Source organism: Schistocerca cancellata, chromosome 2 (genome assembly GCF_023864275.1).
Source record: "Schistocerca cancellata isolate TAMUIC-IGC-003103 chromosome 2, iqSchCanc2.1, whole genome shotgun sequence".
Lineage (NCBI taxonomy): Eukaryota > Metazoa > Arthropoda > Insecta > Orthoptera > Acrididae > Schistocerca > Schistocerca cancellata.
In genome coordinates, this window is record NC_064627.1 from 328,514,466 (window position 1) to 328,618,057 (window position 103,592).

The following is a 103,592-nucleotide window of genomic DNA, read 5'->3' on the forward strand; positions in this document are numbered from 1 at the left end:
GACTCAATTTATCCCTCAACTTTACTGTACATTGATGCGGTATACACATTTATTTATGTTTTTAACCAACTTCGTTTAAACATTAATTTTATACTGTTAGAACTATATTTTTAATAATCTGCGATATCTCCAGCCTCCAAATGCGGAACCTATTAAACCTAGACAAAAACGAATCAAATCTTTTCTGTAGGACATTTAAGGTAGTTTAATTTTTTGCTGGTAAACATTTTCGCTACATGCAGCGGTTTTCGTGTTATTCGAGAAACCTTAAGAAAGTGACGTTTTAACCAAGGCCCACCTCAGTGCTCACACCCCAACGATCAGAATCTTTAATGTGCTGTTCATGACACTCCCTCCTAGCACTGTGCAAAAATTTGCGACTACATTATGTTTCTCATAATTTTTCTTCGTTGACTGGACTGTTAGGCATAGAATGGACAGCCACATCTGCACTTCGCAGATCTTTTCTACAAGAAGAAGCGCAGTTACACTTGTAAATTATATCAGGAAGGTCGAATGTCCTGGAGATAATTACGTGTTATGAAACTCAAATTACAGAGCGCTGTCTATATCCCATATCTTAAACATATTTGCGAATCAGCAACTGCATAAACCCGAAGAGGTTGAAAAAATCAGCCAACCAGTTGCAAAAGGAACCTTGACTGGTGACTGTAATGGACATGTGTAAATTACATACAACGCAGATACGAGAATGGAGAGGGTGAAACTCTGGGCCAAAACGTAACCTACTCCTCGAGAATAGGATCAAGTCATCGCAGAGGCCGGCCGGAGTGGCCGAGCAGGTTCTAGGCGCTACAGTCTGGAACCGCGCGACCGCTACGGTCGCAGGTTCGAATCCTGCCTCGGTAATGGATGTGTGTGATGTCCTCAGGTTTGTTAGGTTTAAGTAGTTCTAAGTTCTAGGGGACTGATGACCTCAGAAGTTAAGTCCCATAGTGCTCAGAGTCATTTGAACCATTCATCGCAGAGCGTAACATCAACACCAGATACATGAGCAGTTTAGCTCCATGAGACAATGCGGAGAGGTTTGGGATTTTATTCAGGGTATCTGCGATGGAGAAATTCACGAAATTGCTTCTCCTTTCCTTGCCGGCCAGGGACATGAGGTTAAAATTTCTTCCACAGTCTTAATTAGCAGCAGCTATATTCGAGTTGAGCATCACCGACCAGACGCGCATTACTGACTCTGTAGACGAAGGCGCATTATTATGAATAAATATGATTTAAACGCCTGTCCGTTCAACATGATTTCCTAATTTTAAGTATTTGCGTAAGTTAAGTGTACATCATGCCAGATTTTCCTTTGTCTCTGACATGATGTACACTTACGCCAATACTTTATCCTGTGACTCCTGTTACAATTTCATGTTGACGAGAGCCTCTACCACTGGGTATTTATTCTGAAGTACGCTGAATGTAATCTGGCTGCAATTTAAAGCCACGGCAGCTGATAACTGTACAGTTCCAACCATCGCTAGCATTTCTTAATTCTTTCTGCCGTTGTCAATACATCTATTATCTATTATCCTCCTACACAGAAGACTATGTCTCACCTGTTTTCAAATGTTGTTTTCCGTTTGCGTAATTCTGTAATCAGTGGAGTCGGGTGATTGATACTCCATTTGCAAAACTCCTTATGATTTTCTCAGTTGGTGAGAATAGCTCCAATCCCCGTTACACATAAGAAGAGCAGGCTCCCATGGCAACACTGCATTTAACCTGGAGCAGTAAGTCTCTTTCCTGTACTACGAGTATTATGCATTCCTTACAAGCATTGCGGGCGAAGCAGTTACAGACACAATGAACTAATACCACAGAGAAGAAAGAGCTCCAATTCCCATCTACACTCTTTTTAAAAGAAGAAAGCAATGAAATTCTTCCCCCCAAAAGTTAGTACTGCCCCTCATTATAAATTTTCAAATTCCTTTCTGACGATCTAGATTTAAGGTTTTCTTATTGCTCAAAATAACACAATGTTGTCATGCTATTTCAGACTACCCTCGCCTGCTTAACCACAAAAATAGTTTTCTTATCAAACAATGTGTTTATTTTAATTTTTATACTTTTTTACGAAGCAGTCACTTACGCATTTCAAGGTGCCAAAATCGGTTTATACCTGCCAGTGATCAACAGATGAAAAGAGGAAACAATGTACCGTTGTATAATCTATAGGATATCAAGTAACAACATACGTAATGATAGAAAGTAATTGAATCATACCTAAAACGACAGGCTGCAGGTTGTTTCCATCGCGTTGTGAACAGTACTGAAGGCAATAATACGAGGGCAGTTCAATAAGTAATGCAACACATTTTTTTCTGAAATAGGGGTTGTTTTATTCAGCATTGAAATACACCAGGTTATTCCCCAATCTTTTAGCTACACAACACTATTTTTCAACGTAATCTCCAATCAATGCTACGGCCTTACGCCACCTTGAAATGAGGGCCTGTATGCCTGCACGGTACCATTCCACTGGTCGATGTCGGAGCCAACTCCATTGATTGCCGTTTTGTTTCAGGTTCGAAGTGATGAACCCATGTTTCATCGCCTGTAACAATCTTTGACAAGAAATTGTCACCCTCAGCCACGTGACGAGCAAGCAATTCCGCACAGATGGTTCTCCTTTGCTCTTTATGGTGTTCGGTTACACAACGAGGGACCCAGCGGGAACAAACCTTTGAATATCCCAACTGGTGAACAATTGTGACAGCACTACCAACAGAGATGTCAAGTTGAGCACTGAGTTGTTTGATGGTGATCCGTCGATCATCTCGAACGAGTGTGTTCGCACGCTCCGCCATTGCAGGAGTCACAGCTGTGCACGGCCGGCCCGCACGCGGGAGATCAGACAGTCTTGCTTGACCATGCGGCGATGATGACACACGCTTTGCCCAACGACTCACCGTGCTTTAGTCCACTGCCAGATCACCGTAGACATCCTGCAAGCGCCTATGAATATCTGAGATGCCCTGGTTTTCCGCCAAAAGAAACTCGATCACTGCCCGTTGTTTGCAACGCACATCCGTTACAGACGCCATTTTAACAGCTCCGTACAGCGCTGCCACCTGTCGGAAGTCAATGAAACTATACGAGACGAAGCGGGAATGTTTGAAAATATTCCACAAGAAATTTCCGGTTTTTTCAACCAAAATTGGCCGAGAAAAAAAATGTGTTGCATTAATTATTGAACTGCCCTCGTAGATGGAAGTCAAGGTGTTGTTGGCGGCGTGAGATCCTCTTTCTCTGTTAACACATCGCTATTTTCAGGAAAGAATCATCTATTTCAGCAAATTTTAGAGTTAAGTTCATTAGTCGTTTCTTTTGAAAAGTCATTTGTTAATCTTTAAAAAAGGCAGTTCTTTGTAAAATTCCAAATTTATAATGAGAGGAGGGGGAGCGAGAGACGGTGCTGTGACGGCAGTAGTTCATTCGCACTGAAGATGTGGATGCATCAAACAATGCATCAAATCATTATATAGGAGCACACAATAAGGTATACCTCTGTAATGTGCAAAAGAGTAAAAATAATTAGTTGCATTTATGTTCGCAAGCTGAGATCAAGATGGCGCTGCACTTGGGAAGCGCACCTGTTACGGCACTATTTCCTCGTAACGACGGTCCTCACAGCGGTCGAATGCTACAACTGGACAGGAGGCCAGGCCCTAGCGACATGTGAGATGGTTTAGCTGCAGTCAGACGAGTAGTTCGTCGTCGATGTTGAAATACGCTTCGGTACAAAATTCGCTTCCTTCGTTTAGCACTTAACGACGCCGTTTATGCTTCATACACTGAAGCACCACAGAAACTGGTATACACATGCGTATTCAAATATAGGGATATGTAGACAGGCAGAATTCGGTGCTGAGGCCGGGAAGACAACAAGTGACTGGCGCAGTTGTTAGATCGGTTACTGCTGCTACAATGACAGGTTATCACGATTTAAGTGAGTTTGTACGTCGTGTTATAGTCAGCGCAGGAGCCATGGAACACAGCATCTCCGAGGATTTTCCCGTACGACCATTTCACAAGTGTACAGTGAATATCAGGAATCCGGAAAAAACATCAAACCTCTGACATCGCTGCGGCCGGGAAAAGATCCTGCAAGAACAGGACTTACGACGTCTGAAGAGAATCGTTCAACGTCAAAGAAGTGCTACCCTTCTGCAAATTGCTGCACATTGCAGTGCTGGTGCATCAACAAGTGCCAGCGTGGGAACCATTCAACGAAATATCGTCGATATCCGCTTTAGGAGCAGAAGTCCATTTATGTACCCTTGATGACTGCATACACAAATCTTTACCTCTTCTGGGCCCGTGAACACCGACATTGGTTGATGACTGGAAACATGTTGTCTGGTCGCACGAGTCTCGTTTCAGATTCTGTTGAGCGGGTAGACCTTTACCAGCAAGAGACTGTTCAAGGTGGTGAATGGTCGTGCGGTAGCGTTCTCGCTTCCCGCACCCGGGTTCCCGGGTTCGATTCCCGGCGGGGTCAGGGATTTTCTCTGCCTCGTGATGACTGGGTGTTGTGTGATGTCCTTAGGTTAGTTAGGTTTAAGTTGTTCTAAGTTCTAGGGGACTGATGACCATAGATGTTAAGTCCCATAATGCTCAGAGCCATTTGAACCATTTGAAGGTGGTGAAGGCCCTGTAAAGCTGAGAGGCGTGTGCAGTTGGAGTGATATAGGACCCCTGATACGTCTAGATACGACTCTGTCAGGTGACACGTACCTAAGCATCCTGTCTGATCAGCTGCATCCATTCATGTCCATTGCGCAATCCGGTGGACTTGGGAAATTCCAGCAGGACAGTGCGACACGCCACACGTCCACATTTGCTAGAGAGTAGCTCCAGGAACAAACTTCTGAGCTGGCCACCAGACACCCCAGACGTGAACATTATTGAACATATCCGGGATGCCTAGAAACGTCCTGCTCCTCGTACTCTTACGGATTTATGGACAGTCCTACAGGAGTAAAGTGTCAGTTCCCTCCAGCACTGCTTCAGACATCAGTCGAGTCCATGCCAAGTCGTGTTGCGGCACTTCTGCGTGCTCCCGGGGGCCCTACTCAATATTAGGCAGGTGTATCAGTTTCTTTGGGTCTTCAGTGTATATCATCTCTACTCTGCATCTAAGGTTTTTAACTGTTCTTGAATAGAAGCTATATTATAATTCTCCTTTCTGTCATGTGCACCTAAAGGAGTATCATCATTTGGGTAGGAGTGTTCTTTAAATTGACTGTGTAGTGCTCTGCTACTGTAGCCATACAAGCCGTATAATGAGATGACAAAAGTCATAGGATACCTCCTAATAATGTGTCTGACCTCCTTTTGCCCCGCGTAGTGCAGAATCTCGACTAGGCATGGAAGCCACTGAAAGTCCTCTGAGGAAATACTCAATCACGCTGCTTCTGCAACCGTCCATAATAGCGGAAGTGTCGTCGGTGCAGAATATTGTGCACGAACTGACCTCTGTGTTATATCCTGTAAGCGTTAGATGGGATTCAGGTCGGGTGATCTGGGTGGCCAAACGCTCGAACTGTCCTGAATGTTCTTCAAACCGATCGTGAACGGTTGTGACGGGCTGAGAACGTGCACTGCCATCCAGAAAAATGCCACCTTTGTTTAGCAACATGACGTCCATGAATGGCTGAAAATGGTCTCAAAGTAACAGAACATGCAGAGGACTCAGTCCATTCAATGTAAACACAGCCTGCATCGTTACGGAGCAACAGTTAGCTTGCACAGTGCCTTTTTGAAAGCTTAGATCCATGACTTCGTGGGATCTGCGCCTCACTTGAACCCTACCATCAGCTCTTACCACCTGAAATCGGGACTCATCGGAACAGGTCACAGTTTTCCAGTCGTCTAGGGTAAAATCTAGGATCCAACCGATGTGATCACGAGCGCAGGAGAGACTGCCATAACCCATTAACGTCATAGCCCATTAACGCATAATTCATCTAAATGTCGTAATGGTTACGTTCATCGGACGTCTCACATTGATTTTTGCTGTTTTTTCACGTAGTGTTGCCTGGCTGCTGCCGCTGACAATTCTACGTAAACGCCTGTGCTCTCGGTCATTAAGTGAAGGAGGTCGGCCACCGTGTTTTTCATAGTGAGAGGTATTGCCTTAAATGTGGTATTCTCAGCACACCGAATTCCCTAACGATTTCCGATATCCCATGCGTCTAGCTCCAATTACCATTTCGCGTTCAAAGTCTGTTAATTCCCATCGTATAGCAATAATCAGGTCGTAAAATGTATCACACGAAACACCATAGTACCAATGACAGCTCCCGCCAAGGCATTGCCATTTTATACCTTGCGCATGCGCTACTACCGCCATCTGCATGTGTGCATGTCGCTAACCCATGACTTTTGTGACCTCACAGTACAGTCTGTATAATCTGATACCTAACAATCTATATAATGATGAGAAGGAATGAAATCACACCTGAAGGCACATGCCGCGTTGTCAACAGTACTGAAGGCAACAGGAGATGGAAGTCGAGGTTTGTAGTCCGAGAGAAATACTGTCTTTGCCTATTAGTACATCCCTGTATTAGCGAAAGGATTATCTGTTTCGACCTTTGTTTAGTCAAATTCATGAGATCTTCCTCAAAAAGTTTTGAACAACTTTATAGTTTTCAAAATAAAAATTGTTAAATTGCCTAATTTATAGCAAGCGGGGAGGGAGAGATGGTGGTGTCGCGACAGTAATTCATTGGCATGAGGTGATGTGGGTGCAATAAACAAGGAAATCATTGCACAGGAGTAACAATTAAGTATACTAAAATAATGTGGGAAAAGAGGAAACATAATTAATTACATATATGTTCACTAGTAATAGTGAAAGTGAGGTGCACGCTGAGGTCTAGGTGAGGCTGTACTTGTCATGACGCGCATCTCTAAGACGTTTTTTCCTCCATAAAGCTCGGCTGGAGAGGACGGCTCACACAGCAACTAGCCACCAGGAAGCATCTAGCGGCATGTGAAGTAGGCGGCGTACCGACAACCAGGTAAGAAGTTCGTCATAGATGTTGAAATAGGTTTCGGCACAGAATCCACTCTATTCGTTTAGCGGTTTATGATGTTCCTTGCTGCTTGATACAAATCTCCGTTTTTTCCAAGTCAGAGTGCCTACCTTCCTCCGTCACACGTAAAGTCTTCAACTATTTTAGAATAGAACCTGTGTTATAATTTTCCTTAGCATTATGCGCACCTAAAGTATTTTCATTACTTAAGTAGGGGTGTTCTTTAAATTGTATATCGAATGTTCTGCTGTTGTAATCTACATATTTCATATCACAACTGTGACAGGAAATCTTTCCCAAGGATTGGTACTTCTACTTTTTCACCAGTAATTTATGTCGTGTTTATATTTTAATCTTAATTTACTGTAGGTTATTTTTATATTAGTCTTTCGAAATATATAGTCCTTTTAGTAAGACCTGCTACCTACATATGTAAAGGTAGGGAACGCTACTTTCTTCTGTGTATTCGGAATTATTGCTTTCGGGAATTTGGTGTATAAGTACTCGATTATCTTCAGATCATATTCATTATCATACGCAACCCATCGCAGAATGCTGACGTTCTTCATTATCTCTGGCTGTTCTAAGGGGAGACGAATTCTCTTATGGATACGTAAGTAGTATTAAGTGTATTTATACTGTACGGAATGGCAGAAAGCTGCATTTATAATAACGTCAGCGCACGTTATTTTCAGCAATGTAAGAAAAGTACACTTGCCACTTTTATTGCTGATAGTAAGATCGAGAAAATTCTTCATCGTGTCACACATTCAGTCGTAAAATTAAATTTCTCATGTTCACAAATTTTCTTAGTTGATTCTTTGAACTGTGACTGATCGGTTTTTTAACTGTGCTTCATCTATAGCAGCTTCACGGACGATAGAACACGCCAGCACTACACTTTCTTCGCTTTTGATCCCTTTCTTCTTTATGTTTTCTCCCGCTGTGAAGATTAATTTACTACCTTTACTTACAACTCAACTCAATCGTTTTCTGAGAATCTTAAAGATGCACTGTAATACATTATATTACTTTCATGTGATGTCCGTAACAGGCGATTTTTAATAAAATTATATGATTTGCAAAATAGTTAATTTTAAAATATCAGTCATGTGATCGCAGAAAAATAGGTTGGGCGCGTATGTGCTTATCTATAAACTCCAGGATGTTTGTGCATTTGCTTAGTTCTTCAGAAGATGTCTAATTTACATCAGTCAGCACAATGGCTGTCTACCCTGTAAATTGATGTAAATCACTGCTATCGGACCAATCAGCACAACACATCTTAAGACGGTATTAACAAATTACCTGATATTACCAGACCATCGACTCCTTAGGAACGTGATACATCTGTCGAAGGGACCATAACAGGAAGTTCCTTTTTTTACACTTACAAAATAACAGAGGTGTTATTAAAACTGAATGTGGTGGGTAGGGGGGGGATGATAAAAGACAGGACAGGGAGGAAACTGATGATTCCAGCTGCATCGAGACTTTATGCGGAATCGGAGGCGACGGTGAAAATGTATGCGGGACCGTGGCTCAAACCCAGGAACTCCGGCTTACCAGGCAGTTGCATCAATCACTGCGCCATCCGGTCACAGTGAATGTCACAAACGTACAAACTTTGTCCATCGTGGCGAAGCAGTTATAAGGCCGTGTCGTATCTGTTCTTTCAGACATGTCCAGCACGCACATCCACCCGTCACCGCCGTTTCCGCACGAAGTCCCGACGCAGCTGAAATCATCAGTTCATTTCCTGACCTTTCCTTCCCCCTCCACCCCCTCCTCCCCAACCAACACCCATCCACCAGCGATTTACATACTACGTTTCAGAGCTGCGGAATCCGCGTTATATCGGTTCTTTCGGACATGCCCGAAAGAACAGGTACCACTCATTCATAAAATATATGAAATAACAGATGTAACTCATGTCCAGTTGCTAGGACATATACATTTTGAAGATATATTTCATTTACACCAATTATCCCAAACTTCCTTTCCATCTTTTCGTGTATTGCTCTCACATTCTGATTACTTGTAATTAATATCCACTTACTATGCCAGTGCCAATAGTATAAGCAATAGTCAAACGGTAGGAAACTAATGAATTTATGACATAACTGTATTTACAGTACTATTTTGTAAGTAATAGTATCACTCCGCACCGAGTGACAGTGCATTAATCGAGAGCTTTCATAGAAGTTACAACTATGAATATATCGACAGTGAAAATTATTAAATATCTACTTTCTTCTCTTCAGTCTCAAACTTATTTTGTTTTACGTATAAAATTTTTTTCGATTTTATTAATGTGTATATTGTATAATTTTTCGATTTTATTAATGTGTGTATTGTAAAATTTAGGTGTTAATAAGTATCTAGGATAAGGTAATTAAGTTATTTATTATATGAAATATTTATCACAAAATTTTATGAAAATAGTAGTTCATATATTTATTTCTGTTGAGCTTTCTTCTTTTCTTCTTCGGCTGTTTTTCTTACTGTCTCAAAGAACTGTTCTATATGCTCTCTGTACATTGGAGAAGACTCTTCAAGACGAGAAATCCACTGGGTGATGTTAGGGTGCTTAGCAGCATCAATAGCAAATTCTGGATTGTACTGAAACATAACACAAATTGATTTTTGACCAACACATGTTAATTTCATACACTGACTACCATAATATTCAAATAAGATTTTAATTAAGCGATTTATTCACAAACGAAAGACAAAAATATAAGTTGTAATTGATATTGGTATTAAAGAACAAGTGGTAGCTTATTGTACTGAAGAGGTAAATTATCAGTGTACTGGAGGTTTTATGACCTACTACAACTATAATTACTGCGAAAGTTACTTCAAACTTACTTAATTTTTATAGAATGTTTAACATTCATCCACATTTCTTGTCCTCTGATGAAGCTGTGGCTTAGTTATAACTTCATTCAGGAAGTAAGATACAAGCAACACGAGGAAAGGCTGTAAATTATTACACAGCTCAGAAAAGTTCATTGAGAGATGGCATGAATTGGAATCTTTGTGGTTTGTGGGATTTAATCAAAAACGCTAAATGATTTGACACATATCTGAAGGAAGTAACCATTCTTATAGAAACAGAAAACAATTGATGTTATAATTTATTCTATTGTCTATGTATTGAAGAAAAATTATTTTTTTTAAAAAACTTTCTGTGAACCAGCTTAACAAAGTAACTGGTGTTTCTCTGCTGTAAGTGACATTACTATTTTTGTAGCAGAAATATAATGATTGCTTAAACGTTGATAGTCTGCCGTTTAGGTTCCTTGACCATCTTAAATATTATGGATGCTCTTCGGGATAATACGGAGTTTTTACCCACAATCTTTCGTTGCACATGCACCGTAAGATATAAATATTAGCAACATCTGGAAGAAAGCTGTAGATGTCCAGAAAATCACAGGTGTTGCTTGCCAACGAGCGCAAATCCCATCCGCTATTGCAACACAAGCATTTCAACCGTAACACTTAAAGTCCGCAGGCGTCACTGCTGTTACAATGCCGTTTTCACTATGGTTAGTGCACTCAGTTCATCACGGTAATTTTATTCAAAATTCGCAAAAAATCACTATGATCTCTTGTTAGTAACACGCTATTAGTAACTTTACCCACTTTTAATAAGAAATAATGAAGGGCTTTCAATAAGTAATGCAATGATTTGTTCTCGAACGAAGCCGAATATTCGAGCATCAACCCCTATAGATTGCAGAAGTTCGGATAGGTGAGAGTGGTATACGTAGCCTTCAAAATGATGTCTGTAGAGGAGGTGCATTCCAAGCAGAGAGCTGTCATTGACTTTCTTTTGGCAGAAAACCAGAGCATCGCAGATATCCAATGGCGCTTGCAGAATGTTTACGGATACCTAGCAGTGAACAAAAGCACGGTGAATCGTTGGACGTTGCCTCTGTCATCAACACAACAAGGTCGCACATACCTGACCGATCTGCTGAGTGCCGACTGGCCACACACAGCTGTGACTCCTGCTATTCTGGAATTTGCGGACACTCTCATTCGAGGTGATCGAGGGATCACAAACATCTCACTGCAAAGCTGGACGTCTTTGATGGTAGTGCCTGGTGAGTTCCTTGCTGGCTAACAGAAGACCATAAAGAGCAACGACGGATCATCTATGCGGAATTAATTGCGCCTTTCGGGGATGTTCATGACAATTTTTTTGTCGAACATCGTCACTAGTGATGAAGCATGTGTTCAGCACACCGAACCGGAAACAAAACGCAATCCATAGAGTGGCGGCACACCATCTGTCCTCCAAAGAAAAAGTTCAAAGCCGCATTCTCAGCAGGTGAAGTCATGAAGGTTTTCTTGGACTCTGAAGGGGTTATTCTGTTTTTAATGTTCTCCTTCATGGTGCAACCATCAACTCTGAGGTGTACTGTGCCACCCTCAAGAAACTGATGAAAGGAGTTAAGCGTGTTCGTTGCCACAAAAATTCAAAAGAACTTCACTTTCTCGATGGCAATACAAGGCTTCTCACAGGTCTTCGCACCCTAGAATAGTTCTCAAAACTTCATGTGACTGTTCTTCCTCATCAGCCCTATAGCCCAGATCTCGCACCTTTCGACTTCCATCTGTTAGGCCCAATGACGGATGCATTCTGCAGAAAGAAGTGCGTCGATAATGGTGAGGTTGTTGATGCACCAGGACTTCTTCTCACACATCGACCAGAAGAGGGTACTATGCCGCCGTACGGTACCTCCCAGTATAGTGCCGTGAGTCTGTCTCCTTGAACGGAGAGGAAGTTGAAAATAGGGTTTTGTAGCGAGATGACTGGGAAATAATACGGTGTATCGAAATACTGAGTAAACCCAACCTGTTTTCAGAAAAAAATGTGTTGCATTACTTATTCAACCCCCCTCGTACTTAAATAGCTTCGCATTTCTCTTCATCCATATCACTAATTGATATGATTACGTTCATCGTGTATGTCCCTGTTTTATTTTCAGTCTAATTAATCTTATGTTTCATATTTGTCAGTGTTCCACGTGTCCAACAAAAAGTTCTCTCTAATCATTAACTAAGACCACACATAAAATCAATGAATCACCGCTCATTGACAACAATGCGTTGCCCGACGACTCTCTGCTAGATCACTAAAGGAATTTGGTCTCAGTAGATATAAATATTACACGGAAAAACCAATGTTATCCTGAACAGAAGTCGTGCTTCACCATAGTGATATTCCGCTTCGCTAACCCAAAGCAGCTCTGTCTAAAAGTCACGCTGTGTCGACGTTCCGTTAAGAAGACTAATTCGCTCTGTGCACTGTCCAGATTCTAGACAGTGCTTGTTTGTTTTTTATTTTTTAGTTCTTTTTGTGACACAGACTTACAGTTAGTTTAAAAACTGGGGCTTTCTAATTCCATGTTTTGCATGTGAATAACAATAGCTGTTCAGCAACAAAGCTGCATTCTTCTTCAGCAAGTTAACAGAATGCCTATCGGTGTACAGAACTGGAGCGGAAAGGGTCGCTTCGCCACGGTAAAGGCATTTATAAAATTCGGAAATAAACTGCTTAAGGAATGGTAACGCACTTTTAAATCAGCCATTTAGAAGCGCACAGTATGTAAGCAGTAGTGTTAAAATGACTAGCGGTCGCTTTGCACTGATGGTCTCTCACATGCTATACAAATGAAAACTAAAAGAACTATCGATGTCTTTTTAATGTTAGTAATTCATGAAAAACTTAGGACAAAAAATAATTATAATCCACAACCAATTTCAGATGAGATTTAAAGGCCACCTCTGCTGCTGCTGTGAAGTTTAATCTATGAGGTAAGTATAGTAGTACGTAATAACTGGGAATGAAGACCTATTGTCAAACAGGACTCTGGTTATAGTTTCCCTTTGACTGGCATAATCAGTAGCGAACTTGTTATCGAACTTGTCTCGGAAAAGTGGAACACTACACTCCATGTGAAGCAATAAGATGCACGCCGGACGGAGTCAATGCGTCTGGATGTGTATACTCGATAATCCTTACGGTATAACGCCTCAGACAACGTGGTCATCGGTACTATGAATGATTCGGACACAAAATTAATTGTTTGGGAGAAGAATGATAAAACGTTGGCGCAATTGCGTAAAAATAATGGGTTCCATGCTGTTTACTATTTGCACTTTGAAACTTCATGGCCGATTAAAACTGTGTTGCGGACCGAGACTCGAACACGAGACCTCGCATGAGAGCTTCTGTGAAGTTTGGAAGGTAGGAGACCAGGTCATGGCGGAAGAAAAGCTGTGAGGAGGGGTCGTGAGTCGTGTTTGGGTAGCTCAGATGACGCCGGCACGGTAACTCAGCGTGTTGGATCAGAGGGTTAGCCGCCAACAAACAACTGAGTTAATGGAAGAACGATGGCTTTGAACAAGCATCATGGGGCGTCCGCCCCGAACAGATACAACCACCACTAACGAAAAAAGTGAGATTAAAGAAAAATAAGATGGTAGAGAACTTGGCCGCTAAAAGCAATTGGTCCCCAGTTCAAGTCTCGGGCTGGCATACAATTTTAATCTGCCAGATAGTTTCATTTCAGCACACACTCCACTGCATAGTAAAAATTTCACTCTGGTTATATGCACTTTAGTTTACATAAGACTTCGGACATGAAGGACATAGCCAATTTCGTAGGACGACTACATAAGATCACGAAGTATATCAGAAAGCTACTATTTGAACGAAGCAGAATCAAGAAGTGTAATACACAGTTTTTAAACAAACAGGTACATATCAGAAACAGTATAATCTTGTAATAGTATTAACATTTAGCAATTAATAGATAGAGGCTGATGGCAATGCACTATAGGCTTTTCCATAAATATTTATTTTTGAATTGAAGGCTCTCCACAAGAACAGCAACTAGGTATCCTGCACGTCACAATCTACTAGCTTTAGGTGAAACAACAGACACTGGCGCTAATGGAATCAGTACCCATTCCTGTAGAGTAGTCTTCTGTTGTTGTTGTTGTGGTCTTCAGTCCTGAGACTGGTTTCATGCAGCTCTCCATGTTAATCTATACTGTGCAAGCTCCTTAGTGCCTAAATTAAAATAGCTATTACAGATTGAGGTTGGTAGGATAGCATTTGCAGATATACACAGCTCCTTGTTAAAGGTTGTCTTTTCATTGGCATTTTAGATAAAGAAATTTAATTATTCCATCACTGTTGCTAGACTTGGTCAGGCCGTCATCATAAATCAACTAATCGTATAATTATCACTGTTAGTGTCCCAGAGCATTTTCAGTACTGACGACTTAAAAAAAAAATATTTCTCTAAAGGAGAACTTTGCTAGTGACAGTGGTATGTCAACTTAATATTAACAACGACACATTATTAGAAAAATTCTCAGGGACCAGAAAGACATTTAATAAAAAAAATATTAGAGCCTTTTGTACAGCCTGCCTTTTCCTCCTATGCTGAAGTCTTCATGTTTAGGCAATTATCAGTCTGTGTTATCGGGCTCCTCTGCTTCCGCTAGCGAGCTAGTGATAATGGTAAACGAGGGCACAGCTGGCTTCCTCGGCCGGCCGCTATCGCGTTTTCACTGCCAGAGAGCGAGAAAGTGCTGTGCGGGGGACACGTCCCACATGTTTTTGCCGTCTCAGGGGTGGGAGAATTTTTGACGATTAGTGAAATATTCAGCAGTCGCTCCGACTGGCCCTGGGATTGCCCTGTTGCTTTCGTCGGTTGACGGGCAGCGCTACGTTCGTCGGTTCACACGTACAAACGTCCCTCGACCAGTCACAGCTCCAACGAGATACGCACACGAGTCGAATAGGTCTTCATGTCTGTCTCCACCACACGACAGAGGCATTCACGCGTAAGCTTCGCTTCGGAGCACACAAACGTCACCTGCGAATTAGTCATACGACGTGCATTCAAGTTCTAAGGCCTCCGATTTTTTTTCTAATTAACTACTCACCAGAAATCGATGAAACTGGCGTTACTTCTCGACGTAATCGCCCTGCAGACGTACACATTTTTCACAACGCTGGCGCCATGATTCCATGGCAGCGGCGAAGGCTTCTTTAGGAGTCTGTTTTGACCACTGGAAAATCGCTGAGGCAATAGCAGCACGGCTGGTGAATGTGCGGCCACGGAGAGTGTCTTTCATTGTTGGAAAAAGCCAAAAGTCACTAGGAGCCAGGTCAGGTGAGTAGGGAGCATGAGGAATCACTTCAAAGTTGTTATCACGAAGAAACTGTTGCGTAACGTTAGCTCGATGTGCGGGTGCGTTGTCTTGGTGAAACAGCACACGCGCAGCCCTTCCCGGACGTTTTTGTTGCAGTGCAGGAAGGAATTTGTTCTTCAAAACATTTTCGTAGGATGCACCTGTTACCGTAGTGTCCTTTGGAACGCAATGGGTAAGGATTACGCCCTCGCTGTCCCAGAACATGGACACCATCATTTTTTCAGCACTGGCGGTTACCCGAAATTTTTTTGGTGGTGGTGAATCTGTGTGCTTCCATTGAGCTGACTGGCGCTTTGTTTCTGGATTGAAAAATGGCATCCACGTCTCATCCATTGTCACAACCGACGAAAAGAAAGTCCCATTCATACTGTCGTTGCGCGTCAACATTGCTTGGCAACATGCCACACGGGCAGCCATGTGGTCGTCCGTCAGCATTCGTGGCACCCACCTGGATGACACTTTTCGCATTTTCAGGTCGTCATGCAGGACTGTGTGCACAGAACCCACAGAAATGCCGACTCTGGAGGCGATCTGTTCAACAGTCATTCGGCGATCCCCCAAAACAATTCTCTCCACTTTCTCAATCATGTCGTCAAACCGGCTTGTGTGAGCCCGGGGTTGTTTCGGTTTGTTGTCACAGGATGTTCTTTCTGCCTTCATTAAACTGTCGCACCCATGAGCGCACTTTCGACACATCCATAACTTCATCACCACATGTCTCCTTCAACTGTCGATGAATTTCAATTGGTTTCACACCACGCAAATTCAGAAAACGAATGATTGCACGCTGTTCAAGTAAGGAAAACGTCGCCATTTTAAGTATTTAAAACAGTTCTTATTCTCGCCGCTGGCGGTAAAATTCCATCTATCGTACGGTGCTGCTATCTCTGTGACGTATTGACAATGAACGCGGCCTCATTTTAAAACAATGCGCATGTTTCTACCTCTTTCCAGTCCGGAGAAAAAAATCGGAGGCCTTAGAACTTGAATGCACCTCGTACAGTAAGCACGGCGGCACAGTATTCGTTTGAAGGAATACGAGATATGGTTTTCGTTTATGGACTAGCCAACGATAATGCGCATGAAGCTCGACGATTGTATGAGGAACGGTATCCAGCAAGACGCTATCAACACCCGTAAGCGCTTACAGCAATTCACCGGTGACCTGGAGAAACAGGATCATTACCGGGATATCATGGTGATACTCGAAGACCTCGAACACGAGGGGATGCTGCATTTGAAGAGACTGTTCTCGAGTGCTTGGAGGTAGCACCTACGACAAGTACTCCAGCACTTGGGCACGACATGGGGGTGACTCATCGGTTAGTCTGGAAGGTTTTGAGGGATGACGGCCACCATGCATTTAGTTTCCACCCTGTCCAAGACCTAAATCCTGTGGCAGACTATGAACATAGGCTAGGGTTTTCCGGTGGTTTCTGCGACGTGTTGCACGAGCTCCGTTGCGTTCTTTACCGACGAGTGCGCCTTACAATGAGATGGCATTTACAACACTCGAAACATTCATTAGTAGGCAAGGACAAATCCTCACGTAACGTACGTCCTCGGACACCAAGAACGATTTGGGCAGGCATTGTGGGTGACCATCCGATTGGACTGGTCCGTCTGCCTCCTCGACTTACCAGGGCAAATTACCTTCACTTTTTGCAAGGAACTCTACCCGTCCTGCTGGAAGACGTTCCCCTGGACACATGGCTACGCATAGGGTTGCAGCGTGATTGGGCGCCCGCACCTAACAGTCGTGCTCTGCGCGGATATTTAAATAAACTCTTCGACGGGCCGGTAATTGACAGAAGTGCTCGTAGGACATGGCCCCCGCGATCAACAGACCTCACGGCAGCGGACTTTTTCCTGTGGTGGGAATTCTTCAAGGTTCTAGTTCACCCACCCGGCTGCGAACCACCGAGAAACGAAAAGAAATTAATGGATCGCATTCAGCATACCGCCAATCACATTAGATCTTTCAAAGAGTTCAGCAAAGCACCGTTAGACGTTACCAAGATTGTGTTGCGTCCGAGGGTCGCCAGTTCGAGCACCTGCTTTAAATAAACAATGTCCTAGCTACAAAAAGGGCCATTTTCTGGGCTGACACAATTTGTAAAATACTTTCTGTACACGAACTAACAGCTGTTGACAGGTTTGTTCTACGTCGAATCATCAATGCGATGGATGTGTCAGGTGCCTGGTTGATTCGCGCTCAGGTCTCCAGAGTGGAAGGCTGGCGCGCTACCACCGAGAGTGCAAGCCGGCACGGTAGCTCAGCGTGTTCGGTCAGAGGGTTAGCAGCCTTCTGTAATAAAAAAACTGAGCTAATCGATCACCAACTAACTTAAACGGATGTCATACGACGTCCGCCACGAGCAGATGCAACGAACAAAATGAGATTAAATAAAAAGGGGGGGGGGGGGGGGGGCGCCTTGGCTACAAAACTCACCGGCAGGCAGAGCATTCGCAGTCATGCGTTGCCCAAAGCATTCGGCAACAGGCAATCCCCGGCCAATTGGAGCTTGTGGCGTCATGTTTCCGCAGTTTAAAAATGGTGCTTTGTAGACCTACACAACATTAGTAATTTTGGTTCCTACTGACCTCAGCTATCCAGGGTTAAAATTTAGTGAAACAACTTTTCCCCGCCCTGTATATCTGTCAATCTTTCTGCCTATCCCTCCCGACCTAGCTGTCGTCTATAATGTGGTTGTCCCAGGCAAAATGAGGCCTGTCGGCTGTAGCCGCGGGTCCAGCTTCTGGCGGGGGTGGCGACTGGCATCAGTGGGCCGTCCCAGCAGTAACTCCTGACCACCACAAAGCGCGGTGCTGTCGCAAAATTCGCAAGGACTGCAGAGAAAATTACTTTTTTTTTTGTCATCAGTCTACTGACTGGTTTGATGCGGCCCGCCATGAACTCCTTTCCTGTGCTAACCTCTTCATCTCAGAGTAGCACTTGCAACCTACGTCCTCAATTATTTGCTTGACGTATTCCAATCTGTCTTCCTCTACAGTTTTTGCCCTCTACAGCTCCCTCTAGTAACATGGAAGTCATTCCCTCATGTCTTAGCAGATGTCCTATCATCCTGTCCCTTCTCCTAATCAGTGTTTTCCACATATTCCTTTACTCTCCGATTCTGCGTAGAACCTCCTCATTCCTTACCTTATCAGTCCACCTAATTTTCAGCATTCGTCTATAGCACCACATCTCAAATGCTTCAATTCTCTTCTGTTCCGGCTTTCCAACACTCCACGTTTCACTACCATACAATGCTGTACTCCAGACGTACATCCTTAGAAATTTCTTCCTCAAATTAAGGCCGGTATTTGATATTAGTAGACTTCTCTTGGCCAGAAATGCCTTTTTTGGCATAGCGAGTCTGCTTTTGATGTCCTCCTTGCTCCGTCCGTCATTGGTTATTTTACTGCCTAGGTAGCAGAATTCCTTAACTTCATCTACTTCGTGACCATCAATCCTGATGTTAAGTTTATCGCTGTTCTCATTTCTACTACTTCTCATTACCTTCGTCTTTCTCCGATTTACTCTCAAACCATACTGTGTACTCATTAGACTGTTCATTCCGTTCGGCAGATCATTTAATTCTTCTTCACATTCACTCAGGATAGCAATGTCATCAGCGAATCGTATCATTGATATCCTTTCACCTTTCTTTTATTTCCATCATTGCTTCCTCGATGTACAGATTGAAGAGTAGGGGCGAAAGGCTACAGCCTTGTCTTACACCCTTCTTAATACGAGCACTTCGTTCTTGATCGTCCACTCTTATTATTCCCTCTTGGTTGTTGTACATGTTGTATATGACCCGTCTCTCCCTGTAGCTTACCCCTACTTTTTTCAGAATCTCGAACAGCTTGTACCATTTGATATTGTCGAACGCTTTTTCCAGGTCGACAAATCCTATGAAAGTGTCTTGATTTTTCTTTAGCCTTGCTTCCATTATCAGCCGTAACGTCAGAATTGCCTCTCTCGTCCCTTTACTTTTCCTAAAGCCAAACTGATCGTCACCTAGTGCATTCTCAATTTTCTTTTCCATTCTTCTGTATATTATTCTTGTAAGCAGCTTCGATGCATGAACTGTTAAGCTGATTGTGCGATAATTCTCGCACTTGTCAGCGCTTGCCGTCTTCGGAATTGTGTGGATGATGCTTTTCCGAAAGTCAGATGGTATATCGCCAGACTCGTATATTCTACACACCAACGTGAATAGTCGTTTTGTTGCCACTTCCCCCAATGATTTTAGAAATTCTGATGGAATGTTATCTATCCCTTCTGCCTTATTTGACCGTAAGTCCTCAGAAGCTCTTTTAAATTCCGATTCTAATATGGATCCCCTATCTCTTCTAAATCGACTCCTGTTTCTTCTTCTATCACATCAGACAAATCGTCACCCTCATAGAGACTTTCAATGTATTTTTTCCACCTATCTGCTCTCTCCTCTGCATTTAACAGTGGAATTCCCGTTGCACTCTTAATGTTACCACCGCTGCTTTTAATGTCACCAAAGGTTGTTTTGACTTTCCTGTATGCTGAGTCTGTCCTTCCGACAATCATATCTTTTTTCGATGTCTTCACATTTTTCCTGCAGCCATTTCGTCTATTTATTTCACTCCTCAGCGACTTGTACTTCTGTATTCCTGATTTTCCCGGAACATGTTTGTACTTCCTCCTTTCATCAATCAACTGAAGTATTTCTTCTGTTACCCATAGTTTCTTCGCAGCTACCTTCTTTGTACCTATGTTTTCCTTCCCAACTTCTGTGATGGCCCTTTTTAGTGATGTCCATTCCTCTTCAACCGTACTGCCTACTGCGCTATTCCTTATTGCTGTATCTATAGCGTTAGAGAACTTCAAACGTATCTCGTCATTCCTTAGTACTTCCGTATCCCACTTCTTTGCGTATTGATTCTTCCTGACTAATGTCTTGAACTTCAACCTACTCTTCATCACTACTATATTGTGATCTGAGTCTATATCTGCTCCTGGGTACGCCTTACAATCCAGTATCTGATTTCGGAATCTCTGTCTGACCATGATGTAATCTAATTGAAATCTTCCCGTATCTCCCGGCCTTTTCCAAGTATACCTCCTCCTCTTGTGATTCTTGAACAGGGTATTCGCTATTACCAGCTGAAACTTGTTACAGAACTCAATTAGTCTTTCTCCTCCTTCATTCCTTGTCCCAAGCCCATATTCTCGTGTAACGTTCTTCTACTCCTTCCCCTACAACTGCATTCCAGTCGCCCATGACTATTAGATTTTCGTCCCCCTTTACATTCTGCATTACCCTTTCAATATCCTCATACACTTTTTCTATCTGTTCATCTTCAGCTTGCGACGTCGGCATGTATACCTAAACTATCGTTGTCGGTGTTGGTCTGCTGTCGATTCTGATTAGAACAAACCGGTCACTGAACTGTTCACAGTAACACACCCTCTGCCCTATCTTCCTATTCTAACGAATCCTACACCTGTTATACCATTTTCTGCTGCTGTTGATATTACCCGATACTCATCTGACCAGAAATCCTTGTCTTCCTTCCACTTCACTTCACTGACCCCTACTATATGTAGATTGAGCCTTTGCATTTCCCTTTTCAGATTTTCTAGTTTCCCTACCACGTTCAAGCTTCTGACATTCCACGCCCCGACTCGTAGAATGTTATCCTTTCGTTGATTATTCAATCTTTTTCTCATGGTAACCTCCCCCTTGGCAGTCCCCTCCCGGAGATCCGAATGGGGGACTATTCCGGAATCTTTTGCCAATGGAGAGATCATCATGACACTTCTTCAACTACAGGCCACATGTCCTGTGGATACACGTTACGTGTCTTTAATGCAGTGGTTTTAATTGCCTTCTGCATCCTCATGTCGTTGATCATTGCTGATTCTTCCGCCTTTAGGGGCAATTTCCCACCCCTAGGACAAGAGAGTGCCCTGAACCTCTATCCGCTCCTCCGCCCTCTTTGACAAGGGCGTTGGCAGAATGAGGCTGGCTTCTTATGCCGTAAGTCTTCGGCCGCCAATGCTGATTATTTATCAAAATTTAGGCAGCGGCGGGGATCGAACCCGGGACCGAAGACGTTTTGATTATGAATCGAAGATGCTACCCCTAGACCACGGGTACAGCGAAAATTACACGTAGGACTCATCTTCGTAGTTTTCTTAGTTTGTTTTCTTAAATAAAGTGCATGTCTATCCTCTTCCCGTCCTCTGTTGGTAAGGGTATTTGCTTACAGTGTTAACGACGTGTTGTGTGTGGGAACGTCACAGCTGCCATTTGTCACCACTGTGTGAAGCCAGCTGTAATCTTAGAGTGCCAGATTCCTCCAAGACAATCTGATCCATTAATAATGCAAGGATCAGTCCCTGGTAAACTCCATACATAGCACGGTATTATTTATTGCAGTGTGCAAATTGTTTAACAAGGGATATTGATGTATATGTTTAAAAAAACACTGTGCTAATTGTTTAATGTGGGATATCAATCTGCTTGTTAAAGTATCATACTGTAGTAATCGTTAAACAATGAAAGTCCTGTACTTACATGCATCTTTGGCTGACTATCTTGAAATGTGTGGCAGAATCAGTCAAAAAAAGTAACAAAATTGTTAATAGGAATGTGAAGTGGTCATACATTGGAGTGCTTACAGAAAATGCCATAACGTCATTAAATATAGTAATACTGCCAATAGGACACTGTACCAATTTGAAATTCTTGCTATTTTTTAGTCACACGCTGTGAAGTGTCTTCCGTCATAAATAATGTAAGATTTCCCACATTTTTTCTGTCACACAGTCTGCGTAGAGGAATAGATTTACCACAAGATTTACCACATTTTTTCTGTCGCACAGTTTGCGTAGAGGAATGGGTAGAGAGAGATGGATGGACTAATACTTACGCTTGAATGTGACAGTCATGCTATTATTTTATTCTGCGCGAGATTCAGTGATGTTCTCAATATGGCACACAGTCCCTGAATGACGGAACTCACACAACTGGAATACTAATGAAAGGAGGGGAGGGGGACTGGTTTTAAGTCATCCTGTTATCCTTGTGAGAGAAAGGGTAGGGGAAGAGGATGACGATGATATTGATTTCCTAGAAATTTTTATGTCACACAGTTGCCAAATAGGCGCGGGTAGGCGTCGTACTTAGTGACCCTGAATATACCACATGGAATTACTTGCCCGAGGGGTATGGGTGGTGACCCGTCGTGCGAGGCCTGTCTGCACCAGTACCGGCCCGACAGTCTACTTATGTTGAATTTCTACTGGACGTACCAGTTTACAGGGACGTATTACACAGTATTTCATCTCTTCGGAAGCCATCGGGATTTTCTTGTAGAACTCTTACTTTTCTTCATACATAAAACCCAAGAAGTGATAAATATGATAAATCTGCATGTCATTTTGTGTCTCCCAAAAGAACGATCTCATCCAAATGTTCTGTTAAGGAGGTCTTTCAATATCTCTCTGACATGGACGGCACAATCGTTATGCCGGCCGGAGTGGCCGAGCTGTTAAAGGCGCTACAGTCTGGAACCGCACGACCGCTACGGTCGCAGGTTCGAATACTGCCTCGGGCATGGATGTGGGTGATGTCCTTAGGTTAGTTAGGTTTAAGTAGTTCTAAGTTCTAGGGGACTTATGACCACAGCAGTTGAGTCCCATAGTGCTCAGAGCCATTTGAACCATTTGGCACAATCGTTGTATTGGTACCGCACACGTTTCTTTATGTACAATGAGATGCTTGTGGAAGCATGTTTGTTTGGATCTGTAGATATTTGTGTGTGATTAAAATGGGGTAATAACACAGAGACCTATAATGCGGTTCTTGAAAAGGCACACTGGCTGAGAGAAATCGACAACAACTATCTTTTCATATCAGCGGGTGATGCCACAAGTTGACACGAAAAAGTAATTGTTGTCGACTTCTCTCAGCCAGTGTATAGTTTCAACAGAACAGTACGTTATACACTGATATGACAATAGTCATGGGATAGCGATAAGCGCACATACAGCTGGCGGCCGTACCGCATACGCTTGATATAAAACGGGAGTACACTAGCGGAGCTGTCAACTGTATTCAGGTACATCATGGGGTGCTAATCCATGCATTGTGCACTCAAGCGCGCTTGCTCTCTGTTATTCCACTGCTGAATATGCATGTTCGGTATGGTACAAGTCCAGTCATGCCAGGAACGTAGATGTGGCTCTAAATGAGTCTTGCCAAATTATCACGGGTTGCTTAAGACCTACTCGTGTGGACAAACTCTATTTTCTCGCTGGCATAGCCCATCCGGAGATGAGACGTGAGGTGGCAAAGTGGAAGCCCATCCACTATATGGTCGACAGCCCGCACATCCTAGGCTGAAATCGAGAAAGAGCTTCTCGACAACTACTGAGGCTCTCATCGAGAATGCACTTGCCGCAAGGATCTCGCGATGGCGGGAGAAATGTCGGTATTTGGGAGAATGGATAGCTCCAAAGAAAGAACTTTCCCCTGGACATTCGGAGAATCGGTCAATGTGGAGGTCTCTCAATAGATTACGATCAAACACAACAAGATGCAAGACCAATCTGCGGACTTGGTGTTTCTCTGTGGACTCGGGTCTTTGCCAGTGTGGCGTTGAGCAGACTAACAGCCACTTCCTTCAGTGTTCCTCATTAAAATGGGTTAATAAAACAGAAGGCTATGATGGGGTTCTTGATAAGGCACACTGACTGGCAGAAATCAACAACAACTATCTTTTCACCTGCACAATTTATGAAAACTACACCAAATGCACTTGCAGTGTCCAATTTTGGCGTTCTTTTGTGTAAAATTATGTCAACACTTTTTTATCTGTAATTTTGAGACGATAAATAAATAAACAATATGGTGATTCATGTGAAAAGGTTTCAGAAATGATTATGTCCGCACGATGGTAATAAAAGACTTCGAACGTGGAATGATAGTTGAAGGTATACGCATGGAACATTCCATTTCGGATGTCCGAAGGGAATTCAGTATTCCGAGATGCACAGAGTAAAGTGTGCGCCGAGAATACCAAATTTCTGGCATTACCTCTCACCACAGACAACGAATCGGCCGACGGCCTTCAGTTCATGATCGAGAGCAGCGGCACTTTCGTGGAGTTGGCAGTACTAATAGGCAAGTAACATTGTGTGAATCAACCGCATAAATCAATGTGGGACACACAATCAACATATCCGCCAGAACAGTGCGGCGAAATGTGGCGTTAATGGGCTATGGCAACAGACGATTGACGCGAGTGCCTTTGCTAACAGCGCGACGTCGCCTGCAACGCCTCTTCTGGCTTGTGCCCATATTGGTTGGACCGTAGACGGCTGGAAAACCGTGGCCTGGTGAGATGAGCCGCGATTTCATTTAGTGAGAGCTGATAGTAAGATTCGAGCGTGGCGCAGGCTCCTCGAAGTCATGGACCCAAGTTGTCAACAAGGAACTGTGAAAGCTGGTTGTGCCTCCATAATGGTGTTAGCTATGTTTACGTGGAATGGACTTGGTCGTCTGGTCCACTGAACCGACTGGAAATCGTTATATTGGACTACTTGGAGGCCAAACAATGATTTGATTTTTATGGATGACAACACGCCACGTTACCAGGCCGCAGTTGTTCGCGATTGGTTTGGAGAACATTCTGGACACTACGAGCGTATGTGATCTGGCTACCCAGATCACCCGACATGAGTCCAGTCGAACATTTACGGGACATAATCCAGATCAGTTCGTGCGGTAAATCCTGCATTGGCAACAAATCCGCTATTATGGACGACTTTAGCGGCTCTATATTTCTGCAGAGAACTTCCAGCGACTTGTTGAGTCCATACCAAGTCGAGTTTCTGCACTACGCCGTGCAAAAGGAGGTACGACACAATAGTGTGAATTATCCTATGAATTTTGTCACCTCAGTGTGTTGCGAACTTTTTTACCCAAAGTTTGTAAACGAGGCTTCATCTGTGAATAAAATGTTGCATAGAAACGCCGCATCACTTCGGAGTTTTCGTTGATGTCACTTACTGACTTTGAAAGTCACAGCGTTGAAACAGCAGATGGATCGAAATATGAAAGGGATGTGATTCGTTGGAATGTAATACTCCCATTCGCACGTAAACAATAAGATAATGTGTTTCCGCTGCAAAAAATGTAAGATACATTTATCCCACCATTTTTCATTTTCGTGGGCGTATTTTTGTGCCTTTATTCGGCATACCGATTACCTACCGTATGACGCCGACATTGTCGCCCCCGTGCTGCTTCTCCAGTTAGTCGCCGCTTTCTAGCTGACAAGAGAAGAGCTGGGTGTCCTAGAGGAATGGATAGCGATGCGCTGGCGGGAGTTGTGTCTCTGGCCTGAGCAACAACAACTTGGCGATTGACGGCTTTCTGGGTCTAGGCCAAGTAAACAACAACAACGTATCGGATTACTCGGGCGTGCTGCAGTCTTACACTTTCATGGGCGTGCGGAGTTTTTGAGGGCCTTTCTTGTCCTGGTCGTGTATTCAGTCCGTCGCTTAGGACCTGCTGTGGTGGTTTTATAGAGTGGTATTATTCGTCATCGCACAGTTCAACCACAGGATGATTCCGTGATGATGTAGCGGACTTTCAAGGATGACGAAGAATGGTAAATGTATCATTACGAGGAAAGGGACACTGGTCTGGAAAGGACCAAGTCGAAAGACATAGCCGAAAGTCGTTTTGATTCTCCTGACAGTGGGATAAATGTGTAGTTACTGTAGTCGTTAAGATTGTAGGTTAGGCAACTTTCAGATGTGGCTGTATAGAACAAAATCGTGGATTCTAAAATGCATACCGTACTTCTTCATCTTCGCTACTGAACAGGTGTCCAATGCTCTTAAAGTATGCAATTTAGAACCCATATTTACTAGCTATTTTTTTCCTGTTTGGCTCACGCCTTAAAAGTTACCCGCCGCACCATCTTAGCAACAGCAGTAAAGGGACATGTATTCCCCTTTCAATGGCATGAGAACGATTTTCGCTAATGGTCGTTTCCGGACCCTGATTGATAAACTCAAAGTGAAACGTTTACTCTTCCCCATCAGCCCTAAATGTTTGTAAGAACATGGCGGAATCACCCTGTATAACTGATTCAGTAGCTTTCAGACACAAGGTTAATAAATGTGTAGCTGTTTTTCACTAAGACTCTAAAGTCTGTTCGCGTCATAAGTGTTTAGTAGCTGTCAGACTATACGAGAATCAACGTAGAAAGTACTACAGAAATTACATTGTATGATGGTTCCATTTAAAATGTGTCGTGGGATCAATGGCCCTAGCAGTCTGGTCCCTTCAATCCCACAAACCAACCTACCAAAATGTGTCGACACCTACTAGTTGATCAACAATAACGAAGTACCATAACATGAAGGAAAACTTCCGATATCCCCGAGAAATTTCTGAATACGTTTCCTCAGGGTGTGAAACGTAAACATGTGCAGTCACTCGTCATACCGAACGTATAATTTTGCGATGCAGTTCACCATATCACGATTAGTGATAATTCTGGATGGGTAGTACCAAAAATGAAGGCTTCTGTGCATACATCTGGCAACATCCATCTATTTGGCCATGATAGTCAAAAAAATGGTTCAAACGGCTCTGAGCACTATGGGACTCAACATCTGAGGTCATCAGTCCCATAGAACTTAGAACTACTTAAACCTAACTAACCTAAGGACACCACACACATCAATGCCCGAGCCAGGATTCGAGCCTGCAACCGTAGCAGTCACGCGGTTCCGGACTGAAGTGCCTAGAACCGCACGGACACCGCGGCCGGCATGATAGTCTTCATAAGATTCGTTTATATGGTTGCATCTGGACAAGTTACGCAACTGTTACACGACATACAGTATCTACTTCATTGAGAACCGCAGTATCTCACAACAGAGATTAAGTGACTCACTTCTCGTCGTTAACTGAACACAAGGTCTCACTTATCTAGTATCTGGGCTACACCCATTCGTAACACAGAAATTTCCTTGAGTTCCGTCTGTGAATCTTATACCTTTTTTTTAAAAAAAGAAATATATATTACAAGTTTCCCTTTCTTAAATGGTAAACTACCTGCTCCCCTGTTCACCCAGTTACACTTCCTTCAGTTTTCATTTGTCAGTGTCGTGTCACTTTCTCTCTTTTTATATTAGTTGTGTTTTACAACATTCCTCGGGTTCTCCTTCCTTCAATACTGTCCGCTAGTGCTGACAGTTGAAATCTAACAGCTTCTAATTTGTCTTTATAGCTGTACTTTTCACAAGCGAATGTAAAACCTATTTTGTTCTATTTATGTCACAATTCCTTCAACATGTTGGATTCTATATCAGATGTAACTAATTAAATGCTTATAGTAATTAACGTAATATAAAATACGTAGAGTGCGTGGTTGGATGTAACAGAGGACCAGATTTATCTTATCTTATCATGTTAAATAGATAAATATTTAAACCTCTAAACTAGTGACACAATGCTTATGTTGTTAATGTAAATAGTAGTCGCATATGACACTTTAATCATTACAAAAACGACCCGAAAAATAAATTTATATAGCATAAACAGTAACTAAATTAATTATTCAATATAAGTTGCTGTTGTTGTCTTCAGTCCTGAGACTGGTTTTATGCAGCTCTCCATGCTACTCTATCCTGTGCAAGCTTCTTCATCTCCCAGTACTTACTGCAACCTACATCCTTCTGAATCTGTTTAGTGTATTCATCTCTTGGTCTCCCTCTACGATTTTTACCTTCCACGCTGATCTCCAGTGCTAAATTTGTGATCCCTTCATGCCTCAGAACATGTCCTACCAACCGGCCCCTTCTTCTTGTCAGGTTGTGTCACAAACTCCTCTTCTCCCCAATTCTATTCTAAAGCTCCTCATTAGTTATGTGATCTACCCATCTAATCTTCAGCATTCTTCTGTAGCACCACATTTCAAAAACTTCTATTCTCTTCCTATCCAAACTATTTATCGTCCATGCCTCACTTCCATACATGGCTACACTCCATACAAATACGTTCAGAAACGACATCCTGACACTTAAATCTATACTCGATTTTAACAAATTTCTCTTCGGGAAACGCTTTCCTTGCCATTGCCAGTCTACATCTCTACTTCGACCATCATCAGTTATTTTGCTCCCCAAATAGTAAAACTCCTTTACCACTTTAAGTGTCTCATTTCTTAATCTAATTCCCTCAGCATCACCAGACTTAATTCGACTACATTCCATTATCCTCGTTTTGCTTTTGTTGATGTTCATCTTATATCCTCCTTTCAAGACACTGTCCATTCCGTTCAACTGCTCTTCCAAGTCGTTTGCTGTCTCTGACAGAATTACAATATCATCGGCGAACCTCAACGTTTTTATTTCTTCTCCATGGATTTTAATACCTACTCCTAACTTTTCTTTTCTTTCCTTTACTGCTTGCACAATATACAGATTGAATAACATCGGGGACAGGCTACAACCCTGTCTCACTCCCTTCCCAACCGCTGCTTCCCTTTCATGCCACTCGACTCTTATAACTGCCACCTGATTTCTGTACAAATTGTAAAAAGGCTTTCGCTCCCTGTATTTTACCCCTGTCATCTTCAGAATTTGAAAGAGAGTATTCCAGTCAACATTGTCAAAAGCTTTCTATAAGTCTACAAATGCTAGAAACTTAGGTTAGCCTTTCCTTAATCTATTTTCTAAGATAAGTCGTAGGGTCAGTATTGCCTCACGTGTTCCAACATTTCTACGGAATCCAAACTGATCTTCCCCGACGTCGGCTTCTACCATTTTTTCTATTCGTCTGTAAAGAATTCGCGTTAGTATTTTGCAGCTGCGACTTACTAAACTGATAGTTCGGTAATTTTCACATCTGTCAACACCTGCTTTCTTTGGGATTGGAATTATTATATTCTTCTTGAAGTTTGAGGGTATTTCGCCTGTCTCATATATCTTACTCACCAGATGGTAGAGTTTTGTCAGGACTGGCCCTCCCAAAGCCGTCAGTAGTTGTAAGGGAATGTTGTCTACTCCCGGGGCCTTGTTTCGACTCAGGTCTTTCAGTGATCTGTCAAACTCTTCACGCTGTATTATATCTCCCATTTCATCTTCATCTACATCCTCTTCCATTTCCATAGTATTGTCCTCAAGTACATCGCCCTTGTATAGACCCTTTATATACTCCTTCCACCTTTCTGCTTTCCCTTCTTTGCTTAGAACTCTTGATATTCTGAGCTCTTGATATTCATACAAGTGGTTCTCTTTTCTCCAAACGTCTCTTTAATTTTCCTGTAGGCAGTATCTATCTTACCTCTATTGAGATAAGCCTCTACATCCTTACATTTGTCCTCTAGCCATCCCTGCTTAGCCAATTAGCACTTCCTATCGATCTCATTTTTGAGACGTTTTTATTCCTTTTTGCCTGCTTCATTTACTGCGTTTTTATATTTTCTCCTTTCATAAATTAAATTTAATATTTCTTCTGTTACCCAAGGATTTCTACCAGCCCTTGTCTTTTTACCTACTTGATCTTCTGCTGCCTTCACTACTTCATCCCTCAGAGCTACCCATTCTCCTTCCACTGTACTTCTTTTCCCCATTTCTGTCAGTTGTTCCCTTATGCTCTCCCTGAAACTCTGTACAACCTCTGGTTCTTTCAGTTTATCCAGGTCCCATCTCCTTAAATTCCCACCTTTTTGCAGTTTCTTCAGTTTTAATGCATAGTTAATATCCAATAGATTGTGGCCAGAGTCCATATCTGCCCCTGGAAACGTCTTTCAATTTAAAACCTGGTTCCTAAATCTCTGTCTTACCATTATATAATCTATCTGATACCTTCTAGTATCAATATAAGTAAAGTTCTTTTTTAAACATCTGATGTATGCAACAACGAGATAACCACGTTATATATTGATAGAGGTAGTCAGTTAAATTTTTCATGAGTTTAAAACTTCAACTGATCTTTCACATACTTATTTAGCTTTCCAGTTACAAGAAATGTCCTTCATCATCCTCTGTTTAAACAAGGTAATGTGCAATAAAATTTTTCTGGGTTTTTGACCGCATTGTCATTATGTAAAACTACCAACGTTGCGGTCACTGTTGCAAGTGAGCTTCTTCAGGGTGTTTTTGTAAGCAAGACAAGTTACGTGACTGTTACACGACATACAGTATCTATTTCATTGAGTACCGCAGTATCTCACATTAGAGATTAAGAAGGTCACTTGCAACAGTGATCGAAACGTCGCTAGTTTTACGTAATGGCAAAGCGGTCACAAGCTCAGAAAAATTTTTATTGTCTGTTACAATGGCCGCGGAAGCCTATGTTCATATTTACGATAATGTTGTAAATCAAATGGTTACCTCTAAAGTTGCCAAAGATACAGCAACTGCGTAATCGGCAAGTGTGACGTTGTCTCCCGCTAGCCACTGTTTGCCGTCCAGCATCCTGCTTAAGGTGTCTAAACCATCTTTCATCTTGTCGGCGTCGCTCTGCGGCACAGGTTTGCCATAGAATAGTGGTGCCTGTAGAGAAGGTATGAAAAACGAAACAGTGGTTAAAGTGTTGTTTGTATTTAGGTATTCAAGAGAATACATAAATCGAAAGAGGAAGACTCAGCACTATACAGCAAGAAAGGTACAAATGCTAGGGATTATTTTAGTCGTTTCTTTCTTTTAAAGTGATACTACTAATCTCTCACACTGTAGCATGGTCTTTTAATCGAAAGAGTAAGTAATGGTGGTGGTGTACTTCTCAGTTACTTTGAGGTGATATGAGACAAGCTCAGCTAAAGCTCCTTTGGGCAAGTTATCAGCTGTTACCTAAGCAGGGGACCATACGAACTTTCCTTCAGCGATTTCATTCATACCGACAGGGTGTGCAAAGCACGATTCGCACTTCAACATATGCAAATAGATAGACGCAACTCTCAACCGTCTTCGAGTAAATGGAGTTTGAAAATTTTAGGCTTTCTTATGTACTTTGTATGATTGCTGTTGGTCAAGGAGTTTGCAGCCAAACAAGTTAGCGCTTAGTTTCATACATGAGAGACCATTGGATCGAATCTTACTGCCGGTACATATCTTTTTCCATCCTCATGTAATTCTAACAGTAGATTTATTATGACTGTGCAAATTATCAATATCTAATGATTCATTTATTAAGTTTGTAATCTTTATTTTGGAAAAAGAGGGAATATACATTTTTTAGTAAGGAGATAGGATATAAAAACGCGATACGCAAGAACTTTTAGTCAAATCAGTATATTTTCCTGGTATTATTGTATTTATATTTGTGAAATGTATAATGGGCAACCTATGGAGCACTGCACGAATCATTTAGATGCCGATCACAGAACCACAGAAAACAATAATTATTGCAACATACAGCAGGTGCAATGAAAGCCGAATTTTTGCGAGTGCATGGTTTTTTTTTCAGGGCGTTCTGTCGTAAAACAAACTTAATTTACATGCACAAAGGGTTCTTCGTCATCAAACAGACTCGTCGCGTACGAGACATATTTGGTGTTAGAGTTACTGGGAATGAAAAAAAAAATAGCAATTCAAACGGGTTTCGAGCCACAGACCTCATGGTTATGAAAGTAAGTTAATATTTGCTGGACTGCGGAGGAACATTACTGTACGCCACGAACTGTATTTAACAAACCTAACTGCCACATCGGTGGTATCAGTATGTGATACTAAAGCCAAGAGTTAGTTTCAACTGAAAGAAATGGTATATCTGTATGTGTAAAACATTCGTCACTGAAACTAAGCTAGACGTAGTAGAGAGGATAAATGCTACTCCGCACTACTGTACGTTGTTAAAAATTCTCCTCAACTTTCACAGGCGGCAGCATATACGGCAGAGTGGTACTGACGAGAAATTTAAGATTCTTGAAAAACCTTTCACTAACTAAGATATCCCAGAAATCCTCCGAGAAACCTACCAGTCACTCTTTGTGAGTCTTTCTGTTTACGTTCCGCAGCGACTCTCTTCAAAGTACGAACATTCAAATTTAACCTCGCATCAGTGTCGATATTATTGGAAAACACACTGTGATTAGGAAAAAAATTAGGGCAAGCTCAGCTTCTTTCAGAAAAACTTCGGAAATTCTCAGTGTGTGTGGTTGGATGGAGGTTTGTTCCTTGCCCTTTCCGAATTCGAGTCGAGATTTGTAATGAAACTGTCTCCCCTGCATGCTTTCTGGATTATCATTTTGACGGAAATGGCAGAGTGGTTTTCCGAATGAATCTTCCCTTCTGCGTCTCTTCACTACATATTTTTGCGGCCTGGTGGACCAGTGAGGTTTGCATTACTGCTCTCAAGAGTAGAAACAGATCATTTCCAGAGCGTAAAAAGGCTGCTGTGACGAAGTCTCCTGTCGAATTCCTCTGTTACACACTGTTTCGAATCATTTGACCAACTTGCATCCAAACAAAATCGTAAAAATGTTTTAATGTGTGTGAATTCCTAAGGGACCAAACGGCTGAGGTCATCAATCTCTAGACTCACACACTACTTAAACTAACAAGCTAAGAACATCACACACACCCATGCCCGAGGGAGGACTCGAACCTCCGGTGGGAGGGGCCGCGCAGTCAGTGACATGGCGCCTCAAACCGCGCAGCCACTCCGCGCGGCCAAAATCGTAAGTTGGGTCGGGTGCCGGTTTATACAGCGCTGTTTCACGTAGTGGGCGATATTTGAATCACCACTTGTGCGTCCTAAAATACCTTTGACATTCTTGGGAACGAGAAAAAGTAACAAGAATTCACACCATGATAGAAGTATTTGTACTAAACCATTTTCATTATGGTTTTGATCAATAATGACCTAACACTGATTCCTGATTCTCTGGGAGAGTATCGCAACTGCTAATACTTGGGTATATAAATTGCCAATCGTTTCTTTACACAGTGCTTCGCCAAATAAGCTCAGCTGTTTGTTCTAACCTGTATATTTTCTTCAGTTTTGGTAGTGTATCAGTCTTCCTTTGACTCAACTGTTCCCTGTTTTCTTGGTTATACCCGTACACCATGTCTCACAACCTGTAATGATATTTGAGAGAAAACGTAATGTTTTCACGTTGTTCGGTCATAACTGTGTAACTGATGAACAAGTGACTACATGATTACGAAAATAAGTTCTTTGCTGACGCTGACACATGAAAGTGGTCAGATGATCCAAATAAATATGTTGAAGTGGCAATTTATAACAGTAAAAACCGCCGTACTACACCTCCCTCAACAGGACAGAAAAGGAATTCCAGTTGATTTTATTTTCACCTTTGTACAATACATAAATTAAAAAGATAGACGTGTCATTCGGTGGACCATACCTGGACAGTTCACTGCCCTTCGTGCTAAGCGTTCATTAATGTCATTGAAACTTTTAGCGTGTCATTTGTCTAAACTTCAAAGTTTGCTTAGAATACTTCGCACTAATAAAAGTTATATTGCTAATATGTACGAAAACAAAAAATGGATTACATTTTAGAAGACACAGGGAAATAATAATTCGATGGAAGTCTGTGGCTAACAGAGGAAAATAGTACCCACTTTCGTAAACCATTATTTGACTATAACAGCTGTGGAAATATTATATCAATGGATTTTACGCCCAATCATACCCGCAAACAATATATTTCAAAAAGGCTGCAACTTTGGTGACATTTCTAGTCTTAGTCCAATAGTGAAAGGATGATTTCCCAAGAGATACATATATTCTCATGTCACCTCAGAGGCCTATACATATCAAAACTTCGTCACCAACATTCAGTGTGCGTTGACCTGAATATTCTGTTATGAATAAGGGAGGGTATTTACAGTCAGATGCAGGTGAAATAATGTTCCCATTAGTGAGAGCACTAAAACTGTGATGGATATAGGTAGGTGAACTACTAAAGTTAAGTAACGCTCTCTACAAATTATTCGGGCTGTTACGAAAGTACGAACGAGGTTGTAATCGGAATCTTCTTTAAAGCTTGTTTTTGTTAGTGAAAGCCAAATATTTTACTGTCTCTGTGTTTCCTTTAGAATTTGCAACCAAGTATTGTCGATTATTATTAAAATAATAGAAATTCATACAATGTCTGAATGTTAAATCACTGAATACGTGTGCTGTGGTTGAGATCTCAGATAGAGCAGAATTAGAAACCCGTAATCATAAAATGATTGCTGAATTAAAATGCTTCCGCAACAAGTTAGAGAGAGAGAGAGAGAGACAGATAGACAGAGAGAGAGAGAGAGAGCAAACTAATTGTCAGTCATTTCTGTCAGCTGTCTTGTATTCGGAGTCTCGAAACATTGTCTAAAAGAATGCAGATAAGTAACGATATAATAAATGTATAAACTTTCTGCACTTCAATCTTTACGTCATTTGAAATATATTACGATGTATTTTATTTACACACTACAAAAAAATAAGTTTGTTAACGGCAAAGAAATGGATGCAACATATACATTTTTCTTCAAGTTAGTTACTTTAAGGCTAGAAGAAGGATAGCGTATTAAAAGGTGATATGAGTAAAAGGCTGTAGAATACACACATATGAAATATTACTAAGAAACGTGTAATAGTGCAGGCTCACTGTATCTCTGGATTACGTGTTTTTTGAATGAGGGTAGTGCATCGTTTCGAAAGAAGAGAGAACGCAAATTTTTGCAAAACCTGAACAGTATTGCATAAGTCTTTATATCATAGATTAGGTTAACAAACTGTAATGTATACTGCAACGGTCACCAAAACAAAAATCTCTGAAGTTGAAGACCAATAACAGAACGATTGAAGTATGGAATTACTCAAACATTGCTGGATGAAATGGAAATGAGCGTTTGGCGTCATTGGCCGGAAGGCCCCTAGCGGTGCAGGTCCGGCCGCCTTGGTGCATTCAACGCCACATTGGGTGATCTGCACGCTGGATGGGGATGAAAGATGAAATGATGATGAATACAGCACAAGACGCAGACCCTAAGCAGAGAAAATCCCCGACCAAGCCGGGAATCGAACCCGGGCCCGTAGGACGGCAATTCGCCACGCTGACCACTCAACTATCGGGGCGGACTTTACTGGATGAAAGCATAGCTTTCATTTCTAACGACCTTGTGCATGAGAAACGACTTCTCTTTGTTTCGGGTGCTTCATATAAACTGCGAAACCTTCTAGCATCTGAACTGAAGAGCCACATCTTGGGAAGGCAAGATTTTTGTAGCGTCTATACTATCTATAGTAGTAATTGTCAGCCACTGTCAATCTTTCACTACGACGATGTATGTATTTAACTGGGAAGAGAGTTGATTACTTATCAAACAGCTGTTTTCCCTCCTAAATAACACTGGACTCGCATTCGGAAGGACGACGGTTCAATCCCGCGTCCGGCCATCCTGATTTAGGTTTTCCGTGATTTCCCTAAATCACTCCAGGCAAATGCCGGGATGGTTCCTCTGAAAGGGCACGGCCGACTTCCTTCCCCATCCTTCCCTAATCCGATGAGACCGATGACCACGCTGTCTGGTCCCCTCCCAAACAACCAACCAACCTCCTAAATAAATGTAAGGAGAAAATTTCAAAATTACTGTGAATTTCATACTTACACACACAGCCAATATTCTGTTGTACAAATCTTGATCGAAGAACAGTCGCTGATCGACGAGAACACGCTTCTGCAGGTCAGCTGGATACAGCGAACCAGTCTTGGCGTATTTGGAAACTAGGTACATCGCAATTGCACGGCTGTTCCATAAAAAAAATGTACGTTACATACCGAACACTGCAAGTACATAAAACTATTAACTATATCGCAGTTTAAAGTTATTGTAAGGTGCAGCAGTTTAATTTACTGAAATTAATGCTAGTATAGCCGCAGCTCCACACTTGATCACAATGGTGAGTACAAAGGAAAAAGTATTTTTCAAAAATACTTTTTTGTTGTAAATATGTGGCAAAAAGTTGTAACAAAGTTGTGCCTCTTTCTGACACACTATCTTCCAGGTTCAAAGCAAGTTCGCCGACATTTACAAAGAATCTAAATTCCTGTATAAAGGAATTCGCTTGGAGCACCTACTTATCAATAGCGGATTTTCAGCCATATGGGCATGGAAATACTACTTGCAGTAACTGCAAGGGATGTAAAATAGATTCTAACTTGGAGTGCTTTATTATCTTCACAATCGCATGGAGCTCATGAAGTCGCGCTTTAAGTTGAAACAGAATATCTGCACACAGAAATCCATTTCGTTTGGTGCCCACCGTAGCATGTTGAAACAAGACTAATATCTACAAATATTGCAACGTTATCCATTGACTCTCAACAGTTTTCCATTATGATGCCTTTCAGCAGCTGGAAAGTTTTGTGTGTCCAAAACATGACATCCTAGTACCCAGACGAAGAGTACCAATCAGAGACTCACATCGTTTTTGAACTTCCGAATGAATCCGTAGACATGCTGCTGAGAAGATGAGGGCATTAACATCCTCGACCTTATTTACGCTATGAATTTCAAAATATTTCACCCGTTTCCTACGTAAGAACCTTACGCAGGAACCTAACAACAGGACGCTGCGCACTCCTGAAGCAAGTTACTGTACGGGTTTCTGTACTGTTACTTGCCAGCGTTTGTTTATCTAAATGATGGTGCCATATCCGACATACTCTTCGCAGCGTGCTTACGTATTTAACGCCTGTCAACGACAACTTTTAGTGTTACAATTGGTTTGCAGCTTTAATTTCACTCATCCTACGATATAAAATCCGTCTTATGTTTTGGTCTTCTCTAACAGACTGCATTGAGAAGTCACTCAACTTAATCTTTGGTAACTGTACAGATTTCCTCGGAAGGAGCGAGGTAACACGAAAAATTTCCGTGTTTAATGTCTCATCAGCTCATATAATAACCATTATTTCGTATTAAATTGGTATGATAATCGAAGCTCATTTCAACAGTATCATGAACCCTAAATGAATACTGTACAACCGTACTCGAACTGATTTAAGGAGACAGCAGTTTAATATGTCACAAGTTGTGGAACAACTTTCTAGCATCAATTACTTTATTCCATTATGAGTACAGACGTAAAATGTCTAATAAATGATGATGACAAAAATTTTTTCTCTACTCATGTGCCAACACGTAGTATCACTACCAACCTCTCAGCAATGACTAAACCATTGTCGTCTATTGTAGGAACAGTGTGCTGTGGGTTTTTCTGCAACAAAAAGAAACAACGGCATCCTTTTAACAAAGAAACATTAATTGTGTACACTTTCTCTTATTTGCATCGATTCTTTGATTTTCCAAAAGTAAACAAATAAAAATGATGGTGTATACAAGTGAGGTAGACTAGTGCAATACTTCCATTTAAAATATAATTCCGGAAAAGCAAACCATAGGTATGTAACCTAGAACATGACGCCAGAAATTTCGGTATACATGCTTCAGATTCTAAGTCTGCTTAGAAAGCACATGTTTTTTCATATGTATTGTAGAGATTAATGGAAACTTTTAATCGATATTACATTTTATTTTTCAGTACTTCAAACGTAATAAAAGATTGTACTTCATACAATGTTGATGAAAAAAATTATCTTAGTGCTAATGAACAATTATTCTGATAACTTTTAGTCATAAGAGAACAACAATGTTTTGCAGCGCTACATCAAATTTGGGGCAGAATACTGCTTTTTTAACTATTCGAGTCTGACTGAAGTTAATATGGCCAAAAATTGATGGATTACCTTAAGTATTTCAGGATTTTTCATTCCATTTTCGATGTCCCTTACATCCACCTTTTTGATATCTACTCCAATCACACCAGCTACTAGACGAACAAGGCAACATGGAGGACTGGCGTCGTGGTTGTACAGAATTATGGGTGACATCTTCGGATCTGTAAAGTAAAGTGGTGATTTACAATGTTAATAACTCGTGAACAAGATCTCAAAGCGAGTACAAATACATTTTGCAAACGTCAGTTTATTTCAGTGGTTATTGTAAATGGTGGACAACAGTGTAATCGGTATCAAAACTCAACGATAGTTGCGTTCCAACACTTCTTATGCTGCTGCGGGTGAGTTGAAACGAGTTAGCTAATTTCTGCTGCAACAAACTCAAATTGTAATTGGTTTTTGTGACTGATAACTGAGATTAACATTCTCCGGATTATCACTACAGTCAAAGGCAGTTCATAACAACAATAAATTAAGGAAATATGCTTCATTAATAACAACATGTAACAAGACAATGGGATACACATTTGACGTGAAATGTTGTAAATCCAATCAGAAAATATGCCAATGTATTCAAGATGGTCCAGCAGCGGAAATATTGCGACAAAAATTAACATTGTGATCACAGCAACAAATCATCAACCGAGAAGCATCTGTGAAAAGCTAGAACTCATCAACACCACCACCATCACCATCATCATCATCATCATCGTCACTGATAATAAGGATTCGACCTACTGTCCCTTCTATCCTGAAAAGTTTTCATCCCATCTTTTTTACACGGATGGCTATCACATCGTTTTTTTCTCAGATGATGTGGCAACGAAATGTTAGTGGTTCTATTGTTTTCCCTTAACTGAGCATCACCCCTCCCTCATTTGCAGATATTAAAAACTAATGTTTTCAGACAATGGAACTCATGTAAATGGCTTAAGGAAATAGACAATAGGTCAGAATGATACTGATAAGGAACTCTCTGCAGGTAAGATATAAATGAGCTCTTATTTTAAGTTGTACGTTGTTTGTATCTGTAGTCGGATTCAATTTCCAAAAACAAAATGCCTGCGTATGTTCACTAATATGTATTGTAAATAGGGATTGGAATATTAGAACTGGAATACAGGACTGTTACTCACACCAGTCACAAATACGATGACAAAAAACGTATTGCATGATATATTTGATATATTAAGAAGTTTAACGCATCTATAGAACGTCAACATTCTGTAGGTGGTGGCTTAACAGTAGTTAATGTACGTTTCATGTTGATTTTAAGTGGCTTTGTTTATATCACTGACAACTGCCAGTCATACCTACTACTTTTGTAGCCAATATGGTTGCACAACAAAATAGTATTAGACAGACGAATAAAATTTTTGAGCTGTCTGGAATGACATCCAGGCGTACCCCGCCTGCCCGGTATGCAATGGCTGCGTAACAAGTGTAAACTTTCTTGGGCACAGTAACACAATCAAGCAGCACATTTCCACAGACTGCGAGAGAGACCTCCAGCAACACCCGAATCAGCATCATGATATCATTACAAAGAAGTCAGAACAGTGTTGTTAACAGGGCTGCTTGGCGTCACTACACATAGATTCTATGCACGATCACCATCCAGGTTGCAAACTTTCCATAAAATAACACTCTGTAGCTTTCAAATTAAACATTATTCCAGGAGAGCGAGCTGACAGGCTTGTAAAACTGGAGTACATTTCGTTACCCGTATGGGAGAACCACATTGTCAACCACTATACAGCATTGCCCTTCCTGTCTGCGTCACTGATACCAACGGAAGGCCAACTCCGTTAGTTGAAGGATGACCTATTAACATACAACAGTGTGTCCAATTTGGAGACTACTTCCACCAGTCTGCAGATGTCTGGGATTAGAGGAGTGGGGGCTGGGGGAACTTCAAATCTGGGAGCCATTCATGCCATTCATGCCCACCACGACTGAAGATGAGGGCCACGCAGATCTTCCAAGGCTGATGAACTAAACTATCCGACAGAACTATTCTGTACTGTTACAAGCAGTTCGACTTGGGAGAAGAGCACCTGGGGCCACGCCTCTTCGGCAGTGTGTGTACTGCGTTACTGGCTGTATTCTGGGACGGCCTCTCAGGCTTTCCTCCATGTCGCTGTTGGGTCTTCCGCCTTCTTAACATAATGACCACAGTAATCGGAGGTAAGCGGATTTCTGGGAACAAGCCTAAGTGCAACAACGGTCAACGAAAGCGACTGAGCATTTGGCAGACGCCCACAGTCACTCGAGACTGTGGAATTACACTGGTCGCCATTCCACCTTGCACGGGGCAGCCGAAATGACCGCAGGCAACACCAGGGGCTAAGACTGCAGATTCCAAGACAGGCGCTGACGCACCATTCAGCGAGTTTCTGCGACGTGAACACGGGACGGTTGTTTCAAGGGCGCATTCAGGAGGAGATTCTTAACAAAAAATGGATGTTAATTTAATGCTTTCTCATTGATGTCTTCGGCGTGACACAAATCCTCACCAGCGCACCTCCACTCGACCAGCCTGAATTCACTTCCAGCGAACCACTACAATTAGTAGCTGTTCACGTCGGCTACCGCCGCCATGGAAGAACCATGTCTACACACCAGCAGCCATCCTCGACATCAAGTTTTTGTATGTCCATCCCTCTGAGTGGAGGTTTGAGGGATGTCGGCTATTCACCTGGCGAATTCGCTGACTCATATCTTTGGACGTTCTGTTTTAAATGGTTCTCCAGTCAGTTGGTAGTTGATGGATGGAAACACAACATCTAGAACATACTTTTTGTGCTCCTTCGACTAAAGTGTCTTTTTCTACATTGCAGTAAACTTCTTCTGGAAATTTTTGTGTGATTAATTCTCTGTCTCTCTCAGCACTTTCACTCTCCTCCAGTTTACAACCCCGTATCCTCATCACGTTCTTGTGTTTTCTGTTTTTCACACACTGATTCATTTTCCAATGTCCCACCAGTAATCTATGGTTTCCCGCTGCTCTCACACTTGGAATTACCTTCACATTTGTTACTTTCTCTCCTATTCCCTATCTACTAGAATATAATCAATTACACTCTTAGTTCTTCTCTCTTCATAAACCAGCTGTTTTCTATTTTCATTTCATTCCTCTGACACAAATCAAGGGGTCTTTCCCCTTCTTCATTTCTGCCTCCATACCCAAAACATCCCAACACTTGCTCAAATACCTTCCTGTCTTTGCCTACCTGTGTATCAAAATCTCCCATCACTATATTAGCACTCTCTACATGGTTCTCTAACTCATTTTCAAAGTCCATCTTCTCTTCTTCGCTACACCCCACTTGAGGTGCATCAATATGGATAATTTTTGTGTTTCTTTTTGGAATCTCAGGTTTATGATTATGATCCTGTCTCGTATACAGGGTGAGTCACCTAACGTTACCGCTTGATATATTTCGTAAACCACATCAAATACTGACGAACCGATTCCACAGACCGAACGTGAGGAGAGGGGCTAGTGTAATTGGTTAATACAAACCATAAAAAAATGTACGGAAGTATGTTTTTTAACACAAACCTACGTGTTTTTAAATGGAACCACGTTAGTTTTGTTAGCACATCTAAACATATAAACAAATACGTAATCAGTGCCGTTTGTTGCATTGTAAAATGTTAATTACATCCGGAGATATTGTAATCTAAATTTGACGCTTGAGTACCACTCCTCCGCTGTTCGATCGTGTGTATCGGAGAGCACCGAATTACGTAGGGATCCAACGGGAATGGTGAAGGACCTTAGGTACAGAAGAGACTGGAACAGCACATTACGTCCACATGCTAACACCTTTTTATTGGTCTTTTTCACCTTCGCACGTGTACAGTACCATGAGGGGTAAGGTACACATACACACGTGGTTTCCGTTTTCAGTTACGGAGTGGAATAGAGTGTGTCCCGACATGTCAGGCCAATAGATGTTCAATGTGGTGGCCATCATTTCCTGCACACAATTGCAATCTCTGGCGTAATGAATGTCGTACACGCCGCAGTACATCTGGTGTAATGTCGCCGCAGGCTGCCACAATGCGTTGTTTCATATCCTCTGGGGTTGTAGGCACATCACGGTACACATTCTCCTTTAACGTACCCCACAGAAAGAAGTCCAGAGGTGTAAGATCAGGAGAACGGGCTGACTAATTTATGCGTCCTCCTCGTCCTATGAAACGCCCGTCGAACATCCTGTCAAGGGTCAGCCTAGTGTTAATTGCGGAATGTGCAGGTGCACCATCATGCTGATACCACATACGTCGACGCGTTTCCAGTGGGACATTTTCGAGCAACGTTGGCAGATCATTCTGTAGAAAAGCTATGCATGTTACAGTGCTCTCCGATACACACGATCGAACAGCGGAGGAGTGGTACTCAAGCGTCAACTTTAGGTTACAATATCTCCGGATGTAATTAACATTTTACAATGCAACAAACGGCACTGATTACGTATTTGTTTATATGTTCAGATGTGCTAACAAAAATAACGGGGTTCCATTTTAAAAAACACACTTCCGTGCATTTTTGTATGGTTTGTATTAAACAATTGCACTAGCCCCTCTCCTCACGTTCGGTCTGTGGAATCGATTCGTCAGTATTTGATGTGGTTTACGAAATATATCCAGCGGTAACGTTAGGTGACTCACCTTGCATATATATATATATATATATATATATATATATATATATATATATAACATTCGGCCTTAAAAATTTTAGAAAAAATACCCTTTGATTGTGGCACCATACACAATCATTAACAATCATTAACCCAGCTCCGGGGAGGTATTGTCCCCTTTCCTATTCTTCCACTGGTATGATTCCTGTCTGGCGCATCCACGTCGCGAGGGTGGGCATCCTACACTTCAGTAGGCTGGAGTGATAGGAGGGCTGAGTTCAGGCAGGGACCCAATCCCGTGGAGTATAACACGGCACCCATGCCCAGGGTTACGGGTGAAGACTTGAATGGCACCGACGGCGGAGAAGAAAGACTTCGGAATGGCGTAGCTGGCAGATGAGGCAACCCTTATATCTGGGGATTAAATGAGAAGGGAACCACTGCCTTGTCTTGGAGGAGAAACTCAAAAGGCTAAGGCAGACAACCCCAACAGAAAAATACTTTTTTGCGTTAGGCATAGCAAGTCATTAGGAAAGTTTTCATACATTGCTTTCAAAAAACAGGCGATCCTCGGAACGAACCACTCAGGATTTGACCCCACTGCTTCTTCAAGTACTGGTGCGAATGATGGGAGACCTAATGCTATTCATTAGCACAATAAGATGAAACCCAATGGACAAAAAATAATCTTAATATTGGCACCCTTAATATATTAACCCTCAATGGAAAAATGGAAGAAATGACAGATGTACTAACAGAGAGAAAGTTAGATATTTTGAGATTAAGCGAAACGAAGTGGAAGGGAAAAGGTGGGAATAATCTGAGTGGGGGAAGAAAACTGTCCTGGATTGGGAATAACAGGTTTGGAAGAAATGGTGTGGCAGTGATGGTGAATAAGAATGTACAAGTCTGTATTGAAAGTGTGACGTATACAGGGTAAGTCACCTGACGTTATCGCTTGATATATTTCGTAAACCACATCAAATACTGACGAACCGATTCCACAGACCGAACGTGAGGAGAGGGGCTAGTGTAATTGTTTAATACAAACCTTACAAAAATGCACGGAAGTATGTTTTTTAACACAAACCTACTTTTTTTAAATGGAACCACGTTAGTTTTGTTAGCACATCTGAACATATAAACAAATACGTAATGAGTGCCGTTTGTTGCATTGTAAAATGTTAATTACATCCGGAGATATTGTAACCTAAAGTTGACGCTTGAAACCTCCAACGTTCAGTTGCGTGTTGTAACAAACACGTCCACGGTCGGCGAGCAGCATCTGCAGGGACATGTTTACTATGACGACCGTGTTTACGAGTGTGGCTGTAGTGCACTGTTGTGGTTTGGTCTAGTTGCAGTGTCCGCATGTAGCGCTTGCTGCTATTGTTATTCTGCATTCGTCTCCGCACGCAGACCAACTATAGTACACCGTGTTACCAGACTTCTGTGATAGTGTAGTGTTGTAGGAACTGTGACCATGGTGTATTCGAACTCTGAAAAGGCGGATATGATACTCATCTATGGCGAGTGTCGACGAAATGCAGCTGAAGCCTGCAGGGTATATGCAGAACGGTACCCGGACAGAGAGCATCCAACCTGCCGCACATTGCAAAACTTCTACCGCCAACTGTATGCAATACGTATGGTCGTAGCACGCAAACGGGCCCGTAATAGGCCCGTCACAGGAGAAGCGGGTGCAGTTGGTGTTGTAGCTGCTGTTGCCATGAATCCACACATGAGTACACGGGACATTGCGAGAGCCGGTGGACTGAGTCAAAGTAGTGTCATGCGCATACTGCATCGTCACCGCTTCCACCCGTTTCATGTGTCGTTACATCAGCAATTAAATGGTGATGACTTTAATCATCGAGTGCAATTCTGTCAATGGGCATTAACAGAGAATGCGTTGGAGTTCTACCTGTTTAGCGATGAAGCGGGTTTCACAAACCACGGGCCAGTGAATCTACGGAACATGCAGTACTGGTCCGTGGACAATCCTCGCTGGCTCAGACAGGTAGAGCGACAGCGACCGTGGACTGTAAATGTATGGTGCGGAATCATTGGCGACCACCTCATTGGTCCTCACTTCATTGCAGGGGCCCAAACAGCTGCAACATACATCGCGTTTCTACAGAATGATCTGCCAACGTTGCTCGAAAATGTCCCACTGGAAACGCGTCGACGTATGTGGTATCAGCATGATGGTGCACCTGCACATTCCGCAATTAACACTAGGCTGACCCTTGACAGGATGTTCGACCGGCGTTTCATAGGACGAGGAGGACGCATAAATTGGTCAGCCCGTTCTCCTGATCTTACACCTCCGGACTTCTTTCTGTGGGGTACGTTAAAGGAGAACGTGTACCGTGATGTGCCTACAACCCCACAGGATATAAAACAACGTATTGTGGCAGCCTGCGGCGACATTACACCAGATCTACTGCGGCGTGTACGACATTCATTACGCCAGAGATTGCAATTGTGTGCAGCAAATGATGGCCACCACATTGAACATCTATTGGCCTGACATGTCGGGACACATTCTATTCCACTCCGTAACTGAAAACGAAAACCACGTGTGTACGTGTACCTCACCCCTCATGGTAATGTACATGTGTGAAGGTGAAACAGACCAATAAAAAGGTGTTAGCATGTGGACGTAATGTGCTGTTCCAGTCTCTTCTGTACCTAAGATCCATCACCGTTCCCTTTGGATCCCTACGTAATTCGGTGCTCTCCGATACACACGATCGAACAGTGGAGGAGTGGTACTCAAGCGTCAACTTTAGGTTACAATATCTCCGGATGTAATTAACATTTTACAATGCAACAAACGGCACTGATTACGTATTTGTTTATATGTTCAGATGCGCTAACAAAACTAACGGGGTTCCATTTAAAAAACACGTAGGTTTGTGTTAAAAAACATACTTCCGTGCATTTTTTATGGTTTAGTGTGTGTGTGTGTGTATGTGTGTGTGTGTGTGTGTGTGTGTACCAGACTGTTTAAGCTTGAAATCAAGCATAAACAGTCTGGTACACATAGATCCACATCACCCTGCTTAAAATACAATCTTGTTTCTTTTCTTACTTTCTTCCTAGTTTCTTTTGTCGTCTGCAGAAACTTGACACAACTTTGTTGCATTTTGGTTACATGCTGTAGCTGGGATCTTCTCTGGAAAGTGTCTGCCAGACACTCTGTCTGCACTTCGTCCATCTTTTGAATCCTGAACCCATTCCACACCACCATGACTAGCTAGGTGTTTACATAAGGTCTTTATGAAGCACGCCGGAAATGTTGTCTTTTCTGTTGTTTGTACACAATCCAACTATTCACTACTCTTAAAAAACAAAAGTGACAGAAAATCTTCTTCCACTATTTCAGTGTCTTCCGACAATAAGCTGTCTACTCCGTTTTACGCTTGCTTAGTCTATCACAACATCTGGTTTACGTCTGTCTACTTGTCGTTCTTTGCTTCTGGTACTAGTTAGAGTTCAATTTGCTCGGTATCTGGTTGGAAAACAGTACACATACCTGGTTCACTTCCGTTTTTCTGCAAGTAAATATTTCTTCCTCCAAAACATAATTTCCCCATTCCTAAGCTTCACAGTCTTCATTTCATTAGGTACACCCTTACTGATTTGCATTACAGTACCTACACCTAAAGTTTTATTCTGCAACAGATAGTCCAACACAGCTGGGCCTGTGTACGACCTATCCGTGTAAATGTAGTGTGATATAGACAAGGCAGAGCTATCTCCACTGTTTGGTTTACAAGTGCAGATTTCACAATTCAAAGCATAACTTGTTGAGTCACACAGTACAGAAAGACTGATTCCGTATTTATGTGGTTTGTTTTTTACGTAAACTCTAAATCCTCTTCTGCAGCTGAAGGAACATATGACAAAAGAACTGAAAGAGTATCTTATTTTGTTCAGTGGATCATGTCCTGGCTGACTTAGCTTTACGAATTTCTTATTGTCATTCAAGTGCAACATAAACAAAATGGAAGAAAATATGTCTCTACTCATTATCCTGCTTACCCATGAAGGATATAGAAATCCACCCTTTGACCAACAGTCATTTATTTTTGGTAACTTCACTACACTCATACGTGAAACAATAGAGAAAAACAAGTATGTTTCATTTATGTTTACTACCGACCATTGACGCCACATAATGTTACTCATTTCCACTGTTGTTATCTTTATCATCTCATTATTCAAAAATTCTGAGAGACATTCCAACTCAGTACAGTTCTCATCCAGTTGCTAAGTCGCCCCACTACCACTACCGCACTCCATTAAATCAGGCTGGTTGTCAGTTCTGGAGCAGTTGCTGACATTAGCACCTTGAGTTCCTTTTAGGAGGACACCTTGGCATATACAAGACCATACACAAGGTCAGAGAAGTTGTAACTTATCAGTCTCTGTACATTGATATTAGATGGTTAGTCGACCAGTGACAGGCCTGTAACTTAGCAAAGCTCAGTTCAAGCAGACGAAAGGGGCTGCTGCAGTCCTCCCAACAGGCCCATGGAAAGAATTTTCATTGGTTATTTGGGTCCGTTACCATGCACTCAGGCCAGGTACAGATACATTTATGGGGCCATTGATGCTTTCAGTACGTTTGTTTGGCTATGTTCTATTAGGGAGGTGACTACCTAAATCAGTGTCAAACATCTAATTGAAATATTTTCGCTGCCCGGTCCACCAAAGGTGTTGGTCAGTGACAATGCTTCTACCTTTGCTTCTCAGGAATTTTGTTTCTGCTTTTGCCATGGTGTCACCGATGTGACAGCTACACCATATTACCCTCAACCTTCTGTTGTTGAAATGTTTAATGTAAACGCAAAGACATCGTTGATCACCTTCCATGTGGAGGCAGAAAACAAATAATTGTGGTTATGGTTGAGTTTTGCTTTTATAACCGCAAAGTATGAGCCCCATTAGGCCACCTCCGCTTCTTTGCCTTTCGACCACCCTGTTAACCCAGCTTGCCAACTGGTGGGACACTGCGGATTTATTCCCAGAAGAAAAACACGTTATCTTCATCGGGATAATTGGCGAAGGGCAAAGAGGAACGCTGAAAGAGCCCATAACAGAGTTGGAGTTGTATAACCGCAGGCGCGAACTTGATAAATTTAAGGAAGGCGATACTGTTTTTGTTGAGAGCATTGGAGAGCGAAGCAGGAAGGTGCAGTATCGAGAGAGCTAGCTCCGTGTTTCATAGGCCTTTGGTGCGTCTTCAGGCTGTCCGCCCAACTCATCTTGTTGCATCCATGACAAGGGAAAATCCAGAGAGTACATTTTGCCATGTCAGAAGTCCTACCCCAACTGAGCAAAGCTTGTTGGCCAATCTCGCCCTGTGGTCGAGTTTTTGGGAGAAAGGCTTTGGTTGGCTCAGACATAGCAGGCTGGGGCACAGGGCAGAGAGAGATTTCTAGCGTTTGCCGTTGAAAGAGACAGTTGGCGGTCTGTTTTGGCTGCGAGGTACTCGGTACGAAAGGTCTCTGTTTGGAGCTCACTGGAAGAGTATGGAAAACAGCGTAACCATGACAAATGTTCTTGCATAGGAGATGTGCCGCAATCGGAAGACATGTGGCCTGCGGCAGGTATCGTTATACAGACCTCGCTGTTCGTGCTCGTTTATCCAGAGGACAAAGGCTTGCTGCTCCGCGACTAATTAAGACTGGCTGAGCACCGTAATTACCCTCGTGCAGTGATTTGCGTTTGTAATAACAATGATTTCATACCCCATTTAAATTAAAAATGTTTTAAACAAATAACGCTCATTCAACTCTGCCCCCTCTCCCCCCACCCCACCCCCCCAACTGGTCCCGCCTTTGCTAATATGTGTAATATGCCACTATGTACCACATGCAGTGGTATCATAGTTTCACACACCAATAACCACAAATATGCCATTAGCCATTGTGCTCTGTGTTAGAAAGTTAAACACTTTTGAGACCTGAGTTTCTCCTGGCGTATAAATTATCAAACAACTTACAGGATCCCAGCCAGGTAATATATACAGTGACCGCCGATATTTCGGCGGGAGTACACCCTACCATTTTCAGGATTATGTACAAAACATGCAACGTTTATAATCTGACTCAGCGTATCGCAGAATCGATCTGACTCCACTAAAAGTGTTGAGACAAAGACCAACAGCCTCCTGAAGAAAAGTGGTTTGTCGCAGGACACTATCAAGTGCTTTAACACCTATACTGCTGTTCCCCCTAGGTTATATGGCTTTCCAAAGGTACACAAGGAAGGGGTTCCTTTCCGTCCTATTGCGAGTAATATCGGAACTCCGACATATCGTATATTCAAGCATCTTGCTTCTCTGTTGAGTCCACAAGCGAACATCGTATCAAGAACTCAGCTAATTTCTTAAGCCGTTTGGAGGGAATACGTTGAATAACTCAGATATTTCAGTAAGTTTTGATGTGGTCTCTCTCCCTCTCTCCAGTCGTGTTCCTCTGTCTGATTCGTTGCGGTTAATTGAGGTTAGGTTTGGTGCTGATTTAACTAATCTCTTTCGGCATGTGTTGACATCCGATTACTTTTTATTCAGTGACCAGTATTACTAGCAAACAGATGTAGTTGTGGTGGGTAGTCTGTTGTTTCCTGTGATCACAAATTTGTTTATAGAAGACTCCGAGGAACGTGCTTTGGAGTCTGTGCCTTTGAAACCTGCCTCTTTCTTCAGATATGTTGATGACGCTTTTGTTGTTTGGCCTCATGGTAGGGCGAATCTGAATGCCTTTTTAGATCATCTGAACTCCATGCACCCGAACATTCGTTTTACTATGGAGGTGAAAGAGGATGGTTGCCTTCCCTTCCTTGACGTTTCGATTAGGAGGAAGGTTCATGGAGCATTGGGACATTTAGTTTACAGGAAACGTACACCGCCTGGTATTTACAGGCTAATAGTTGCCACTATCTGGCTCAGCGTGAAGGGTAACTTCGTACCTTGGTACACAGAGCACATGTCGTTTCCTGCACTGAGACTTTGCCAGCTGAGCTGTCCCATCTTCAAGCTACGCTTTGTCAAAATGGTTATAGTGAAAGACAGATTGAACGTGAGTTGCGCTATCGACCAACTGTGCATCGGGTGATTGATGATAATACTGAATCGACACCAAAATCTACTGCCTTTTTGCCCTACGTAGGAACCACTTCCAACAAGATCGGTCGTATTTTACGGAAATACGATGTGAAACGTGTATTCCGAGCTCCATCTAAAATTAGAGTGCTTTTGGATTCTGTTAAGGATGATCTTGGTTTGCGTAAGGAGGGTGTATATCGCGTTCCTTGGCATATATTGGTCAGAGTATCAGCACGGTGGAGGACCCATGTACTGAGAATAAACGGCACACACGATTACAGCAGCCAAGTAGATCTGCTATTGCCCGACTTTGTTTGGATACTGGTCACCCTATGTTATATAACAATACCGAGATTTTAGCATGCACGTCCAACTACTGGGACAGTTTTAAAGAGGCTGTTGAGATTAAATTAGCGAGAAATCTTGTAAACAGGGCTGGAGGCTTTTGTTTAAAGTCTGCTTGGAATCCTGCTCCTTCTGTCGTCAAAATAACATAGGGACAGAGTCAATGTTACCTCACCTGCTAGTTCGTAGTCTTTCACTAAAGACACATCAGACTTTGGTCATCTCTGGTGGCACTAATATTCAGTGTGTGTCTGTGTGTGTGTGTGTGTGTGTGTGTGTGTGTGTGTGTGTGTGTATGTGTGTGTGTGTGTGTCTGTGTGTGTGTGTGTGTGTGTGTGTTATCTTTCCTGATTCTTGAATTATACCAAGAACCGAGGTTTTAAAATTGCCCGTACATCGCCAAGGCACAACCTGTCAGTTGCAGTTTGTGCCTTGAAAATGGCGGGGTGTATTCCCCACGAAATATCGGCAGTTGCTGTAAATATTACCTGACTGCATTCCCGTTTGGAAAACTAAACTCTTGCGAGGGAAAGATAGGGAAGAAATGGAAGCTTTATTCGTTAGATTCACAAAACTGTTCAGTCCGAAATGCCCGTTACCAGTCACGCCTATAACGCAAAATAGGATATCAACGAGAAGCAGTGCCATACGGTGTCCCAGAGCATTTACTACCACTGATAAAGGAATTCATCAAACAGCAGTTAGCTGATGGAATCAGTGGAATTGGTGACAGTCTCTGGGACGTGAACATTGTCACTGGGCCCAAAAAACCAGCTAATGGTACCAGGAAATACAGGTTCTGTAGGGATTATTGATACCTCAATGCAAGGACTGTCGCAGATGCATACTCCATCTCTTGTACTACGGAAATACTAGACAGCTAGGCTAAATGGCTAAATGGCTCTGAGCACTATGCGACTTAATATCTGAGGTCATCAGTCGCCTAGAACTTAGAACTAATTAAACCTAACTAACCTAAGGACATCACACACATCCATGTCCGAGGCAGGATTCGAACCTGCGACCGTAGCGGTCGCTCGGCTCCAGACTGCAGCGCCTAGAACCGCACGGCCACGACGGCCGGCAGACAGCTAGGCTCAATATAGATAGTTCTCAAGAGAGTGGCTACAACCAGCTTGAAACATTTTCAGGAGACCGGCCGAAGGCAGCCATTACCACACCATGTGTTCATTACAAGTGTTGCAGCATGCTGTCTTGAATGAAGAATGCAACGCCTACATTCCAGAGGCTATTGGATTTAGTACTTTTGGGAATTAAAACCTACAAAATGTAAGGTCTGTCTTGATGACTGAGACGAGGCACTTAGGGAAAGCAGGAAAAGGTGTGGACGGGACCTAATCAGTTACTGTTGGTTGCACAATAAACACATACACTTTATTGAAGGAAATAATTTTTTGAAACAATTATTTAAAAAAAAAATTGACTGCAACACTTGCTACACTGACGGATGAAGGCCTTATTAAGAGAGAATTCAAAATTATTTGTCGGCTGAAGGCCACAAGCAATAGGAATAATTTAAACAAAATATCAGTTTTAAACAATTGACACAATCAGACCAAATAAAAAAGGGGAGTAATCCATAGACAGTGCTCCAAGGATCGATATGAGAAATGTCCGTACAGCTGCGTAAGTGGTGAGACAGGCAGCCAAGCGTTATGCTCATGTAACAGGATTGCAACTCAAACTAGGGACAGTTTAAACGCCGACGAACCCTCTTAGCAAATCCACGTAACATCTGATTACCAGTACAACGATGGAATAATTCAGGCGAGGGCGAAGTGACAGACAGCACTGCGTCTGCAGAATCCGGCTTTTAAAACACCAAAAGGCAGAAGGAACCACTCCACAAATGCAGTACGCGGAGAGCGTTAAAATAACTGCACATTGAAACACACTAGATACACACGGACCTGCGGAAATAATGCCACCAACAACTCACTGTGCAACAACAAGCACGAACCACAAGTCGACACAAACACACAGAGCCCAGAAGCGGTGAGAAGACACGTCGTCCGATGAGACGACCGACCGAACGACCAACCAGCGGTCGTCACCGTTCAAGTCAGTCAAGGGAAAGGCGCCAGTATGAAGCGTCGATTGACAGCTTATCGCCATGAGATCACTTCCACGGACGGACACACACAAACAAGTGAAGGTTGCACTACTCGAATATAACGATCCACTGATCTTAAACTCTCTGAATCCGGACCTCGACGTGGTCGTGCACTCTCGTGACCACATCTTCCACCGGGCAGTGCATGTATCGCCATCTGTCCCGGCCAGTACTGGCGCTGTGCGGACCTCACTACTCCATCCGTCGTAAGCCAACTCCTCACACACGACGACCCGGAAATACTGGAGGCCGCTCCAAAGACAGTACCACAGTACTTGCTATCGACAAGCGCTTCTGCTGCCACTAACGGACAGACAAGACGAGTAAACTTAGTGGCGCCAGTGAACGCACTAAGGAAACGAAAGGTCACAATCCGAATACACGACACCAACCTGTCAACGGCACAAACGTGAGCCGAAGCACGGCTCAGTAACATAAATGTATTTTCAAAAGATATGGAAGAAGATGGAGACAATTGTAACAACGTTCGTATTTCCTTACTCCAAGCAAGGATTCATTCGATCAACCGATGGGAGCAATATCGCACTTGGTTGTGTTTTCAGTAAAATTGTGGGTAACGGGGAATGTCCAGTGGCTCATGTATCTAGGCAGTTGAACAAAGGTAGACAGTAACTATTCCACAACAGATAAGAATTTCTAGGTGTTATTTATGGTGTTACCTATTGTCGGTGTTATTTACACAGATTAATGTTTAAGGTAGTTTCGGACTGTGCTTCCCTTATGTGCGATTAAATGACCTGCCAGTAGGTTGACATGGATGGTACTGAAACTAAGCGAGTTTAATTATGAAGTGTTGCATAGACCTCAGGAAACGCACACAGACACAGACGCACTAAGCAGGAAAATGGGAGCTCGGAAAGCAGTAGGTAAAAACTTGTCAGGGTGTCAGAAAGCACAAGCGGCAGACGTAGACTGTCGGGTATTTAGGTTGCAGCTACAGTTTGAGATGGAGCACAGCTTGCTATGCAGAAACACAAAATGTGGACCACGCATGGCAGTTTTCGCATCTCTTAGAAATGAATTTTTACAACAGGCACATGGCCATAGGTTAGCTGGTCATGGTGGATGCAAAACAAAGGATATGCACGTAGCTGAGAAGCTTTTGCGAAGAAATGAAGGTGTTGAACTGCATATGAAAGATTGTGGGCTATGTTCACAAAGTGCTGATCTTAGTTAAAGGCGTATTCCATTGCGAGGACTGCCAGAAGAGCTGAAACCTTTCATATGTTCAATTTGGATATTCTTTGACTATTTAAAAGGACTTCACCGGACAATAAATATATTCTAACAATGATAGACGACTTTCCCGGTTCGTAGCAATGGTAGCGAATCCGGACCACTGAAAACGCTATGGTTAACGATTGGATATTAACATGAAGCGTTCCTGATACTGTAATTACAGACCAGGGTACAAATTTCACATCAGATCTGTTGAAGAAGTTCTCTCGCCTGCTTCATATCCGAAAACTTTGCATTAACCTTTTCCACTTACAATCAAGCGAATGTACCGGTAAGGTTCATCGTATAATTTCTAAAATGTTTTGTTACTACATAAATAATCATCAAAATTACTGGAACACGTATCTTCAATATGGTTAAGAGAGGATTGGCAGAAGGTAAAACGTGTAAATATGGAGGCACTCTGACGTCAGCAATGGAGAGAGGAATGTACCGGGAAACTTCCTCTGGATCAAGAGGGCCAGTGGATTATAGTGACAAACCATTACACATTGAAGGGCATTAGGATCCATACGAAGTGATTAGGTGACTGAAATTGCACCTTCCAACGAAAACATCTATTTCGCGTATCAGTCGAGGCAAACCCTTCAGCAGAACAGTACAAGCTTTGCTGCAGATTCTGTCACCACATGTGGTGCAGAAAAAAGTGTCTATGAGGTAAAGAAGCCGGTACATAAAACACAGCTCGCAGTATGCACCAAAATCGAGTGATAGGTACACAGTGTTTAGTTTCTTTTGTCTAAATTTGTATTCTAGACTTGTTATGTCTGAACCATTGGGGTTTGTACTACCATGTTTTGGGGGTTTCTTACTTTGTACTGGTTACGTTAGGAGATGGTATTATTATATTAAACCCTAGTGTTTTCCTTGTGCACTCGGGTATTTCAAATGGGGGAGTGGAATTGATGAGAAATTCCTTTCTTTCAGGTGGCGTGACAGAACATGCTGCTAGGAAGAATTTGGTAACCTTACTAATTCTGCGCAACATTCAGAGAGGAGTAGTGGTTGGATTTAAGCACCAACCTGGAGTGGTGTTCCCAAGACAACCAACAATCCTGTTAACAAATCATCGATGGCCTCTCAGATTGAATTTCAGTGATCGCAAAATGAGAAAAGAGGTGCACAGGTTGGAAGACAGTGTTATGAAACTGTAGGAAGAACCTCAGAGAAAGAGAATTCTGGCGGAAGTTCAGGAAGAATACAATGGATTACAAATCTCTTACGGGAAGCGAAGGAAACAGGTGATTGATCTAACCCGAAAGCGCTAGATTTGAAAAGGAGAGGATGGGTAAATGCAGACGGAAAACTGTTGAAACCAGTGTTCCGAACATCAGACAAAGAGAATATTCAAACTTTGAACAACATGGTGGAGCAGGCGAAAACGGTAGCAGACGCTACTAAGACCAAGGTGGAATCACATACCAGCAATTGGCAAACGTAGAACAGGCGGAACTGAATAATACGAGGATGGCACGAGAGTTAACAAGAGAGTTCACCAATATGCACAAAGCTTCACGCTGACTGTAAATAGTGATGTTGAAAGGGTAAAAGATTAACTGCATACGCTGGGCCAGGGACTAACTGTAGCCAGATTGTTCCGGGTTTTGAACGACAATATAAATGATGTAATGCTACAAGCGTCTACATTGCAGGAAGCTGTTTGTCTCAAGAGGAACTGAATTCCACGCTAATGCCGCCAAAGCAATTTCTAGTCTGGCTGCAGAGAACAGTAAAGGAATTTCTAACATGACGATAAGTTTGGCTTCAGGAAAGGTAAAGGCACCAGAGAGGCAATTAGCTTCAGGAAAGGTAAAGACATCAAAGAGACAATTCTGACGTGGTGGTTGATACTGGAAGAAAGACTAAAGAAAAATCAGTCACGTCCATAGAATTTTTCGACCTGGAAAAAGCGCTCGACAGTGCCAAATGGTGCAAGATATTCGAAATTCGGAGAAAAATAAGAGTAAGCTATAGGGAAGGACGATAATATACAGTATGTACAAGGACCAAGAGGGAAAAAATATGAGTGGAAGCAAAGAGTTAAATAGGGTGTAAAGCAAGAATGTAGTGTTTTGCCTCTGGTGTTCAATATATACGTCTAGGAAGCAATAACGGAAACAGAAGAAAGATTCAAGAACGGAATTAAAATTCATAGGATATCCATCATTCACATATGACATTGCTGTTTCCAGCGAAAGTGAAGAACTACAGGGCCCGCTAAATGGAATGAAATTTCTAATGACTACAGAATGTAGATTGAGAGTATGTCTAAGAAAGACGAAAGTAACGAGAAAAAGCAGAAATGAGAACAGCGTGAAACTTAACATCAGAACTGGTCATCACGAACAAGACGGAGTTAAGGAATTCTGCGAATTCTGCTACCTAGCTAGCAAAATAACCCACGACAGACAAAGCAAGGTGGACATAAAAACCAGACCAGCACAGGCCGTCTTGGTTGGTTGGTGACGAAACAGCGAAGTCATTGATACCATCGGATTAGTGGAGTATGGAGAAGGAAGTCGACCTTTCACTTTCAAAGGAACCATCCCTGCATTTGCCTGAAGCTATTTGGGGACATCACGGAAAACCTAAATCAGGATGGCCGGAAGAGGGTTTGAATCGTCGTCCTCCTGAATTTCTAGTTCAGTGTGCTAACAACTTCGCCACCTCGGACGGTATTACCAATGGCAAAAAGGGCATTCCTGGCGAAGAGAAGTGCATTAGTATCAAAGATAGGAATTAATTTGAGGAAGAAATTTGTGAGAATATAGGTTTCAATCTCAGCATTATATGATAGAGAAACGTGGACAACGGGCAACCCAGAACAGAAGAGAATCGAAGCATCTGTCATACGGTGCTAGAGAATGTGAGGGGTCCACCTACGTGGAGTCCTATTTTGTAATATAATTCATAAAAAATGACCTGAAAGGATTGTCTTATGTAGAAGAGTTTATATTTTTGACACCACTGAATCCAAGATGTTGCCTGAGTCGCAGAATCAATTGTAAGTAGGAGCGCGCGGAGCGCAGTAGCAGTTGCCGCTGCACTCTGTCATAGGTAGAATGTGAGACGTGAAGCTAGTGGCTAGCTGAGAGAATTCATTTCTTGGTCTATGGAAGCAGCGTAATACAATTTTTATAAAATGAAGTGAGGAATGGTACTGTTTGTGCTAACGCAGAGCCCGTAAATGTTAGGTCGTAGTTATTTCTATAAATGTGTAAAGTGTATCATTAATTTGTAAGGCTATGAGATTATCAAGAGTTGCAGTGATACTGATGGTTAACAACACTGACCATTGTCCATGGCTGTTAGAGAAGAGTAATGAATTGATAGTGTAACTCAAAGGTAAAGCAACTCGAACAAATTTGTAAGGTAATGGTATTTTAGATACAGGGTGGTCCATTAAACGTGACCGGGCCAAATATCTCACGAAAGAAGCGCCAAACGAAAAAAATTTGTCTAGCTTGAAGGGGGAAACCTGATGGTGCTGTGGTTCCCACTAGATGGCGCAGCCATAGTTCAAACGGGTGTCAACTGCGTTTTTTTTCTTTAAATGGGAAACCAATTTTTTTTATTACATATTCGTGTAGTACGTAAAGAAATATGAATGTTTTAGTTGGAACACTTTTTTCCCTTTGTGATAGATGGCGCTGTAATAGTCACAAACAGATGGCTCACACTTTTAGACGAGCAGTTGGTAACAGGTAGGTTTTTCAAATTAAAATACAGAACGTAAGTACGTTTGAACATTTTATTTCGGTTGTTCCAATGTGATACATGTACCTTTGTGAACTTATCATTTCTGAGAACGCATGCTGTTGCATCGTGATTACCTGTAATTACCACATTAATGCAATAACTGCTGAAAATGATGTCCGTCAACCTCAATGCACTTGGCAATACGTGTAACGACATTCCTCTCAACAGTGAGTAGTTCGCCTTCCGTAATTTTCGCACATGCGTTGACAACGCGCTGACGCATGTTGTCAGGCGTTGTCGGTGGATCACGTTAGCAAATATCTTTCCACTTCCCCACAGAAAGAAATCCAGGGTCATCAGATCCGGTGAACGTGGGGGCCATGGTATGATGCTTCGACGACCAATCCACCTGTCATGAAATATGCTATTCAATACCGCTTCAACCGCACGCGAGCTATGTGCCGGACATTCGTCATATTGGAAGTACATCGCCATTCTGCCATGCAGTGAAACATCTTGTAGTAACATCGGTAGAACATTACGTAGGAAATCAGCATACATTGCACCATTTAGATTTCCATCGATAAAATGGGGGCCAATTATCCTTCCTCCCATAATGCCGCACCATACATTAACCCGACAAGGTCTCTGATGTTCCACTTGTCGCAGCCATCGTGGATTTTCCGTTGCCCAATAGTGCATATTATGCCGGTTTACGTTACCGCTGTTGGTGCATGACGCTTCGTCGCCATATAGAACGCGTGCAAAAAATCTGTCATCGTCCCGTAATTTCTCTTGTGCCCAGTGGCAGAACTGTACACGACGTTCAAAGTCGTCGCCATGCAATTCCTGGTGCATAGAAATATGGTAGGGTGCAATCGATGTTGATGTAGTGTTCTCAACACCAACGTTTTTGAGATTCCCGATTCTCTCGCAATTTGTCTGCTACCGATGTGCGGATTAGCCGCGACGGCAGCTAAAACACCTACTTGGACATCATCATTTGTTGCAGGTCGTGGTTGACGTTTCACATGTGCCTGAACACTTCCTGTTTCCTTAAATAAAGTAACTATCCGGTGAACGGACCGGACTCCTGGATGATGTCGTCCAGGATACCGAGTAACATACATAGCACACGCCAGGTCGGCATTTTGATCACAATAGCAATACACCAACACGATATCGACCTTTTCCGCAATTGGTAAACGGTCCATTTTAACACAGGTAATGTATCACGAGGTAAATACCGTCCGCACTGGCGGAATGTGACATTATACCACGTACTTATACGTTTGTGACTATTACAGTGCCATCTATCACCAAGCGAAAAAGTGGTCCACCTAAAACATTCATATTTCTTTACATACTACACGAATATGTAATAAAAATGGGGGTTCCTATTTTAAAAAACGCAGTTGATATCCGTTTGACCTATGGTAGCGCCATGTAGCGGGCCAACCAGAGCGCCATCTTGTTTCCCCCTTCAAGCTATACGAGTTTCGTTCTTCGTAGTTTTTCCGTTTGATGCTTATTTCGTGAGATATTTTGCCCGGTCACTATCAATGGACCACCCTGTATATAGTTTTATGTATGCTGCAACGCAATGTGGATTTTGCTAATTTTTGCAGTACTGACCCTTGAATGGAGGAACCAAACGCTTTCCATCAGAGTGAATGTATAGGTTGACTAGATATACTCGATTTGTAATATTTTGTGTGTTTTGTAAACCTGATACGGAGAAGTTAAATTCTGGAATCTATTTTGTCAAACGATGTCAGACTTTTTGTCATGTAATAATCCAAGGGTTTTAATTACGACAGTAAGTGATAATTGTAGAACAGTTGAGAAGATCACTGGCTTTGGAGTTAAAGTAAAATGTTTCATATCAGATTCTGTGAAGGAGAAACTTTATTTTGAAAACAGTTTTCAAACTGAAGCATTTGGTCTCAGAATATCCCCTTATCAGTACCTCATCCCCTTCCATGTCCTGTTTATTTGAACCCAATGAATATTTTTTTTTTACAGAAAACATTTTTCAATCAGAGTCGGAAAAATATTAATGTGCCAGAATCAGAAAAGTGTTAACGTTTGTAACAGCCTCAATGCGGGCAGCACTGCACAGCGCTAAGCCAATATCCAATATTTTCACTGAACATTTGTAAGGTTATTCATTTATCAACCAATCTACTGATATTTTTGTATGATGCTATTTTACTGTCGGCATTGCACTTCGCTGTGCCAATATTGATTATTTTCTATGCCCACTGTGGAGATAACAAAATACCAAGATCCCTTCCGTTGCAACTTTAGAACTAAGGAAATTTTATTTTGTTGGTTATTGGCATAGGGAATTTTATCAGTTTATTGCGCAGGGCCATAGATCTGGGTGCTCACGAGAATGGGTAAATTTCTGAGGGTTGATTTCATTACGAAAATTGCATATTGGTTTTGCAGATTAAGTCATTTGTTCAACAACGCATCACACAGTAAATCTGCATGAAGCAAACATTACACATTTCATATTCAGTGGCAAACAAAAACACAAAATCTTTGTAAAGAACGTTACAAGAGGAATGTTGAATATTAGGTGGACTGATAAGGTAAGGAATCAGGAGGTTCTCCGAAGAATTGGCGAGGAAAGGAATATACGAAAAACACTAAGAAGAAATAGGATCAGGGTGGCAGGACATCTGTTAAGATGTAAAGGAATTACTTGCATGGTACTACAGGGAGTCATATAGGGTAAAAACTTGTAGAGAAGAACAGAGATTGGAATACATCCAGTAAGTAATCGAGGACATCGGTTGCAGGTACTACTCTGAGGTGAAGAGGTTGGAACAGGAGAGCAGATCGTGGCGAGCCGCATCAAAGCAGTCAGAACACTAATGCCTCAAACAAAACAGGTACAGCACGTAACGGAACCAACGGAAGACATTTAGGCGTCGCTTTTTCACAAGTCAGAAGTCAAAGGCAATAGGGGTGGTGCAAGGTTGCACGTGTCGGTACTTTACCCAGTATTACGCTTAAATGCCCAATTTTGTTGTATTATTGTACACCCCTAACCAGTGAGATGGGGCACAGTAGGAAAGTAGGTACGGGTAAACCAGTGAACCGCTAATAGTTCCCAAAGAGTATGCCTTAATTTCTTTGAAGAGCTGCGGGGATGGCAGCAAGAGAGAATCACGGTTTGTCCAACCAGGTGCTCCAGACTAACACAGACACGAGGTTCAGCTGTTCCTGGGAAAATCTGAAGCAACAAAGTGTTAAACCCCTAGTCGTATTTTCAGAGAATAGGCACATATTGCATTTATTCGGTATTCATTCGAGGAGTTATAATTCTGACTTCTTACTAGAAGCCGAAGCCGCAAGGTATGGCTAAGATGGGGCTGTGGCATGCATGTAAACACTACGGTTTGTGAAATGCCGCGACAACCCGATTAGGGATTTGTTGATAACTGAGTTGACACATCCTTTGCTGTTTTGGCCAGAGAATTCGGAGATAGTGCCAGTTCAGAACTTGGCCGTTTTCAACGACACCTTAAAAACGGATACTCTTCACCCGTTAGATAAATTTGTAGCATCAGAGAAGAGGTGGATTTCCGCTGAACGGATGTTGCAATACATCCAGCAGTCTCGAGAGAAGCAGCGAAAAATGTGTTGTAGATATAAGCATTTCAGCTCCCACTACAGTAGCGATTCTGGTCGCCACTTGTGTAATTTGCAGGTTTTTACAAGCGAAATACAGAACAACGCCCAGAAATACCTGCGCATCTATTACCTGTTAACTAGTTTGATAATATGAAAGGAAATAATGCTGAGTAATTAAAGCGAATAACAGGTCTATGCATTAGTAAATGAAGTCATCTGTAAGTTAGTGTAAGAGTTAAAGGAATTACACGTAATGGATTACGCTTTGCAGAATTAGCTTTAATTAGAGGGGAAAGGTACCCAACGATCGGTGGATTAATTATGAGGATGTGAACTTCTGGAAGACATGATATTGTGGAGATATGGCTTAGCCACAGCCTGGGAGGTGCTTCCGGAAAGAAACTTTCATCTGCAGGGGAGTGTGCGTTTATATGAAACCTGATACATGGCTGTGGCTAAGCCATGTCCCCGCAGCAAGCTTTCATCCAGGAGTGCTAATCCTGCAAGTTTCGCAGGAGAACTTCTGTAAAATACAGCTGTGAGCAGGGATCCTTAGGTAGCTCAGTCAGCAGAACACTTGCAAGTGAGAGATAAAGGTCCCGACTTCGGATCTCTGTGTGGTACACCTGCCAGCAAGTTTCATATCAGCGTACCCTCCGGTGCCGACTTAAAATTTCATTGTAGGAACTTGACATATGTGACACTCTCTATAACGAATGTGCTTCATATTAACTCGAGAAGTTCAGTATGTACTAGTTTAAAGGAAAAACATAGAAATCAGACAATGCATGGAGCTATTACACAGTTCCAACACCCATCATTTACATACTCAAGGAGGTATTTAAGATTCATTTGGAGAGAAGAGGATACTAATAAAAACTTGTCAGTTATGACTCCATTTGGCTTTGTTAATGCTGCTTCACAGCCTACGACCCCAAAATTTCGCTTCGTGGGCACAGCACTTTCTCCCTTTTATGCTATTTACGATTTGTGAGAGTAGAAGTTATCACAAGTGTCATGCAGTGATTTAGGCTTTGGACTTGGAAACTGGGGGCATCGATTCTCGTTCTGGTCTTGGTTTGCGAAATTTCTGGACAGATTAAAACTTGGTGCCGGACCGGGATACGAGCAATGCTCTTACCGCCTGAGCTATAAAGGAAAGTGTTTTTCATTTAGAGCCCTATCTTGAAAACTATTTCAAGCAATAAATTAATGAGCCCACTCGAATAGTGAACAGCTGTGGAAACTGACTTGACCTCTTAGCAACAAATAACCCTAAGCTAATAACAAGCATCACAACGGATAGGGCGATTAGTGAACGCAAGGTTTTTGTAGAGAAACTGAATACCATAAACCCCAAATACTCCAAAAATAGACGAAAAATACACATGTTCAAATAATGAGATAAAAATTTCATTGACATCTTCCTGAGAGACAATCCCCATTCCTTCCAAACTAACAATGTAAGTGTAAACCAGATATGACTTGAATTCAGAATAATATTGTCGACAGCAATCGAGAGATTTATACCAAACAAATTAACAGAGGACGGATCTGATCCCCCACCGTACGTCCCCCACCGTACGCAGGTCAGATCACCGTTGCAGGAACAACGAGGAAAGCATGCCAAATTCGAGGGAACGTAAAATCCCCAAGATTGGAAATCTTCTACCGAATCTCGAAATTTAGCACGAATTTCAATGCGAGATGTTTATAATAGTTTCCACAACGAAACTTTGTCTCGAAACCTGGCAGATAATCCAAAGAGATTCTTGTAGTATGTAAAGTATGCTAGCGGCAAGACATTATGCCTTCTATCGGCGAAAGGAGTGCAAATATTACGATGACAGAGCTGCTAAAGTAGCGTTACTAAACACAGACTTCGAAATTCCATCAGCAAAGAAATAGTAAATACTCCAGAATTCGAATCTAGGTTAACCGCCAACATGACTAACTTAGAAGTAGGTATTCTTGGAGTAGTGAAACAACTTAAATCACTTAATAAAAGCAAGTCTTTCCGTCCAGTCTGTATACCAGTTCGGTTCCTTTCGGAGTATGCTGACGCAGTAGTTCCATTCTTAACAATCATATACAACCGCTCCCTCGACGAAAGAAAAGTCCGTACTCAAGATTGGAAAGTTGCGCAGGCAGAGCACACCGATATTCAAGAAAGGAAGTAAGAGTAATCCACTAAATTACAGGCCCATATCTTTAACGCCGATACGCAGCAGAATACTGGAACTTGCATCCTGTTCGAACATAATGAATAACCTCGAAGAGAACGGTCTATTGACAGAGAGTCAACAAAGATTTAAAAAAAAATAAAACATCGTCTTGTGAAACACAGCTAGCTCTTTACACACACGAAGTGTTGAGCGCAATTGACAAGGGATTTCAAATTGATTCAGTAGTTATAGATTTCTCGATGGTTTTTGAGGCTGTATCACAGAAGGGACTTGTAGTGAAACAACGTGTTTACGGAATATCGTCCTAGTTATGTGATTGGATTTGTGATTTCCTGTCAGAGATGTCGCAGCTCGTACTAATTGACGGAAAGTTATCGAGGAAATAAGAAGTGATTTCTGGCGATCCCAAAGGTAGTGTTATAGGCCGTCTGCTGTTTCTTATTTATACAAACGATTTAGGAGACAATTTTGGGTACCAGTCTTAGGTTGTTTGCAGATGATGCTATGGTTTATCGTCTAGTAAAATCATCAGAAGGTTAAAAACAGGTTGCAAAACGTTTCAGATGAGATATCTGTATGGTGCGAAAATTATAAAATGACCCTAAATAATGAGAAGTGTACAGCCATCCGCATGAATTCTAAAAGGAATCCGTTAAGCTTTGGTTACGCAATAAATCAGGCAAATCTAAAGGCCGTAAATTCAACTAAATGCCTAGGAATTATAATACAGGATTTGAGGTAGAAATCATCAAAACAAGGGGGTTTTTCGTTTCTGCGGGATCTTCTCACGAAATTTCAATCACCAATTTTCTCCTTCGAGTGCAAGAATATTTCGTTAACGCCAACCTACATAGGGAGAAACGGTCATCATAATAAGACAAGGGAAATCAGAGCTCACACGGAAAGACGTAGGTTTTCATTTTTCCGCGTGCTGTTCAAGAGTGGAATAACAGAGAATTACCATGAAGGAGGTTCGATGAACCCTCTGCCAGGCACTTGAGATTTACAGAGCAGCCATATAGATGTACCATCGCCATTCTATGTACTTCCTTTACTTTAAGTTTTCCTCCACACCTACTGGAAGATATAGTGCAGAGGAATGGTCTACCCACAGCCTAGGGAATTATATCCAGAATGGATCTTTTACTAACATCGATAAGATCAGAAGAAAGCGGTAGATTTTAGCAGTGTACTCTGAAACTGTGAATTCATGTGGCTGTTTCTTGGATATGCAGTGCTAGATAAAGTGAGAAGATCTTTATATGATGACAATCTAACAATTCGACTGCCTCCACTATTTTGCATAAAGGTCAAGAGTACAAATACGACAGTTTAGTGAGCGTGCAGAATCATACAGGAAGCTCAGCACACTAATGCTATAGAATACAAATGACTTGCGAAGTTTATCCATATTATTACTATTATTATTTGCTTCAGTATCCTACAGGCTCTCTATGCGTTCTGCCTCATTTGAGCATTTTGTCTGATCTTCCACGGTACTCTCATTTTTTTCTCCAAGAAACGTCTTACTACCCTCAGTACATTGTATTCCTAGTTTCTTTTGGACTTTGTTCTCTTACCTCATATTCTATTGTGTGCCTTGTCTCTGTATATTTTTCTGTCTTCAGTTTCTCTTGGATCGATTAGTAGGTTTCTGGGTCAAGTTTTAGTTGTGCGATGCGTGCCCACTTGGACAGCCGAACGCTTTAACGCGCCGCTTCTGGGATTCGGGCAATAGCACCAGCGGATTGACGTCGGAGACTGGTGTGCCGGTCATCCTTGATACGTCTTTAGGCGTTTATCCGCCCCAGCGGTTCAAGTAGCTCTAAGCACTATGGGAATTAACATCTGAGGTCATCAGTCCCCTAGAGTTAGAACTACTTAAACTAACCTAAGGACATCATCGCACACATCCATGCCCCAGGCAGGATTCGAACCTCCGACCGTAGCAGCAGCGCGGTTTCGGACTGAAGCGCCTGGAACCACTCTGCCACAGTGGCTGGCCTGTTTCTTCCATCTAACTAGGTTAATACCGGGCTGATATTCACGTTGCGCCTCTGTTACACTATTCGTAAAAACTTACAAAACGTTCGCTCACTCTCACATAGATAAAACTACACGCAGGCAGCTGGAGTATACATATTCGTCCCAGGCGCGCGGCGAGAGGGGCCCGGGGCGGGAGAGGGGGGGGGGGGACGGTGGTAAGGGGATGGGGACAGGAGGGGAATCCGGCCACCCACTTCATTTAACCATGCTGTTACGTACCAATCTTGTGTCAGCCAGCTGGCCGCCGAACTTCATAATTGCGAGACCTCGTTCACTAAGGGATCCTTGCGGGAGTGTTAACAAGCGCGACTCGAAACGACAGCGTTTCATCACGTTAGCAAGTCAGGAGGAAAGCAGGACGTCAACGCTTTACGTGAACTGGGTATCTAGCATCAGCAAGAGCTTAGTAAAGCAATACGATTGAGAAGTATCACGTCACCTTGTTGCATGAAGTAAAAAGTCGCGTCCTAACGCAAGAAAGCGTGTTGAATATTGTTATGGACCAGTCTGTTGGTATAACAAATGTGTTAAGCAAACAGGGCGCGATATGAATCGCTGATATATTCCTATTAGGAAAGCCTATGCGGTCATTACAAGTGACGTTGGGTCAACACTAACCGATATTTCACACTTTAAATACCCCAGCACATGAGTTCAGAAGGGAGTTGGTCGGAGGGATCGATGGCATACAGGACACGCGTACTCGATTCCCTGACACGGTATTAACTCTAGCTATAAGTCTGTTCTAGATATCCTGCTCGTACTCAACACCTCCAACAGCCGCCAGAGAGATGTCTTCGTCTCCGTAAGCACCAGTCACGATTTCGGCGCTGCGGACAGCTTCCAACGCAGCTGGAAGCCCTGGGGTTCTTCCGTGTCGACTTGGGCCAGGACACCAGCGTTCCTGACATATTGGCGGAGCCAAGGGTCCTACCTGCAAGGCAAGCCAGGGTCGGCGCACTTCTCCACCACACGACAACCGTCATCGCGGTTCAGAGAACAGAGATGAGCCACAGTTACGGGAGGGGATCGAGGACCACCTAGGCCGGCTTGTGTAAGCCACATACGCTCGCGCCGCCTTCTTTTAGTGCTGCCGGGAGCTCGTGGCGCACCCAGACAAGCAGCGGCAGAGCACCGCCGTTGCATTGCTAAAGGAGAGATGTATTTGCATCAAATAAATGGTTGGGAGTCGTTCTTCTTTTACTGCGCCCACCGGAGTACACAGGTTACAACCACCTCCACTTCCCTGAGGAACCGGCAAGCGGCGAACTGGGAGAGTGCCTCCTGACACACTACCCATCTGCCACGCCTCCCAATAATCGCCACCTGCAACGCCAGTTCCGCAGATAACAACGTCAACCCCCATAAGATGTGGGACAACGGCGAAACAAAAGTGAAGAAGTTTGACTTGTGTGATCCATGGTGTTGTTGACACGACTGCTTGTATGGTGACAGATTGCTGTTGGTGGGTCTCGGCGGCCTGCTTATGTGTCGATAGAAATTTTTCTGACATACGCAGCTAGGTCCTGTAACTTCTGTTGATTTTCGAGAGTTTAATCAGTATCCATCTGTCAACTGTAGGCCGAGATTTCTTCTCATGATTCTATGATCTTCTTTCAGATAGCTTTCATTGTCAATTTTACTATGGAATGATTGTATATCACATGCGTGCTATTTCATGCTTGATAACTGTATTATAGTATCTAGTATTTGTATGAATGGATATGCATTTATTATTATATACGCCATGTGTCTTCCTGTACACTATCTTCACTTTTTGTATTTGAGTCTTCTGTGAGATCTTCTTCCCTCCTGTATGTTCTAGGAGTTCACACAAACATTTGAAACGTGCAGCTTCGTTTATCTTGTCGTAATTTATGTCTAAAACTTGTATGTTTAATTTTGAGCAAAAGAATTCAGAATTCTGGAAAGATATTTGTGGGTAAACTTATTCTGCGCATTGTTTTATTTCTGTATGTTTGGTTGCTGTTGCTTCGTTGTAAGACCAGTTCGTCTTCCAAAGCTAAGTATGAGCATTCTATATTATCACGTGATCGTCCCAGACGCGTTGGTGTCCAGTGCCCTTGGATTTTCATTTATTTCTCCCATTCCTTCTTTGCTTTGTACAGGACTATGTTGAACAATATTGGGGATATGTCGTCATCTTGGTGTTCTCCACTTTCGATCATTAAGCGCTCAGAGATTTCACCCCTAACTTTCGATGTTGTGTCATTCACTGTCTGCTTGGTTACTGGTGCAAATAGTAGGAGCATTCCTGATGCCCATGTGTTTTACAATGAAGAGTTAAATTAACACATGGCCATTTGGAAGTGTGTTCATTTAAAGGTGTAGACTGATGATAACGTTTGTTTTAATTGAAAAGCTTTACAAATTCACATATAAAAAATTGGGAGTTATTACTTTTCAGCACGTCCCAGTACGAGCGAATTGAATAAGGTAGTAAATCAGCAAATGGCAAGCAAACCATGGACTGTAGTTGGTGACGTCAATATCCAGGAGTAGAAATTAACACCGTACAGGAAGTTAACCATCCTATGGTATTATGAGGGAGAACGGACAGAAGCTGCCGATGACTTGGCTGCCAGCTTTGCAGACCAACGGGGCGAGCGTATTTCTCTGGCAGCAGCTGCTCAAAACCCATTTGATACTGAATGAAAATGCTGCCACAAGTGAACATCCATGCGGCACACAGGTTTATCTGTAAGAAAACACTGCCACTAGGTAAAAGATACTACTGTGGCATAGACAGTAGCCTAACTGCCGACAGACTAATGCTTCTGGGAACAGTAACGGCGACTGCGACATCATAACTGAATTCCTTTCTTTAAGCAACATTGTAAGTAGGCTGTTTATGTTTTCTTATTGGCAACGTTACGTAGCTCTCTGTATGAAAATCACTGGCTGTGCTGTGTGCAGTCTGTGGCTAGTTTGCATTGTTGTCTGCCATTGTAGTGTTGGGCAGTTGGATGTGAACAGCGCGTAGCGTTGCGCAGTTAGAGGTGAGCCGCCAGCAGTGGTGGATGTGTGGAAGGAAATGGCGGTGTTTTGAAATTACATATATTATGACTTTTGATGATATTAAGGTAAATACAGTGTTTGTTCTCTATTAAAATCTTTCATTTGCTAACTATCCCTATCAGTAGTTAGTGCCTTCAGTAGTTTGAATCTTTTATTTAGCTGGCAGTAGTGGCGCTCGCTGTATTGCAGTAGTTCCAGTAACGAAGATTTTTGTGAGGTAAGTGATTTGTGATAGGTATAGGTTAATGTTAGTCAGGGCCATTCTTTTGTAGGGATTTTTGAAAGTCAGATTGCGTTGCGCTAAATAATATTGTGTGTCAGGTTAAGTACAGTCTTGTATAAATTGTTCTAAGGGGACGTTTCAACATTTACTATAAAGCCCACATTATTTATAACTTTACAGATGTAATGTACACTTCGAATTAATGTAAGCTGACGGAATAACCTCAGCGTTATGAATAGTGCTCTTGACTGAGGAGAAACGGGATAGTCATTTTTGCCATTGGTCCAAGTCTATTCTTAGTATTTTTTCATATGGGGTACCTGATTGAAAATAGATTGACCTTCTGATACAAGTACACGCTTTTAAGAGATACGACGTATTATTCCAACAAGCGTAATGTCTCCATAATATTGTCTGAACTTACAGTACAAAGTAAAAATTAATGTAGCCACTTCATTTAATTAATCCGACAGCTGTGCTTTTTCCCGTAGAATCTGCAGAGTAAAGAGACAACAGTTGTAACATGGGAATCACTCCTTGCAAACAGTTTCTTGAACAGGACTTCTAGCACTGCCTAATTCGTTGTGCATGTCAGTGCCGACGATTCAGGCCCTGATTACTGAATAACAGAAATAGTGTGCAATGAACTCTTTCCATCATATTGCTTCGTGGAGAATGTGTATGTGTGTGTGTTTGTGTGTGTGTGTGTGAGTGTGTGTGTGTGTGTGTGTTAGTGTGTATGTCACTGTACTTAGGACCGAGTGCCTATAAGCCAGATGGTGAGAGTGGAAGTATACGGATTTTCCGCAGGTTGTAAGTGGAGTTTTGGGCAAAATTTGGTGGATTGTCGCTGGCTACAGATAATCCTGAAGAAATTTAGAATTATATTGTTGTACGACATTGCAGTGCCTGTGTTATTCCGTTTCACGATGGAATGTTCCTTCGACCTCGTACACCCACACATCCATTACGTATATTCCCATACTGCAGAGACATTTTACTTGAAAGTCGCTTGTCCACTGTCGGTGGACAAGTATAACATTGCAGTGCCTGTGTGCCGTGCGCGGATAGCCAAATGATAAGGCGACCGTTTGCGATTAGCGGGAAATGTGGATTCGAGTCCTGGTTCGGTATAAATTGTCATTATCGTCCTTCCACTCTGCAGCTTGTGGTTGTCCATATTCACAACTGCCCATATATTTTATGTATTGTGTTTTTGTGTTGCGAGAAGTGAACTTCACTTGTTCATATTCGGGAGGAATCGAGAGTGTCTAAATGCAAACGAGAAGGGAGTAAGTGTGCGGAATATTGGAAAACGTTTTACAATACGGTCGTGTGAGAAAGTGCAGAATGGTTGTAGTTAGTGAGGTTCTGGGTGAGGAGTAAGGTTGAGTGGATGATAACGGTAAATGTCAGCTTAACAGCGAAATTTTATCAAGTGACATGACTGTAGATAAGCGTGATTCTCATAACGGATCTCCTTAATACTGTCAAAATAAAATCAAACACGTAAGAGTTATTGGAAAGTTAATTCATCGCTGTGACAATTTTCGCAGAAATAGATAAACACGAGAATTGCAAAGTGATAAAAGATTCACGTGATATTTACGTGTTAAAATACCTACTGCCGTCCAAAATTAGAAAGACTTTAAGGGTAAACACATCTTTAGGTCTCCTTGAGGTCTATTTTGGAAACATTGCCAATGAGTTTTTAAGATCTACAATAAGTCGCATTATAACTTGAAAGGCCTCTGAGATGATGGTTGTTTCATATAATTAGACATGTAACATGCTGACCCTATTTTTCCTTGCCAGAAAACTCTGTTAGAGATGAGAGGCGCGTTTTTTGACTCCAGTTAGGATCACTCGGGGAAGAGGACTTCGAAATCGCGTGTGAACGGCAAGATTTATCCCGGCTGACTTCTGCGGTAGGATTATCACTGCAACCTAATATAGATCCGTCGCTACATAAAAGTCCTGTCAGATCAATGCGATGGCTAAATTGGAAGTTCACCGGAAAAAGAAACAGAAGCCGTTTTGCCGGCGCGAAAAGTAATGCCGAACTGGTTTTTCAGATTCAAAGGAAATACTGATTATTATTTGAGAAGAATGGTGGAAACTGGAGAAGCTGTTATTACGTATCGTCAGTGAAGTGTTTTTTATTGCACGTTTAAGCAGAACAAACGAAGTACCCTTAATGGGCTCTTGTACCAGGTCAGTGCCCTTGTCCATGTGACGGAGAAAACGCACAAGCTACGCCTCGAAATAGTAATCGACACATATTAATCCTCGATTGGAGCAAGTACTGTTTTTTCTATTTTTTAGTCTCAAAAATTTTTTTCCAAGAAAGGAAGCATAGTCAAATGATAACGTTATCTGTTGTGTATACAGCTTAATCCCTAACTTAACCAACACCATTTCCAAGTATTTTGGTATCAGGAATATGTGGTTAAGACACGACGGGGTCATGGCCCTAACTTAAAACAGTGCAAATGGTCGTGTAATGAAATGGTCACCTAACCCAGTTATGTTACACGGTATGAACTTGATTGTGCTCGTCGAAAATGTTTAATTCGACGTGTAGGATTCTGGATGAAAATAATTAAATGAAATTTATTATCCAACTCAAAATCTGAAATGTTTTACTCATATACTCGCCCAGTACCTTTACATAACCATGCAAAAAGCAGCATCAAGGAAACTGAAATTAAATGTATTTCTCAGCAGAGTATGGTGCCAATGTTGCTGAATAAAAAGTATGCATGCACCCACAAACGCAATCAGTCACTGGAGATGTATTGTCGAGCACAGCCCATGGAATTCGCGTAACAGTCTATACAAACCAGACCAAAACACGTGTACACCAGCTGTCAGATCTGAATACCACTCAGGCTGTGATTGTCGGCCAATTAGAACAAGGCAAGTTTATGACAGGTTCTTGGATATCTGCTCACTTCAAAAAAATATTTGTTCACTACGTTGAAATCAGAATCAGCGAAACATGGTGAACACGCTGAACGAATTTGTGCATGTGTGAGAACCATTTTATTATTTAACAGGAAAATCATAGGATGCGATATAGAGCAAACGCTTGCAGTGACACGTTGTCGTATATCGAGAAATTACCATATTACAACTCGACCAACATTTTATTTTAAAAAAGAAAACGTGTAATGCTAAGAGTCTGAATCTGCTAAGCAGTCACTTTCAAAATCTCCGCTTTGGCTGCACCATATATTGTTGCAGGATTCAGCGATAGAGAGGCGACAATGAGATGAGATACTCATACATGATGATATAGCATGAAAATAGCATGTTATATACATATTGCAGGTTGTGAAAAGCAGCTAACATCGTGTGTTTGATGCCATGGTGTCACAGTTCAAAAGTGTACCCAATTTACGCTGCACTGATGTATTTACGGAGATTATCTGTCTGTACAGTGTCCTACTCCGTGTCACCCGCGAAACAGTTTCAGCAATCCGAATTATTCACATCAAAACACAGTCCTCCAAATAAAAAACGCATTTTGTGCACATGTATTGCTTCACCAAAAGCCCACAGCTAATCATCTAATACACATGACAAAGCCGTGTAAGTTCATCAAGGAATAAAAGTAGAATTCTCATTTTCCAGTTTACTCAGTGGTACTTACTGCCTTTCTGCGGTTCGCTGCGCTATGGTGCGTTACTTAATTTAAACGTGTTATTCGTATCTTCACACACGAAAGCGAACTCACCAGCAATGCCATCATGCCAAAAATCAGCGTCCCAGTCCCCGAACTTACCAACTGAATGTTCAGATTCGACAGTAGCAAAAATTCTCACAGCAAAGATACATGCAGATGCAATGATACATTTATGTTCTTGTATTATTTGAATGTACTGACATTATTACAATATGTAAAGAATAAAACACGATAATACAAGGAGAAATAATACATAGTGTATTCGGAAATTCCCACTGCAAACTTGTAGGACTTGTAGAGGGGGAGTGAGTACATTGGAACCCATGCCTGAAAACGTTCTACAGGTGTTTCAAAACATGACTGATAGGTAGGTTTGCAGAAGGGTAATCATGGTTGGATGGGGGGGGGGGGGGGGCGATTGCTTACGTCTGAGCCGTGCGTGGCTCGTGTTCCCGACATCATGTAATTTTACACCCTACTTTTAACGTACTTCCACCTCACTACGTTAATTTAAATTACCACTGTCACTGAGTTGCTGCTTTGCCTGACTTTGAGCGTCGTTAGCAGCGCGTATCGGTATATCCCCACTCGTAGTATCTTTGCTCAACTGCTATCACTCACCGGTCGTTGTCTGTCTATGGGAGTTCGGGTCGCGAGTTCGGGCTGCCAGTGAGTGGGAACGGGTCTGGAGCGCAGTCTGGACATGCCAGTCGGGGAGTTGCAGTCGGGTTGGAGCAGTGAGGTCTGCGTCGACATGGCTCGCCAGGGAAGTTAGCTCCACCCCAGTGAAGTCGTCTGGGTCTGCTGGCGGTCCCTGCGCAGTGTCGGAGCGTGTGTGGTGCTGTCCGATCGCTACGAGCTTCGTGGTTCACCGACCCAGGACGTCAAAGTTGAGTAGTGGTTTCAAGTACCCAAGCTACGTCCATTCACGTTGTGTGGTTCGTTTCAGTGGTTCGCTGTTGGGGATGTTTTCCTGTGAGCAACACTGAGTGTTTGTATTGCTGAAATTTAGCCGCCATGCGGTGGAATTAACTATATTGGTTGACTACAATTCAGGTGCACCAGTGGAATTTTCTGCCTTGTGGCCGTTAGTGTTCCGGTTACCTGCCCTGCCCAATAACGTAATTTCAGGCAGTGTCCTTTCCTCACCTGTTGTCGCTGTCGAACACGGTGTGAAGTTTTGACAGCTTAATACATATACATATTTGATTGTGGATAATCACACCCGTAACATTTTGTGTTTGAATTCTCATGTACCGATTGGTGGCAAGCAAGTCGTTTGTCGGTCGGTCATGGCTGTCACTTGGTTGGGTTCCGACGGATCAAGTGTAGTTGGGCTCACCACGTGTCTCACCTAAGTGAACGAGGGCGGACCGACCCCCTGGGGGTTTCTGAGCGTTGTTGTCTTTACTGGCTTTCTCACCGGTGTTTAATTGTCTGTTTATAATCTATCATAGCCAATGATGAAAAACAAAGTTCTTGGTTTTACTGTGTTTTATGTACCTAAGTTTGAATTCCGGCAAATGGATATTTTCTGATAGGTTATTGCCGTTGTGTTGTCTTTTCTTTTAGTCAGGTTTCAGCTACTTAAAACTTATGGCTTACGGTTGTATTTTTTTTTTAATTTTGGAAAATTAATTGTGGACCTTTAGCCTTGTGACCTTATTCTTAAAATTACTTTTCAAGCTTAAACATTGCGATTTGGAACCTTATTCTTAAAATTAACTTTCAAGCTTAAACACTGCGACCTTCAGTCTTTGAAAGGTTATGGTCATTTATTTCAAAATCTTGAAAATTTTATTGTGCGCTTTCAGCCGTTTGTATTGCATCTTGTTTATGTTTGTCTATCCACCCTTGCCTTGAGGCTTTCAGCCAAACGGTGTAATATATATAGTTTAATTATTTTATTGTTATTTTAACTGCATTTTTATCTTGTTGATTTTTAAGATTTCTTGTTTGGAGACCTTCAGCCGTGAAAGAGTTGCATTTTGAAACCCGTAGTTGTAAATGTGTTATTAAATTACAATAAATTACAATTTTAAGGTGAAACTGACCCCAACCTTGTTTGGCCCTTTCAACAATCCTAATCACCTGTTCTGCCCAACGGGTATAGCGGGCGTCTCCACGTCGGCCTTGCTAATGCCATTTGACGTCCATCCTACCTCTCTGACATAGTTCGAGTCGAGCCCAATTCGCGTGTCTGCGATTGTTAGAGCAACATGGCTGAGTACACGTTTGCAAAACCCTCCGAGATGATCCTTCTTTGTGGCGAAAGCATGGTAATGGAGGAGCTGCCAGTCGCTTTTTTTCAGGATCGTTATCCGCAACGTCCGACACCATCGCACACCCTTTCCTTCACAATTACGCAACAGCATCGAGAAAGTGTTCCTTCACCATCAGCAGGGATGACTGTAGTGCTCCAAGAAGACGCCGCACTTCCGAACTGCAAACACGCTGAAGACAACCAGTCAACGATTAAACGAACAATTGCGCTTGCGATGGATGTTGCGCCCAGCACCGTCTAGCATGTTGTGGATGGCCAACAATTGCATTCATACCACCTCCGACACTCCATACCACCTGTGACACGGACACGTAAATGAGACTCTAAGCCAGGTGACAGAGGTCAAATGACATCAGCTATTTCGACGTAAGCAACCACCGCCATGATTACCTTTTGCAAATCTACGCAGTCAACATGTTTTCAAACGGCTGTAGCACGGAACGGTACGTTTTTGTGAATTGTTTCCCATTTAATCACTCTCCTCTACTAGTTCTAGAAGTCTGTAATGGGAATTTTGGAACAGCCTGCGTAGAAGCCATAGAGTTCGTCTCCGGACCATTACCTAGAAATTCGTTCGATGTCTTACACCATTTATCATTGTGTCTGTATTGCACTAAATATACCTGTACAGTTGCGCAAATGTCGATAGTACGGCCGATGTATATTGTTTAGGGACAAACTTGCTCCATTCGTTCAAGGAACTTGCTATTGAATGCAGTAACGCCCACTTTACGCTCCGCCCTCAGGGCCGCAATTTGTGTTGCATGGTTCTGTCTCGTTTTTCGCGAAATGTGTTAATTGTACTTTAACACAGATACGCAGCAGTATGTATGGATGTACTGAAGAAGAGATGACCGCTATGCACCTTGTGCATGGTCTCCCTGAATGCAATGGAAGAGCGGCGGAACGACGCTTTGCCAATGTTTTCCACTGCGATGGAAACTACATCACTGAACTTTCGTGCCTGTACGTGAGAGCCTACTAGATATCGATTCGTGTAACGATGGTGACTTTTCCACTGCAGGCAAAGCATTTTCACACTGACAAAAATATGTGGTAACAAACGAAATCCGTAGTAGCTACATTATTGTTTTGCAACGAGCCACAGGATATTACGGTTCCAATTGTACTAAAGTCCTCCGAAAATATCTCTGAACAACATCGAAAAATTTTGTCGGTAGAGCTCGTGTTCACACTATATATTATACTGAATCGAAAATAATTTTATTTTGTTAAAGTATAAAAAATACAGTTCATGAAAACCTAATGGATTAAACGGAATAGAAATAATGTTCTAAGTAAATATTTGGTTTTGCAAACAACGTTATATGCAAAACATAGGCAACTCCTGTGTTACTTTGTGTTAGATGATATTAGCTGGTGAATGCAGCTATGAAAACTACAGGTTCTGTGTAGTAAACAAAACTTTTTGAAGAATAATACTACATGACGAAAGAGATTTTTTATAATGTGTTTAACCGTTCATAGTTTGGTTTTGTTTCAGATAAAATTATCTATCTTGTAATCGTTCAGATTCCTGTAGCTGCAAAGTGTTTTTGGACGGCAGATATGTCTTTACTGGTGTTTCTTTTAATATTACCCTGCATAGTTATCTGGTATTCTTGTTGTAGCTGTTAAAAATGTTTAATTTGAAACTTCTTTATTTTAATGAGTGTGTCTATACTTAAATTGCTGAATGACTGAAAAGATGAAACTTCTACGTTATTTGATTCTGAAACAGTTGAGTAAAACTGAACGTACGGAGCCTACTTTCTTTTTACTTTTTATTATCATGTCAACACTGACCCGCAATATTATAGAGCAACGCAGTCTGACTGTACAAAACAAATTACAACCTGACTTCAAATAATTAATAAAAAAGAATGGCCCTGAATAAGAATCAATCCCGACTATAACCTATACATTTCATTAAGCACTTACCTCACAAAAATCTTCATTGCGTGAACTACTGCAATACAGCGAGCGTCAATACTGCCAGGTAAATAAAAGGTTCTAACTACTAAATCCACTAATTGCTAATAGGGATGTCGTTAGCAAAGAAAAGATTTTGTTGCAAACCAAATAATGCATTTTTTACCTTAATAATGTGACACCCAGTTCAAACACGAATATAAATCGTCACTGACATCCATTACAAAGATATATAATCATGAATAATTTTCAATCTCCAAGACGGATACTTCCAGGTCATTAGCCTTCGCTAACACTTTAGACCTGTACCCTCCATCAATACTAACTTCCACATCTAACATCCATCACTGCTGGCTCTTCACCTCCAACTGCCCAACAGTATTTCCATCACTGCTGGCGATTAACTTCCAACAACGAGTCCACGCTAACCGCTGATTAGCGAATCTGATTCTAGCTATTTTCTATATAAACTATTAGCGAAGAAGACTCACGTCTTACGTCTTAGCTGTGGAGATGCTGAGGGTATTCATCACTACCTAGGACCCAAATGGGCGTGGAAAGAAATTGTTTTCAAAACTGGATCCTTGAAAAACGGAAAGAAGTTTTTTGTTTGCTATAGTTCATGACCGCTGCCTCGTTATCTTACCTCAATCCGTATTCTTCAAGGTTATTTCCTTGGCGCAGTCCATCTGAAATTATTCCTCCCGATCACAGTTCAAATATCTACCGTTACTGTCTTTCGTTCTTTTTAAATGTTCAAATCTGTGTGAATTCCTATGGGACCAAACTGCAGAGGTCATCGGTCACTAGACTTACACACTACTTAAAGTTACTTAAACTAACTTATACTAAGAACACACACACACACACCGATGCCCGTGGGAGGACTCGAATCTCCGGCGGGGGAGGCAGCGCAATCCGTGACATGGTGCCTCAAACCTCGCGGCCACGTTGGGCGGCTTTGTTCTTGTCTTGAACTAACAGTGCTATAAGTTACTTTGTGCGACATTTTCCTTGTATGTTTGATAACAGTACCATTCACAACAGAAGGAAAAATCCAGCTGTCTACACCAAACTCCTAAACTAAAATCAAGTTTTTGTCTCATTAATGATAGCCTGAATTGTCTAATCAGGGAACGTCAACAAAAATAAAACGCGATAACCTTTTGCGCAACTACTCAATACTAAATTACGACAGTGTTTAGTGATCCGAAGAGTTACTAAGAAAGCTGTCAACAGAACTGCCTTAAAATTTGATCAGCGAAGAAGAGACTTTACGTGGATTTTTTATCTAAATGATCTGTTTATACCGAGAACGACATGTATTCTAATTCGATGTTGGTGAAACTATGAATTAAATTATAATTAATTCACATCCCTGTACACGATGTTGATGTTAAACAGGAATGAATGCATGTACAATGTCTCCCCAATTCGTCACACATTCCGCTGTACAATATATTCGCATATTAATTTCAATAACATTATGCGCTGAAAATAAGTATATTTTACATTTAGCAGTTCTCCCACATCCTAAAACTAAACTTAACTCCGTCCGAACAGGTCATGAAGGCCCAACGGCACCGACCGGCCGCCGTGTCATCCTAAGCCCACATGCGTCACTGGATGCGGATATGGAGGGGCGTGTGGTCAGCACACCGCTCTCCCGTTCGTATGTCAGTTTACGAGACCGGAGCCGCTACTTCTCAGCCAATTAGCTCCCCAGTTTGCCTCACAAGGGCTGAGTGCACCCCACTCGCCAACAGCGCTCCGCGTACCGGATTGTCACCCATCCAAGTGCTAGCTCAGCCCAACAGCGCTCAACTTCGGTGATCTGACGGGAACCGGTGTTACCACTGCGGTAAGGCCGTTGGCTGCATACTACCTCTTGGAAGACTAATTAATGTTTTCTCATGTGGCCTTAATGGCGTCACTGCAGCGTCACCGATAAGCAGCTTTCATTTACATTCGCATGAGTACTTTGCAGTCACACTTAAGCGCTTGTCAGCCCGTTCATCGAACCAACTTCGGACTATTTCTCTACAGTTCCTCAGTGCATGGGAAGATGAATACTTCTTCCCGTGTGAGCTCGTATTTCGTTTCTTCACAGTCGCCATTGAACATCTGAGACTGTTCACGCTCCTTATATACCATACGAGGTCTGTTAACACCACTAAACACTGTCAGCACTACGAAGTCTGGTGATCGTTATTTCTGTTACAGAGAATTGCAGCTGTAATCATTTAATATCCACCAATGGTGTGTATGTATACGAAGGTATATTGGCATCCAACCGTGCTTCGTTTTTTTGTCAGTGTACTTAAATGTTGCTCAAACGTCATCAATAACTTTTACGCAGCCACTTTTTCTCAGTCAGCTGGAAATAATGTTTGGACACACGAAACGCGGTAAGGTTTACGAGACTTTACGTGCTCCAAATTGCTACAGTATGATAATATGTACGTTTAACATAGGTCGCGCAAGCCGTCTACAGATGTTGTTGGCCAAGCAGTTTTCTGCCAAATGTTTGCAAGTGGTTCCTGCGTTCGATCCAGAGGCTTAAGGTTACACTCACAATTAGAGTTATTATCATTGCACCACCAATTAGTTGTCAACTTCTGAAGACCGCTTTTAGAATGAAAACTGTGCCTTCATGAAAAAAATCCACTCGAAACACTTTCAATTAACAGTCGACAACTGAAGCTGGGACAATAACACACAAGGTGTTGTTCAGTGAGCGGTTTATCTTCGACATGCTGTACTACTGTTCGAGATGTGAAAACAACTGTTCTTGACGAGTGACTGAAAGTATCTCGGGTAATCATCAGTCACCTTAAGGAACACTTTTTTTCTCTTTCAGCATTTTGTGGAAGGGGAAACAGCAACTTAATTAAATTTCTTAAAGCGATTATTAACGATTCTTGTAAATTATAGATTGGCTCTGAGCACTATGGGACTTATCTTCTTAGGTCATCAGTCCCCTAGAACTTAGAACTAGATTTCAGCGATCAGTCGTCTTTTTTAAATTTTACTGGCAGCTCTAGATTTCAGCTAGAAGCCAGCCATTCCCAATGCACTATTATTTTTGCTGAATGTAATGCCTGTTGGCCGGCCGGAGTGGCCGAGCGGTTCTAGGCGCTACAGTCTGGAATCGCGCGACCGCTGCGGTCGCAGGTTCGAATCCTGTCTCGGGCATGGATGTTTGTGATGTCCTTAGGTTAGTTAGGTTTAAGTAGTTCTAAGTTCTAGGGGACTGATGACCACAGCAGTTAAGTCCCATAGTGCTCAGAGCCATTTTTTTGTAATGCCTGTTGGTCGGGCTTCATACAAAGTTCATTGAACTAGTTTCAGATGGCACATTTTCATTTTGTACTGACGGTGCCTGATCTTAGTAATAAACATCAAAACGGCAACCCCTGCTTTGTAAATGTTCGAAGAATGAATTTCACATCCACACGTTCCTCGTATCAAGTAAAAATCACTTTGACCTGGTAAGAGGCACATGTGGATTTTGACAATCAATCCGCAAACTTTTATAAAGCATCTGTTGCCACTCTGATGTTTATTGCAAAATCAGGCACTGTCAGTACAGCCTCCGTAGGTCAGGCTTGAAAATGAACGTGTAAGTTCTGAAACTATTAGCCGAATTTAAATAAACGCAAATGTTGACAGAATCCTTAATGAAAGCTTTAATATACTTAAGGAACCCATGACACGCACTAAACCATAGCGTTGGCCGCTCATAGCCACTAGAAACCGTTTTTATTTTAAAAATGTGCACATGATTGTTGTCGTATCCATGATTACGTGCTTGAATAAAGCTGAAAATGAAGATAATATAAATTGAAATAATTAGCAACCAGTTGCATAAAAGAAATTTAATTCCTTAACCGGTTTTGGCTGATTAGTGTCCTTCAGAATGCTACCCTGTCGCTTTATTTATTTGCCGTGGTCGTGTGGTTCATAGTGTCTGTACAACAGTGATATAAAGCAGCGAAGCAACAAGTGCAACTGGCTGATTAGCTCGTGTTCAGCCCGATTATTTTGATGTATACAACTACATATTCTGGGGATGGATAAAATACTGAACGTAAATAACAAAATCGTCAGTTAACTGCAGACGCACTAGTCATTCCACTTGAAAAAGTCTCGTATTGTCAGCAAAACTGCAGATCATCCATTATTATCACTATATTCTAGTGTATGTATATTACAGCGAATGATATCATACTGAATTAGAGCAGCCTCTCTGATTCTTTTCCTTTATCACTGCACTGAGAATGACATAGATCGAATTGGGCGAATTGTCAAAAAATTGGAAATGCAGTGGAATACGGTCTATCTCTATGACCTGTTATTCCGCCTCCAGTTTCCTGAGCATAAAAATTCTTACCCGCGTCACAGCAGCTTTGATATTACGCATGCAAAAGCCAAAAGAAATAGTGCAGCAGAACACTGAGCCGTACAGTACGTACCACGCGTCGTCTGGGGACCGCACAACACGCTTCTTGTGCTCCCACTAGCACACTGCCTCGGTTATCTCTTATCTTACAGCGCTATCTTGACCTTGTCTCTTGATGCGTCACAACCAGCCACGTACAGCGGGTGTCAAGAAATTCTAGTAACGACGTGGAGCGGTTCTAAGAGCGTTTTGGCTTCACGCTGCTCCTACGAAATATCATTTTTGCTCATCCCATGTAACAACTTCTAGACTTGACATAATATGAAGTGTTCCTAGCGTACGTAGAATTAGTCTTTGCTACGTTCTCAGAAACGAGACCGTATTAGCGTGTAGATCATATTACTACGAACTTCCAAAAATTTTAAATACTTATTTATCGTTATGTAGCGTAATTCTCTCCGAGTATACTGATCAAGCCCTGAGCTACGTTCATTGATGGCGTTCGCAACTGGTGTTTACTTTGATAAAAGTTAAGGTTTCAGTAAGTGCACTTATAGGATGTACTGAATGGAATGAACAGGGTAATGAGTACAGAATGTGGACTGAGAGTAAAGCCGAGAAAGACGAAGGTACACTAGCAAGTACTACACCACATCTCACGAAAAGCAAAAACCACGCCGCACCAATGCTATGCACAGTTTAATATATTATAATTATTTAGGTAATTAAAAATATTCTTCATTTATTTATTATTATAAATAAATATTCTTTATGTGAGCTTTCATTTTAATTATTGGTTTAGGTGTTGGTTTTAGTTGGTTTAGCTTAGTTTCTTATTCCCTTTTATCTTTACTCTCCTGAAAACATGGAAAATATAAATATTTAGTTTTAAATACCACAGGAGAGTAAGAGGTTTATTCCACAACGGCGATCTCGCGGAAATTCCTCGTCGTTATCTGCTCCACCTGAAATCTCTAAAACCTTTACTGTCTACGCAGATCGTTCAGCACAACTGCGTGGTATGTTGTTTGAGGTCCAACAATTTAGCAAGTTAAACTTTATTAATTCGAAGATAATCTCTTGAAAAATTATGACCGGGAAAAACGCAGGTTCGCACTATCGTTCCAAACTTCACTTCCAGGTGACCTACGTCTCGTAATATCTGTACCGTGGTAATTAACTAATTTCGGTATGGAGATATACACACCTTGAATACTTGATGTTAGCTATTGGATTTCATTTTGTGCAAGTAAACTGTTTTAACATTTACGATGTATCCTAATGGTGTCTGACAACAATACAATCTATCTCCTCCCCTAACACGTCCGATATCACCATTTCCTTCACAACGAGTCCTTAAAAAAGTCTATGATTCGGTAAGACACGGAAATGCGTTCGTAGCACGGCACATTTGATTCTCGCAGTCGGTATACGCCTTCACCACAATATGACCCAGCCCCGGTATCTGTTCGCGCGTTAAATGTCAATCCCAAGGGCACAGATTCGTTTTCCGGTTAGTTCGAAGCCTCCCGTCACACCAGAGAATGAGTTCATAGCGTCACTTCATTCATTTGTTGTATTCTGATATGTGAGAATTGTGTATGGTCTTCTTCAATCCATCAACAGTAGAGATGGGCAAACTGAAACACGTAACTGTTTCGAAACAAATGAAATAGCACAATGTAATGTTTCGATACGCTGTTTCGAAACAGTGAAACAGTTTATGTTTTGAAATCTAATAAAACTACACATTTTATCATCTTGAATGTCTACTGTATAAGTATGTTCATATAAGCACAAATGAGGTGCGAGAGCGATAATCATAGTATGAAACTATCACTTAGGCGTCTTGGCAGTTTCGTATTTCCTGCAGCAAATGCGCTGCTTTCGTTTCGTGTGACTATCATACTTTTCAATTGGTTGAGGACAGCCATAGCTGAAGACAGAAGAACCACCACAAACGGAACTGGAGGTTGGAGCAAACTGCAGAAACAACGGATACGCTACTGGGATTCCCACATTCCGTTAATATGGGTAATATACCCATCCCGCTAATTTCCATGCACACAAAGGGAATCATTGTGGATAATAGGCATAGTGATTATAGACCCACAAATAACGCCAAATAATTCGAATAAATAAGAAAATATAACAGAAAAAAATTTGTCTTTCAAGGTGTTTCGAACCGTTACTATAAATTCACCATGCTTTCCAGCCCTTCCCGTTCACCATTACACTATCAGTGATATGTCAAACAGATTGCTTGCAATTATACCTACATCAAATTTATGTATATGTATAATAACTGTCACTCTACGCCTTTTTTTATTCAAAATGTTGTAGGCTTACTTGCGTTTCTTAATATGATTACTGTACATGACCAGAGAAGCGTATGTTATAAAAAAGTATAATTTAAATGAATGATTTTCACATATTTATTATTTTGAATGTAAATAGTATGCGTTGTTTTATTGTTTGCTTAGTGTTTATAAAGCAGATGTTACGCCATTTCGAAATAGGACAGTCAGCTAGAAACGAAGCTTTATTTTCGGATATCTTAAACTTCATGCTATTGCTTGTCACAAAGATTTCGACACTCTTGAAAGTGTTTCATGAAGTGGTATGTTGTGTTTCAGTACCTGTGCCGCGCCCGAATCTCGTCCGACACAGAGCGGAATGAAACATCACTATTTCGATACAATTAGTCCGTTACAAGCACAGGTGGACTGAAACCGCCTTATTTTGAAACAACGATACAGTTTCTGTGTCTGTCTCGAGATCGAATCTGGTCCGGTTATCCGAGACAGGGACGGAATGAAACACCACTGTTTCGAAACAGTGAACCACAGCCGTTCCCAAACAATGAAACAGTTCCACGTATCGATACACTGTATCGGAACATAGAAACAGTGGCCAAGTCTAATAAACAGTATAAGGGGATTTCCTCGTACATTTGTTTAGCGATGGATGCTAGACATCAATGAATTTGCCAGATAGCTGTACCCACAGCCCATTATTTCGCCTTAAAGCCTTTCCAAAAACAACAGGTAAATCCTGCTTACCCTTACTATTTGATTTTCACGTGTTATAATCTTGGGATCTCGCATTGGGGCAGCGGGGACTAGGCTGAGCCAGCAGAGAACTTTGTCCGCTCTTCGATTCTGACATAGGAACTTTTTCTTCACTAAAGAACTGTCGAACATTCCTCGTGATTTTCTGTGATTCTATTAAAATGAAGGCTTTGCATGAGCTGAAAACACAGTGCCAAACGAGATCGGATATTTTGTACTTTTTACAAATCGCTCTATAAATTAGGTTTGCTTAGATTTCCTGGGTGACGGTTCGTTCCACCGTCTATCAGTGAAAACTGTCACGAATGTTAAAAGAGGGAGATTGTATACATGATGTAAGAAACGGTATCGTCAAACGTCTATGAAATAGTAGTGCCCCATAGAAAAGAAGAAGTATAATATATCGACATGTCTTCAGAAACATGTAATTTTCAGGTCAGGACCAAGTTACAACTCTTCAAATGTGGGTCCTTCTCAGAATATGTTCATTGTTAAGAGTCAAAATTTGGTGAAAATATACAGCAAAATTATACGTTGTGAAATCATGGACCGTTTATCACAATTTTCGAGCCGGCCGAAGTGGCCGTGCGGTTCTGGCGCTGCAGTCTGGAACCGCGAGAAAGCTACGGTCGTAGGTTCGAATCCTGCCTCGGGCATGGATGTGTGTGATGTCCTTAGGTTAGTTAGGTTTAACTAGTTCTAAGTTCTAGGGGACTAATGGCCTCAGAAGTTGAGTCCCATAGTGCTCAGAGCCATTTGACCCATTTTGAACAATTTTCGAGGTTGACGAACTGTATAGTCTTTTAATTATGGTTAAGAATTCTCGACTAAATCTTTTTGTTGTAATTACGCTCTAAAGGTGCTTGTGACTTATTCTGTTAGACGCTTTCAAGCAGTCAACTGATAATATGGCCGCTTACACTGTTGTTGTTGAAGTTGCCCCTGTGAACGAAATGACATCAGACAACCAGAGAAGCTCTTTTCCTGGCTGATGTATGCTATGGACCGTAAGTGATAATAAAATCACCTGTTTCAGTTTAACGTTCAATGCTCTATTTAATATCATATGATCAAAGTCCCAAATAGATATGGGCCTGAATTTCGCCTTCTTTTCTTTAGCATTGAGCACTACTAGTCGTTTTTTAAAATGGCGGAACATCGTCGTATATCCAAATACAGCTCGTGACATCAGTGATATGATGTTTCATCGTCTCTCAAAATCTCATATAAAACTCAGAGGGTATTCCATCTGAACCTTGTGACTTCCCATTTACAGTTTTTCTGATAGGTTCGGAAATTTCTTCTTCCATGAAGGGGCGTCTTCCCCATGGGAGTTTTGAAAGTATTTACGAACTTCTTGTAAAGTGCCTTTCTGTTCTCTCACCACAGTATCTTGCTCCGTTCGTATTTATTTTACTCTGCCGCTGAACCCTCCTTCTATTGTTTCTTAAAAGATGGTACAAGGATGATTGTTCTTGCTCGAAGTCATTGATGACTTCGGCTCTTACTTTCAAACCATCCAGCTGTTGCGATTTGATACGTGAAATTGTAGCCTAAGCTCCCTAATACTTTGTCTATCACACACTAGTTCGGTAATTCTGCAAACAGAGTGTTTTAAGACGTCTCATTGTTCTCTCCTTTTTTAGCTTGGAAACCATATTAAAAACTTCCTTCTTCTTGACTCTGTCAATTTTACCCACCAGTCCAGTGCATTAGGATGTTTCTGCAGTTGCTTTGTACATGTCCGCCATACTCCATTTAATTCGTGTTCTCATTCCCCTTCGAAGAGGATACTGAAATTGAGCTTCTATATTCCCCTTGCACCTCTGAGTTGCTGTCGCTGCGTCTTGATGATGTCATGTGACAACAATGGTCAGAGAAATCGACAGTTATATTCCAGAATTAACTGCATTTGTTTTTAATGTCCCTGTTACATGCATTCTATCTAGCCTGCTGTCTGATATATTCGTTTCGTAGGTGTCTGAGTCGGTACTGATGTATTTGTCAGTTTCCACGTGTCATAGACGGCAAGGCTTTCAACGAGCGCCTTTAGTTCTTCCGAAGTGTTGCAGTTTGGATGTTGATCAATAACATTTAACAATCAGCTGAAATCGTCGCCTAAGATAATTTTCTGTGGGATTTTACGCAATATCCTTCTTAAAGAAATTTTCTCTCTCTAATTTGTTACCTGACTCAGAAAGTGCATATTACATTTACTATTAGTGTGTCATAAATAAATCCCAATATGCCTCTTCCTTTGCAACCAGTCCTGGCGACATTCAGGTAAGATTCGTAGCCTGTACCAGACTTCCCTCTGTACTAACTTTTTTTAAGAGTGCTACATACATAGTAAAGCAATGAAGGACGATATTTTTAGTTTACTCGTCAATTCATTTACATTTATTGTGGCAATGGTACAGCTCGGCTCCATGAAATCCGGCTCCATGAAATCGTAGCGTGTTTGGAATGAATTTAAATAAAATAATTAAAAATGTCCCGGTGAGTTTTATTGATCATCTACTCAGGATCCATATTTTTTACCGTTACATATTTGTCCCACATCTTTACACCCTTGTAGGTACACTAAGTTTACAGATACGTTTACCAGAGCCTTCATTTTCAGCCTTATGCATCATTTTACTGACACCTGAAGTATTAGTATCATTCCTCACAGACTTTCCTTGTTCCTGTGATGACATTGTTATCTGTTTCTTGTTCTGCCTCTGGCTACTACCGGAGAGACTGACCTCTTCGTTTGTATCGCATCAATTTCTGCGTTGCTGGTCTGAGGGAGCTCCTTCAGTTCGTAGTCCGCAGTTTCTTGGCAACTTATTCGTCTGTTAATCTTCCGTTCCGTTCCATAAATTCCTCCCTCATATCCATAACTGTGGACGATTCGCTTGTTCCTTCATCAGTGGTAGCTGTTTACCTGCTGAGTTTCCTAAGTCTGTTCCATACTTCTTGCTTTTAGTTTTGTTTACATCTTCTCGTTGGAATTTTCTTGACACTGCTGCACCAAATTATGTTCGTCAGTTTGTGTCAGTCTGATGTGCTCACTATTCCCAATTCATTTCTTTTCAGTGCGTATTCGTTTCTTCTACTCTCTCTGTTTGAATTTACTGACTGGATTGCAAATCAGCGGCTTCATTTCGCTGGACAAGATAATGACTTACGTACTTATGTGCTGGGAGTCAGTATCACTTGGAAGTTTTACAGTCCTTTTACAGCCCTTCTTCGATCACAGGAATCTGTCAAAAGCTCCACTGAGTAGCAGACTGAACAAGTACGGGGCTGGACTTCGTACGCTACGTACGCTCTGCGGTCACAAATAGAGTGGTGTACGCTTTGGTGTATGCCTCTGCAAATCTACCCTACCCCCTCATTCTGTTTAGTTTAACAAAGACACATTTCTCTGACCATGTATCCTCTCTACCATCGTAGACAGTGCCTTATATGTTCAGACTATCTCCTATTTTATGAAATGGAAATTCAAAATGCAAGTTGTAAATTCTTAAGGATCGTTAATCTAAGAGGAGTGTTCAATAAGTAATGCAACACATTAATTTTCTCGACCAGTTTCGGTTGAAAAAATGCGAAATTTGCAGTCGGTCATCGTGGAATATTCCCGATTCAACCCCTGTGGTTTCGTGGATTTCCGATTGGTGGCAGCACTATAGGTAGCCTTGAAAATGGCGTCTGTAAAGGAAGTGCGTTCCAACCAGAGGGATGTTATTGAGTTTCTGTTATCGGTAAACCAGAGCATCGCAGATATTCATAGACGCTTGCAGAACGCCTATGGAAATCCTGGCAGTGAACAAAAGCACGGTGAGTTGTTGGGCGAGGCGTCTGTCATCTTCACAACAAGGTGGCCCAAACCTGTCCGATCTCCCTCATGCCGTCCGGCTGCACACAGCTGTGATTCCAGTTATGATGAAGCGGGCACTCTCATTCGAGGTGACCGACGGATCACAGTCAAACACCTCGCAGGGCAGAACACGTTTCTGATGGTAGCGCCGACACACCCGTCCACCAGTTAGGCTACTCAAATGTGAATGTGCCCGCTGGGTTCCTCGCAGCCTAACAAAAGACCGTAAGGAGCAACGAAGGACCATCTGTGTGGAATTACTTGCGCGTTATGAGGCTGACCATAACATTTTTTGTCGATCACCGTCACAGGCGATGATATATTAGTTTATAACTTCGAACTTTAGGTTTTCCGTGATTTCCCTAAATCGCTCCAGGCAAATGCCGGGATGGTTCCTTTGAAAGGGCACGGCCGACTTCCTTCCCCGTCCTTCCCTAACCCGATGAGGCCGATAACCTCGCTGTTTGGTCTCTTCCCCAAAAACAACCCAACCCTCCTCCCTCATGGTGCAACGATCGACTGGGAAGCGTGTTGTGGTACCCTCAGGTAATCGAAGGCATGTGTCCAGTGTCTTCATTGCCACAAAAATGCAAACGAACTTCTCTTTTTCCATGACAGCGCGAGGCTTCACACAAGTCGGAGCACTCGAGAGGATATCACACAACTTCATTGGACTGTTCTTCCTCATTCAGCCTACAGCCGGATGTCGTCCTTCCGTTGTCCATCTGTTCGGCCCAATGAAGGATGCACTCTGCAGGAAGCAGTACATGGATGATGGGGAGGCTATTGATGCAGCAAGACGTTGGCTGCAACGTCGACCAGTGGACTGGTATCATGTGGGCCTCCACGCCCTACTAGAAATGTGGTGTAAGAACTTCGTATTGAACGGAGATGTTGAAAAATAGGATTTTGTAGCCAAAAGAGTGGGAAATAATGCGGTTTAGTGGACTTCTCAAGAAAGTCAACTTGTTTTCTGAAAAAAAGTGAGTTTCATTTCTTACTGAATGCTCCTCGTAAACCAGCATAAGTAATTATATATGTGTTTGATGAACTATAGCCGCTTTTAAATTTGCCATTACTTTGCGCTTTTTTTATACAAAATTCACCACTGATACACTTCACTTTTTGTAGCGTTAGCCATTTGCACAAGGAAAAATTTCTCGTCGTTCATTATTACTTCGTGTACCACCTAGTCACGAAAGGGGAACAGAGACGAACGGACACTACTACTCTCAAAGCTAAACCTCAACCAGAATAAAACATTTTCACTGTACTTACAGTTACGAAGCCATGCCACGGAAGGAAGCGGCGAACTGTGAACACCGTCGATCCGCCCGGAAGGCCTCAGCGCTCGTGCACACCGCAGCGGCCGGGAGCGGACTGACCGCCAGACCACAAGGCCCGACACGCTTGAGCAATGCTTTAGATAACTCTGCGACGTATGTACGTTGAGTAGAGCGCTCGTTTTTCTTCTTGGTTTGGTAATATATCATTCCAGTTTGTTGTAGGATCAACACTAACCATTATATATATTAGAAAGAAGAAAATCTACAACATTTTTCTTTTTTTTTTTAGGAATAAACTTAACATTTGTTATTTGTTTCTCTGCTACCAGTTTCGGATGCGCAGCCTTATTCTATAGCTCTCGTTCTTGTTCATATCAGACAAGTTACCATGCTGCCACCTGCTATCAGCACTACCAACCGTTAGACTAGATTGGCAATTTGTTAGGGTATAAGTATATACCGGGCCAATTTTTTTAAAATTTCTTTTACTTATTTTGGTCCGATTTTTTTGTAGCACTAACAAGTCTTCGAGCTACTGCACGCTGAGCATCAGACAGAGACAAAAAGGTAGGAGGTCATAATGTTCTAACCGTTTATTTTTTAGTTTTCAGGGTGATTCAAAAGTAACTGTACACAGTTCGCGGTTGTAGTGTATGCATCAAAATAAGTGTAAAATCTTAAATACAATTCTACGTCAAATTTCTTTGTTTCAGGGAAATGCAGTAGAGGAGGGATCTCAAGTGTTACACAAACAACACAAAATTAATTCTTCTCAGAAAGCAGTGACACGAAAGGACCCGAAATCCAACACAGTTATGTTCTGAGCATTTACTCCAGAACATGTTCAAAATGACTTCCATGTAGATAAACACAATGGCATGCTCGACCTCTTACTGTTATCAGAATGTTTTAGGCTCCATCCTTTTCACTGTGCACAATTCCACAGCCATTTTCAGGTTAATGCCGTAGTTGTGCTACATTCTCAATTGCAATACCATACACTCCTAGACACGGCCGCAAATGTAGAACTTCAGGAAGTTAAGATCCGGAGATCTCGTGGGCCAAGGGACTTAACGGGCGATCAACGCTAAGATACTCTCTTCCATCCCAACTCATGTGTCCAGGGGCACAGCTGTGCATAAGGTAGCAAGTGGGACATCATGAAGCACACCATACAATTCATGTTCCAAACACTGTCGAAACTTTGTCAGTCCGCTGCTGTGGAATAACATACGGTGCGAGTAACTAAACCAAAGAAAACGTTCACTGCTAAACGGTGTTGATACCCTCGGACAGTAGTTAAAGAGTCCGTGCAGGATACGGCGGCTGATGCGCAATGACCAGTTTTCTTTCAAAGCGTTGGGCGAGGTCATTCGTTTGTTCAGAAGGGGAAACCGACAGAGTTTGCCACCTTTCCACCGGTCAGCGATGACAGAAACGAGGCGCGCGCCCTGCAATGTTTCTCAAACGATTTTCCGGAAACAATTCGATAAATAAGAATGTAATATATGTACTACTTATATCCTTATATGTCAGGTTAATGATGATGTGACCATCATTGCGTTAATGGTCATAGTTACTGTGATATTCACATGGAAGTAAGACACTGCGAGGAATTCGAAAAGTTTGGAATGAAAAATAGGGGTCGCTATGATTTTGCGTTTGGTGCATATTACATAATATGTTGCAACGTATAAAATTTATCAAACATATCGGAATTTTTCTTAAGACTTGAGTGGGCGTCTTTGTCTGTCACCAATCTCGAAAAAATTGGTCTAATGTAGCACACTCATTCGCGATTGCCCCACGCCAGCAATAAAACCAGCGTGAAATATCCACAACGTTTGTTATCCACAACGTTCCTCATATTTCGTAGATATCAAAAAGAGATTCTCGCAGATGATAGCTTGCAAAGAGGAGAGTATTTTGGCATATGTTTATCACGCAAGACGTCGTATCTAGCGTGTTATTCCACTAACTCCGGACTTTTATATTGAAATAATCTAATTTCTAAGGGCCATCGATACCTGGTGAATCGAGAAATACCATGGTTTGGAAACAACGTAATTGAAGACATTACAAGTTTATTTTGAACTCAGGATGTGCTTTTTCATAGGCTGCTGACCCTACTTTTCCTCAGTTCATCACTTAATAAACGTACACTGTTTCAGAAATCTTTCGAAATTCTGTTTGCACAACATGTTATTGAGGTGACATTTTGTAAACTCCGCTGTGTTTTGGCCAAAGAAGCAAATTTTAACATGGCTACAAGAGAACTGTATAAGTCTTACTCAAAATTCGGCGCTCATGACTCTTGTGTTACAAATGGTTAACGAGCCAAATGAAAGTAGATTGCTGCATTTTCAGCGGAATTGTTTCTACATACCAGCCGAAGCAGAGGTGGCAGATCGTTTTGAATGGTCACCATGAAAGTGTGGTTGTGTAGGGGCTCCACTTAATATTTCCAAAGAATGTCAGCTTCACTTTAGAATGGCACTTTCCCTCCAGCACTAGCATTTCCCCTAAGCGACTGCACGTAATCCCCACCAATACCGCTCCCCGAGCCTGGCGTGTCGACTGCGCATCTACCAGCCACAGAATTTCGCACGGACTCTACCTGAGGATCCTCATATACACACCCACGCGCTTGTGTTATGAGCATTCACGATACCCACACGGGTAAACAGGCTCTCATCCGTATCAATACCCGACGGCCGAATAGTGAACCATCAACACGAAGCTCGAGTAACTACTGACAGAAATTATGACGTCTACAGGTGTCAGCTCCTGTCCCTTCTGCAGGTGAAATGGATGAAATTGCTGTCTTCAAAGCAGGCACCATACAGTTGATTGAGGAATACCTACAATGGGACCTATACGGTGGGTACTTATGGTCAGATCTTCATCTACCATTTGCATAATGCTCTCAAAACACACAACATCCTGCTGAGGTCGACCAAACCGTGGCACACCACGAATGCCATATTCCCTTAAACACCTATCCTCAGCTGTGAAAGTCAGACGGTTTTGTACACTTCTGTTTGGAAAAATATCCATATAACGTCGTCTTACTGCTAGTGCGCTGTCTTTTGCTGCTCCGTAAAGGAGGTGAATATCCGCGTACTCATCAGTTGAATATGCCTTTATATCGTACACGATGACTGCAGTGTATGTACTACCGACAGAATGTACGTCTGGTGCCGCTACACTACAGCACCATAGAGTACAACGGACGACAGTGAAGACAACTAAAAAAAGGCATTTCGTGCCAGAATCAACCGAGAAGTGTAGAGGGATGTGCAAAGCCACTCAGTTGATAAACAGACGAACACGACATGTCGAAACCGGGTACTGGCCCACGATGCAAAACCTGACGCTGGCCTCGGTGGCCGAGCGGTTCTAGGCGCGGCAATCCGGAACCGCGAGACTGCTACGGTCGCAGGTTCGAATCCTGCCTCGGACATGGTTGTGTGTGATGTCCTTAGGTTAGTTAGGTTTAAGTAGTTCTAAGTTCTAGGGGACTGATGACCTTAGATGTTAAGTCCCATAGTGCTCAGAGCCATTTGAATCATTTTTTCGTCTTTAGGAAAGGCGAGTTTTGTTAGACAGCACTGGGATGGAAGATGGGGTGCAAAATGTAATAGGTACTTGTGTATACCGATTACCAAATGTGATCCCTCTGTCTTTGCGACACTAGTGTGCACACGTGTTAAGCTTCGAGAAGTTTCAAGCTGGTGGACATTGTAGCAAGTATGGGTGGAAGGAGTGTGACGAACTATTACAGTTAAGAATTATTATTTTGCCGTGGATAGGACATAGCTTTGGCTTACTGTGAAGTGTGAATGAACTGTATAGCTAAAAACTCCACATTACTTGCATATTAGTATTGTGAAACAAAAGTAAAGCTACTAAGGACTGTAACGACAAAACACGGAAATCCGAAATGTGAAATTCCAAATGTATTCAAGCATTTTGTACTCTTTATTATGACTATAGATACCTATCTTTTGTTTGTGGATTATCACCTGAAGACCCACACTGCGGAATCCTTTGGATTATTTTAAGATTTCACTCTGCACTAAAGCCGTTCAGGAATATAATTTTTGGAGTTCATAAGTTTCAACGAAAGCTGTGTAAAATGACCGCCAAGGGTCGCCGTTCGCAGCATGCTATGATGAGAGAGCAGGAGAGACCACGTAGCTTCCGCCGCAGCCAATAGTGACGTCTGCAATCTAAGGAGGTACATCTCTGGTCAAAGAGGCAAAGCAGTAAGAAATTCATCTCCTATGAAGAACGACCAGTTGCAGTACTGACAAAAACATTGCTGTTATTGCCGCAGTGAGAGCCATATTAAATTAGTAGACATTCAGAGTTGACTTCAGTCTATAGCAAGTGTTTTAAATGTATCTGCCCAGCTATTTTAAAGAGATATTTAATAGTAGAAAGTATTGTAACTTTAATAAGGCAAAAATATTTAGTTTCATACAGAAACAACAGAAAGCTTAATCCAGTGAAATTTTATTTTGTCAGTATTATCAAATTCCGGATTAGTCGAAAAGAGAATTTTGGATTTATAAAAATACATGAATATTACTCATTAGGATTTTGCAATGTGCGAGGCAGAGTAGTGATGTCTAATATCATGTACTGTTTTGTTACGTACGTTTTCTGTACTGGATGTGTTCTAGTAAATCAGAACCATAAACAAATTTAGTTATTATCACGTTTTTATCTGACCGCACCCATGGTCTAGGAGGTCCGAAGGTTTGCTGCCTCTGTAATAAAACATTGCGCATATTATTCGACGACGAACTTGAAGGGGTGCGATTTGACGTCCGCCCTGACGAAATGATAACAACAATGACGAAAGTAAAAAAGGTGTATTTTTTTTGCTTGCTAACAGAAAGGTCCTTGGTCGCGGGTTCGAACCACGCTACCGCTTAAATTTTGAATGTAAAAATAGTCAGCAATGCCAGCCCAGGACTTCCGGCGTACCAAGTGACCCTCGTTCTGCCAACGGCCGTGTCGAAGATGGCGAAGGAGTAGATAGAGATTCAGGGCACTCTATTGCCCTTGCGGTGGGAAACTGCATAAGGATGCAGAAGCCAACGGGAATCACTGTATTAGAGACACGTAAGGTGTATCCACTGGACACGTGGCATGTAACTGATAAATTGTCATGACGATCTCTCCATTGGCAAAAGATTCCGGACTAGCCCCCATTCAAATCTCCGGGAAGGGAAGGGACTGTCGAGGGGGTTGTGACCATGAGAAAAAGGTTGAATGATCAACTAAATGACGACGTTGTACGATTCAGGGAATGGAATGTCAGCTGTTCCAACATGGCAGGGAAGATAGGTAATCTAAAAATTGAAATACTATGACTCAGTCTAGGTACAGCGGGAGTGAGTGAAGTGAAGTGGAAAGAAGACAAGGATTTCTGGTCAGAAGAATATCAGGCATCATCAACAGCAGCAGTAAATGATATAACGGCAGTAGGAGTCGTTGTGAATGTCAAAGTAGGGCAGAGAGTTAGTTACTGTGAACTGTTCTCACAGGAATGACAGCAAACCAATACCGACAACTGTAGTTCACGTGTACATGCCAACATCGCAAGAAAAAAATGAGGAGATAGAGAAATTATTCGTGTATGAGCGTACTGGACGGGTAATTCAGTTTTAAAGTGACATGGAAATCTGACAGTTATGGAGGATTGCCAGGTGGTTCTGGAGTAAGGAACAGGAGAAAGGGTCCTGCTAATGGGAGTGAGAGAGGAGAAAGAATAATGTTCTGAAATAAATTTCAGCCGATAATACCAAATACTCTGTTTAAGAAATACAAGAGGAAGAGGTATACCTGGAAAAGGCCGAGAGATACTTAGATTACATCACGCCGAAACAGAGATGCCGAAATCAGATATTGGATTGTACGGCTTACCCAGCAGCAGATATTAACTCACATCACGATTTAGTGATGATGAAGGGCAGGCTGAAGTTTAAGAGTTTGAGAGACTAGTTACAAAGAATCGATGTGCACAGAAGTGGGATACGGAGTTACTAATGAATCAAGAGATACGCTTGAAGCTCTCTGAAACTGTAGATATTGCGATAACGAATCGAAAAAGACATGTGTCGAAGGACTGACTTAACATATAGAAGAGTCAGAACAACGTTCGAGAATAGAAGCAAGTGCGATAACATTAAGACTGTAATAGGAATTCCAGTGTTAAACGGAGAAAAGAAGCAAGACGCGTGAGAGGAGTACTCGAAAGGCCTCTGCGAGGGGGAGGACTTGTCTGAAGATATGATAGAAGAAGAAATAAGAGGCGACAGGAAAGATATAGGGGGTCCACAATTAGAATCAGAATTTAAAAGAGCTTTAGACGACTTAAGATGAAATAAGACAGAAGGGATGCATAACATTCGATTAGGATTTATAAAATCATTGGGGAAGTGACAACAAACGACTATTCACATTAGTGTGGAAAATATATGAGACTGGTGATATACCATCATTTTTACGGAAAAAATCATCCTCACAATTCCAAAGACAGCAACAGCCGACAAGTGCTCTGTCCCACAATCAGCTTACCAGCTCATACATCCAACTTGCTGGCCAGATTAATGTACAGAAGAATGGAAAATAAAATTGATAATTTTGGATTCAGGAAAGGTAAAGGCACCAGAGAGGCAGTTCTCCACTTGCAATTGAAAATGGAAATAAAGCTGAAGAAAAATCACTACATGTTCATAGGATTTGTGGACCTGAAAAACGCGTTCGACAAGGTAAACTGGTGCAAGAAGTTAGAAAGTCTGGGGAAAATAGGGTTAAGCTCTAGGGAAGGATGTGATGCACAATATGTACCAGTACGAAGAGGAAACAATAAGACTGTTAGGCCAAGAACGAAGTCCTCGGTTTAAAATAGGTAAAAGAAAATGATGTTCAACATATAAAAAAATATAAATACACTCCTGGAAATGGAAAAAAGAACACATTGACACCGGTGTGTCAGACCCACCATACTTGCTCCGGACACTGCGAGAGGGCTGTACAAGCAATGATCACACGCACGGCACAGCGGACACACCAGGAACCGCGGTGTTGACCGTCGAATGGCGCTAGCTGCGCAGCATTTGTGCACCGCCGCCGTCAGTGTCAGCCAGTTTGCCGTGGCATACGGAGCTCCATCGCAGTCTTTAACACTGGTAGCATGCCGCGACAGCGTGGACGTGAACCGTATGTGCAGTTGACGGACTTTGAGCGAGGGCGTATAGTGGGCATGCGGGAGGCCGGGTGGACGTACCGCCGAATTGCTCAACACGTGGGGCGTGAGGTCTCCACAGTCCATCGACGTTGTCGCCAGTGGTCGGCGGAAGGTGCACGTGCCCGTCGACCTGGGACCGGACCGCAGCGACGCACGGATGCACGCCAAGACCGTAGGATCCTACGCAGTGCCGTAGGGGACCGCACCGCCACTTCCCAGCAAATTAGGGACACTGTTGCTCCTGGGGTATCGGCGAGGACCATTCGCAACCGTCTCCATGAAGCCGGGCTACGGTCCCGCACACCGTTAGGCCGTCTTCCGCTCACGCCCCAACATCGTGCAGCCCGCCTCCAGTGGTTTCGCGACAGGCGTGAATTGAGGAACGAATGAAGTGTCGTCTTCAGCGATGAGAGTCGCTTCTGCCTTGGTGCCAATGATGGTCGTATGCGTGTTTGGCGCCGTGCAGGTGAGCGCCACAATCAGGACTGCATACGACCGAGGCACACAGAGCCAACACCCGGCATCATGGTGTGGGGAGCATCTCCTACACTGGCCGTACACCACTGGTGATCGTCGTGGGGCACTGAATAGTGCACGGTACATCCAAACCGTCATCGAACCCATCGTTCTACCATTCCTAGACCGGCAAGGGAACTTGCTGTTCCAACAGGACAATGCACGTCCGCATGTATCCCGTGCCACCCAACGTGCTCTAGAAGGTGTAAGTCAACTACCCTGGCCAGCAAGATCTCCGGATCTGTCCCCCATTGAGCATGTTTGAGACTGGATGAAGCGTCGTCTCACGCGGTCTGCACGTCCAGCACGAACGCTGGTCCAACTGAGGCGCCAGGTGGAAATGGCATGGCAAGCCGTTCCACAGGACTACATCCAGCATCTCTACGATCGTCTCCATGGGAGAATAGCAGCCTGCATTGCTGCGAAAGGTGGATATACACTGTACTAGTGCCGACATTGTGCATGCTCTGTTGCCTGTGTCTATGTGCCTGTGGTTCTGTCAGTGTGATCATGTGATGTATCTGACCCCAGGAATGTGTCAATAAAGTTTCCCCTTCCGGGGACAATGAATTCACGGTGTTCTTATTTCAATTTCCAGGAGTGTATGTGTGAAATCTTGTGGGACTTAACAGCTAAGGTCATCAGTCCCTAAGCTTACACACTACTAAGGGGAAACACACACACCCATGCCCGAGGGAGGATTCGAACCTCCGTTCAAATGGTTCAAATGGCTCTGAGCACTATGGGACTTAACATCTATGGCCATCAGTCCCCTAGAACTACTTAAACCTAACTAAACTAAGGACATCACACAACACCCTGTCATCACGAGGCAGAGAAAATCCCTGACCCCGCCGGGAATCGACCCCGGGAACCCGGACGCGGGAAGCGAGATCGAACCTCCGTTCAACATATACATCGAGACACTGCTATCCTCAGTGAAAGTGAAGAAGTTTTGTAGGATATGTTGAACGAAATGAACACTCTAATGAGTACAGGGTATGGATTGAGAGTAAACCGACGACAGACGGAATGAGAAGTAGCAGAAGAGAGAAGAGCGAGAAACTTAACATCAGAGTTGGGGATCACGAAGAAGACGATTTTGTTACATAGGCAGGAAAATAACCCATGATTGACGGAACAAGGAAGATAAAGGGAACAGACTGGCATTGCGACAGAGGTCATTCCTGGCCAAGGGAATCTACTAGAATCAAACATAGGTCTTAATCTGACGGAGAAATTTTTGAGAATGTACGTTTTGGACACACAATTGTATGGCTGAGAAGCAAGGACTGCGGAAAGCCGAAACAGAAAAGAATATAAGCATCTGAGATTTGGTACTAAAGGAGAATGATGAAAATTGGATGGACAGATAAAGAACGAGGAGGTTCCCCGCACAATCGACGACGAAAGGAATATTTGGGAAACACTGAGAGGGAGGAGAGACATGACATTAGGGCATCGGTTAAGGCACAATGCCTTAGAGGGAGCTATAGAGAAAAAAAACTGTAGAGAAAGACAGAGATTGGAATACAAACAACAAATAATCGAAGACATAGGTTGCAATTGCTACTCTGAGGCGAAAAGTTTTGTAAAAGAGAGGAATTAAGAATTCGTGGTGGGCCGCATCAAACCGGTCAGAAAGTGACACAAAAAGAATCAGAGACTTCCACGTAGCATAAACTCTGTGCAAGATCCCCTCGTGCTACCATACCTCTGTAAAAGTTTCTCAGTCACGATAAAGTGGTGTATAATATGTATAGTATAACGGTTCAGACTGCGAAAGTGAACTAACCCTTTCCTTGATTATTTTTATGAATTGGGACTTAATATTTCATCTTACATGTTTCCTTTGAATCTCTCTTTGATGTTGGCCCTCGAAGCAGTCCTTGCAGGGCATAGGATTATTCAGAAGATGCAAGCAGGCTCCGGTGATTATGAGTGGATTTGTGGGTAACTAATTTACTTGAAAGAAGTCCCGCAATGTCATTGCGACGTATTTATTGGCGAGCACTGTAAATCAGTTACAATTAAATAGTTTCAAAACGATTCACCTCAAAAAGTTAATGTAATTCGAGATCATGGTAAAACCGACTACCACAGAAGAATAGGGCCGGATGCCCTCCTATCACCGACTGGCGAGATTGTCGCACAGCCGAAATCTCTTGCATACATCGTAGAACGACGTAATTCTTTGTACATCTGTTATAGCTAAACAAATTTATTTGTTTGTTGAATAAACTGATTTACTGCATAGTAGTATTGTTGTATTAAAGCTATGATGGCTCACAGGGTCTTCACAGGATCTACTATGCCAGTAGTGGACTTCGATTACCATTATTTAGTAAAGAATATCCTCAGTTTCGCGCCAGAGTGCCTGTAGTTCCTTCACGTCTTGATCGCCAAGGAAGATTCACTCTTACATTTTGCTTACTTCTCCCACTCCAATGATTCACTACTGCTTGATATGGTCCATCCGTTACCGATGCCTGCCTAGGGTACAACAACTCTCTTGTTGCTGTTGTATTCTGAAGTGCTGTTAAAGGCAGCGAACTATTACTGTTAGACGCAGCGTCCCAATAAAATGTAAAATCTGGAAAATAAAATGCTGTCCAAAACGGGAGGAACCTCACATCTGGACATGACAGTTTGCTGCCTATGTTACCATTTGATCGAATTCTCCCGTAAGTTATCCAATGTTCTTGTGTGTTTGAATGAATGACTGAGTTTATGAATGTACATAGTCTACGCAGCGTAAAGAGAGGTTACTGAGAAAGCAGCTTATTTGAGTGTAACAGTATACCAAAGAGAAGGCAGCAGTCTCAATAGTAGTTACAGCAGTAAATGTTCAGCACAAGATACACCAGTTATACCTGTCATAGCAATGAGAGTGGATTTAAATTTGTAAGTTTTAGCACCAAGCAGTGAGTATATTTCTACGTTTTATCTGACAAGCGCAGTGCAACGCATTGTTCTTGTCCCAACAGTAGCAGTTAGTTTAGAGCACTTTGACAGTCTTCGGATGTGCAAGTAGTGGCTATATTACGGTGTATGATTATCATGTCACAAGCTAAATTAGTAGAAAGCATGATGTCATTAGTAGAAGAGAGAACAGAGGGTGTAAATAGGGATAATGCGGTTCATGAGGAAACGGGCGCAGGTGGTTCGTCAGACAGTCAGGCACAAGCGTCTGTAACAAATACAAGAGTGGAAGCATGTTTAATAGGAGAGATGATCATTAATGTTATGTTTAGTCAATTATTAAATGAAATGAAAGCTAAAATGAAAACAGGGCAGAGGAAAATAGGAGCGGAAATAAAAACAGGTCAAAGAAAGCTAGAAGACGAAACGGAAGCAGATCGAAGCAAAGTAGGGTATAAAATTGCAACCAGTCAGAATAGATTTTAGACAGAAAATGAATAAGTGGACAATGGATAGAAACCTGAACTGAAAAATCTAAGGCTCGAAGTAGATATAAAAATTCAATGCAGAAGAGAAGAAACCGAAGAGCCTATCAGGAAAAGGATTTCAGGCGTCATAGATAAAGTGCAAGCCAAAATATCTGAATAGGCTGAGTGATACAAGGTGAAAAAAGTCTTTGAAAAACAAAAGACCTCAGTTAAAGTGGAATCCTACAGGAACCATCTACAGCTGTAGAAGAAAAGATCAATAAGATGGAACAGCACTTACAGGATACTTCAAGGAAAGTTTTTACGTGTGGAGCGCCACACTAAAACTTTGAGTAGGACTGAGAAAAGGCAAAAGAGGAGGATCAGTGCACCCTATGCATTTTGTACAAGGACTTCGAAGTAACAAATGTTCCATGGAGTGAGCTTGATAAAATAGAAGCAGCTTGCGGTTTAATGATGCAAGGTAGCCACCAACGGGCGTGTGAATTTTAGAAGTTCGTTTGATATTTTTGGTCCCATTAAATCAAGGCAAATGTATAGAGAGAATTTATGCAGAGACTAGGTGATAAGAAAGCGTTTCGGCATATTGTCAAAGAATGATCAACAACTTTCGCTACACAGAGTTCAAGATATCAAAATTGAGGGGGAAACTGCAGAATGCTTTCAAGGATGAGTTGCAAGAGGCCCATGTAAAAAGTTAGGTTACTTGATGAAGTGACTGAAATGGGTGGAAGCTAACTTCAGTAATAACAGAGTACCTGAATTACGTATGAATTATATGAATGATTCACAAAGAAAAACTGGACGTAATGGACGTGGAGGACAAGACAGAAGAGGAGACAAAACAATGGAGAAAACAACAGAAGAATGGAGGAAGAAGACGATAGAAGAAGCAAAAATGAACATTATAATGCTGAAAACAAAGCCGCGCTTGTGTAGCGGTCTGCACATAAGCAAATCGACAGCCAGGACTAGTAAATTGGTAGCTGCCAAGCAAGAAGCTAGCAACGAAATAGTAAATTAGATAGTATTATGAAGCCTGTTTTAAGGAATTATCCGAAGTAACCCAGCGAAGCTAAGCCAGCAGTGATCACGCAGACAGGGGTAAAGTTAGCATTAACAATGTGATACAAAGGGAGAAAACTGTAGAATATGATGGTCATACAAACGGGGGTGACATCACGTGCACGTATGTGACACGAGTAGAAGATTGCATACAAATCGGTCATGCAGGCAGGGCTGACGTCACACGCAACAATACTGAGCGAGAGGCAATGGAACCTGGCAGTTACAGCAGCTCACATATAAATCCTTAGGAGGATGATTAACTGAATATCAGTATTTTAATTACAATGGTTTTAAATTACTTACAAATGCACGAAGTTAAACGCATGTGAAAAAAAGGTGATACAATGTGTAATAAATAGAGTAGTTCCTGTTGATTTTAATAACTGCTTCTTCACCCTGTTAGTGAAAAAAAAGTCTGTCTAATTTTAGCTGATGTCCTCGCAGCGTAGAACCGTATTCTATTATGTTTCGATACTTTTTAGCATAAAATGTCACCTTTCTTTGTCATAATGTTTTGACTTTCTCCTTGGCGCCAAAAATGTGCCACGACTGCGGAATGTGACATACGCATACTCATCGTAAAACTTTCTTAATTCAGGTGTACACTGCTTGCCAAAATTTTAGTCAATACTTAACATTCATTAGTTACATAAAATCATTGCATATCTGATGCTATCTATGATTACGTGGAATTGTAACTTTATGTACAGTCTGAGTGTAGCATAAACACATTAAATGATCTTATGATCTTCAGACGTCTAGAAATTTGCAACACATAGTGAATAACTAATGCTGTTGAAGTGTGTCTGTAATTTTTTTTAGGAAATTAATATACACATCAAAGAAAGTTTTGCATCGCCCGGGTTCCCAGAACTCCTGGAGATAGACGTTGACTGTGGACATTGTATCACAGACACAGTCCCTTTGACTGTTCAGAGACGTCACTTAAACCCACCCAAGGATGTAAACAACCATGCATGAGCAGCGCCTATTATACGGAGGAGGTCCGACAGCCGATCAAAAAAATGGTTCAAATGGCTCTGAGCACTATGGGACTCAACATCTTAGGTCATAAGTCCCCTAGAACTTAGAACTACTTAAACCTAACTAACCTAAGGACATCACACACACCCATGCCCGAGGCAGGATTCGAACCTGCGACCGTAGCAGTCCCGCGGTTCCGGACTGCAGCGCCAGAACCGCTAGACCACCACGGCCGGCGCACAGCCGATCACTTCTAGTCTTTCCACCGGGAAGGAGGTAACACGGCTAGTGTTGTCTGTAATTCAACAGTGCCTAGACGGTCAATACCACGGTTCGATCGCATCCGATTTGTTACCTTGCGTCAGGAAGGGCTCTCAACAAGGGAAGTGTCCAGGGGTCTCGGAGTGAACCTAAGCGATATTGTTCGGACATGGAGAAGACACAGGGACACAGGAACTATCTATGACAGGCCTCGCTCAGACCGCCCAAGGACTAGTACTGCAGTGGATGATCGCTATCTACGGGTTATGGCTCGCAGGTACCCTGGCAGTAGCGCCACCATGTTGAATAATGCTTTTCGTGCGCAGCAGGCTGCATCATGCGCAACTTCACTCTCGACGTCCATGGCGAGGTCGATCTTTGCAACCATGCCACACTGCAGCGCAGTAGAGATGGCCCCAACAACATGCCGAATGGACCGCTCGGGATTGGCATCACGTTCTCTTCACCGATGAGTGTCGCATATGCCTTCAACCACACAATCGTCGGAGACGTGTTTAGAGGCAACCCGGTCAGGCTGAACGCCTTAGACACACAGTTCAGCGAGTGCAGCAAGGTGGAGGTTCCTTCGTATTATGGAGTGGCATTATGTGGGGCCGACGTACGGCGCTGGTGGTCATGAAAGGCGCCGTAACGGCTGTACGATGCGTGAATATCCTCCAAGCGATAGTGCAACCATATCGGGAGCATGTTGGCGAGGCATTCGTCTTCATGGACGACAATTCCGACCCCCATCGTGCACATCTTCTAAATGACTTCCTTCAGGATAACTACATCGATCGACTAGAGTGGCCACCATGTTTCCAGGTATGGACCCTATCGAACATGCTGGAATGGATTCAGAAGGGCTGTTTATGGACGACGTGACCCACCAACCATGCTGAGGGATCTACGCCGAATGAGGAGTGGGTCAATTTGGACCAACAGTGTCTTGATGAACTTGTCTATAGTATGCCACGACGAATACAGGCATGCATCCATGCAAGACGACGTGCTACTGGGTATTAGAGGTACCGGTGTGTACAGCAATCTGGACCACCACCGCTGAAAGTTTCGCTGTTTGGTGGTACAACATGCAATGTGTGAGTTTCATGAGCAATAAAGAGG

At 42.3% G+C, this 103,592-nt stretch overlaps 1 protein-coding gene and 1 pseudogene across 2 annotated transcripts; both read right to left on the reverse strand.

The window, feature by feature from the left end:
* Positions 1-9,384: 9,384 nt before the first annotated feature.
* Positions 9,385-89,046, reverse strand: LOC126145420 (glutathione S-transferase 1-like). 2 transcript variants are annotated; one of them, XM_049915557.1, is made up of 6 exons: positions 80,816-80,859; positions 38,094-38,245; positions 37,506-37,564; positions 35,953-36,091; positions 30,721-30,882; positions 9,385-9,683 (listed from the first exon to the last, which is right to left on the reverse strand). In XM_049915557.1, exons 2-6 carry the CDS (start codon positions 38,235-38,237, stop codon positions 9,519-9,521), a joined length of 669 nt encoding a protein of 222 aa, XP_049771514.1. In that variant the 5' UTR covers positions 38,238-38,245; positions 80,816-80,859; the 3' UTR covers positions 9,385-9,518. The 2 variants fall into 2 exon arrangements, with proteins under 2 accessions (XP_049771514.1, XP_049771513.1); XM_049915556.1 differs by lacking the exon at positions 80,816-80,859 and adding an exon at positions 88,957-89,046 and having other exon boundaries at positions 9,386-9,683.
* On the reverse strand, positions 78,098-78,215 carry LOC126163667 (5S ribosomal RNA; annotated as a pseudogene).
* Positions 89,047-103,592: the final 14,546 nt, after the last annotated feature.

Coding starts and splice junctions, on each gene's coding strand:
- LOC126145420 (XM_049915557.1), bottom strand. CDS start 38,237: ATGTCACCCATAATTCTGTACAACCACGACGCCAGTCCTCCATGTTGC. Junction 37,565..38,093: donor AAAATCCTGAAATACTTAAG/GTAATCCATCAA, acceptor TTTTTGTTGCAG/AAAAACCCACAGCACACTGT. Junction 30,883..35,952: donor ACAGAATATTGGCTGTGTGT/GTAAGTATGAAA, acceptor CCTTCTCTACAG/GCACCACTATTCTATGGCAA.